At 36.0% G+C, this 143141-nt stretch overlaps 2 protein-coding genes across 5 annotated transcripts; both read left to right on the top strand.

The window, feature by feature from the left end:
• Positions 1 to 24555: 24555 nt before the first annotated feature.
• On the top strand, positions 24556 to 116021 carry LOC136027457 (rab GDP dissociation inhibitor beta-like). 4 transcript variants are annotated; one of them, XM_065704740.1, is made up of 9 exons: positions 24556 to 24790; positions 27131 to 27332; positions 72174 to 72298; positions 79641 to 79822; positions 81834 to 82059; positions 84859 to 85041; positions 91223 to 91539; positions 111407 to 111545; positions 114033 to 116021. In XM_065704740.1, exons 3-9 carry the CDS (start codon positions 72192 to 72194, stop codon positions 114226 to 114228), a joined length of 1350 nt encoding a protein of 449 aa, XP_065560812.1. In that variant the 5' UTR covers positions 24556 to 24790; positions 27131 to 27332; positions 72174 to 72191; the 3' UTR covers positions 114229 to 116021. The 4 variants fall into 4 exon arrangements, with proteins under 4 accessions (XP_065560812.1, XP_065560815.1, XP_065560814.1 ...); XM_065704739.1 differs by lacking the exons at positions 24556 to 24790; positions 27131 to 27332 and adding an exon at positions 59190 to 59395; XM_065704743.1 differs by lacking the exons at positions 24556 to 24790; positions 27131 to 27332; positions 111407 to 111545 and adding an exon at positions 59175 to 59395 and having other exon boundaries at positions 114033 to 114172.
• LOC136027739 (26S proteasome non-ATPase regulatory subunit 10-like) lies at positions 38458 to 56551 on the top strand. Its single transcript, XM_065705194.1, has 2 exons — positions 38458 to 39261; positions 56351 to 56551. Exons 1-2 carry the CDS (start codon positions 38458 to 38460, stop codon positions 56549 to 56551), a joined length of 1005 nt encoding a protein of 334 aa, XP_065561266.1.
• Positions 116022 to 143141: the final 27120 nt, after the last annotated feature.

The following is a 143141-nucleotide window of genomic DNA, read 5'->3' as shown; positions in this document are numbered from 1 at the left end:
TTTACCTTTATACACTTAGTATTAATAGCAATAGCATTGTGGTAGTAGTGGTAGTAGTAGGATCAGTAGTAGTGCTGTAGTAGTAACAGTAGTAACCACAGTAATAATAGCAGAAGTATTATAAATATGTTGCCCTTTGGTCGGTAGAACATCTTTCTCCTGGAATTTTAAGCAAGATATGGTATGCCATTTTAAAGATATTGTCGATACGCCCTTTTGATCATCTGTATACACATTCTGTGTTCAGATTTATTTCAACTTTCCCCTCAGCATCTCTTCAATATCCTCAGCCTCGGAAGTACTTGCTACAAATGTAGTAGTTTTAGTGTCAGTAGTGATAGTAGTAGTAATAGCTGTTGTAGTACCTCCGAACACTTTTTCACTATTGACTATTATAACAGGTAGCATAAATTCCCGTTTCCCATCAAATTCAACCAAATTAAGAGTATTAAGACGACAATTTCTCTTAGTCTTACGATTAGTTGCAATTGCAGTAATAGTTGGAGTAGTTTAGCAATAGCAGTCTCTGAAAGTTTGAACTTAATACCCAAATCTATTCTTGAGATATGGCTTTTTGACAACCTGCAGTAATAGTTGTATTAGTAATAGTAGTAGTAGTTGTAGTAACAGCAGTAGCAGCTGTGTTAACAATAGTAGTAGCAGCTAAATGTTGCCTTTTGGTCTGTTGAACATCTCCCTCATGATTCCCCAAAAGTTTTATCTTGACACGGTAAGCTGATCCAAAGATATTGCTGATACGCCTGTATCAGCAATCTGTATTCACATAGTATGTTTTTATTTAGTTCAACTTTCCCATCAACGTTTCCTCAGATGTTCATTTCAATGTCCTCAGCCTTGGTAGTACTCGCTACAGAAGCAGTAGTTTTAGCATTAGCAGTCGTAGTAGTAATCGTGGTAATGGTAGTAGTAGTTGTAGTTTTAGCAGTAGTAGTAGTGTGCAAATATTTCCTCTGTGGTCAATTGATCATCTCCTTTATGATTTCCTGAAAGTTCCAAATTAATATACTTAGCCATTAGTGAGTTACACCTATTTAACAACCCGTATGCATATAAAGTGTTTTGATTTAGTTCAATATTCTCTGAAAAGCTCACCTGACTACTATTCGTCTTTTTGGAAAGCAAAGGTAAAAAATACCGAACTTTCTAAATAACATACAGGATATGCAAAAGGAGGGCAAATTGCTTAACTTACAGTCCTTGCCCAGAGGATTGTGGTGAGGTTGACACTCCCAAAGACATAATTAATGGACCCTTGAACAATGCTGACCAAAATAGCATTCTTAGAACTTTAATTGACCTTCAATCAAACAAACCATACATGACCCCAGGGCATAATGGGGGGGGGGTCATTTCCAAACACAAAATTGCTGGACCTTTCAACTATGCTGAACAAAATGGCTATTTAAAACTTTTCTTTGGATGTGTTGGGATAATGATGAGGGGAGGGGGGGCTGGCTGCCTTCTAATCCCTTTCGACTCTCAAAAGGACACAAGAATATTCAATTTCAATTTGAATGATCCTATTCTAAGTTTATGCAGCAATTCCGTCTATATGAAGTGCCTTGGCAAAAAAAAAATACAAAAAAATAATGATAACAATACATCGTCCCCAAATTACTCTTTACTTAGTCCGCGCTATTTTGCTGCCTATAATTTAGTTAAAACATTTACCACTTAAGATATACCAGTACGCCTGTGCCTTAAGCGGTTTGCATACCGAAAAATTAATGTCCTGGTAGCAAGGGTGTATCTACGATTTTGTTTGGGGAGGGGGGTACTTTTTGGATGGGGTTTGACAAAAAGTTTAAGCAACGCAACAAAAATTTGATTATGTATATTTTTGTTACGTTTTTACGAGTCAGACAGAGGTTTTGGTGGGGTGGGGTTAAATCCGGTAGTCCCTCTCCCTTCTGGATTTAGCCTTGTTCACGAGCCCGTAATCCATTGCATTGCTGATTTACTAGTAAAACTGCATGAGTAACAGGGGACAGTTCGCAAAACAATTTTAAAAACATTTCATACTGTTAAGTTCAATCAAAGATATTGCATCACTGCCCCTTCGACATTCCTCGTCGACACATATGTTTTGGGCACATACCTAAGACTTTTTTTCAGGGAAGGGCAATAATGAAATGCTCTGTACTTAATGAATGAAAGGTTCCCAGAAATTCAGAGAAATTGGGGACTTTTTTGGGAGGGGGGCGTGGGAGAGGTTTCCAAAGCCTCTTGGATACATCTCTGCCATGGTATGTAAACCCCCTTCTAATAGATCCCAGCTTTGTAATTTTCTATGACCTTATATCCTCTTTTGAACATCATGCATTGACCTTATTATTTTATTTTTTCTTTGCTTTACTGTTAGTCCTTTTTTGGCTTGTCATCCCAAAGGAATTAATAAAAACAACAAATCAAGTCGAATCAACTGTAATATCATAGCGTGCTTTGCCATCATTTGTTGTTTTTCGCCATTACAATAAAGACTTATCACATTAATCAATAATGTTACAAAAACAAAACCACAGCTGAAGAGGATATTTCCGCTGAAATAAATAACATTCCTATCAATCCATCTGATGTCAGGTCAACACGGCCAGAACGGTGACCCCAAATCAGCTGTCCTCTTCATTTGAAAACAGGCATCCAGCCGTCTCGTAATTGAACTCTGATGACCACTCCTGTAACCGGTCAATGTTTAACACCTGGCATACCATGTCAAGCCCTCAGCATCAGACCCTTTGTGTCGTTCAATAACCAATTTTATGGCGGGATGAAGATACATGGCGGGCTAATAGGCTTTGCAAGGAAAGGAACACTTCTAATTTGAAATACATTTTAGTTGATTTTGCCTTTTCGGTTGTCCTGTATGCTACACTAAAGTACCCAGAAATTTGTTTGGGGGAGGTAACAAATTGATCAGAAGGAGCAAAATTTAGCACTAACTGCTTTTAGTTAGTAGATTTCTTTTTTCTTTTCGTTTTGACACAACAAAGTAGTATTAAAAGTAACAAAAGACGAAGTTCTGCCTCAGCCTACCCTCAACATGTGCATGCATGTTGCCAAAAGGGTACATCAGCAATATCTCAGGAAGAGCTTAGTATATTAAGTCTATACCTTCTGGGTATGTTGAGGTGGATATTCGACTGTCCAAAAAGCCCATTGTCCGTACTACTACCTCTTTTAGTGCTAATCTGCTACTTCTGCTTTCAGGAACAGCTTAGATTATTAATTTGAAGCTTTTGGGGTATTTCATGGGGGGGCTGAGGTAGCCAAAAGGCACTATTTGAAGACTGGCTACTACTACTATTTCTACTACTATTACTGCTGCTACTGAGGCTAATAGTATTAAAATGAAACTTTTAGGAAATGTTTACAGGGAGTTCGAACTAATCCAAAGCGCAATATTGACATCAGGGTGACTGGATCTCATAGAGGGGGATAACGTCCTAACTTTGTTTGTCTGAACCCGACAAGACGATTTCCCTTTTCAGATATCGAGATACGCTAAGCTTGAGCTCGAATAAACGACGTTAAGCTATGCCACTAGTCATTCAAAGTTTGAAAAATCCAAATTTTGGAAAAAAAAATGACATATGGAGCCATTACTCCAGAACGGTAAATAATAAAAACCCGCTTAATCAAACAGTTCATGGTAATGAACTGTAAGTAAGGAGCGATGCGGCTCAATAGTAAGCGAGACTAAGAAACAGAGATACATCTACTATTACTACTACTACTAATAACTCACCGCAGCACCAGGCGGCCTGAGGCCAACACAGCTACTTACGCTCCTCCTCCGTCCCAATCTATTCAAAGCCTCCCTTTTTTGATCCTCCTGGGATGTTTCCATTTCCTTTAAATATTTCGTTATGACATCTTCCCACCCAAGACGAGGACGACCTGCTGTCTGTTTAGCCCTAGACGGTTAGCCAAAAAGGACAATCTTCGGCAATCTGTTATCCTTCATCCAAACAATGTCCTAGCCACCTCGACCTTTCTTTCATTATAACTCTAGAAAACGGGACTGAACCACATTTTTTGTAGAGCCTACCGATTGAAATACGGTCAGTCAGCCAAGTGCCCAGAACAATTCGTAGGCAATTTCTCTGGAAATTATATAGTAAATCTTCATCCACTTTTCGGAGTGCCCATGCTTTATATTTGACCACTGTCATCACTGTAGCTTCTAATATTCTAATCTTGGTTTGCAGACTTATCTTCCTATTCTTCCCAACTTTTTTCACTGTGAAAAAACACCCTGAGCCTTGGCTATTCTACTTTTAGCATCTTCACTGCTCCCACCGTCTTACTAATAATACTACCAAGGTAAGTGAAGCTGCCAGCCTGATCAATCTTTTCGTTACCCAACGTCACCTATCATCTTCACTTATTCCTAGCCTCAGTGACTTAGTCTTCTTCACATTAATTTTCAAACCTTATCTAGCACCCTGAACTCGCAAAACCTCTAAAAGCTCATTCGTTTTTATTTGTTTTTTTTTTCAGGGGTGATCATATCGAACCAGTGATTATAGAAGATCGGGAGAGGGCTCATTAGATCAGAAATCAAGAGGTCTAGTGCCTTTTTTAAGTAACCAAAATATTGGAGGTTATCTAGCCCCCCTTTCTCGCTCATTTTTTCCGTAAAGTCACTCGATCAAAATTTTGAGATAGCCATTTTGTTCAGTATAGTTACATGGGAGGATCTTTCCTTGGAGGGATTTTTCATGGGGAAAGGGAATTTTCCATCGAGGGGGAGGGAAGTATTTCCAATTTCAACATTAAAATAAAAATTATTACGCATATGAAGGGGGTCACCCTCTCGTCAATAGCTAGCTCTTTACGCTAAAGTTTTTCTTAGTACTTTTAAAAGAGCTATTTATCCTAATTAAATGGCTTTTGTGATTCAGGAGTCATTCTTAAGGAATTGGGGAAAAACTTGAACTTTAGCGTGAAAAGCGAGATATTGACAAGGGGTAACTCCCCTCATACACGTAATAATTTCTGTCCGTTTTAAATTTTAATGTTGCTTCTTACTTTCAATTGAGAAAGCTTTTTTTTGTAAACTTAATATCTCAAAAAGAAGCTAATGTTGTTCTTCAAAATTTATAGATAATACGTAATTGTCATTGCCAATACTTAAGTCAGAGAGAGTTACAACAATATTAGCCCAAAAAACGCGACCTGGTACCATTAGAAATGAGTGGGAGTATTGTCCCAGAATAAAATTTTATCTCATGAGAATTCTTTAGGTTTTTTACATGATGTGTCTTGGAATTAATATTTTTTCATTATTATTAAAAAGTATTTTAGAACTCCTATTTTCAAATATAAAGAGTCTTTTGTTCAAATTTCATCTTTTATTATATGGGGATCACCTGGCTCGCTTACCAAAAAAAAAGATCCATTGGACAGGTTCAAAGGAGGTGAATCTAATTTCTATTTTAGGGATGGTGAACCGGTGATTTTACTTCGGTGATTCACGTTTTTGGGGCTAAAGATTGCTGTAACTCTTTTTGACTTAAAATAACAACTATTATATATAAAAAAGTCTATATAACAAAGTCTGAATAACAACTTAGCTTTCTTTTGATATATTAAGCAAGTCTATAGTATTTACTATTCTGGAATTATGGCTCCATTGTCAGGTTTTCGTCCAAAAATTTTGATTTTTTCAAACATTGAGCGACTAGTGGCATGGGTTAACGTCGTTGAATCAAGCACAAATTTTGGCTATTTTAATACCTGGAATTGTTTTTTTTTGGGGGGGAGGGGCTCAGACGAGCAAAATTCTGAAATCGATTTTTTACAGTCACTCTAATGGGCATTCACATTGCCAAAAAAGTGGGTCAGCTGCATCTAAGAAATAGCTTAGGATATTAAATTGAAACTTTCAAGATATGTTGAGGGGGATGTTGAACTAACCCAGATGCCCAATATCCATGCTCCTACCACTACTTCTACTGCTAGTCTGCTACTTCTATTAAGAATAAGGATTTCAGGGTGAAATTTTCGGGAAATATTGAAGAGGATGTTGACCTAAATCAAAACACACTTTGTCTAAGTAGAATCCCCAAAGGAATTATCAGTCATACCTCAGGAACACTTTAGAGTAATGTATTGACACTTTCAGGGCACGTTCAGGGGGATATAAAACTAAAGAAAAGGCTTAGAGAAATAAGTAGAAACCTTAGAGACAGGTTTAGAGAGATACTGAGCTACCGAAAAGGCACTATGTGCATTCTACTACTGCTACCACTATTACTACTACTGCTACTTAGGCTAAGGTATTAAGGTAAGACTACTACCACTACTACAACTCCTACCACAATTACTACTACTTCTACCACTAATACTACTATAGCTACTAAGACTAAAAGTATTTAGTTAAAACTTTCAGGGAATATTGAAGGAGAAGTTAAACTAAATCAAAACATACTATTTGTATGAAGCTTTTCAAAAGGCTGCATCAGTAGTATGTTAGGAACGACTTGGAGTTTCAATTTGAATCTTACAGGAAATATTGAGTTAGCCAAAAGGCGCTATTTGCCTGCTACTACTGTTACCTCTACTTCTGTCTTCTACTGCTGCTAATACGAATACTGCTGCCGCTACTGCTGTTACTATTGTTACTACTATTACTACTACTACACCTAAGGGTATTAATACCCTCAAAAAACCAACACAAAACAACAAATGTCTTAATTTTAAATCAAACCAGCCCCACAAGTAGAAAGAGCTGTTGTAACTTCCCTCGTTGATCGTGCCCTAAACATTCGCTCTAAATCTCTTATCATAGAAGTACTAAACTTTACAAGAGATATACTTTTTCGAAACGAGTATCCCATTATCCATATTAATAATACAATTAAGGAATAGGCTAAAAAGACAATCTAGTAAAATCTAAGGTCTTTTTTCATGTGAGGCTCACGATAAGCCCTCTAATATAATCTATAATCTATCTTCCTTATATCCCAAAAACCACAGCAAATTCAGAAAAAAGTTTTCACACGAAAGGATCTGTATGCAGTATTTATTATTAATTTTAAAATCATGAATCTCCCTAAACTTCGTTAAAGATAAAGCCCCAGATTATCGCCAAAGAGGGGTTTATCAAATACCATGTGACTGTAGCATTTACTATGTTGGTAGAGCTATCAAAATTTAGAAAAACATAAACGCACAGAGATGACACAGCCATAGCTTTAAATCAAACAGTTCATGATAATGAACTGCAATTAAGGAGAGACCCAGCTCAATAGTAACCGAAACTATAAAAGACAGAACTTTGATACCAATAGACACATCAAAAGAACCGAATTTTTATGCGGATTTTAAATATATGAGTTTCATCAAGTTCAATCTTGATCATCAGAAGTTACAAGCCTGAGAAAATTTGCCCTATTTTCAAAAAAAGGAGTAATATCCCTAAAAGTCATAGTATCTTAATGAAAATCCCATCATCAGAATCAGCGTTTCAGAGAACCCAACTATAGAAGTTTTAAGCTCTTATCCGCAAATATGTAGAATTTTGTATTTTTTGCTAGAAGAAAATCACGGATGTGTGTTTGTTCGTTTTTTTCCCAGGGTGGATCGTACCAACCCAGTGGTAATAGAATATTGCGAAAGGGCTCATTCGAACAGAAACTAAAAGTTCTAGTGCCCTTTTTAAGTGACCAAAAAAATTGGAGGGCAACTAGGCAACCTCCCACGTTCATTTTTTCCCAGAGTCACCCAATCCAAATTTTGAGATAATCATTTTATTCAGCATAGTCAAAAAGTCTAATAACTGTGTCTTTGACGATGAGTTAGTCCCCCACAGTCCCCAGGGGAAGGGCTACAAGTTTTGAACTTTGCCAATTGTTTACATATAGTATATATTATTGCGAAGTATACAGGCGTTTTCAGGGGAAGTATTTCTGGTGGGGGTCGCGGGATGGGGTAACTTGGGAAGATCTTTCTATGGAGGAATTTTTCACGGGGGAGGGAATTTTCCATGAAGGGGGTGCCGGATTAGCCAGACTTATTTAAAAACGATCAGAAATCAAATGAAAAAAGAAGTTTTGTCAACGGAAAGTAAGGAGCTACATTAAAACTTAAACCGAACAGAAATTATTATGTATATGAGGGGGTTCGCCCTCTCCTCAATGCCTTGCTCTTTACAATAAAGTGTTTTTAGTGCTTTCAAAAGAATGATTTATTCTAATTAAACGGCCTTTGTGAATCAGTGGTCATTTTTAAAGAATTGGATCAAAATTTGAACTTAACCATTTGTTTTTCAATGAACAAAAAGCTTTTTTTTTACTCGACCGACTTGGCCTAAAAAAAAATCTTAATGAAGGCTTTACGGAAGCAGGCACGTACATGATCAGGTAAACGTGTTTTGAGACCATTAAGGCTATGCATGACGTACGAAATCAAGAAAGGACATAATAAATGAAAAGAGAAAAAATCAAATAGGTGTAAAAACGAGGATTTTGTCAGCCAGTAGCAAAATCCTCGTTTTTTCACCGATTTGATTTTCTATCTTTTCATTTATTATTTTCTTTCTTGATTTCGTACGTACATGATTAGTATCCCTTCGGCCGTGCCCACCTTGAAATATCTAGACTTTTAGCTACTCAACGACTTTAAAATACCAATAAAAAACGCTTTGTTAATCATGTGGATTAAAAAAGCATAAAGTTTTTTTTATGCTTAAACCATAAAGTATACGTATTGTCTTTGAATTCAGCTAATTTAGACCTTTTATTCTTTTAAGGCTCTTTTTTACTCTTAGTTGTATTACCATAGAGCTATTGAAATTACAAAGCACCACCTTAAACGTACAGTTTAAGACACTCTCCTTTGAAAGCAAAAACATTGCACCTGCTATATTAAAATTTCATAGTTCCTGTCTAGAATTAAGCATAAAAATATACAAATAAGATAAGAAAGATTGCAGCTGTCTTTCAACGGTTTTCTAATCCATCTGCCTTTGAATTGTGCTTAGTTTAATACCACTATTGAATTTGTGCCAGGTTTTTTACCCCTGAGGCACTTTGGGGTTTCCCATTCAAAATTATTAGAAAATTTCGTAAACTTCACGAATTTTACGAACAATAGTTGATTATGTTCTAGCGTAATTGTGGAGACTCTAGAATTGATGTTTCCGTCGCTAATTTAAGCAGGTGATGTAAAAAGATAAACAAATTTAGGAGGTGGGTTTTGAACTGCACAGTCTAAAGACTGTAGGCTATAAATTTCATATTTTCAACAGGTTTGTTTTCACATGTGCTTTGAAATACTTCGGTATTTCGGTAGCTTTGATTTAATTTTTTTTAATGAGATACACACCTCACTCCCCCAAATTTAGCAGAATAGGTTGATCAATTAATTTTTTTGCTGATTTTTAATAAATGTAATAAATCCTTGTCCAAAACACCATGGCCGGTTAGTAAGCTTGAACATCACACTCACTTACTGCTAGTGCCAATACAATTGCAACATTTGTGTTGCCACAATTGCCACAAACACTGCCACAGCCAACACAGTGACAGTTGGCACTGCCAGTGCCAACTGCTAATGCATCACAACTTACTTACCACTTACTGCCAGTGCAATTTGAAGTGTTTTGAGAATAGTAAGATGGATACGAGAGTGAGTTTGATAACTCCCTATTCCCTTGAAATTAATGTTTGTCATATTCCTTATAAGAACATTGTTTGAGATAATTTGCATAAAAAGTGATTATTCAAGACGCTACTCGCAATAGATACTTTAAACGATTCATATAAATTCTTTAGAATTGTAATAACATCTTGTGGATCTAATCACATGGCCTAGGGCGTATTAAGGATTTTCTTTCGTTCTTCCGTTTTTTTTTTGGGGGGGGGGAGGTGTTTAAAAAGCCTTCAAAATCGTATCAAAAATCTGCTTATAGACGTTTTGTTACATTTATACGAGTCAGATAAAACTAAAGGGGCAGGGTTGAAATCGGTGCACCTCTCCCCTTCCCGTGGATGCGGCCTTACACATGGCTCATTGCTATGTGAGACAAATAGATATATTTTCTTTTTTTGTGACGCGGCTCAATTGTAACCAAAACTCTAAAAGACGGAATTTTGATGTCAATAAATATATCAAACCGGCTTGATACTAATTCAAAATACAAAAGATTCAATAAGTTTGGTTTTACTGATCGAAGGCTACAAGTCTGTTAAATTTGCATGATTTTCGAAAAAAGTAGGAAACGCCTCCTAAAAGTCAACGCATGTTGATGAAAATCACACCGTCAGATCCAGCGTATCAGAAAACCATTGTAGAGGCATCAGGCTCTCATCTTGAAAAATATGGAATTTGATTTTTTTTTTTTTTTTGCCAAAAAAAGATCACGGATGAATGTTTATTTTTTTCAGAGGGGAAATCTTATCGACCAATTTTCCTAGAATATCGGGTGAGGGCTCATTCGATCAAAATTAAAAGTTCTAGTGCCCTTTAGAGTAGCCAAAACGGCTGAGTACAACTATCCCTTTCCCACGCTCCTTATTAGCCAAAGCAGTTCGATCAAAACTTTGATATAGCCATTTGTTCATTGAAAGACCCAATAACTATGCCTTTAGAGATTTTGCGACCCCCTCCCAAAGTCCCTGGGGAAAGGTCTTTAAATTATGAAATTTGTCTATTGTTTACGCATAATATTTATTTTTGGGAAGCATGAATACATTGTCTCATGAAGGGGGGGGGGACATCCTGCTTAGGAATTTTCAACGGGGATGTTTTTCCATGGAAATTAAAGCTTCAGTGGGGGGGGGGTTGAACTTTTTAGGGGAAATTTTGCACAGGGGAAATTTGTCATAAATTTCATAAGAAATTATTTTTATTTGTCTTACTTTCTCTTTGTCAGCTCTATTATACATATGGAGATTTTAATAGTAATTGCCCAGAGTAAAATGCACCAGGATTAAATTATCTAGAGGAACTTTATGTGGGGGGGAGCAGGATATCCTGGTATTATTTAAAAAGATCAGAAATTAAATTTGAAAAAAGTTTTTCAAATGAAAGTAAGGAGCAATATAAAGGCTTAAAACGATCAGAAATCATTAAGTATATGAGGGAAGTTGCCCCCCTCTTTATACCTCGCTCTTTACGCTAAAGTTTGACGTTTTGTCCTAGTTCTTCAAGAACGACTCTCGAAAAACAAGGGGGTGACCCCTCTCAAATGTGTAGATAACTTCGAAGTTATCTATATATTCCTCATATGTGTAATAATTTCTTTTCGCTTTAAGTTTTAATGTTGCTCCTTACTTTCAGTTGAAAGAACTTGTTTTTTTTCATTTAATTCGAACAAATAACAGATATTAGGTCCCAGCATAGCATACTTGACAAGCATTATTTCAACACATAATTCAACAACTATCAAACCTGTAAATTTCTAAGCATTAATGGTAAGTTACTCGGTGGCGCCAATTCACAACAATTTAGGGGGGAGGGGCAAATATCCTTGTCAATTTTTACATAAAAGTAAACAAAAACATAAATAAGATTCTAATTGGGGGAGAAGAATTTTAGTTTTTTCGATTTTTTTAAATGAAAGCACCAAAAAGGCATTTTCTTAAACTTAGAGGTTTTTTACCATCGTGTCCGCCCCCTCATCCCCTCTAAATTGACATCACTCAAAATGCTATGTAAAATCTGCATGTTGGGGCTACTCGAGATATCCAGAATCTAATTGGGCAGCGGTAACTAGTTCAGAGGGCGCGATACAGTCAAGTAACCTGACAGCCCCCATGCAGACTCTTCATTAAACATAATTCTCATTATGTACTATATTTTACTTGAACGAAAAACTTCAGATTTCCTTTTGTTACTAAACATTCCAAGTATCAATGTTTTACAAGTTTGTTTATACTGAGTCTTTGAAAGTGTTTTCAAGTTCAGTCAAGTATCCAACGGTATTGACTATATTAAAACGTTTCTGATCAAGTAAGATGTAATCTGATATGACCAAACATGAGCAATATTATATTTCAATATACCCCCAAAAATTGAAGTGATCTTTATGAAAATCGCAACATCAGATTCAGCATTATCAGACAACCATACCGAGGTTTCAAGCTCGTATCTGCAAAAATGTAGATTGTTTTGCCAGAAGAAAGATCACGGATGCGTGTTGATTTGTATGAGTGTTAGTTTTTTTTTTCACCCAGGTTCAAAATTTACCTTAAATAGGAATCTCTTACGACGAGTCTTTGAAAGTTCGTTGAAATAAATAGCCAAGGGCATTAGTCGTTAGTTGTTAGACTGTTAGTTTTTTTTTTTCCTTTGTTTTTTTTTTCATCCAAATTCAAAATTTACGTTAAAAGGGAATCTCTTATGACGAGTCTTTGAAAGTTCGTTGAGATAAGTAGCCAAGGGCATTAGTTGTTCCTGTATTGATGTAATATGAGTAATGTTATTTTCAATATACCCCCGAAAATTGAAGCGATCTTAATGAAAATCGCAACAACAGGTTCAGCATATCAGACAACTGTGCAAAGAGGTTTCAAGCTCCTATCCGCAAAAACAGTTTTTGTTTGCCATAAAAAAGATCACGGATGTGTGTTGATTTGTGTGAGTTTTTTTTCATCTAGGTTCAAAATTTACGTTAAAAAGGAATCTCTTACAATTAGTCTTTTAATGTTCGTTTAAAAAAAAATACAAGAACATTATTTGCTCTGATATGTTCTTGATCAAGTAAGATATGGCCTGTTTTGATCAAACATGAGCAATATTGTTTTTCAATATACAGAGAACTATGCAGCTTCCCATTCGAGATAACCAAATTGAAGGTTATGAAGGTGAGTTGCGCATTAGCAGGCTTTCTGTTTTCTCTAACACAGAAAATGTAACAAAGGCAATCCCTCTCGTGTCCTCAAACAACCTAAAGGCAGATAAAGATTACCATTAATTAGAGTACACATCTGCGTAACTTAATCCCGGGCCTTCCTTTGTTGGAGAACAAAATACCTTAGCACAGGCTTATTCCATTCCCAAAAATCCCACGTTCATCTCACATGAATAGCGTTCTCAAAAGCAAGGACAATACGGTCAGTCTGGCATCCAAAGGTCGTAATTCTATAATTGTAAATAATCAGAAGAGCAAAATATTTGATCGGACTTGATATTTACTGATTTTTTAGAACACTTTCAAAGTTTGTTTCTTTGTTTAGGGGGCTGGACCCATCGAAACAACGTTTTGGAAAGAAAATGGCTCTAATGGTCGTGTCACTTATTAGCCCACACAAAGCTAATATCAACTTCGTACAGAAATATAGTAACATAAAGCAGGCATAGTTCAAAGTATAATTTTAGATAGATTTAGATAGATTTTTAAAAACAGTAAGAATTCAGAGCTAAATCCTAGCAATGAAAATATTTTGATTAGCATATTTCTCTATCCAAATATTAAATAAAAACACGAGTTTCATCAACTGAAAGTGAGGAGCAGCACTAAAACTCAAAACGAAAAGAAATTGTTCCGTATTTTAAGAGGTTGTCCCTTCCTAAATACCATGCTCTTTATGGTAAAGTTCTTAGCCCTTTTACAAAAGCTTTCTATTTTATTAAAATAAAAAATGTGTTTCAGGAGTCTTTCTTAAAAAAAAAAATTGATAAACAGTCAAACCTTAGCGCAAAGATGAAGGAATTGAAGGGGAAGAACCCCTTCATACAAGGAATAATTTATGTTCATTTTGAAATATTATGCTGAAATAAGAAATGCTAACCGTAAAACAGCCTCGAAGTCAGCTAAAGGCATCAAATTCTTGTTTAATAAGGCGTTTTGTAATATTAAATAAAAACAAGTTTTTTTTACGGAAAGTAAGGAGCGATATTAAGACTTAAAATGAACAGAAACTACTTCGTACATAAAAGGGGCTGCTTCCTTATTAACGCCCCGCTGTTTACGCTAAAGTTTGACTCTTTATCTTAACTCAACTTTTTAAAACAGTAAAAACCTTAGCGTAAAGAGCGGGGCGTTAATGAGGAAGCAGCCCCTTTCATGTACGAAGTAATTTCTATTCGTTTTAAGTTTTAATGTCGCTCCTTACTTCCCGTTAAAAAACTTGTTTTTTTTTTAATTTAATTTCTGAATGTTTTTGAATCAATGCATGTTTTGATTTTGGCTCTCCACAGATGAATAAATAAAACGAAATTTGCAGATTTTTTTTCTTTCGGCTAAATGGCTTTCTCATAGTTTTGATCGAATGATTTTGAGAGAAAAAGGAGCGGGGGGGGGGAGGCCTAGTTGCCCTCTGATTTTTTGGTTACTTAAAAAGGCAACTAGAACTTTTAATTTTTTACGAATGTTTTTATTAGTAAAAGATATACGTAACTTTCAAATTAGTTTACCTAACGAACTTCTCCTCGGGGTTTACCTCATCGTCAGTGCTTATTTCTTTATATTAAAAGCTAAATTTTTTCCCAATTTCTTAAGAATGACCCCTGAGTCACAAATGCCGTAGAACAAATAGTCCAAATTACTAAAAACACTTTAGCGTAAAGAGCGAGGTATTAGGAGGAGGTGAGCCCATCATATGCGTAATAATTTCTGCTCGTTTTATGTTTTAATGCTTCTCCTTACTTTCAGTTGATTTAACTTTCATTGTTTTTTTTTGTTTTTTTTTAATAATGCTAGAAAATCCTGCGCTCCCCCATGACAAATTCCTCCAAGGAAATTTCCTCCAATATATCCTCTCTTATCAACCCCCCACAATCTAAAAATCCCCCTGAAAACGTCTGTACACTTCCAAATAACTATTACTATATGCAAGCACTGGTAAAAGCTTGTAACTTGTGGCCCCTCCCACGGGGACTGTGGGGGAGTAAGTCGTCCCCAAAGACATAGTTATAAGGTTTTTTAACTACGCTGAAAAAAATGGCTATCTCAGAATTTTGATCCGTTGACTTCGGGAAAAAATGAGCGTGGGAGGGGGCCTAGGTGCCCTCCAATTTTTTGGTCACTTTAAAAGGGCACTAGAACTTTTCATTTCAGTTAGAATGAGCCCTCTCGCAAGATTCTAGGACCACTGGGTCGATACGATCACCCCTGGAAAAAAAACAAAACAAATAAACACGCATCCGTGATCTGCCTTCTGGCAAAAAATACAAAATTCCACATTTTTGTAGATAGGAGCTTGAAACCTCCATGCTAGCGTTCTCTGATACGCTGAATCTGATGGTGTGATTTTCGTTAAGATTCTATGACTTTTAGGGGTTGTTTTCCCCTATTTTCTAAAATAAGGCAATTTTCTCGGGCTCGTAACTTTTAACGGGTAAGACTAAACTTGATTAAACTTATATATTTAAAATCAGCATCAAATTGCGATTCTTTTTATGTAGCTATTGATATCAAAATCCATTCTTTAGAGTTTTGGTCTATTGAGCCGGGTCGCTCCTTACTACAGTTCGGTACCACGAACTGTTTGATTACTACCCAAAACTATAAAAAAATTCTCGGAATGGGTTCAAAATATAGGCCTAAGTTAAGTATGTGTTCTAATTGGCTGGACAAATAAAAAAGTCGGTTTGACGCACACATATGCTGCCTGTTTTGGGTTTGAAATTAACTTTTTTTTTCTGGAAAAGGGTAAGGTGTAAGCTTGGGTCAAGGTCAATTTCATCCTAAAACTATCACCTCCTATATCCAGGCATGTCTAAGCCACACTTACATAAGTGACCACTCAATATTAGCTAAAAGGTTTGTATGACTTGTTGGGCCCCAACACCACAAACTGCACCCTTTTGGGTGTAAAGTTCGTGAGATTTGCGCTGTCACCCGCTTCTGGTGGTTCCAACACTATCTGCAACAACTTTAATTAATTTAGCTTTAATATTCGTATCGTCTAACCACATCATTCAATTTTGGACAACACCTGCCGCCTTATGGTTACAGATGAAACCTGATATAAACCTTATTTTACTGCCCAGTTAAGTCGTTTGAAGTCTGACAAGTAACCAATATTTGCATAGTGACGCCCGCATGGTACAGTATCACCTGGTATTTCGAATAACATTATGGAGATTAGCAAACAATGGTTACTTCGAATGATAAGATAATGGTAAAACACTATTTAGACGCAGGAATGATGACAAAGAATGAGTTAGCTTCTTTTCGTTGGCAAACACATAATCTAAAACCGAGGCGTCACTAGCTTAATGAAATCATTAGATGGCACGTGCCAAGTGGGGCGGCACTGTCTGGCACAAGTGGCACTCCAAGATAAACACCAGATGGTGGAACGTAGGCAATCCCCTGTCTAAAACTTGATGAATAATGGAAGATAGTATAAAAGTAATAAAAATCCGGTTAATTGTGTCCTAAAAATATTTTAGATTGTGTTTAAAATTATAAAAATAGTTTTTCACAATGTTTAAAGGTACTAAAAGAAATTCAATTTTATCTCATTGATACCACATCAGGCTAATTTCAGTTCGCGCAAATGAAAGTTTCATTTATTGACTGTTTTGTTTTTCAAAATTCTTAGGAATTTTTTTTTTCATATTTTTCGTCGCTTTTCCTTAAAAATCAGACCAAACTAGATTTTATAAATACAACTTAGGGAACTAGCCCATGTTGGTTTTGATATTTTAAAAATAGGATGAAAAAATAATGAAGAAGCCTTTAAAAGTAGATACAATGGAAAGACAGGCGGGAGGATATTTTTTGGCCTGTAAGCCCCCTCCCAACAAAAAATATTTTCGTATGATTTTACTTACCAATTTCGCTGTTCTTCATATCAATTCGTTTATTTCTCTCCTTAGAAAAGTAAAATATAGCCAATTCAAGCGTTTAATTGTAAGTGTATTCCATCGATGTCATCTGAGGCAAAAGCGAGTCTCTTATTCGTCTTAGATTTATAATGCCCCATTCCACAGTCAAGTGGGGAGCGGCCCATAAGTTCTGAAATTTGCCCATTATATACGTATAGAATTTGTTATTGAGAAGTACACATAATTTTTTTTTTTTGGGGGGGGATGTGTTTGGGGTGAATTTTTATAGGGAGAATCTTCCTTGGGGAGGGAAATTTTCAGATGATGAATATTCCAAGGTAAATGTTACACTGGGAGGATTTGATCGAATTACTATACGAAATTCCTTTTAATTACCTTATATTCTATTTGCTAATTTTTTCATGTGAAGAAGTCCCAGGAGGTTTTTTTCCTGGGGCTTTTATCTGGGTGTTTTGATTTCTGGGAAATAATTTCCACGAAAGGGGGCATTACTGGAGTGATCGAGAAACCGATTAGACAATAAAGTCTCATTCAAATGAAAGAATGCTAAGGTAATTTTTCAGGCTGAATCGTCCTCATGCAATTTTACAGGTTGGGGGGGGGGGTTCTAAGCGAGGATGGAAATGTTTGGAGGGGATTTTACGAAAGGGGGTGGTGCATTTTACGCTGGATAAAATTTCTACAGAGGAGTTTTTCGTGAGGGAGAGGGGTATATTTAATATAGGGCGAGTCAGATTTACTGTCATTATTTGAAAAACGGACAGATTTTGTTTCATAAATGATGGGTTACCCCATCGTAAATAGCTTGCTCTTTACACCAAAATTTGGCCATTTTTAAGAGTGTCTACTGAAACACGGGGGCTGTTTGATCAGAATAGGAAGCTTTTTTTTAAAGTGCTATCTGCTTTAGCGAAAAGAGTTGGGTATTAAGGAGGGGGCAACCCTTCATATGCAATAAATCTGCCAAAATTAACGTGCATTTTTTTTTTCATGTACGGTGAGCCAAACTCGAGCCTCCATTAGTTGAAAGACTTTCAGAAATTAAATTTAAAAAAAAGTTTTTTTTAACTGGAAGTAAGGAGCAACATTTAAACTTAAAACGAACAGAAATTATTCCGTGAATGAAAGGGGATGTTCCTTCTTCAACGCCACGCGCTTTATGCTTTATTGTATTATAAAGTAGTGTTGCGGCAAAGACCTTACTTTAGACCTTAGTTCCTCCTGTGCCTCCAGAGGCAGCCGGGGCATCCACAAAAACTTTCCACTCATCTCGGAGGTGTGCTGCAGCTAGTACGTCTTCCCATTCAGGCTGCAGGGACGCATGACAGGTCTTGACGAGTCATGATATGTATTTGACAAGTCTCTTCTATGTGAACGTCTTTGGGTATTTCTAGGACGGCCTCGTCTTCTTGATCAAAGTTTGACAAAAAGCCAAACTTTAATTTTAATGAAGATCTCACAATCACCCACGTTCGTTGCGTTAACAGCTTTGGACGGGTTATTTTAAATTTAATTAGCTCTACGATTTTGAAATCTTCATAAACACAATCTTTTTGAAATATTCAAACTTTATGTGTATTTTTAAACTTTTTTTTTCTGAAATTTTGGTTATTATTAAGAAATGTCGCTATTCATTTGTTGTACTTCACAACAAAGGGTTGATCCTGTTTTATTCTGGATTCAGTACATTTTCGTCAGTATTGTAAAAGGATAGTTTTTTTGTTGTTGTTGTACCTTTCCAGTTTCAAACTTTTGTTCTTTGGAATTCTTTTTTTTTTGTTTACAGTTTAATGTAGTTTATTTTGTTCATGTTTTCTTATGTTTTTCCCAGTAACGATTTTTTTTCTTGTAGTCTTGCGTACTTCCATTTTCGTTATTTTAAAACTTATTTGAGTTTTAAACTGATGACAACCTTCGGTTGGATGTTGCCGAAACAACTGCTTATTTCTTATTTTCTTTGGCTGGAAATAAGAATTTTTTTTTTTATTTTCTAAGTGTTCCTGGCTTTTATTGATTTGAGACAGCCATTTTCGAGATAGCCATTTTGTTCAACACAGTCGAAAGTTTCAACAAATTTGCTTGCAGGGGGTTACGTGACCCTATTAAGGTCTTGGATCAAAGGCTTTAAATAACACGAGTTACTCATTTTTCTTATATAGCCCTTATAATAGAAAAGGGGGGCATCTGATTAGCTATAATCTTTCAGAATTTGTTCTCTGGACCAATGATATCATACGTTTTGTTGGGAGTTGGAGGGAGGTTAGGAGGCTCTGAGATAGGCCCAAAAACTCTTGTTCTCGACTAGGTGTATTTCGATTACGCTCTTAGGGATTGCTTTCTAGGTCAAGATTCCCATAGCCTCCTAATGTACTTTGGAAGGCACAAGCGTACCCGAGTAAACTAAAAGATGCCTGTAATGCACTTGAATTAAAAAAAAGTGCAGTATCTTTGGAATGGCTAAAGGGATTGTGTTGGCTAAGGAGAGTCAAAAGTACTGTAGGGGAAGTGGGGTCAAGTTGGTTTTAAATTTTTAGCTTAGAAGGAGGATAGGAGATGTAAATAAAAAAAAACTATATGCACCACGGTCATCAAAATAGCCTGTTTGTAGTATCTTGGGAACGGCTTAGGGATGGAGTTGAAACTTTAAGGGATTGTTGGTGAAAGGAAGGCATATTTTGGGGTAGACTGTATTAACGTCTAGTTTCCGCTGCGCTTGGCACAGCTTTCGTCACATTTTCGCGACGCTTGATACGCACCAAACGGCTTGCATGATTTCTGAAACTTGGCTTCTAGTGCCCATTTTTATAATCCAACATGATTACAAGGCAATCGACCTCCTTCTATACCATTTTTGCTACCACACTTCTCAAGAGCCTACCAAAATTTTGAGATAGCTGTTTTGGTCAAAACAATTGAAGGCTCAACATATATGCCACTGGGGTTGGAATAGCCCTCATAGCCTCTGGATAAAAGGTTCCTGGATATTCAGTTAGCTCAGAACTTTCAGATATACTTCTCTGGGCCAAGAATATCATAAATTAGTTGAGAGGCAGGGGCGTCATTTAAGAGGGGGGCAAGGAGGCACTTAACCCCCCACCAATAACGTGGAGAAAAAATTATTATATATTCCACGGCCCTTGACTATCCGGATATGGAACCCTCTCGTATCCCTCCTCCCAAAAAAAAATTCTGGGGATTGACCCCTGTTGAGAGGACGAGAGCCCTGAAATGGGCAAAAAACTTGTTTTTTCTGATTAGTTGTATTTTGAACAAGCTCTTAGAGATGGGTTGCTAGGCCAATATTCCCAGGAAATAACAAGAGCATCTGAATAAATCTAAAGACACTAGGAACGCCTAATTTTTCCGATTATTAATTTAAAAAAGTTTCCCCACAAAATAAGTTTTTTTAAAAGAAAAGTAAAGAGCTACATTAAACCAAAAGTAAGAAAAAATAATGTCAGATAATTTTCCAATCGTAAAACCACCATCAATCACTATTTGTAAAGAAATGAAACCCAAAACGAACAGAAGTTATAATGAATAACCGAGTCAAACTCTAAAAGAGCAGAAATTAACATGAATTGGGCTGACGCCCCGATACCTTCTGAAAACCAGAATATACGATACACTTTACTGGAAAAAAAAAATCAATTTGGATTCACAGTTTAATATACATATACTCAAATTTATTCCTGTTGTCTCAATAATTCTTATACATTAAAGGTAAAAAAGTGAAAACATTTAAAATACATTTTGTGGGTGACCCTCCTCAAAGTGGGCATAACTTGTACATGTTTTAAGTTTTAATGTTGATCTTTACTTTCAGTTGAAAAACTTTTTTTTAATCTAATATTATACATAGGCGAATCTCCACATTTTTATTGGGGGGCAAGAGGGGTCCATATCCGGATAGTCAAGGGACAGTAAAGATCACCATCTAGTAGTGTCAAAGGTTAATTTAAAGCTGAAATTTCGGAAGAGTAACTCCCTCCCGGAAAGTTATGATGTTGGTAGACTTCAGGATGAAAATTTGAGAAAAAAAATTCCAGGAACAGCTGAGTACTAAACTTGAGGGTTTAAAATTTGACAATGTGGAAGATGGATGGAATAATTTCAGAAAAACAATTTGTGAAGTTGCTGATGGTGTCCTAGGGAAGAGTGCTAAGACAGCAACTAGGAATATTAGTGAAAAAGCTTTAGGTTTAATAGAGAGTAGAAGGGGTTTGTATAAGAATTATCTGAGCGATAGGTCGTATGAAAACAAAAGGAATGTAAAGAAAGTGGAGAAAGCATTAAAATATGAACTAAGGAGATGTGAAATGGAGGCGATGGATAAAATTGCTGAGGATCTGGAAGATGCGGCTAGACGGCATAATAGTAAAATATTATACTGGCATGTTAATAAATTGAAAGGGAGTAGCCGATCCGGACTAGTCCCAGTTAAAGATAGAAATGGGGCCACAATTAGTGATAAGGGAAAAGTTAAAGAAAGATGGGTGGAACATTTTGAGAATGTGCTAAACCGAGATACAGTTGCAGGAAAAGATATAGATGAAAATGAAAAAGTTTGTGATACCTTGGATGTGAAGGAAGATTTGTTTAGTGAGGAAGAATTAGCGACAGTACTAGAAGGATTAAAAAATAATAAGGCCCCAGGTGCTGATAGTATGATTAATGAGTTCCTTAAATATGGTGGCTCTGAGGTTAGGAATAAGCTACTGAAGATTATGAACGTGATTTTTGAAAAAGGGGAAGTACCCAATGATTTTAGGAAAACCTTAATTCAACCACTGTATAAGAAAGGTGACAAGAGTGAATGTCGGAACTATCGAGGCATTAGTCTGGTCTCTATAGGTAGCAAATTACTGAGTAATATGATACTTTTTAGACTGAGACATGCTGTAGACAAAGTTTTAAGGGAAGAACAATGCGGTTTTAGAAAAGGTAGAGGATGTGTCGACCATGTTTTCACTCTTAGGTTAATAATTGAGAAGTCCCTTCGTTGTCAAACACCTTTGGTCCTTAGTTTTATCGATTATGAGCAAGCTTTCGATTCTGTTGATAGAACAGCATTAACAAAGGTCTTATCATTATATGGTATACCAGAAAAATACATTAAAGTGATTTGCTCTATGTACGAGAATAATACCGCTGCGGTTAAGGTAGGAAATGAGGTTAGCAGCTGGTTTTGTATTAAATCAGGAGTTAAGCAGGGTTGTGTTCTATCCCCCTTTATATGGATCATTTTGATGGACTTCGTCTTAAGGAGCACAGGAAAGGCAATTGGAGACCATGGAATCAAATGGGGAGGAAGAACGCTCCTGGACTTAGATTATGCTGATGATTTAAGCATATTAGATGAAAGTGTGAGCAAAATGAATGAATTTTTAGAGGTTTTACGAGTTCAGGGTGCTAAAATAGGCTTGAAAATTAATGTTAAGAAGACTAAGTCACTAAGGTTAGGAATACAGTTACCTTGGTAGTATTATTAGTAAAGATGGTGGGAGCAGTGAAGATGTTAAAAGTAGAATAGCTAAAGCTCAGGGTGTTTTTTCACAGTTAAAAAAAGTTTGGAAGAATAGAAAGATAAGCCTACAAACCAAGATTAGAATATTGGAAGCTACAGTGATGACAGTGGTCAAATATGGCTCTGAAGCATGGACACTCCGAAAAGCAGATGAAAATTTACTAGATGTTTTCCAGAGAAATTGCCTACGGATTGTTCTGGGTACCCGGCTGACTGACCGTATTTCAAACAGTAGGTTGTACGAAAAGTGTGGTTCAATCCCGCTTTATGGGGCTATAATGAAAGAAAGGTTGAGATGGCTAGGCCACGTTCTACGGATGAAGGATGACAGATTACCGAAGAGTGTCCTTTTTGGCCAACCGTCTGGGGCTACACGGAAAGCAGGTCGTCCTTGTCTGGGTTGGGAGGATGTCATAAATAAGGATTTAAAGGAAATGGGAACTTCCTGGGAGGGTGTAAAGAGGGAGGCTTTAAATAGATTAGGTTGGAGGAGGAGCGTGCGTAGCTGTGTTGGCCTCAGGCGGCTAAGTGCTGCAGTGAGTTATTAGTAGTAGTAGTAGTAGTATAGGATATATAATAATTTTTTCTCCAAATCATCGGGGAGCAACTTCCTCCCCCCTCCCCCCCCCCCGAACAACGCGCTTGTACACAGGACCAGGCAAGTCTATAGGGGTGGGTTTCAAGGACATAATTTCAAAAAAAAAAAAAATAGCCGTAATATGTTAGTAATTACACTGGAATTGACTAGAATCTCAGCAGTGTGGGTGGGGCATAGACCAAAAGCCTCTCTGTATAATTACTTAGAGTTGAATCAGCCCGATCAGGTACAACCACAGAAGAGAGAATACTGAGGACTTCTTTCCCAAGACAGTGAACCAACAAAACCTATTTGAACATTTTGGCCCTATATCTAAGGGCCGTCTTCAGCAAAGAAAATAATAAACAATAAAACACTTACAATAAACCTTTCAGCTAAAAATCCATTCTTTTTTAAAAATAGCCTTGGCATCATTCCTTCTTAACGAAAAGTTGAGCCAAAACTGTGTGATAAAAGCCAAGATTTTGTAAGCTAAAAAGGTTCATTCATTGGACTAACTGTATTTATTAAAAATTGGAATAATTTCTCATTGCGATATTTGCCTTCTCCGCAGCTAATCTTATAGTTCTTTTGGGATTGGGCTTGTTTTTATTCGTTCCTATTTTGTTTTATTTTGAATTATATTATTTTCTATAATTAATTTTGTGTACATAGGGTTGAGTGTGCATTTACCCAAGTCTCTATTTAAGGATGTATATTTAGGGATATAATACATGTATTTTCATGTATTTTTGAACCCTGTTGAGCCACAACCCTTTGAACATCCTCTAAATGATATCCCTATAAATGACCAAATAATTAACAAGGAGGCTAACATCAAGCAATTATGAAGGATTGCAGTGGGAAAAAGTATTTATTTACAGGCCAAAAAGCCTTTGGGGGAATAGTAAAATGTAATTGTATGTGTATTTCATGATAAATAAATCTTATCTTATTATCTTTTTTTCAGTAGGAAAAGTTAAAACAATCAATGAGGCAAAATTGGTGTTACTTGTGAAATATATAAAAAGATATATATAAATTCTTTAACATTCTTTAACATTTTGAGAAGTAATCCTCCCCCTTTACCTTTATATCTATGAGCAACGCTGAAGATCCTCCTCTGCAAACCACTCCAAAGTGTTTGTTATAAATCATGTATTCATTTGGGTAAGTCGCCCCCCCCCCAAAGAGACAGGCAAACGATTATCAAAAGAGGACGGGCTTGTAAAGAAATTCAACTAGAGTAAAGGCTGAGAAAATTTTCCTCGTGGGGAACAAACACATTTGTTAGAAGATGTTTCAAATTTTGCAGTTTCATATTAAGAAATAGTAATTTTACCAAAATCGTGTAAATACCACTCCTCTGATAAATGAGCAAAACAAAAATAACAATGGATAATTTTCTGTCATTCAATGAAAATTTCTCTATAAGAGGATTCCAACAAGCCCAACCTTTGTTTTACAGCTCCCTGTTCTAGCAACAAAAGTAGACATCACATCTGTGGTCCCTCCGTGAAGACCCTTTTTAATCGCCTGTCAAAGGGTCCCTACATACAGGTGCTTTTTAAAAGTTAAGACATAGTAGCCAGCCGTCACTAAACAGATGTTTGGCGGTACTATCGCCAAGAGAGGCACGCGCCGTGCGTGCCTAGTAAACATAGAATTAGTTACTATTTTATTCAGTACTAAACTAGCATCAGTCAAGTAAAGGTATTAAAATATAAAAGGATGAATAGTTTATATTTAATATTTTGTTTCGTTTTGGCGATTGGACAGTGTGATGAAGTGAAGCAAATGGAAGCATTAGAAGATAAATTAAATAGGTTAATTGAAACCTTGGATTTACGTGATGAAAAACAGTACGATTTGTTAACCAGAAAAGTGGAAACCCAACAAAGCGAAATCAACTTTTTGAGGTATGTTTTAGAGTCATACAGGGGCATAGCCAGCCATTTTGTTGGGGGGGCAAGAGGGGTCCATATCTGGGTAGGCATGGGGTACAGAATAAAATTTTCTCTAAAATGCAAGGGAGGGGGCAATTGCCCCTCCGAAACGAAACCCCTGGGGTCCTATTATAACAACACCATCATGGAGACCAAAGGGCGTATCTGTTATTTTAAAATTTTTACATAATAGCAGAGGGATTTTGCGACTATCTTTTTTGCAATTTTAAACATAGAAAATAAGTAAAACTAGAAAGTGCAGTCGAATAATTTGATTTCACTTTTGTGCGTAATTGCACAAAATTAAATTGTGGAATCTTTGAGCTAAGGAGAATGAAGCGTAAATTTATGGTAGGCTATATGAAAGAAATTGCATAGAAAAAAGAAGAAATATACCATTTTGCTCCTCGTTCAGTAGGCCTACTCTTCGAATATAATGATCACTGTTGTGGTGATTACGCCCCAGTTCCCTACCCCCTAATGGGGTCAGAAATAGGCCTAGACTATGCACAAAAGTAGGTTATGCTGATTTACTGCTTTTTAAAGTTAGGCTATATTTGGCATCTGAACCAATCGTAGGCTATATGAAAAATAACGCCAAAGGTAGTGCAAACCCCCAAATGAGCATACTTAGAACGTATAACTATATTTGATTTCCATTCACTAGAAGGGGGGCTAGAATGTAATTACGACGGTAGTGATTATTATACTTTAAAAATGCCCGTTTGGATCATAGCAAAGATTAAAAATTTTTTGTCGAATAGAGAGGATGGTGGCACTGAACAAGGGTTTTAAACAAAACAGTGATTTTAAGGATTCATCGGATTCTAAACTCCACAAAAAGTTCAGTAGGCTAATCATGTACTAAGCTTCTCACTTTGAACTAAGCACTATAACAAGAAAAGAGTTTCTATATCAAGAAAACAGTTTATTTCAACGAATTTTCTCAAACTATTTACCTACATAGATTGATTTATAGGCTAAAACCCAAGAATGCCAATTTTCCTGAAAAAATATGGGACTGTTTTCTAAAACAAAATACATTCACAAGTATTGCTCATAGTATATACACATATATCAGATAGGTGCAGTCAAATTTAATTTCTTGTTTCGCTTAGTTTTTTCCTGAGAATTTGCATTAAGTGTACACCATATGACGTGACTTATAAACCAATGCTTAAATCATAATGAACAGTAAAACCTTAAAAAACTTTTGAGGCTTTCGAATTCATCCAACAACTATTTTTCTGAACAATGAGTTTTGCTTAGGTTTTCATAGCACAGGTGAAGCACTTCCATATTTAAAGCAAACTGTGTATTAAAAGATAATAAATAGGAATATTGAAACGAATTTTTTTTTTTATTTGTGACGGTATTGCGTGGTTTTGAATACGATTTGAATCGCATGGTGGAAAGATTTGATTTTTTTTTTCCTATAACAACGACCGTTTCCATCAATTTAAGCTTTGTGTTATCGTCGCCTGAAAATTATGTTTCAGATTTCTGCCAAACAAAGCGACTCTGATAAACCGTATATTCGAAACATAATAACAATTTTGCAAATTTCGTTACATATAAAGTCAGGTGTTGTTATTTGAAAAGCAACAGGCTACAATGCATAAGTTTTATCCGACTGTAAAACCCGTAGAAATGCTTTTGGGGCTAATGACTTCAATCAACAACCGTTTCTTGGAACAGCGAGTTTAGCTTGGCATTCATGACACTAGCCAAATACTTCCATCTTCAAACCAGAATTAGGTAATAAGAATAGGATATACTGATCATTTTCGTAGGTAGTTAAGTGGGCTGGTTCATACACTCGTTTCCGACAAACATATTTTCAGTTACTAGAGCTAATGACAGTCTCTGAGTTTTTCTGAAACTGCGACGAAATCAAGAAACTATAATGAAATCTTGTAAGAAGTGAGAAATTCAAACATATTCAGTCATGAAATACACTACACAAAAAAATGGTATGCAATAGAAATGAATAGCCCAAGAATAAAAAAATAACTTCAAAAAACATAATAACTGGCAGGGTTTTAGATGGAACATTAAAGATATTAAAGAAACATTAAGACTGTCAGTTATGATTGGTTTTCCAGGAGTCTTTAAAAGATTCTCTAAGACATTCAAATATATTCTGCCATGTATTAGACTTAACATAAAAAATGGCATGCAATAGAAATTAATAGCTCAAAAATAAAAAATATGTACCACATGATTGGTGAGTCCAATAAGTCTAACAATTTATTCGATTACTATTTATTGCTATTTGTTAAAATTCATATTTTGTAGTGTTTCAATTTTAAGGATTGTAACAGTGAATGACTGCTACAGACCGAGAGAAGATGGAGCCGAGTCTCAGTTATTCATTTCACACTCTTATAATGCTGCAACCCATTTTGAAACTACTTGTTTGAATGTCTTGGATATATTTCGTCGTGGAACTGGGAACGATTTTGACTTCACCACAATATATAGACCAGAGGAACATTTCTCCAGATTTATTTAGGTATTTGGTCTTTCTTTGTTTACGACCTCCTCCTTCTTTCCATACACGTATTTCGGCTATTTATGTTCAGAAATTTTAATTTAAGTTTGGTTCAAAGTGGTAGTCTAATTTAAGACAAAATCAAGTACTGGCACGCTTTAAACTTACTCCCGCCCTTAAAACAGTAATAATCATAGAAAAGAATAAGACAAATTTTGAATATTTTGTGGAGGAAGTTCTAAATTAATAAGTTTTAGCTTATTCATTATTTGTAGTAGAATGTAGCATTCTAAATAGTATTGGCTATTATGACAAGTAGTACACTTCAGGGGAAAGAGAGATAACTTTAATTGGTAATAATTTTTTTTTCGCTAGTAATAAAAATAAAAATATTTCTTTTTCCCTATATTTGAAACTTTCAATGTATGTTATGTTGTTTAAACAGCACAATTATATTGGTAGTACAGTATATTCATAAACTTCTCATTCAAATAAATGTAGATTGGAATGTGATATCTCAAGATTCAATTAAAATCAGATACATATTTTAATTAGACCCAACTAATGAAAGAACCAACTTAATTAAACCCGACTTAAAAAGATCAGTGGTGTACCGCTTTGAAATAGAATATTCTTCTATTTTCCTTTTTAAAACAGTTATTTATTTTATGTGATAGCTAGGACTATGTGTCCTAGAAATTGCTCTCAGAAATTACTTCTTTTGATACGGGACCGTTTACTTGCTTAAGCCTTGGTAATGACAGGTAATGTATAATATATCTCAAGGTATCCCTATGCTAGGCTTATCGTTGACGTCTCTGTAGATAATTGAAATGGCTATCAGTTACTCATTTGAAACTCGAATCATTAAAGTGGTAGTTCTGGCCTCTCTTGTATCTGGGCTAAAATATTTATTACCCCCCCTCCTTATCTCTAAAAATTTTCAGGTCAAATTTAAAAAAAAAGATCACTTATTAACAAAAATTTTCATTTACGTTGCTTATACATACTGCCAACTGCGCCCTCAACTTTATTTTAATAAAATAAAAATTTCAAAAATTACAATGATTATAAAGATTATATTTTTTTTGAAATTTTGTACCACTATTCTGCCCTGGGGCATGTGCCCCCTCTGTCCCCCATACGAAACAGCTTCTGAGTCAATAATTGCAGGTTCTTGGCTTGAAAAATTCAAATGTAACTCAACTTTTGCAACAGTGCATTGTTCATTGTAGATTTTTGGCGTTTACTTTCCACCATTATTAAAGACTACTAGTGACAATATGATTGCTGTAAGAGCTCTTTATTTCTGCCTATAACAAACAAAATAAATACATTTCTTTTTCTTCTTAGAAAGAAAGATCTTGTAGATAATTCATAATGTAGGCTGTTGTTTAGTTCACAGAGTTTTTGTTTAAATAGGGATTATACTCTGAGATCCTCCCACCCCTCTCTGACATGGGCTTCATAGATATGCCCTGTTGGGCCCAGATATGGCTCCCCATCACCCTTTATGAGACTATTGTTCAAGGCGTCAGACTATTATTGGTTTTAAAATTCATTTTCAGTATCTAAGCATTGGTTAAGTTTATGTTGTCTATATGCTTGGTGAGGCATTTCAAAATAAATTTGTCAGAGATTTATGTGTTTGTTTTTTTAGTGTTGAAAGTGGCTATAGGAAAGGTCTTTTATTAGATGTCAGTTAAAGTTCTTGTGCTTTGCCAAGTGACAAAGGCCGGTTACGCTGTTTCTTGCGCAAATTGGCAAGTGGTGAAACTGATTTCCACCCTCACTCAAACTGGCTTAGTTGCTGGGTAACCCGGTTACGCTGTTGATTCCTGTGCAAATTGACAAGTGGTGAAACCAACTTTTGCCCTGACTCAAACTGGCTTAGTCACTGGGTAACCCGGTTAGGCTGGTGATTCTTGCGCAAATTGACAAGTGGTGAAACCAATTTTCACCGTGACTCAGACTGGCTTAGAATAAAAAGTACAACAATAGGAGCAGTAGAGAAAAATACTGGCTAGCATAATCTGAATTTTAAAGAGGAATTCCCTTTCGACTTATTCCCATACTTCATATTTTCTCACCGTCAACCAGTGCCCTCCATAAGGCATAGACTCAGTTTGTTCAAAAATCAAATGATCTTATAGTACAAGGGAGGCATAAGAAGATTCAGACCGAAGATGGGTTTTGTCTGACAACAGTGACAGCGTAGACTAAAAAAAAAAAACAAAATTGGTCAGAGTTCAGGTGGCAAAACGGATAAATGACATAAAGTTGAAGTGACGAGAGTGAAACTATCGCAAGGAGTACACTCAGTCAAATTAAGCCTTTGCATCATGTTTAAGCTAACAAAGATGAGTTGACAGAAGTATTTTTAATGGTTCTATACAATCACCACTGGGAAAAAATATATATGAAAATATTGCTATCACAAATTTCCAAAATCTGTGAAAAAAGTGTACTGAATGCAGTAACTCTTTTAGAACGTGTTCCGACCTTCTTAAGATGAGTTGACAGAAGTATTTTTAATGGTTCTATACTATCACCACTGGGAAAAAATATATATGAAAATATTGCTATCACGAATTTCCAAAATCTGTGAAAAAAGTGTACTGAATGCTGTAACTCTTTTAGAACGTGTTCCGACCTTCTTACTACGGTTTGATTTTGCCCCAGTCTTCATTGACAGATTCTAAAATTTAGACCAATGAAGACCAGTCATTTTTTTTTTTTTTTTACTGGCCCGCCATTATTATACCGGTCTTCATTGTTCTGGAATCAGGCACCACAATCTGTCAAAAAAGACTAAACTTTTGGTAGTCTCAAGTAGCAACAAAAGGACGTCATTAGTTACTTTAGTGAGTGATTAGGTGCTTGAGTAGGTCGATTTGGCTTGATGGTATGGAAAATGTGATGAAATTGATCAAGAAGAAACAATCCCCTCTTCTGAGCTACCTCAGCAAGAAAAAGGTCACTTAATAAAAGTATGTGCTTTCACCTTTTGAGCTTTATGACTTAAAGTTAAACCGTAGTAAACATAACAGGGTTCGAACAGTCGTAATTCCTATCAGTCACCAAACTGAGAAGGTAAGTTTCCCCTTTCCCAATAGTAAATCATACATGTAACAACGGGAAAATTCCTGGCTTCAGAGACTGTGGGTGTTTGTCATCTCCGGAGGTATAGTTATTGGATGTTTCAACTATGCTGAACAGAATATCTATCTCCAAATTTTGATTTAACTTCTTTAGGGTGGAGGGAAAAAAGAGAAATAGCTGAGGGTTTAATTGTCCTCCAGTCAAATGTAAAAGGGGCAGTAGAATTTTCAATTTCCAGGCGAATTAGCATCTTCAAAAGCTTCTATAACAACTTCATCTAAACAAAGTGGGCTGGTGAAAATTTAAATAAATAATTTGCATAGCTTTTCTCCACTCTATACTTAGGTACCGAAATTTTGCCACCAGCTTTGAAGTAACTTTTGGCAAGTGATACCGCTTATTATTAATTTTTCTTGGGGGGGGGGCTGGTCATGCTCTATGGATGGGCTGTCGTTAATACTTGGAGTTAGACACAATCTAGTGGAAATACAGCTCCTAACAGCCTTTTCATATACCAGAAGCCTGTCATTGGAAACACTCAGTATAATCCCCCTCAATCCTAGGAGACCTAACAAACATATATTGGTAGAACGGAAGGGTTTGTTTGGTCTCAATTCACTGATTAGGTCAGAACTCTTCAATCTCATTCCCTGGGGGGGTGGGTAGTCACCATATTTTATCAAATAGTTACGAAATAACTCCTGCTTCTGAAAACATCAAGAAAAAACATAAAAAACAAAAAAAAGAAAAAAACAAAAAAGAAAAAAAAATCAAAAAAGGAAAAGTAAAAAAAAGAAAACAAAAGAAAAACAAAAGAAAAAAAGAAAAAAAAAACTAAAAAAAAAAATTAAAAAAAAAAACTAAAAAAAAAACTAAATAAAAAAAAGGATAAAAAATAAAAACAAAAACTAAAGAAAAACCAAAAATGAAAAGAAAAAAGAAGAAACTAAAAAAATAATTAAAAAAGAAAAAACTAAAAAAGAAAAAATATGAAAAAACTAAAAAAGTCAGGACGCAAATGACGATCAGGACACCAGGAACAGGGAGTATAAATGACGACAGGGACGCTCAAAGAGAAATTGCAGACCAGGACACCGGGGCACAAATGACGACCAGGACACCGGGACACAGGGAACATAAATGAAGACCGAGACACAGGGACACAACTACAACGGGGACGCCGGGGGGACACAGGGGGGATATATAAATGACGACGGGGACACAAGGAATATTCGATTAGCAATCAACATCAACAAAGCTCAAGGGCAATCATTAGAAAAATGCGGTATAGATCTGAATACGGATTGTTTTTCCCATGGACAATTATATGTTGCATGTTCAAGAGCCGGTAAATCTGACAATATATTTATATGCACAGACAATGGGACAGCGAAGAATGCTGTATATTCGCAAGTTTTTCGTAGTTAAAAACATATATATATCTATCAATATTCACAAGTGGGACACAGGAACAAAGCTAAAATGGCGCGTAACTAATATGGTGCGTAACGACACGCACGCGGGGGGCTTGGGGGGGGGTTGCAAAGCGCCCCCACCAACAGCAAGTATTTCAATATATTTTGACAATAAGATTAAAGCAATTCAAAAACCTTAAAACGAAAAACCTAAAGTTTGAAGTTTAGTAGAAATTGTTGAAGTTTAGAATGCTTGCTGCTCAAAGAAAATTGGTCAAAGTGTCAATTAACGTCAAAAAGATATTATTATTAAATTTTTTAAAATGTAAAAAACTGGTGATTGCACAAATCTTCTATCTATATATATAAAAATAAGTTGTCTGTCTGTTATTTCTGTTACACTATGTCTGTTACACCAGATTATATCTTCTATATATATAAAAATAAGTTGTATGTATTTTTGTGTTGAGGGTTTAAATGTAAAAACTGGGTATTGCATAAATATTTCGAAATATTTTGACAATAGATTAATGTATTATGAAAACCTTTAAAAAGATACTTAAAATTTGAGGTTTATTATAAATTGTTGAGCTTTATCAAGCTTGGCACGTGAAGATTTTTTTAACTGTCTATGTTAGAATGAAAATTGACAAATTGAAAAACATTGAAAAAGATAGAATGTTACCAAATCCTACAACAGAAGAAACAGCCGAGGAAGCTGCTCAAAGAGCTAATGCCAAAAGGCTTGCGGCTAAAGAACGCAAAACCGCGAAAAAGGTTCGACGATATGTATTTACATCTGAAAAATAAAGAAGAAAAAGAAAACTGAAACTAAAAATGTAAAAACTGGGAATTGCATAAATATTTCAAAATATTTTGACAATAGATTAAAGTAATTCGAAAACCTTCGAAGTAATTCGAAACAGATACTTAAAATTTTGAGGTTTATTATAAATTGTTGAGCTTTAGCATGCTTGGCACGTGAAGATTTTTCTAACTGTCAATGTTAGAACAAACATTGAACGACAGAATTTGTGATTGCTATATGTCACTTGGTTAATACCAAGTGCCATAAAAAGGTAAAAAACTAAAAAGAAAAAAAAAGCTTAAAAAACTAAAAAAGCTGCAAAACTAAAAAAAATTAAAACTAAAAAAGAAACTATATCTATATCTATCTCTATATATAAAAATAAGTTGTATGTCTGTTGACTGACGTCATGTTTGTGTGTCGACTGATGTCATGTTTGTCGACTGACGTCTTTATGAGGATTGAGCATTATTCCGTCATGAAGTTGTTTGTCGACCGACGTCATGTTTGTCGACTGACGAAATTAAAGACATTCTGGTGTTATACAACTCTCCAAAATCAAACTATATGTCTACGAAAACTTAAAACATTTTCAGCTACTCTACTTCAACGTAGCGATCCGTAGCTCACTAATCTACTGACCACTTCTACATCAGTCCATAATAGACCAATGCTTCTAAGTAAAAATTAGTTCAAAATTTTATGTTTAACCAAATTAGAGAAAAGAAAAGTCGTAATACTTACGTAATGATGACTAACTGCACTGAGAGTATAACTAAAGTTATAAGAATTGGTCTTGAAAAATATGAACACTTGATTTAATGTAACTTAAAAATTATCCTTACATTTTTTAAAAGGATTAAAATTATTCTTTTTAGCCAACGTTCAAGGGCTGAAGGGAGATCAAGTCGCCCTCGGAAAGCTAGGCCCTCCCTATTCTTGTTACTTTTCAACATAATAGCTACGTGGCACAAAGATCGCACAAAGTTCGCAGACGACATAACAATGATAGTACTACAGAAGCAGAACACAATCCTAGACCTACAGGAAATGGTAACGAGACTGGAGCGATATTTTTCAGAAAAAAAACTCACCATAAATAGAGCGAAATCAGAAATAATGAGGATTTCATTTTAAAGTATAGGATACGAAATTTACCTAAAATAGCTATACCAGTAATTCAGATAATGAGAATTTTGGGTGTCATTTTTAACGGTAGATTGACATGGGACGACCAAATAAATCATCTAATTTCCCAAATTATCCCTATACTAAGGTCTTCGGTGAAATTACGCCAGTTTAATCTAAGCAATGATGCAATGCTTACTAACTACAAAACTAAGAAGAGACCAATCCTAGAATAAGCCTGCCCAGTCTGGCATGCTGGTTTCACAAAAGATCAAACTAACAAACTTGAGGGAATACAAAAGCGTGCATTGAGAGTGATTTTGGGGGATAAACTGTTACCTTCTGAAGAAAGTCTTGTTCTCTCAGGTGTAACAACACTTGAAACAAGGAGGAACGAACTTCTAACGGCTTTTGGACATGGCCTTTTCTCATCACATAAGCATTATGATATCTTACCACCGAACATTACGCAAGACAAGCACGACACCCATTACCGCAACCATGCTACAGCCATACCACCTCGGAGCAACACAACAATACAGGAAATTACTCCGACAATATTTCACCGCTCATTTTAATTTATAGTTTTATATATTGCGATCATTTATTTTGATATTCCGGAACAAATTGTTTGTCATTTGAAAAGGCAAACTTATTCGGAACTCTTTTCACTAACAAATTAACATTAAATAATAATAGCAAAACTATCCCAACTTTCAAAAATCCCACGAACAAGCCTTGCATAAGCTCTAAGTATATAACTAAACCATTCACATTGTCTGCAGTTAGAAGACAAGTGACAATGAGAATCCATTTACAGAAGCATCTATGAAATTGTTTAAGTTTTCATTGCGCAGATAGCTCAGTGTTTGTTCAGCACATTCATGTGGTAACTCGGCAAATCAAACAGTTCGTGGTAACGAACTGTAGTAAGGAGCGACCCGGCTCAATAGTAACCAAAACTCTAAAAAATGGAATTTTGATACCAATAGCTACATCAAAAGAATCGCATTTTAATGCTGGTTTTAAATATATAAGTTTCATCAAGTTTAGTCTTACCCATCAAAAGTTACGAGCCTGAGAAAATTTGCGTTATTTTAGAAAATAGGGGGAAACGCCCCCTAAAAGTCAAAGAATCTTAACGAAAATCACACCATCAGATTCAGCGTATCAGAGAACCCTACTGTAGAAGTTTCGAGCCCCTATCTACAAAAATGTGGAATTTTGCATTTTTTGCCAGAAGGCAGATCACGGATGCGTGTTTATTTGTTTTTTTGTTTTTTTGTTTTTTTGTTTTTTTTTTCTTTTCCCCAGGGGTGATCGTATCGACCCAGTTGTCCTAGAATTTTGCAAGAGGGCTCATTCTAACGGAAATGAAAAGTTCTAGTGCCCTTTTTAAGTGACCAAAAAAATTGGAGGGCACCTAGGCCCCCTCCCACGCTAATTATTTTCCCAAAGTCAACGGATCAAAATTCTGAGATAGCCATTTTATTCAGCGTAGTCGAAAAACCTTATAACTATGTCTTTGGGGACGACTTACTCCCCCACAGTCCCCGTGGGAGGGGCAACAAGTTACAAACTTTGACCTGTGCTTACATATAGTAATGGTTATTGGGAAGTATACAGGCGTTTTCAGGAGGATTTTTTTGGTTTGGGGGAGGGGTTGAGAAGAGGGGGATATGCTGGGGGAACTTTCCTTCGAGAATTTGTAATGGGAGAAGAAAATTTCCATGAAGGGAGAGCAGGATTTACTAGCATTATTAAAAAAAAAAACAATTAAAAAATAAAAGTGAAAAAGCTTTTTCAGCTGGAAGTAAGGAACAGCAATAAAACTTAAAACAAACAGAAATTATTACCCATATGAGGGGCTCACCTCCTTCTAATACCTGACTCTTTACGCTAAAGTATTTTCGGTAATTTCAACTACTTATTCTACGGCTTTTGTGATTCAGGGGGTCATTCTTTATGAATTGGGATAAAATTTAAGCTTTAGTGTAAAGAGCGAGGTACTGACGATGGGGCGAATCCCCTCATATATGTAATAAAAACATGAGAATACAAAAGTTCTTTACGTAAGCTAATCTATAAGTTACGTAAATCTTTTACCAAAAAAAAGATTCGTAAAAAATTAAAAGTTCTTGTTGCCTTTTTAATTAACCAAAAAATCGGGGGGCAACTAGGCTTCGTCCCCCGCTCTTTTTATCTCAAAATCATTCGATCAAAATTATGGGAAAGCCATTGAGCCAAAAAAAAAATATGCAAATTTCGTTTTGATTATTCCTCTGCGGAGAGCCAAAATCAAAACATGCTTTGATTCAAAAACGTTCAGAAATTAAATAAAAAAAACAAGTTTTTTCAACTGAAAGTAAGGAGTGACATCAAAACTTAAAACGCACAGAAATTACTTCGTATAGGAAAGAGGCTGCTTCCTCATCAACGCCCCGCTCTTTACGCTAAAGTTTTTTACTGTTTTAGAAAGAAGAATTGAGAGAAAGAGTCAAACTTTAGCGTAAAGAGCGGGGCGTTGATGAGGAAGCAGCCTCTTTCCTATACGAAGTAATTTCTGTGCGTTTTAAGTTTTGATGTCACTCCTTACTTTCAGTTGAAAAAACTTGTTTTTTTTATTTAATCTATTAAAGAGAGAACTGAAACTTCTACTGCCTAGTTCAAGAAGCAATTTCCTTTCTATACACTTTCTGAAACGGCTTTTTATTATTGCATTATACATTAAAATTTTGCTTCCCAGTTTGCTGGTCTCAGTAAACTTTTCAAAGAATATTCATTCATCGTCTATAGTTCTATTGAGTTTATTTCGATGGTAAAAACGTCATAGAAAAAAGTATTTCAAAATATTTTCTCACTCCCAATTTGTTCTAATTCTCTTTCAAATTAGTCTGAGAGTAATATGTTTCTTTCACTTACATATAAATTTGCTTCTTGAAGTTTTGAAATGTGGCTTGCAAGCACAGCAGCAATATCATCAATACAACGATAGACAGCTATCTCAAAAGCTGTATGGTCATTTTTATTTGTAATATTTATGTCAGATCTATACTCCAGAAGAGTTGTAACAAGCTCTTTATCTTCAGAAAAAATAGCATAATGAAGAGCTGTCAAGCCATAATTGTCCTTAGAGTTAACATAGGCTCCATATTTGAGAAGACATTCAACAGTCAGTGTGTATCCTTTTGAAGCTGCTAAATGAAGAGGACTTTCTCCATAAGATTTTCTTATATTGACATCAGCACCATACTTTAAAAGACATTCAACAGTCTATGTGTATCCTTTTGAAGCTGCTAAATGAAGAGGACTTCCTCCATATTCACTTCTTATATTAACATCAGCACCAGACTTTAAGAGACATTCAACAGTCCTTGTGTATCCTTTTGAAGCTGCTAAATGAAGAGGACTTCCTCCACATTCACTTCTTATATTAACATCAGCACCAGACTTTAAGAGACATTCAACAGTACGTGTATATCCTTTCGAAGCTGCTAAATAAAGAGGAGTTTCGCCATAATTACCTCTTATATTAACATCAGTCCCAGACTTTAAAAAACACTCAACAGTCTGTGAACATCCAGCTAAAGCTGCTAAATGAAGTGGACTTACAAATGAAGTGAACATTTTATTTTATTCTGTTTCTGTAATTGCTTTTTTTCGCCATATATAGGGATGATGACGTCATGACTCCTGTAATTGTATGATTTGCATGCCCTCCAAAATGATGTTAATTAAAATTACGTCATTGTAAACATAGGTTACGGGTTACACCATAATATTACATCATACCATCTCTATTGATCAACAAACTGTTATTGCTGTATTGAGCACTATTGTCATATTTTAGTATACTCATTAGAATTCCAATTAGTTTTTGTGAATGTGCTAACAATTATGATCTGAAGAAAGAGGTTTTCTCATGGATATAATTTTTGTAAATTATTTAAATTAGATATTTTGAGACGTTGCATTTAATATTTGCTACTCTAACTTTAGAGAATCTTAAAACCTTGTTTCAGTGTAAGGAACTCAGTTCAATGTAGTTTCAACGTAATCTGAGGAATAATTGTGCCTAAAATCCCAAGAATATGAAAGAATTGAGCGTATACTCTATAGAAATTGGTTCTGATATATTCTCCAAAACATCTAAACAAACATATTTTGTTTTTATTAGTCTTGTGCTAAAGCAAATGATGGTATCAATGACGAGTCACCATAATTAAATTGAATTACCTAAACTGACTGAATTCCTGATGGCTTTTGTTTTTGAAGAAAAATCGGTAAATTATTAAATACTGAGTTTTAAATTAAACTAGAAATCGAATCAAGTTACTGAAATTTTTGAATGCTGAAAGGCAGACTAGCCTATACTCTTCAACAGCAATTGAACGGTGGTCTCTCAGTTACATTGAAATTATTGAATCACTGAAAGTATAATTAAAGTTATAAGAATTGGTCTTGAAACATATGAACACTTGTTTTTTGACAAAATAAATTAGAATACATTTTTTAGTTGCAGCAATAGCAGCAATGTAATATTATGGTGTAACCCGTAACCTATGTTTACAATGACGTAATTTTAATTAACATCATTTTGGAGGGCATGCAAATCATACAATTACAGGAGTCATGACGTCATCATCCCTATATATGGCGAAAAAAAGCAATTACAGAAACAGAATAAAATAAAATGTTCACTTCATTTGTAAGTCCACTTCATTTAGCAGCTTTAGCTGGATGTTCACAGACTGTTGAGTGTTTTTTAAAGTCTGGGACTGATGTTAATATAAGAGGTAATTATGGCGAAACTCCTCTTTATTTAGCAGCTTCGAAAGGATATACACGGACTGTTGAATGTCTCTTAAAGTCTGGTGCTGATGTTAATATAAGAAGTGAATCTGGAGGAAGTCCTCTTCATTTAGCAGCTTCAAAAGGATACACAAGGACTGTTGAATGTCTCTTAAAGTCTGGTGCTGATGTCAATATAAGAAAATCTCATGGAGAAAGTCCTCTTCATTTAGCAGCTTCAAAAGGATACACAAGGACTGTTGAATGTCTCTTAAAGTCTGGCGCCGATGTTAATATAAGAAATAATGTTGGTGATAGTCCAGTTTATTTTGCAGCTTCAAAAGGATACACACAGACTGTTGAATGTCTTTTAAAGTATGGCGCTGATGTCAATATAAGAAAATCTCATGGAGAAAGTCCTCTTCATTTAGCAGCTTCAAAAGGATACACACTGACTGTTGAATGTCTTCTCAAATATGGAGCCTATATTAACTCTAAGGACAATTATGGCTTGACAGCTCTTCATTACGCTATTTTTTCTGAAGATAAAGAGCTTGTTACAACTCTTCTGGAGTATGGATCTGACATAAATATTACAAATAAAAGAGACCATACAGCTTTTGAAATAGCTGTCTATCGTTGTGTTGATGATATTGCTGTTGTGCTTGCAAGCCACATTTCAAAACTTAAAGAAGCAAATTTATATGTAAGTGAAAGAAACATATCACTCTCAGAAAAATTTGAAAGAGAATTAGAACAAATTGGGAGTGAGAAAATATTTTGAAATACTTTTTTCTATGACGTTTTTACCATCGGAATAAACTCAATAGAACTATAGACGATGAATGAATATTCTTTGAAAAGTTTACTGAGACCAGCAAACTGGAAAGCAAAATTTTAATGTATAATGCAATAATAAAAAGCCGTTTCAGAAAGTGTATAGAAAGGAAATTGCTACTTGAACTAGGCAGTAGAAGTTTCAGTTCTCTCTTTAATAGATTTGCCGAGTTACCACATGAATGTGCTGAACAAACACTGAGCTATCTGCGCAATGAAAACTTAAACAATTTCATAGATGCTTCTGTAAATGGATTCTCATTGTCACTTGTCTTCTAACTGCAGACAATGTGAATGGTTTAGTTATATACTTAGAGCTTATGCAAGGCTTGTTCGTGGGATTTTTGAAAGTTGGGATAGTTTTGCTATTATTATTTAATGTTAATTTGTTAGTGAAAAGAGTTCCGAATAAGTTTGCCTTTTCAAATGACAAACAATTTTTTCCAGAATATCAAAATAAATGATTGCAATATATAAAACTATAAATTAAAATGAGCGGTGAAAGATTGTCGGAGTAATTTCCTGTATCGTTGTGTTGCTCCGAGGTGTATGGCTGTAGCATGTTGCGGTAATGGGTGTCGTGCTTGTCTTGCGTAATGTTCGGTGGTAAGATATCATAATGCTTATGTGATGGGAGAAGGCCATGTCCAAAAGCCGTTAGAAGTTCGTTCCTCCTTGTTTCAAGTGTTGTTAGACCTGTGAGAACAAGACTTTCTTCAGAAGGTAACAGTTTATCCCCCAAAATCACTCTCAATGCACGCTTTTGTATTCCCTCAAGTTTGTTAGTTTGATCTTTTGTGAAACCAGCATGCCAGACTGGGCAGGCTTATTCTAGGATTGGTCTCATCTTAGTTTTGTAGTTAGTAAGCATTGCATCATTGCTTAGATTAAACTGGCGTAATTTCACCAAAGACCTTAGTATAGGGATAATTTGGGAAATTAGATGATTTATTTGGTCGTCCCATGTCAATCTACCGTTAAAAATGACACCCAAAATTCTCATTTTCTGAATTACTGGTATACCCATTTTAGGTAAATTTCGTATCCTATACTTTAAAATGAAATCCTCATTATTTCTGATTTCGCTCTATTTATGGTGAGTTTTTTGCCGAAAAATATCGCTCCAGTCTCGTTACCATTTCCTGTAGGTCTAGGATTGTGTTCTGCTTCTGTAGTACTATCATTGTTATGTCGTCTGCGAACTTTGTGCGATCTTTGTGCCACGTAGCTATTATGTTGAAAAGTAACAAGAATAGGGAGGGCCTAGCTTTCCGAGGGCGACTTGATCTCCCTTCAGCCCTTGAAGGTTGGCCAAAAAGAATAATTTTAATCTATATCTATCTATATATATAAAAATAAGTTATCTGTCTGTGGATCAGGTGACGTCATGTTTCTGTGTCGACTGACGTCATGAAGTTAGTTGTCGTCATTTTTGCTATGACGGTGACGTCATTAAAGATATTTAAGACATATATGTTCACGTAGAAATCTATTAATGTTTAAGTATAAAATGACTGATGAACTTACAATGGCAAAAGCCGATGAAGATGCTCAAAGAGTCTATGCCAAGAAACTTGCTGCTGATAGAGAAAGTCAGAAAAGAAAGCGTGCCGAGGAACTACCAGAGCAACCTGAAAGCAGACTTGCTGCTAAAAGAGAAAGTGAAAAAAGAAGGCGTGCCGAGGAATCACAAGAACAGCAAGAAATCAGGCTTGCTGCTGATAGAGAAAGTAAGAAAAGAAAGCGTGCCGAGGAATCACAAGAACAACAAGAAATCAGGCTTGCTGCTGATAGCGAAAGTAAGAGAAGAAAGCGTGCCGAGGAATCAGAGCAACCTGAAAGTTATCGCCTGGCATTCAGGTACAGCCCAGTCGATGATTATAGCTTGAGTAGATGTGTTCAAATCGGGACAATGTCTAAAATTTGTCCCTATTGCAAGGCCTTGAAATTCAATGGTGAAACAATGGGAATGTGTTGCGCCTCAGGAAAAGTTAAACTTCCTCTATTGGCTGCACCACCAGAGCCATTGAAGACTTTCCTTACTGGAACTACGTCAGAATCTAAGCGTTTTTTGTCAAAAATCAGAAAATACAACTCATGTTTCCAAATGACGTCGTTTGGAGCCCAAATTGAAAATCCAGATCAATTTATGTCTACTTTCAAAGTAAAAGGGCAAATTTATCATAGAGCAGGGTCCCTTCTACCATTCTCAGGCGAGAATCATAAATTTTTACAATTGTACTTCATCAGTGATAGAACTTCTGAATTGAATGCACGTTGTAAAATTTCTCCCAAGGTTGAAAGGACAATCGTTTCCCAATTGCAACATCTTTTCCACGAAAATAATAATTTAGTGCGTCTGTTCAAAACAGCCATCGATTTGATGCCTTCTGATACGCATAAAATTGTTATTTCCGCTGACAAAACGCCTCCTGGCCAACATGTGCGTAGATACAATGCTCCAACTATCGACGAAGTGGCAATCGTTATGGTCGGTGATCAGTTTTTACCTCGAGATATTATTCTTCATAAGTGAAACGCTCTGTAGGGCATCGATGCTACGATGCCCTACAATATCCTATCATTTTTTGGGATGGAGCCGACGGCTATCACTTTAGTATTAAATTGATGAATCCAGCCACTAACAAAGAAATGAATAAGAAATGCAGTGCAATGCATTATTATTCCTATAGACTAATGATTCGGCAGGATGAAGAAAATTATATTTTAAAATGCCGTGAATTGTTTCACCAATTTGTCGTTGATATGTATGCTAAAATTGAATCAGAATGTTTGCTATATATCCGCCTGAATCAGACCAAGCTCCGCTCTGAACAATACATTCATTTGCGAGATGCAGTTATAAATGACGGTAATACCACAAACGTTGGAAGATTAACAATTTTACCTTCGTCATATGCTGGCAGTCCCCGTCATATGCATGAATATGCTCAAGATGCTATTGCGTATGTTCGTCTCTATGGTCGTCCAGATTTATTTATTACATTTACATGTAATCAATCTAGGGACCAGATACTGCAGCTTTTACTTCGAGGCCAATCGGCGGTTCATAGGCATGACATTACGGCCCGTGTCTTCCGGCAAAAGTTGAAATCCCTGATAAACTACATAGTAAAACTTGAAGTGTTTGGGTCAGTGCGATGCTGGATGTACTCAGTGGAATGGCAAAAACGAGGTTTGCCACACGCACATATACTAATCTGGCTACGTAAAAAAATTACTTCGAACGAAATTGATGATGTGATTTCCGCTGAAATCTATATATATAAAAATAAGTTGTCTGTCTGTCTGTGGATCTGTGGATCTGTGGATCAGGTGACGTCATGTTTCGGCTGACGTCATGAAATTAGTTGCCGTCATTTTTGCTTTGAAGGTGACGTCATTCAAGTTATATAAGACATATGTTCGCGTAGAAATCTATTAAGACATATGTTCGCGTAGAAATCTATTAAGACATATGTTCGCGTAGAAATCTATTAATGTTTAAGTTTACAATGACTGATGAAGATGCTCAAAGAGTCTATGCCAAAAAACTTGCTGCTGATAGAGAAAGTCAGAAAAGAAAGCGTGCCGAGGAACTACCAGAGCAACGCGAAAGCAGACTTGCTGCTAAAAGAGAAAGTGAAAAAAGAAGGCGTGCCGAGGAATCAAAAGACCAGCAGGGAAACAGGCTTGAGGCTGATAGAGAAAGAAAGAACAGAAAGCATGCCGAGGAACTACCAGAGCAACGCAGAAGCAGACTTGCTGCTAAAAGAGAAAGTGAAAAAAGAAGGCGTGCCGAGGAATCAAAAGACCAGCAGGGAAACAGGCTTGAGGCTGATAGAGAAAGAAAGAACAGAAAGCATGCCGAGGAACTATCAGAGCAACGCAGAAGCAGACTTGCTGCTAAAAGAGAATGTGAAAAAAGAAGGCGTGCCGAGGAATTACAAGAACAGCAAGAAATCAGGCTTGCTGCTGAAAGAGAAAGTAAGAAAAGAGAGCGTGCCGAGGAATCACAAGAACAGCAAGAAATCAGGCTTGCTGCTGATAGAGAAAGTAAGAAAAGAAAGCGTGCCGAGGAATTACAAGAACAGCAAGAAATCAGGCTTGCTGCTGATAGAGAAAGTAAGAAAAGAAAGCGTGCCGAGGAATCAGAGCAATCTGAAAGTTATCGCCTGGCATTCAGGTACAACCCAGTCGATGATTATAGCTTGAGTAGATGTGTTCAAATCGGGACAATGTCTAAAATTTGTCCCTATTGCAAGGCCTTGAAATTCAATGGTGAAACAATGGGAATCTGTTGCGCCTCAGGAAAAGTTAAACTTCCTCTATTGGCTGCACCACCAGAGCCATTGAAGACTTTCCTTACTGGAACTGCGTCAGAATCTAAGCGTTTTTTGTCAAAAATCAGACAATACAACTCATGTTTCCAAATGACGTCGTTTGGAGCCCAAATCGAAAATCCAGATCAATGTATGTCTACTTTCAAAGTAAAAGGGCAAATTTATCATAAAGCAGGGTCCCTTCTACCATTCTCAGGCGAGAATCATAAATTTTTACAATTGTACTTCATCAGTGATAGAAATTCTGAATTGAATGCACGTTGCGAAATTTCTCCCAACGTTGAAAGGACAATCGTTTCCCAATTGCAACATCTTTTCCACGAAAATAATAATTTAGTGCGTCTGTTCAAAACAGCCATCGATTTGATGCCTACTGATACTCATAAAATTGTTATTTCCGCTGACAAAACGCCTCCTGGCCAACATGTGCGTAGATACAATGCTCCGACTATCGACGAAGTGGCAATCGTTATGGTCGGTGATCAGTTTTTACCTCGAGATATTATTCTACATAAGCGAAACGCTCAGTTGTTAAGAATTGCTGAAACTCATCGATGCTACGATGCCCTACAATATCCTATCATTTTTTGGGATGGAGCCGACGGCTATCACTTTAATATTAAATTGATGAATCCAGCCACTAACAAAGAAATGAATAAAAAATGCAGTGCAATGCATTATTATTCCTATAGACTAATGATTCGGCAGGATGAAGAAAATTATATTTTAAAATGCCGTGAATTGTTTCACCAATTTGTCGTGGATATGTATGCTAAAATTGAATCAGAACGTTTGCTATATATCCGCCTGAATCAGACCAAGCTCCGCTCTGAACAATACATTCATTTGCGAGATGCAGTTATAAATGACGGTAATACCACAAACGTTGGAAGATTAACAATTTTACCTTCGTCATATGCTGGCAGTCCCCGTCATATGCATGAATATGCTCAAGATGCTATTGCGTATGTTCGTCTCTATGGTCGCCCAGATATATTTATTACATTTACATGTAATCAATCTTGGGACGAGATACTGCAGCTTTTACTTCAAGGACAATCGGCGGTTCATAGGCATGACATTACGGCACGTGTCTTCCGGCAAAAGTTGAAATCACTGATAAACTACCTTGTAAAACATGAAGTGTTTGGGTCAGTGCGATGCTGGATGTACTCAGTGGAATGGCAAAAACGAGGTTTGCCACACGCACATATACTAATCTGGCTACATAAAAAAATTACTTCAAACGAAATTGATGATGTGATTTCCGCTGAAATACCTGATAAAAATGTCGATAAGGGGTTACATGATATTATTGTAAAAAATATGATACATGGACCTTGCGGTGCACTGAACGAAAATTCACCATGCATGGCCAAAGGAAGGTGCACAAAGCAATATCCTCGACTTTTAGTACCCAAAACAATTACTGGCAATGATGGTTACCCACAATATAGAAGAAGATCTACTGAAGATGGCGGTAAAACAGCAATAATAAAGAAGCGTAACGGTACCACCATCGAAGTAGATAACCAGTGGGTTGTTCCATATTCCCCATTATTATCAAAAACATTTAATGCACACATAAACGTTGAATACTGTAACTCCGTAAAGGCAATCAAATGCATATGTAAATACGTCAACAAAGGCAGTGACATGGCAGTTTTTGGCTTGCAGTCCGAAATCAAAGATTTCGATGAAATCGTAGAATATCAGGCTGGAAGATACATAAGCAGTAATGAAGCTGTTTGGCGAATTCTTTCATTTCCGATACATGAACGTAGTCCAGCTGTTGTTCACTTAGCGGTACATTTACAGAATGGTCAACGTGTTTATTTCACGGAAACCAACGTGCAACAAAGAGTCCTGAATCCACCGGATACAACATTAACAGCTTTTTTTTCGCTTTGCAAAAATGATTCTTTTGCAAAAAAACTGCTGTATACTGAAGTGCCTTCGTATTACACGTGGAATACTAAAAATAAAGTATTTGGACGTCGAAAACAGGGTAAGTCAGTCGACGGCCAACCTACCATCTTCAAAGATACCACGATAGCAAGACTCTACACCGTTCACCCCAATCAACATGAATGCTTCTTTCTACGCCTGCTTTTGGTGAATGTACCCGGTCCGACATCCATTGAGTATTTGAGGACTGTAAATGGTACTATACATGACACTTACCGTAGTGCATGCCAAGCTCTGAATTTATTGGAGAATGACCAACACTGGGATAACTGCATCAATGACGCGTGCGAAACGTCAACCCCAAGTCAAATTCGTGCATTGTTTGGCATCATTTTAACAACTTGCTCTCCATCAGCTCCTACAGAGTTATGGGAAAAATATAAGTCAAAAATGTCCGAAGATATACTTCATCGAAAACAGTTAGAGACGTCAGACATGACTTTTGATTTTACATCAGAAATTTATAACTACACTTTAGTTGTTATAGAAGATTTGTGCATAAGTATGGCAAACAAACCTCTTCAGGATTTGGGAATGCCTTCACCAAACCGTATCACTGCTGTTTCGACATGTGTAGAATTGGATCGTGAACAAAGTTACAGTACGAGTGATCTATTGTCGTATGTACAAAATAACATTTCCAAGTTAACGTCGGAACAAAAAGACATTTATGATACGATAATGCATTGTGTCGATAACAACGTTGGAGAAATTTTCTTTTTGGATGCGCCAGGAGGTACTGGTAAAACGTTTGTGATAAAACTGATTCTGGCATCAATTCGATCTAAAAATGATATAGCGTTGGCAATTGCGTCGTCCGGAATAGCCGCAACATTGCTGCCTGGAGGAAGAACTGCTCATTCCGCTTTGAAATTGCCTCTGAACTTGCATTCTACAGAAACTCCCACGTGCAATATTTCCAAATCATCTGGGATGGGTAAAGTATTGCAGCAATGCAAACTTATTATTTGGGATGAGTGCACAATGGCACACAAAAAATCGCTCGAGGCTCTGGATCAATGCTTTAAAGATTTGCGAGGGAAGTCGAAACCCTTTGGCAGCACCTTAATATTGCTTGCGGGAGATTTCAGGCAAACATTACCTATAATACCTAGATCAACTCCTGCAGACGAAATGAATGCTTGCCTGAAAAATTCTAATTTATGGGCACACGTAAAAACATTAAAATTAACTACAAATATGCGTGTCCGATTGCAAAACGATGACTCTGGTCAAACATTTTCAGATCAATTGCTGGCAATGGGAAACGGAAAGCTCCCAGTAGACTCAATTTCAGGACGTATACAACTACCTGCTGATTTCTGTAATTTAGTGACGTCCAAAAATGAATTGATTGAAAAAGTATTTCCGAATATTCTAAAAAATTATAAAAATAATAAATGGCTAAGTGAAAGAGCGATTCTCGCACCCAAAAATATAGACGTCCACGAAATCAACAATATTGTTTTGACCAAGATTCAAGACCAGGCAGTCCTTTACAAGTCAGTCGACACAGTTTTGGAACCAAATGAAGCGGTTTATTATACATCTGAATTTTTAAATTCCATAGATCTTTCAGGGTTTCCACCACACGTGCTACAACTAAAAATAGGCGTACCAATAATACTTTTAAGAAATATAAACCCACCAAAGCTTTGCAATGGCACTCGACTTGCCGTAAAAAAAAACAATGGAAAACCTAATAGAGGCCACAATCCTGACAGGGCCTTTTGAGGGTGAGGCTGTTCTTATTCCTCGCATTCCCATGATTCCAACAGATCTGCCTTTTCAATTTAAAAGATTGCAATTCCCAATTCGATTAGCATTTGCAATCACCATTAACAAAGCTCAAGGTCAATCATTAGAAAAATGTGGTATTGATCTTAATACTGATTGTTTTTCCCATGGACAATTGTACGTTGCATGTTCGAGGGTCGGTAAACCTGACAATCTATTTATATGCAGCGAGAATTGGACAGCGAAGAATGTTGTTTATTCGCAAGTTTTACGCAGTTAATTTGTATTTCGGAACCAAATGAAGCGGTTAATTATCCATCTGAATTTTTAAATTCCATAGATCCTTCAGGGTGTCCACCACACCTGCTACAACTAAAAATAGGCGTACCAATAATACTTTTAAGAAATATCAACCCACCAAAGCTTTGCAATGGCACGCGACTTGCCGTAAAAAAAAACAATGGAAAACCTAATAGATGCCACAATCTTGACAGGGCCTTATGAGGGTGAGGCTGTTCTTATTCCTCGCATTCCCATGATTCCAACGGATCTGCTTTTTCAATTTAAAAGATTGCAATTCCCAATTCGATTAGCATTTGCAACCACCATCAACAAAGCTCAAGGGCAATCACTAGAAAAATGCGGTATAGATCTTAATACAGATTGCTTTACCAATGTACAATTGTATGTTGCATCTTTGAGGGTCGGTAAACCTGACAATCTATTTATACGCACAGACAATGGGAAAGCGAAGACTGTTGTATATTCACAAGTTTTACGTAGTTAATTTGTATTGTATCTATCTATCTATCTATCTATATAAAAACGAGTTGTGTGTATGCATGTTTGTTTGTTTCTAAAAAGAGCGTTTGCATATGACGTCATTATTAGTACATACGGCTTTGTATATGGACAGACAATGGGAAAGCCAAGAATGTTGTATATTCGCAATTTTTACGTAGTTTGAAACACATATATAAATCTATCTATATTCACAGGTGGGACACAGGGACACAACTACAATGGCGCGTAACTAATATGGCGCGTAACTAATATGGCGCGCGGGGGGCTTGGGGGGGGCGCGAAGCGCCCCACCAACTAGGTGTTGGGGTGGCGCGAAGCGCCACCCCAACAGCTAGTACCTGATAAAAATGTCGATAAGGGGTTACATGATATTATTGTAAAAAATATGATACATGGACCTTGCGGTGCACTGAACAAAAATTCACCATGCATGGCCAGAGGAAGGTGCACAAAGCAATATCCTCGACTTTTAGTATCAAAGACAATTACTGGCAATGATGGTTACCCACAATATAAAAGAAGATCTACTGAAGATGGCGGTAAGACAGCAATAATAAAGAAGCGTAACGGTACCACCATCGAAGTAGATAACCAGTGGGTTGTTCCATATTCCCCATTATTATCAAAAACATTTAATGCACACATAAACGTTGAATACTGTAACTCCGTAAAGGTAATCAAATACATATGTAAATACGTCAACAAAGGCAGTGACATGGCAGTTTTTGGCTTGCAGCCCGAAATCGAAGATTTCAACGAAATCGTACAATATCAGGCTGGAAGATACATAAGCAGTAATGAAGCTGTTTGGCGAATTCTTTCATTTCCGATACATGAACGTAGTCCAGCTGTTGTTCACTTAGCGGTACATTTACAGAATGGTCAACGTGTTTATTTCACGGAAACCAACGTGCAACAAAGAGCCCTGAATCCACCGGATACAACATTAACAGCTTTTTTTTCGCTTTGCAAAAATGATTCTTTTGCAAAAAAACTGCTGTATACTGAAGTGCCTTCGTATTACACGTGGAATACTAAAAATAAAGTATTTGAACGTCGAAAACAGGGTAAGTCAGTCGACGGCCAACCTACCATCTTCAAAGATACCACGATAGGAAGACTCTACACCGTTCACCCCAATCAACATGAATGCTTCTTTCTACGCCTGCTTTTGGTGAATGTACCCGGTCCGACATCCTTTGAGTATTTGAGAACTGTAAACGGTACTATACATGACACTTACCGTAGTGCATGCCAAGCTCTGAATTTATTGGAGAATGACCAACACTGGGATAACTGCATCAATGACGCCTGCGAAACGTCAACCCAAAGTCAAATTCTTGCATTGTTTGGCATCATTTTAACAACTTGCTCTCCATCAGCTCCTACAGAGTTATGGGAAAAATATAAGTCAAAAATGTCCGAAGATATACTCCATCGAAAACAGTTAGAGACGTCAGATATGACTTTTGATTTTACATCAGAAATTTATAACTACACTTTAGTTATTATAGAAGATTTGTGCGTACGTATGGCAAACAAACCTCTTCAGGATTTGGGAATGCCTTCACCTAACCGTATCGCTGCTGTTTCGACATATGTAGAATTGGATCGTGAACAAAGTTACAGTACGAGTGATCTATTGTCGTATGTACAAAATAACATTTCCAAGTTAACGTCGGAACAAAAAGACATTTATGATACGATAATGCATTGTGTCGATAACAACGTTGGAGAAATTTTCTTTTTGGATGCGCCAGGAGGTACTGGTAAAACGTTTGTGATAAAACTGATTCTGGCATCAATTCGATCAAAAAATTATATAGCGTTGGCAATTGCGTCGTCCGGAATAGCCGCAACATTGCTGCCTGATGGAAGAACTGCTCATTCCGCTTTGAAATTGCCTCTGAATTTGCATTCTACAGAAACTCCCACGTGCAATATTTCCAAATCATCTGGGATGGGTAAAGTATTGCAGCAATGCAAACTTATTATTTGGAATGAGTGCACAATGGCACACAAAAAATCGCTCGAGGCTCTGGATCAATGCTTGAAAGATTTGAGAGGCAAGTCGAAACCCTTTGGCAGCACATTAATATTGCTTGCGGGAGATTTCAGGCAAACATTACCTATAATACCTAGATCAACTCCTGCAGACGAAATGAATGCTTGCCTGAAAAATTCTAATTTATGGGCACACGTAAAAATATTAAAATTAACTACAAATATGCGTGTCCGATTGCAAAACGATGACTCTGGTCAAACATTTTCAGATCAATTGCTGGCAATTGGAAACAGAAAGCTCCCAGTAGACTCAATTTCAGGACGTATACAACTACCTGCTGATTTCTGTAATTTAGTGCCGTCCAAAAATGAATTGATTGAAAAAGTATTTCCGAATATTCTAAAAAATTAAAAAAATAATAAATGGCTAAGTGAAAGAGCGATTCTCGCACCCAAAAATATAGACGTCCACGAAATCAACAATATTGTTTTGACCAAGATTCGAGACCAGGCAGTCCTTTACAAGTCAGTCGACACAGTTTTGGAACCAAATGAAGCAGTTAATTATCCATCTGAATTTTTAAATTCCATAGACCTTTCAGGGTTTCCACCACACGTGCTACAACTAAAAATAGGCGTACCAATAATACTTTTAAGAAATATCAACCCACCAAAGCTTTGCAATGGCACGCGACTTGCCGTAAAAAAAAACAATGGAAAACCTAATAGAGGCCACAATCTTGACAGGGCCTTTTGAGGGTGAGGCTGTTCTTATTCCTCGCATTCCCATGATTCCAACGGATCTGCCTTTTCAATTTAAAAGATTGCAATTCCCAATTCGATTAGCATTTGCAATCACCATTAACAAAGCTCAAGGTCAATCATTAGAAAAATGTGGTATAGATCTTAATACTGATTGTTTTTCCCATGGACAATTGTACGTTGCATGTTCGAGGGTCGGTAAACCTGACAATCTATTTATATATAGCGACAATTTGACAGCGAAGAATGTTGTATATTCGCAAGTTTTACGCAGTTAATTTGTATTGTATCTATCTATCTATCTATCTATATAAAAACGAGTTGTGTGTATGCATGTTTGTTTGTTTGTAAAAAGAGCGTTTGCATATGACGTCATTATTAGTACATAAGGCTTTGTATGTGCACAGACAATGGGAAAGCCAAGAATGTTGTATATTCGCAAGTTTTACGTAGTTTGAAACACATATATAAATCTATCTATATTCACAGGTGGGACGCAGGGACACAACTACAATGGCACGTAACTAATTATGCGCGTAACGACTTACGCGCTCGAGGGGACTCGGGGGGGGGGGCGAAGCGCCCCACCAACTAGGTGTTGGGGTGGCGCGAAGCGCCACCCCAACAGCTAGTCCTTTTAAAAAATTTAAGGATAATTTTTAAGTTACATTAAAAACAAGTGTTCATATTTTTCAAGACCAATTCTTATAACTTTAGTTATACTCTCAGTGCAGTTAGTCATCATTACGTAAGTATTACGACTTTTCTTTTCTCTAATTTGGTTAAACATAAAATTTTGAACTAATTTTTACTTAGAAGCATTGGTCTATTATGGACTGATGTAGAAGTGGTCAGTAGATTAGTGAGCTACGGATCGCTACGTTGAAGTAGAGTAGCTGAAAATGTTTTAAGTTTTCGTAGACATATAGTTTGATTTTGGAGAGTTGTATAAAACCAGAAAGAATTAAGCTATACAGACAATACAATACACACAGACTGTTGAATGTCTTTTAAAGTATGACGCTGATGTCAATATAAGAAGTATTTATGGAGAAAGCCCTCTTCATTCAGCTTTTGTAGCTGGATCCTAAGAGACTGTTGAATGTCTTCTTAAATATTGAGCCTATGTAAACTTTAAGGACAAGGATGACTTGACAGCGCTTCATTATGCTATTTTTTCTGAAGATAAAGAGCTTGTTACAACTCTTCTGAAGTATGGATCTGACATAAATATTACAGATAAAAAGACCTTAAAGCTTTTGAAATAGCTGTCTATCGTGTTGTTGATGATATTATTGTCGTGCTTGCAAGCCCCATTTCAAAACTTAAAGAAGTAAATTTATATGTAAGTGAAAGAAACATATCGCTCTCAAACAAATTTGAAAGAGGTATTTTGTACAAATTTGAAGAATGAGGAGTGAGAAAATAGTCTGAAATATTTCGTTCTATGACATTTTTTACCAAAGGATTAAGTTCAATAGAACTATAGACGATGAATGAAAACTCTATGAAAAGTTCACTGAAACCAGCAAACTGGGAAGCAAAATTTTTATGTATAATGCAATAATAAAAAGTCGTTTCAGAAACAAAACTCTTTCAGACAAATTCTATAGAGAACTAGAACAAATTGGGAGTGAGAAAATATTTTGAAATACTTTTTTCTGTGACGTTTTTACCATCGGAATAAACTCAATAGAACTATAGACGATGAATGAATATTCTTTGAAAAGTTTACTGAGACCAGCAAACTGGAAAGCAAAATTTTAATGTATAATGCAATAATAAAAAGCCGTTTCAGAAAGTGTATAGAAAGGAAATTGCTTCTTGAACTAGGCAGTAGAAGTTTCAGTTCTCTCTTTAATAGATTTGCCGAGTTACCACATGAATGTGCTGAACAAACACTGAGCTATCTGCGCAATGAAAACTTAAACAATTTCATAGATGCTTCTGTAAATGGATTCTCATTGTCACTTGTCTTCTAACTGCAGACAATGTGAATGGTTTAGTTATATACTTAGAGCTTATGCAAGGCTTGTTCGTGGGATTTTTGGAAGTTTGGGTAGTTTTGCTATTATTATTTGATGTTAGCTTGTTAGCGAAAAGAGTTCCAAATAAGTTTGCCTTTTCAAATGACAAACAATTTTTTCCAGAATATCAAAATAAATGATTGCAATATATAAAACTATAAATTAAAATGAGCGGTGAAATATTGTCGGAGTAATTTCCTGTATCGTTGTGTTGCTCCAGGATGGTATGGTTGTAGCTTGTTGCGGGTGTCGTGCTTGTGCATGGGTGTCGTGCTTGTTTTGCGTAATATTGGGTGGTAAGAAATTTATTTCGTTATTACCCCAGAAAGAGGGCTTGAACCGCATTTTTATACAGGCTGTACAAAAATTTTTATTGGTTTTTTAACAAGGTTCGAAAGGAATAAGGAATTCAATGTTCAGTCAGGTAAATAGAGGCAGAAAAATCATACGATGATCAATCAATTTTTTTTCCCAAGACAGTGAGCCAACAAAACCTATTTGAATATTTCGGCCCTATATCTAAGGGCCGTCTTTAGCAAAGAAAATAATAAACAATAAAACGAAAAAAAATTAAAGCTTTCGGTGAAAAATCCATTCTTTTTTTAAAATTAATTAATTAATTTATTTATTTATCACCCACTTCTCAAAACAGAGGTTAAGTGGAGTAAACTACAAAAGAAAAACAGCAAAAGTAATACAAAGAAACAAATAGCCTTGGATTCATTACTTTTTAACGAAAAGTTCAGCCAAGGCTGTGTGATAAAAGTTAACGTTTTACAAGCTAAAAAGGTTCATTCATTGAACTAACTGTATTTATTAAAAATTGGCATAATTTTTTATTGCAATATTTGCCTTCTCTGCAGCTAATCTTTACTTCTTTTGGGATTGGGCTTGTTTTTATTCGTTCCTATTTTTGTTTTATTTTAAATTAAATTATTTTTTGTAATTAGTTTTGTGTACATAGAGTTGAGTGTGTATTCACCCAAGTCTCTATTTAGGGATGTATTATTATTCGAAATCGAAATCGAAAGATATGGAATTTTTTCTGGATTTTAATGCTTTTTCAATACTTTCTTTGTGTTGCTGTAATCTTGTTCCTAAATTTTGGGGGGTTCGAACCACCAAAATTTGCATCAGCAGAAAATATCTTTCGATTCAGCTTTAAGCAATCATATTTTTGAAAATCCAAACCATTATATTCTATTTGACGAAACAATTCTAATTAGCAATGACCTAGGAATCAAACAATCTGTCCACGAGGCAATCAAAATCAAACAAAACTTAAATAATAATACATCCCTAAATAGAGACTTGGGTGAATGCACACTCAACCCTATGTACACAAAACTAATTACAGAAAATAATCTAATTCAAAATAAAACAAAAATAGGAACGAATAAAAACAAGCCCAATCCCAAAAGAATTACAAGATTAGCTACAGAGAAGACAAATATTACAATAAGAAATTATTCCAATTTTAAAAAATACAGTTAGTTCAATGAGTGAACCTTTTTAGCTTGTAAAATATTAGCTTTTATCACACAGTCTTGGCTGAACTTTTCGTTAAGAAGTAATGATGCCAAGGCTACTTTAAAAAAAAAATCGATTTTTAACCAAACACTTTTATTGTAAGTGTTTAATTGTTTATTATTTTCTTTGCTGAAAATTGATGAATATTTCTGCCCTTAGATATAGGACCGAAATATTCAAATAGGTTTTGTTGGTTCACTGTCTTGGGAAAAAAGTCCTCATTATTCTCTCTTCTGTAGTTGTATCATTGAATTTGTTTTCTCATCGTATGAATTTTTTTTGCCTCTATTTACCTGATTCAACGTCGAATTCCTTATTGCTTTTGAACCTTGTTAAAAAACCAATAAGAATTTTCGTACAGCCTGTATAAAATATGTATACTCATTAGAATCCCAATTAGTTTTTATGAATGTGCTAACAATTATTATCTGAGTCTTAAAAACCTGAGTCTTAAAAACCAGAATCTTAAAACCTTGCTTCAGAGTAAGGAACTCAGTTCAATGCAGTTTCAACGTAATCAGAAGAATAATTGTGCCTGAAATCCCAAGTATATGAGAGAGTTCAGCGTATACTCTATAGAAATTGGCTCTGGAATATTCTCCAAAACATCTAAACAAACATATTTTGTTTTTTTTAGCCTTGTGTTAAAGCAAATGATGGTATCAATGATGAGTTGCCATAATTAAATTAAATTACCTAAAATTATTGAATTCCTGATGGATTTTGTTTTTGAAAAAAAACAGTAAATTATTAAATACTGAGTTTTAACTAGGAATCGAATTAAATTACTGAAATTGATGAATGCTGAAAGGCAGACTAGCCTATACTCTTCTACAGCAATTGAACAGTGGCCTCTCAGGAATTCAATGTTCAGTCAGGTAAATAGAGGCGAAAAAAATCATACGATGAGAAAACACATTCAATGAGCAGAAATTCATATTTAACTTTAATGACATGATACTAAAACTAAATCCGCAGAAAATGACATAAATATTCAGAAATCAGGCTAAAAATAATTGTGATGTAGCTGAGAGGCCGTTCAATTGCTATAGAAGAGTCTAGGCTAGTCTACCTTTCGGTATTCAAAAATTTCAGGAATTTGATTCAATTCCTAGTTTAATTTTAAACTCAGTATTTAATAATTTACCGAGTTTTTTTTTAAAACAAAATAAATCAGGAATTCAAGCAGTTTAGGTAGTTTAAATTAATTATGGCGACTTGTCGTTGGGTAAAGCTGGATACCCTATGCCAAACACTAGATAGCTGTTGGTACCCTAACCCTGACTTACGTCACTACAGATGAACTATGATTGGGTGATTTCTCAAATCACCACTCAAATTTTCACTCAAATCACCAATATTTTATTGGGTCTCAGTGTCTAGCATTTGGCACAAACAATAGATATACCCAGTATTTGACATAGGCTTTCCCCCAAATTGGAGTTAGTGACCCCCCCCCCCCTACAAAAATTCATACTAAGGTGAATTCTCTTGCTATTTTCATTTGAAATGCCACCTTGAATCGTGAAAAATGTTATTTAGGTTATATATTTACTCAATTGTTTCAGTTTTTGTGTAAGCAATTAGTTACATTGTGAAATTAAGCGCGGATAGCCATATACGTCAGTCATAACGATCAGTGTTGGCTCAAGTGGTATATTTATTTTTCTAACTAAGGTTTGACAGAAGTCAACCTGTTTGCTTCAATTTCTGACTGAACGTAATGAGCATGATAAAAATAAGTGATTGTAAAATATTTGTTTTCATTTTTTGTTTGTTTTAGATGAGCAAAGAACAGCCATCTATTGACCACTTTTTCAAGCCTGTTGGGATACATATACCTCGGACCAAAACTGCAAATGTCAGTAAGGATCATCCTCTCATTCCTACAGGCCCTATTTCTCACCTCTGTTGCAGCAGACGAGAAACTGAAAGCTCTCAGAATAGAGTTGAGAAACAGTCGGAGAAACAAAAGGCATATTGATCGACAATTGTGATACCAGTGAAGAAGACAAAAGATCAGATATTTTGACAAATATTAGAGACCAATCTCCTCATATCGCTATGAGGAGGGTGTTAACAGACTCAGAGGTGAGGCAGTTGATAAGTCCTTACATAAAAAGAGAAACAGAAGGTAACATAGAGATCTCAACTGTAGAAACTGTTGTTGATAGTCTCGGCAGCACTTCCCAAGACAAAGAACCTTCAGTTGCTGAAAAATCGGTTGCAGAAGCTCAACGTTGAAAAGCTTCTGTAGCGAAAAAGGGTACCAGAAGTAAGAAATTAGACAAAGAAACATTGACATCTAACTGCAATATCGACCCCGAGGGTAAACATTAAATTGGTAAAGGGCCCAAAGAAAACCTGCACTGCATTTTGTATAACATTGACTTGTAACGCAATACCAGTTTATTGCAGATGCTCTGGAAGCAAACGATGACAGACTCTCGAGTAACCAAAAAAAATCAGACAGGTGGAATTAATTTTAAGTTGATTTGTGGTGCACCATAACTTGTCAATCAACATCAAGAAGGAGCTTTCTGAAACCTTGATGAGGGCTTTTCCTGACTTTCATATTGCAAAGGGAGTTCAATGTGATTGCAAGAAAACCACACACGTGATCAATTCGATAATTGTAAAAGTTGTGTTTGATGACTTGTGCAATCTCATGAAAAAAAACTGTTTTTCTTTAATAATCGACGTGAGTACTGATGTAAGTAATTCCAAAAGCCTAGTGGTTGTAGTTCGTCACATTGATGAAGTGAAGGAAAATCATATTGGTAGATGGAAGAAAGTTGTGAAAGACTCATTCTTGAATCTGATTGAACCACAGCAGTTCATAGCTGGAGATCTACTCACAGTGTTAACAAACCTTCTGCTTAAAGAAATTGCAGTACCAGAGCAGAATCTGATCGGTTTTACATCAGACAATGCATCTGTCACGATGGGAAGACAAGGGGGTCTGCAAGCAAAGCTTTCACTTTACTTACCGAACCTATTTGTCCTCAGGTGCGTATGCCATTCAATCCATTTGTTTGCTACTGCAGCAAGTCAGAAGCTACCTGAAGACATCGAAGAATTCTGCCAGGACATCTATGATTACATTAGCAGAAGCCCCAAAAAAGAGCTAGAGAGTCCATCGAAATACAGAAATTCATGGAGCATGACAAACATAGGATTCTGCGCCATATCACAACTAGGTGGCTTTCCCGACTCCCAGTAGTTCTACGCTATCTCGAGAAATGGGATTGTTTAATACTTTATTTCAGAGTGAAAGCTAAAAAAATGGGAACAAGCCAGCCAATGCCATGGCTATTCAGGAGAAATTACTGTCACCGATCTTCAAACCCTATTTTGCTTTCCTAGTATACATCTACCGTTTGTTACAGACCTGAATAAACAATTCAAGTCGGAGGAAACACAAATTCACCTTCTCTACAATCAGGCTAGTGAGCTGTATAAAACAATGGTCCGTAATTTTTTTAACCTGTATTGCGTGGAGAAAACCAAAGCTTCTCTGATATATCCCAGGAACCCACAGCATTTCCAAGATATGAAAGAAGTAGATTGTGGAAGTCGTGAAGAGGTCCTGTTTATCAACGAAAATATTTTGTTATCAGCTGCAACTGCTTTCAAGACAACATGCACAAAATAATTGATAGAATTGAATTACGAAATAAGGAAAAGGTTTTTCAGTTCAAAGTACTCATCGAATAAAAACTTGTACAGACTAAACCCAAAGATAACAATGTCTTCTGACCATGGGAACTTGAGCATTGTCCCACTACTCGCCCAGTTTCTAAATTTGGCCAGGGAAAGTAATGTAGAAAATCTTGCCAGGGATTAGAAACGTTTGTCATTTTTCTTTGATCTCAAGAAATATACAGACTTTGACCCTGTTCATTACTGGTGTAAAGTAGTAAAACGGTATGATAGTCCTCAAATAAAAAGTTTTTGGTTCTTGGGTGATTTCATGATTAAAATATAAAATGCTGATCCTGCCTCATTCTTCTGCTTGTGCTGGGAGGACTTTTTCTGCTGTCAATCTCAACAAGACCAAGTTGAGAAGAAAGCTCGGATTTAATACCCTGAATGCTCTTCTATGTGCTAAGAAAGTTGTTACCAAGGGCTGGAAGCCCCCAATGAGCATGGTGACATACTCTAACAGGAAAAGTGCCGGAAGAGGATACAAGAAATCTGCTGCTGCAAGTGACGTTACGGTTTTTGACTTCGATGATGACTTTTAGTGCCATATAGGTTCTTGATTGCAGTTTCTGTCCCCCCGTCGGTCTCTCAGCGTTTTACTTGCAGCTCTTGTTTTCTCGTTTTGTTGTTGTTTTTTTCATGTGGAATATGTTAAACTTCCTCAAATGTACTTAATTGGTTATGTTTCATATATTATTCATTAAAAATGTCAGTTAATTAGAAATATCAGTTCTGTTTTGAAGATAAAAAATTAAGGTTGTTGATTGTTCGTTATTGAATAGAAATTCTGCTATTTGCAGGAGTGACGCCAAAATGGTCTCCGCAGGGAAAAAGAGATCTCCCAAATCTTTGAAAGAAGATATTTGATACTCTGTTTTCTTTATTGCAATGTACTTTTCTGATCGACCACGTGTTGCACGTAGCGTGAAATAAATTTGCAAGGCGCAAAAAATAGACGTGGTACAATATTAGAATCAGCAGTACAATTCTAGGGCGTTTCGTGGTACTTTTTGTTTTACCAAGACGTTGGCAACAATATGTATTTATATGCTGCTGTTTAAATTTACAAAAATTTGAAATGGATCAGGAATACGATGCCATTGTTCTTGGAAATGGGTTGAAAGTAAGTGATTATATATGTTTCAGAAACATCTCGGTAGCCTATAACTTGAAAATTTGTCATCTTCCTAGGCCAGGCCTCTTTATTCGAGGTTTAAGATAGGGGCTAACATTAAGTTTTTTGATAAGACATAACTCCAGTTTTGAGAAGGCAAGGCTCTTGATTGAGCCTACCTTGATTTTGATGAAGAATGGACTAGGTCCTAAATAAATGTTATAGATGATGGGGTTTGGATAAATTTGGAGCTTTCAGCATAATTTAGCAAAGTTGAAAGTGAATATATTACTTGATGCCTTTTCTTAGCCTGTGCTCTTTCATGTATCAATATTGGGTAAAATTCTAGTTAATTGACTTCTTGCTATCTGAGAAAGGGTTTAGGTTAGGAAAATGAAACTTTCAGGGATGAATCTACAGACTAAAGTATGGCCTGGGAAGGCATTTTCAAGCACCCACCTTCACTCATTCTCTCTCTAGAGAGTCCTGACCTTTGATGAACTTCAAAAATATGTGTATTATAAAAGCATAACCTTGCAAAATAGATCTTCTGCTTAATTAAGGTACAACAAAATTGTTTTCAGCTTAATAACTTTGCTCAATTCCATTTTATAGGGTTTTAAAGATATAGAAGATATGCAAATACATTTCCTAAATAAAAAAAAAAAAACAAAAAAACATTGATATGGCTCAAAGTTCTACTCAAATAACAAGAATTGCATTTTCAGAACTAAAGGCAGAGAAAAAGCAACTAGTAACTGAAAATGAAGGTAAAAATGTTGTTTTGTCAAAATTTCAATAGGTGTAGACCTGTCATGTAGGCCAATTTCAGGGCCCTCTAGAGGGAGAAGGAGTGAAGGTGGGTACTTTAAAATGCCTTCCCAGGACAACAGTACAACAAAATTGTTTTCAGCTCAATAACTTTTCTCAATTCCATTTTTTTAGGTTTTAAAGATATGGAAATACATTTCCTAAATAAAAAAAAACATTGATATGGCTCAAAATTCTACTCAAATAACAAGAATTGCATTTTCAGAACTAAAGGCAGAGAAAAAGCAACTAGTAACTGAAAATTAAGGTAAAATGTTGTTTTGTCAAAATTTCAATAGGTGTAGACCTGTCATGTAGGCCAATTTCAGGGCCCTCTGGAGGGATAAGGAGTGAAGGTGGGTACTTTAAAATGCCTTCCCGGGACCTGCTTTAGGCTGTAGACCCATCCCTGAAAGTTTCATTTTCTAACCTAAACCCTTTCCAAGATAGCAAGAAGTTAATTAACTAAAATTTTACCCAATATTGTTTATTGGGGACATTCCATTTTGAGCCTTAATAACCTAGATCTCCAAAAGGTAAAACAGTCAATTAGAGCAAAAAATCTAAAAAAAAATGTTTGTAATCTTGCAAAGTAGATCTTCTGCTTGAATGGAGTAAAACAAAATTGTTTTCAGCTTCATAACTTTGCTCAATCCCAATTTATAAGGTTTTAAAGATATGTAAATACATTTCCTAAATTTTGGAAGAAAAAAAATATTGATATGGCTCAGAATTCTATTCAAATAACAGGAATTGCATTTTCAGAACTAAAGACAGAGAAAAAGCAACTGATAACTGAAAATTAAGGTAAATTGTTGTTTTTCAAAATTTCAATATGTATAGACCTGTCATGTAGGTCAATTTCAGGGCTCTCTAGAGGGTGGAGTGGAGGTGGGTACTTTAAAATACCTTCCCAGGATAACTTTAGCCTGTAGACCCATCCCTGAAAGTTTCATTCTCCTAACCTAACCCCTTTCTGAGATAGCAAGAAGTCAATCAACTAGAAATTTACCAATGTTTCTATAAAAACTCTCTTGTGATAAAAAATTCTTGTTTGCAACTGATACAGGAATAATAATTATTATTTTCCCAGGTATTACTAGTACGCTAAGATGTTATTTTGATAACAAAGTTGTGAGAATTATAAATTAAGCCTAAAACCCATCAAAATCAACTTCACAGCAAAATTAGCCCAAATTATGCCTATTTATCCTGTACCAGTCAGTGAAGATTGTGTGTTGATTGATCAGGTGAGGCCCAAAATGATTGCTAGGGCTTGTTGCATTGTTCTGTCAACTGATGATTTAAATTACTCAATACTGACTGAAGAGACTGTTTCCTGTCCTAATAAGTTCCATAGATTCACCACCCAATTAGAAAAGAATTTGCTATGTAACCTTGAGTTGGCAACCTTCTTCAAAAGTTTATGATCATATACTCTTGTCCTTCAAGAGATATTTGGGATAAGTAATTTATGGTTGAGCTGCTTGAGTGCTATAATCATATTGTCTCTCTCTTGGTGATAAGTCAGTGAGGGTAAATTTAGTTTTTCAAGCCAGGAGGGGTAGGGAATGCTGCAGAAACCTTGGATGCATTTAGTTGTGCATCTTTGAACTGATTCTAGAGTTTTTGGGTCAGATTTATTAATTTGGTTGGCAATACCCATCCCAAACTCTAACTTAAGTCAAATTATACCTTTATAGAGCTTGGAAACAACTGAGGGTGAATAGCTACCAAAAGTTCTCTGAAACATACCAAGAGTCTGACTGGCCTTTTCTGCCAGTGTCTGGGCACGCAAACTGAACTTTAGTTGTTTATCAACTATCAGACCCAGATTACTGAAAAAAGGTTGCCTTGTTTTGTCATTGACTCAATGGAGTAGCCTCCTGCTATGTTGATTTCTGAACATTGAATGTCAGCTTTCAAGTTCCTGCTTACAAGGTGCATCATTACCTTAAATTAAAGCTGGGAGCAATCTAAAGATTTCCTCCTCCTTGTAGGCTCCATGAAGTATTAAAGATGAGTTGAAAACTCATGGGCTTCCCAATCATATTTCTACTCAACAGCACTCCATTCAGCATCCACTCTTGATTTAAAAGTGTCAAGACAAGTTGCAGAGACAGCATATTCTGACAGTCTATTCCAAAGGCTGGTGACTCTGTTTGAAAAGAACTGATGTCTCTGGTTGAGTCTGCATGACATCTTAGACAGTTTTTTTTAGTGACATCTGGTAGAAGAGGTAGGAGGAAACAAGAATAAATCAGGAACAATGTTTATAACAATAAGTTTGAAGGCAGTCATGACATCCCTGTGTTTGGGCCTATATGTTAGGCATGGTAGTTTGAGGCAACAAAGACGTTCACAATAGGCGACTGTTTGGAATTTGCAAATCAATTTTTTTGCTTGCTTTTGGACTGCTTTTAGGATGAATTTGTCTTTTTTGTAGAAAGGGGATGCAAGTGTTATGCCTACTTCAAGTTTAGGTTGAACAAGAGCTTTATATAGGGTTATCATGACTCCTGGAGAGTGGCTGCTGATAGTTCTCTTTATTGTTCCTAGGGTCTGGTTAGCTGATGAAGCAGCAAGAGAATCAATTTTAAGTTTCTCATCAACCAAGACACCCAGATCTCTATCCTGGTGAACAGCCTCAAGTGGTAGATCATTGAGAGTGTACCCAAAACATAAGTTATTTTCTCCAAAATGAAGGACATGGCATTTAGATGTGTTGAAGCTCATTAATCATGCATTTGTCCAATTATGAAGCTCATTTACATTGTGTTGAAAAACATCTGCATCAATTTGGTTTCTGATACCACCAATAAGTTTGAAATCATCTGCATATAAAGTTAAATAATTGTGCACTGCACTAGGTGCATCATTAATAAAATATTGAAGAGGGTAGGGGCAAGGATAGTACCTTGCACCACTCCACTCTTGACTAGCAATGGATTGGAATAAATTAGCATTTCATGAGATGTGAATATTCTGACCTGTTGAGTCCTTTCAGAAAGAAATGCCTTAATCCAGCCAACAACTTGGTTGTTTATTTCTGCAGCATGTAACTTGACAATTAGTCTCCTGTGGCAGACCCTATCAAAGGCCTTAGCTAGGTCAAAGAGGGCAATATGAACAGGAAATCCCTTGTCTATTAGATCTGTAACAAGATTCTAAGACTCCTATAAATTTGTGTCAACAGATCTACCACTTCAGAAACTATATTGAGAATAGTGAAAGATGCCATTCTTTTCAAGATGTTTAATAATAGTATCATTAACAATTCCTTCAATTACTTTGACAGTAGAAGAGGTAGGCTAATACTGATTGGCATGTAATTTGCAGCAGAATTTCTTTTTCCCTTTTTGGAAATAGGAGTTATGTATGCTTTTTTCCTATTCACCAGAAGTTGTGCAGCTTTGATTGATTTTATGAAGATTACTGCAAATGGGGCAGCTTGGATATCTTTAGGATGTTTGAGAAGCCAAAGATGAATGTTGTCAAGATCCTTGGATTTATTTACATTATTTGAAGCAAGTTTCTTATTCACAATGCATTCAGTTACTTCAATAGTGCATTTGTTACATAGTAGTAGCAATAGGGTAAGAAGAGAGTGCAAGGGATGGGAGATCCTGACCATCAAGAAATACTGAGGAAAATTGTTTTTTCAAGACTTCAGCTTTACTTTCAGGTGCAGATATCACATGTCAATTTTCCCACAAATATGGAACTGTGTCTGCCTGATTTTTTAGTTGATGTGTGCCTCCAAAAGAGTTTTGTATTAACTTTGATTTGTTGAGCCAGTTTATTTTCATAATTTGATTTAAATTTTTAATGTTATTTGTGGCAAGATTTCTGGCTAACTGGTATCTTTTGAAGTTACAAGAGTTCCTATCTTTGCAATACTTTTTTCAATCTTTGCATTTCCTTTGGATGAGACTAATAAATTTATGCTGTTTAATCACCCTGATGCTAGTATGCCTCAATTCAGCACCAAGTAATAAAGTTTTGAAGATATGCCAAGAAGTCTCAAGATCATCATCTGTGGTAAAGCTCCAGTTAATACATGCTAAATCTCTACATACAGCTTTTTAATCAATAAAGGAGCAAAGTTTATAAGTAGTTTGTTTGCTGTGAATATTAATTGTAGAGAGAATTGTAACATGATTGGTTTTTCCAATGGGGTGTTCTCACTTCCACAACATCAGAGAGAAATATGCAGTATACAAGTTCCAGCTACTGCCACTACTACCATGATACTAGTACAATTAAGGCTAAACATAGTAAGTTGAAAATTTGACAGAATATTGAGGAGGAATTTGAACTAAATCAAGACACTGCATGTGTAGATTGTCAAAAGGGCATATTTCAATAATTGATTTGGGTATCAAGTTTAATCTTTTAGAGAATACTTAAAAGGGAAGATCAATTCACAAAAAGGTAATATATGCTGGTCACAACTAACACGAATACTACTACTACTTTTCTTTATGCTATTTCTGCTACTAAACTACTCTAACTACTTCTTCAATTGCAACACCTTGTAAATTTAGAGTATTAAGGTGAAAAGGGTGTCAAAAGTGCACATCAACAATATTTTTAGAATAGCTTATTGTGTCAAAATAAAACTTCATGGGCACTGCTCATGAAAGCAGTGCTCAACTGACCTAAAGGCAATATGCACATGCTACTGCTGCTACTACTGCTAATACAACACTAACTCTGTAACTACTTAGACTATGAAGTTAAATTTTGAGAGACTATTGATGGCAAATTTGAACTAAAAAAAGAGACTATGTGCATTTAGATTGCCAAAATAATGTATCTTTAAAATTGGTTTGTGCATTAAGTTGGAACTCTCAGAGAATATTTAAACAGGATGATGAATTGACCAAAAAGCAATATGTACACATTATTACTAATACTACTCATACTAGTTCTACTATTAATATTGCTCCAATTACGACTTCTATTGCAACTACTTGTAAGGTTAAGGGCTTTAAGATGGAAATTTCAGAAAGTATACAACTATACAGGTTAAAAAAAAAAAGCAAATTGACAATATCATAGCAATGCCTAATTGTATTGAGTAGTTATACTACTGCTGTGACTACTATTACAACTATGCCTTAGAGTATGAAGGTGAAATTTTCAGAGAATATTTCTGAAAGTTTCTGTTGTATACAGACAACAACCTGCCATCCATATGCAGGTTGTCAAAGTTGCATATTAGCAATATCTTAGGAACAGTTTTGTATGTGAAATTGAAACTTACAACCCCTGTTGTAGGGGATGTCGAATTAACCAAAAGACAATATGTGCATCATAATAGTACTAATTCTACTCTTACAACAACTGCTACTGCTACTATTATTATTATTGCTACTGCTACTGAAGCTAAGATTACTACTATGAACTCTACTCCTACTTCACTACTATAAGCACTGGTGTTACAAATATTACGAATAGAATTACCAATATTACTAATAGGCGGAGAATTGTACGTTTCTCCATATTTGCGTGGATTATTTCAGAAGCATCTGCTGTGATGAGTGTTGTATTCTGCCTCACAGATCTCTGTGTAAAAAATTTGCTCATGGCCTTTGTTTCATGAACTGTTGTCCTAATGTGTATCTCACTTCCCACAGAAAGAAAAAGCTACGTTCCAATACTGAATTGCAAAGTTCAAAAAAACGGGGAGCTAAAATTCCACCTCTGTTAAAACATGGTTGCCAAAGACAACAATTTACAGTCCCGCTTAAGAGCTTGAAGCTCAAACCACCTATCTTAAATCAGCCAATGCAGATCCCTCCCCCCTCATACCAACCACTCCTCGTGAAACCTTGAAGAAACTGGCAAGAACCAACATCTGCCAGCCTTCCGACAATATATCCGGTACTAACAACCAACCAGTTTGGAATTTCAAAGAAATCAAAGATTCAACCCCCCCCCTTCTCAGACCATGTCTTCCGAGTATCCCAACTTGGAATCGATTCAATGTGCTGGCAAGGAGATTCAAGACCGCAGTGTAAAGCCCTTCCTTCCTCCCTTTATATTTCCGAAAATACTATTATTAAATGTCCAGTCACTTATGAACAAATTAGAAGAGGTTGAACTTTGCTTGAAGAATGAACTGGTGGATATTGCTTGTATCTTTGAATCATGGTCCGCGACTGAAGAGGTTGTAGCATTTGAGGGATTTGATACATATTTCAAACTTAGAATGACAACCAATGACGCTGCAGTAACACATGGTGGTGGTTTTGGTATTATTTGTCGATCGTCTATAAAAAATCGAGTTCTCACTTTCAGCAATATAACAAATGAGCATGGTTTTGAAGTATTTTCGTTGTGGTGCAGGCCTAAGAAGCTTCCCAAGGAAGTGGCATCACTGGTGATATGTGTTGTTTACTATCCGCCCCGTGGCCGCTATCATAAAAACCTTGTAAATTATTTACAGAATTACGCTGAGAATATACGATCCTTGTATCCTAATGCTGGCATCATAATGTGTGGTTACTTTAATGACTTAGATGCCAAATGGCTAAGCAATTAACTATCACTTAAGCAGGTTGTCAATGTGCCAACAAGAGGTAATCGTATGTTGGATCTCATTTTTAGCAACTGTCCTGTATGTTGCTTGGACACCCAATCATTTTATCCCTAATAGACAAATAAATAGTGTGGTGTACAGGCCTTTCACACCTGAACTAGTAAATCTCTACAAGAAATGGCTTACAGATCGTGACTGGCGTGATATTCTATCATTGTCTGACGGTGACAAAACGGCAAGTTTATTCTGTAAGGAACTGTTCGAAAAATACTGTGAAATTTTCCAACAAAAAGAAATATATGTGAAATCTAATGATAAACCATGGATTACTCAAGAGATTCAGAATCTGATAAAAGTGAGAAACGAATTTCATTTAACTGGACCCGTAAAAGATTTCAAAAGAGTAAGAAATTTAATCGTATATAAAATAAGATGTTCACGTAAGCAGTATTTAGTTCAGAACATTATCGACAAAAAAGTAACCAGAGTTGAAGTGAGAGATGTCAATGGTAAACCCCTGTTACCGAGTGAAATTAATGACTTTTTTGCGCCAATTTGTAAAATTCTTCCGCAACTAAGAAAATTACCACCGAATGATTCAGTTTCAAATATCTATGTACTAGGGACTTGTTCAGTTGCTAAAAAGTTGAAGGCACTTGATTCTTGTAAATCTAGTTGTTCTAGTGAGATACCGATTAAATTGATTATTGAGTGTGCTATCTTTTATCTACTCCTTTAACGGCAATTTTTAACCAATGTTTTATTGATGGTGTTTTCCCATTTATTTTTAAACAGACATTTGTAACGCCAATCCCCAAATGCAAGGCACCTAAAGATATTACCGATATGAGGCCGATTTTGAAAACACCAGCTCTCTCAAAGTATTTGAAAGTTTTATTTTTGATTGTTGATTTGAGGACATAAATGATAATATTGATTCCCAACAATTTGGATTTAGATCCGGGCATAGTACTGTTCATTATTTGGTTGCATTGTTGGATACTATCCTTAAGCACTTAGAAAATAATGTGGCCTATGTTGATGCATTATTTGCAGACATAGTTAAGGCTTTCGATAGTCTTGATCATAATATAGTTTTGGAAGAAGCAAAGGCTATGGGTGCCCGTCCATTTGTTGAACGAATGCTCGCTAGTTTTCTTTTTGAAAGATCTCAGTGTGTCCAACTCTCTGATCATGAGCCATCTGAATTTGTAAATATTTTTTTGTGGTTTGCTACAAGGGACTAAATTAGGCCCGCTTTCTTTTCTTATTGTTTTTAACCGTATTTTAACAACAATTCGTGAGCGTTTTAAATTTGTTGATGATTTAACTGTTTTATCACTGCGACTAGGCCCTCCGACTACTGAACAGTCTGACTTGATCAAAATCTACCATGATCCAAAAGGTGAATTAGGAAAGATAAAGCTGACGGTCAGTGAAACTAAGAGCTCTTATATGACGTGTTCCCTCCTAAAGGGTAACAACCACTCTTCTCATAATTTGAGACGATTCAAAAAAGGGGCTGTAAAAATTATACTTGGACAAAACTACTCAACATACGAGGATGCACTGAAACAACTCAATTTGGACTCACTTGATAGTCGTAGACATGGATTAACATATAGATTTAGACTAAATTGTTGGAATTCCCCAACTTATTGTCGTCTACTACCCAACCTTGAGAGCCCCCCAACTGAAGGACCAGTTACTAGACTCCGACAAATAAAAGGAAATGTCCACAGTTACTGACTTGCTCAGCCTATAGTACTGAGAGATATCGTAAATCATTCGTCCCATATTGTACCCGTCATTTTAATAATATTGACACGAATAATATTTAATGTTTGATTAATATAATGTTTGTTTAAATTTTCCTGTGAGTGTTTTTGAAGGTATAAATTATTTTTGTCATGACATGGTAATGCTAGTTCCGGCTATTGTAGTGAATAAATATATTATATTCTATTCTAATAAATCTCAGGGTATTAAGGCAAAAACTTTGTAAGGCAAGGCAAAAGACTATGCCTACATAAGTTGTCCAAAGGACATATCAGCAATGCTTCATGACCAGTTGAGGGTGTTAAGCTAGAAATTTCATTGTGCATTGAAGGGAATGTTGAAAAAAGGTGATATGTGCCTACTGCTACTACAACTATTGCTACTACACAAGCTAAGGGTGTTAAGGTGAAGCTTTCAAGGAATATTTAGGTGGATGTTGAACTAAATCAAAACGAACTATGATAATGTAGATTGTCAATAGGGTGTCAAAGCAATATCACAATAATAGCTTAAAATTGCAACAAATTTTGAACTAGCGAGAAGACACTATGTATATACTTTTGATTCTACTTCTATGGTTGCTGTGACTACTGACGCTTAAGGGCATTAAGTTGAAACTTTTAGGGATAGTTTCAGTTAAACAAAAAAACTATAGACCTACACATGCCAGTATTAAAAAGGTATATAATTGATATCATAGGCAGTGCTGCTCTATCATAGTAATGAATATCATTGATATTTTAAAGCTAATTTGGTTGGATATTAAAAGTTATAGTACCCTTTTTAAGAGTCAAAAGTGATTTGAGGGCAATTAGCCCTCCACTTTAGCTCATAATTTTCCAAAAACTTCCAATCAAAATTTAAGATAGCTATTTTGTTTCAGTATAGCTGAGCAGTCTTGTAACTTATCTCTTGGGCTATTATGTAGGTCAACCCCATACAGTTGTGCAATTTGCCCATTATGTTTAAAAATTAAATGTTGACTAAAGATTTAAACAAAATGTACTGTGTTAATGCTAATTCCCAACAAGGCATCTCAGCAATATCCCAAGAATGACTGAGGGTATTATGTTCAAACTGTTGGGGCTACTTCTTTTGCTACTTCTTCTCTAAAAATTTAGCCAGATCAAAATAGTGTAAGTGTATCCAAGCTGCTCAAGAGAGTAGACCGATTTTTTTGTGAATGGTACCAAGTTTTCTATTTCAGGTCAAGTAGAGGAAGTATGAATCTGAATTAAACACCACTATTTGTGTTCAGATTTTTAAAAGGGTCTATGTTGTTAAAAATTGCTTAAAAATATTCTCCAGCATACAGATAGCAGGCCAAACTATAAATTCTCAAAAAAAAAACGAAAAGATTTTAACTATCATTTTCTTTTTCCCTGAAAAGACTATGTCAATATAAACAAACATAATTTAATTTAAAAAAAAACTTTTTCCACATAATAAGTTTTTCAAAGAAAAGTAAAGAACCCTACTTAACCAAAAATGAGTGAAAATAAAATCAAATAGTCTACCAAGCATAAAATCACCGCAAGTCAGCATCGATAAATAAATGAAACCCGAGTAAATAACCAAGTCAAACTCAAAACAAGAAGATATTAACAAGAGTAGGGCTCAAAACCCCTAAGCCTTCCCAAGGCCAGAACATAATGTGAACTTTACTGAAAAAATTTTAATGTTTTTACTATTATAACTTTAGTAAATCAAATATTATTAACATTTTGATTAATAAATATCAGTATATGTATATTAAACTGACAATGTGCATTCGTTTTTTTTTTTCAAATTATGTTCTGGCCTTGGGAAGGCATAGAGGTTTTGGGCCCTACTCATGTTAATTTCTGCTCGTTTTGAGTTTGACTCGGTTATTGATTTTAATTCATTCTGACTTATGGTAGTCTTATGGCTGGTAGATTATTTGATTTTATTTTTGCCGATTTATTTTTATTTTGCTTGGTGTTCTTTACTTTTCTTTGAAAAACTTATTTGTGGTGTTTTTTTTTTAATAAATTACAGGCAATAGAATTGTTTGCCTGTTTAACAGAGGCATAGTTAATGTTGCAGCAATGAAAATAATTGAGAAAAATATTATTTAGGGCTATATCTAGGCCCATTGTAGTGGCTAGGGTATAGTTGTGACAGCAGTAATTATTATATTTGGAAAGCATTATGATTAGGGAATTGAATGATGCTTCTCTTTTTTTTATTATAGTATTTCTTTTATAGGAGGAATTTTGGTGCACAAAAAGCTCTATAATAGGGGCTCTTGTCAGCACTTTTAAACAGGAGCCAAAATAAGGCCTTAAGGATAGGACATAACACCCATTTGATTCTATTATGACCTTCAAGTAATGGAATAGGTTTAGGAGATTGACTATTTCTGTAAATAAATCAACTATCCTCCATTTTAGTGCTCTTATCTTGACTAATATTGCTGTTAGCCCAGACAAAGTTGCCAAAATAGGGTTAGACTAATTTTTGTTAACATAATCGTTAAAGCCTTGCAAATAGAGGAGGAAACAGCTTTCCAAGCTCTAGCTGGGGCTCTAGATCTATGTATGTGCTGTTTATTATTGTTACAATGGCTAAATTGAATAGTTCCAATTCTAATCAATATTCTAGTTGTAGGCTATAGCAAGGAAAAATAAAGTAACTTGTTTCTAGCTCCAGTAGCTGTGGTGCTCCATGAATTTTTCCAGACCAATATGAAATTCAAGTTTAGGTATTCTTAATGTCTTACCTTAAACTCCACTTGCCTGCAATTGAACAAATCCCTTGTTCGTCTCAAGATATTCATTCCGTCAAGGATTTCTGGTTTTCATGTATTTTAACTTACATATGACAATGTCGCATTCATGACAGCTTTATATCTTTTGATCATTATTGGGGAAAAGAAATACTGGGCAGTACAAAGTGATGTCTGTCTAGCTGGTTGCTCACATGACACACTCACACACATAGCATTGTCATACATGGCACATGAAAATTACAATCTTCACTAAGAAATGGCAATCTCACATGACAATGTCACATTCATGTCAACCTTATATCTTTTTATCATTATTGGGGAAAAGAAATAGTGAGCAGTACAAAGTAATACAATGCGTCTTTTAGCAGGAATCAAAAGAGTTTTGGGAATGACCATTTAAAAAGGGATCTCTCAAAGTAAGTTGTTGGCCTAATTTTCTTGGAGAGATTTTTGGGCCAATATTTAGGGATCCCTCCGTACTTGTTCATGGATATCCTCCTAGCTTATGCCTTTGATGTTCACTGTGGGCAGTGGAAAGACCACTACTTAAAAATATAGCCTTTGTGTATAAAATATACAGAGAGAGAGAGAGACTCGAATACATGTTAGATTAGCTTTGGTTGCTTTCACTTTAATGAAAGTTGGGGTTACAGTAATGTCAGGGTTTGACTTAAAACATATATATATAATATATACAAGTATATAAAAAATATACACATTTTGTATATAAAAGGGTATAAAAATATACCCTTTTTGGCATGTATAATGTGTAATTAGCTGGGAAATCTTACTGATTCTCAGAAAGAAACAAGAAAAAAGATAAAATCATTTTTGCCATTTGTCCATAAGTGTTTTAAATTCTGATTATTATAATATCAGTATTTCTATTGATTTTGCAGGAACGTATTTTGACAGGAATGTTGTATACTTCTGGGAAAAAAGTTCTCCATATTGATAGGAAGAAACGCGATGATCCACCATCTTGGTGGACCATTTCTCCATTTTTGAGTCCAAATATGATAAGGTAAGCAAGAGAAGAAAGGTAAGCAAAAATTGGCAAATATCAAAGTATTTTAATTCAGTTCAGTAGTGGGAATCTAATATACTTTCTTGGTTAAGTTTCTCACTGAAGGTAAGGGGCAACGCTAAAACTCAAACGATCGGAAATTATTCTGTCTAAGAGGAAGGCTGCCCCCTCCTCAATACTATTCTCTTTGTGCTAAAGTTTTTTAGTACTTTTAAAAAAGCCTTTGATTCTAATTGAATGGCCTTTGTATTTCAGGAGTTGTTAGGACACCTGGTCACCTATAAAGGGTACTTGAATTTCTCATTTCTATTCAATTTATTCCTCTCATGATCTTCTCGGACCTTTGCTTCAATTAAATAAAAAAAACTAGTTTTTTTAACTGAAAGTAAGGAGCGACATTAAAACTTAAAACGAACAGAAATTACTCCGTATATGAAATGGGTTGTCCCCTCCGCAGTCCCTCGCTCTTTACGCTAAAGTTTTTAATTGTTTTAAAAAGTAGAATTGTGGCAAAGAGTCAAACTTTAGCGTAAAGAGCGAGGGACTGCGGAGGGGACAACCCATTTCATATACGGAGTAATTTCTGTTCGTTTTAAGTTTTAATGTCGCTCCTTACTTTCAGTTAAAAAAAACTAGTTTTTTTTTATTTAATTTCTGACCGTTTTTGAATTAATGCATGTTTGATTTTGGCTCTCCGCACATAAATTATTGAAATGAAATTAGTATATTAATTTTTTTTTGGCTAAAACGTCTGTACACTTCCCAATAACCATTACTATATGTAAACACTGGTCAAAGTTTGTAACTTGCAGCCCCTCCCCCAGGAATTGTGGGGGAGTAAGTCATTCCCAAAGATATAGTTATTATGGTTTTCGACTATGCGGAACAAAATGGCTATCTTAAAATTTTAATCTGTTGACTTTTGGAAAAAAATTAGCGTGGGAGGGGGCCTATTTGCCCTCCAATTTTTTTATCACTTAAAAGGGAACTGGAACTTTTCATTTCCGTAAGAATGAGCCCTCTTGCGACACTCTAAGACCACCTGGTCGATACGATGACCCCTGGGGAAAAGAAAAAAACAACAACAAACAAACAAATAAACATGCACCCGTGATTTGTCTTCTGGCAAAAAATATGAAATTCCACATTTTTTTAGATAGGAGCTTGAAATTTTTGCTATAGAGTTCTCTGATATGCCGAATGCGATAGTGTGATTTTCATTAAGATTCTATGACTTTTAGGGGATGTTTCCCCCTTTTTTCCAAAATAAGGCAAATTTTCTCAGGCTCGTAACTTTTGATGACAAAGACTAAATTAATTGGAACTTATATATTTAGAATCAGCGTGAAAATTCGATTCTTTTGATGTATCTTTTAGCATCAAAATTCCGTTTTTTAGAGTTCCGTTTACTATTGAGCCGGGTCGCCCTTACTACAGTTCTTTACCACGAACTGTTTGAAAAGAAAATAATTCGGTATTTCGGGGCTTCTGACATTATTACTCCTTTGCGGAAGTTAGGCTCAAAATTGAAAAATGATTATATTTTTTCTCTGGGCCCCTTCCACCTCTTAGTTCGTTTATTTTCCCGTTAGTTTTCACCTGTTCTCGCTTTATAGTTGTGTTATCTCTTAGCAGTTCTTTCGTTAGTTGAGTTATGGTTGTGGTATATATGTTTTATCGCTCGTATAGTTGTGTTATTTTCAAATTATACTCCATAATAGAGAGGCTCCGAACACCCAGCATTGTATATTAAGCTCTGAATTTGACGTTTTTTCTAACGTGACCAGATTCGTCCTGCGCCCTTTTCATTGAATTTTTTCCCCCATGGCATATTTCTCCAAGGAAAGATCCTCCCACATAGCCCCCTCCCTCAACCCTACCCCCAAAACCAAAAAAATCCCCCTAAAAACGTCTGTACACTTCCCAATAACCATTATTATATGTAAAAACTGGTTGAAGTTTGTAACTTGCAGCCCCTCCCCCAGGAACTATGGGGGAGTAAGTCACCCCCAAATACATAGTTATTATGATTTTCGACTATGCTGAACAAAATGGCTATCTCAAAATTTTGATCCGTTGACTTTGGGAAAAAAATGAGCGTGGGAGGGGGCCTAGATGCCCTCCAATTTTTTTGATCACTTAAAAAGGGCACTAGAACTTTTCATTTCCGTTAGAATGAGCCCTCTTGCGACATTCTAGGACCACTTGGTCGATACGATGACCCCTGGGAAAAAAAAAAAAAAAAAAAAAAAACAAATAAACACGCACCCGTGATTTGTCTTCTGGCAAAAAATGCAAAATTCCACATTTTTGTAGATAGGAGCTTGAAACTTCTACAGTAGGGTTCTCTGATACGCTGAATCTGATGGTGTCATTTTCGTTAAGATCCTACGACTTTTAGGGGGTGTTTCCCCCTATTTTCCTAAATAAAGCAAATTTTCCCAGGCTTGTAACTTTTGATGGATAAGACTAAACTTGATGAAACTTATATATTTAAAATCAGCATTAAAATGCGATTCTTTTGATGTAGCTATTGATATCAAAATTCAATTTTTTAGAGTTTTGGTTACTATTGAGCCGGATCGCTCCTTACTACAGTTCGTTACCACGAACTGTTTGATATCGATCGCCCCTGGGAAGAACAAAAACAAACAATTTGGATGCATCCACCTTTGGATGATCTTTCTGCATGATCTTTCTTCTGGTACTTAGTTTTCAGTTTTTTTTAAGTATTCAAAATTCAGTTTTTTTTTTTTAGAGGGGGCTTGAAACATCTCGAGTACCTGTTCTCTGGTACACTGAATCTGATGACACAATTTTCAATAAGATTCTTTGACTTTTGGGGACGTTTCCCCCTATTTTAAAAATTAGGCAAATTCTCCCAGACTCATAGCTTTTGATGAGTAGAATTGAACTTAATGAATCTTGTATATTTGGAATCAACATAAAAAGCCAATTCTTTTAATGTATCTATTGTTATCAAAATTTTTTTATTTAGTGTTTTGGCTCCTACTGGGCTAAGTTGCTTCTTATTTACAGTTAATTACGACAAACTTCTTTACGCTAAAGTTTGACTCTTTATCTCAAATCTACTTTTTAAAACAGTAAAAACCTTTAGCGTAAAAAGCGGGACATTGAGGAGTGAACAGTCCCTTTTATATACGGAGTAATTTCTGTTCGTTTTAAGTTTTAATGTTGCTCCTTACTTTCAGTTAAAAAAACTTGTTTTTTTATGGCACTTGGTATTAACCAAGTGACATATAGCAATCGCAAATTCTGTCGGTCTGCCGGTCCCGGTTTTGCTACTTTAGGCACTTCCAGGTAAGCTAGGACGATGAAATTTGGCAGGCGCATTAGGGACCGGACAAGATTAAATTAGAAATAGTTGTTTTCCTGATTTGACCATCTGGGGGAGAGTGGGGGGCCCGTTAATTAGGAAAAATAGAAAAATTGAAGTATTTTTAACTTACGAACGGTTGATCAGATCTTAATGAAATTTGATGTTTGAAAGGATATCATGTCTCAGAGCTGTCATTTTAAATCCTGACCGGATCTGGTGATATTGGGGGGGGGGAGCTGGGAGGGGAAAACCTAAAATCTTCGAAAACACTTAGAGTGGAGGAATCGGGATGAAACTTAGTGGGAAAAATAAGTACAAGTCTTAGATACATGATTGACATAACCAGAACAGATCCGCTCTCTTTGGGGTAGTTAGGGGGGGGGGGTAATTCTGAAATATTAGAAAAAATGTGGTATTTTAACTTATGAACGGGTGATCGGATCTCAATGAAATTTGGTATTTAGAAGGATATCGTGTCTCAGAGCTCTTATTTTAAATCCCGACTGGATCTGGTGACATTGGGGGTGGGGAGTAGGGAAGGGGAAACCTAAAACTTGGAAAACACTTAGAGTGGAGGGGTCGGGGGAAACTTGGTGGTAAAAATAAGCAGAAGTCTTAGATAAGTGATTTACATAATTGGAACGGATCCGCTCTATTCGGGGGGGGGGGGTTCCCGTGACTTAGATCTCTTATTTTAAATCTCAACCGGATCCAGCGTAATTGGGGGGGGGGGCAGTTGGGGGGACCGGAAATCTTAGAAAATACTTAAAGCGGTGAGATCAGGATGAAACTGGATGGGAAGAATAAAAACTTGTCTAAGATACGTGATTGACATAACTGGACTGAATCCGCTCTCTTTGGTGGAGTTGGGAGGGGGTAATTTTGAAAATTGGGGTATTTGTAACTTACGAAAGGGTGACCAGATCTTAATGAAATTTTATATTTAGAAGGATCTTGTGCTTTAAAGCTCTAATTTTAAATTCCTACCAGATCCTATGACATTTGGGGGAGTTGGAGGGGGAAACTGGAATTCTTGGAAAACACGAAAATTGGGGTATTTTTATCTTACGAATAGTTGATCGGATCTTGATGAGATTTGATATTTAGAAGGAATTCATGTCTCAGAGCTCTTATTTCAAATCCTGACCGGCATTAAGCCTCTTATTTTCCTTTTAAATCAATCTATTGATTCATAGCATTTTGTTAGAGCTCATACCATATGATCTCTTGGCTCTTAGCTCTTCTTGCCTCGTCACAAGTACCGTATGAGCTCTTAGCTCTTGTTTTAATTTAATTTCTGAACGTTTTTGAATAGAAGCATGTTCTGATTTTGGCTCTCCGCACATGAATACTTAAAACGAAATTTGCACATTAATTGTTTTTTGGATAAATGACTTTCTCTTAGTTTTGATCGGACAATTTTGATAAAAAAGGGGCGATGGAGGAGGGCTAGTTGACCTCCAATCTTTTGGTTACTTAAAAAGGCAACTAGAACTTTTAATTTCGTACGAGTTTTTATTAGTAAAAAATTATATGTAACTAACGAATTAACTTACGTAACGAACTTCTATTTTCGTATTTTTTTTATTATGTATATGAGGGGGCTTTTACCCTCGTTAATGCCTTGCTCTTTACACTAAAGCATAAATTTTGTCCCAATTCCCTAAGAATGACCCCTGAATCACAAAGGCTGTAGAATAAATAGTTGAAAATACTAAAAATACTTTAGCGTAAAGAGCAGGTATTTAGGAGGAGATGAAGCCCTCATATTCGTAATAATTTCTGTTGTTTTAAGTTTTAATGCTGCTCCTTACTTTCAGTTGGAAAAAACTTTTTCATATTTATTTTTCATTGTTTTTTGTTCTAATAATACTTGAAAATACTGCGCCCCCTTCAAGGGAATTTTCTTCTCCCATGTCAAAATCCTTCATGGAAAGATCCTTCCACGTAACCCTTCGCCAAAACCAAGAAAAAAAAAATCCCTGTGAAAACGTCTGTACACTTCCCAATAACCATTACTGTATGTAAACAGTGGTCAAAGTATGTAACTTGCAGCATCTTTCCTGCGGACTGTGAGGGAGTAAGCCGTCCCCAAAGACACAGTTATTAGGTTTTTCGATTATGCTGAACAAAATGGCTATCTCAAAATTTGTATTTTTTGACTTTGGGAAAAAACTAAGCGTGGGTTAGTTTTTGGTCACTTAAAAAGAGCACTAGAACTTCTAATTTCCGTTAGAATGAGCCCTCTCGCGACATTCTAGGACCATTGGGTTGGTACGATCACCCCTGGGTAAAAAACAACAACAAGTAAATACGCATCCGTGATCTGTCTTCTGACAAAATATACGAAATTCCAAATTTTTGTATATAGAAACTTGAAACTACTACAGTAGGGTTCTCTGATACGTTGAATGCGATGGTTTGATTTTCGTTAAGATTCTATGACTTTTAGGTGGTGTTTCGCCCTATTTTCGAAAATAACGCAAATTTTTTCAGGTATGTCACTTTTGATAGGTAAGACTAAATTTGATGAAACTTATATATTAAAAATCATCATAAAAATAAAATTCTTTTTATGTATCTATTAGTATCAAAATTCCATTTTTTAGAGTTTTGTTTACCAGTGAGCCGGGTCGCTCCTTACTACAGTTCGTTACCGCAAACTGTTTGATCAAATGAATTCTCGTGGAACTTCACGTTTTCTCCTGCGTGACATTCCTGTGCAGACTAGAGAGGAGGATTTTTACATATGCAATACAGATACTTCAGTTTCTAGTTTCCACAGTGGTGATTTTTAGCTTGTGTTGGCTTATTTTTTTTATTTGATGGAGTTTAAATCTTTATTGAAGTAGAAATGCCTATTCAACAAACAATATAACCCATTAGAGAATAGTTTGACAGAAAGTTAGTTGCCAAACTGACTGGCAAATCATCATTTGTGCTGATATCAGTTTGACATCAGTATTCCTTCCTTTGATTTTAACTGCATTAAACCGAAAATTAAAATGTATTTTTCAATATCTGTGGGGGGACCAATTTGTCTTTTTTCCATTGGAAATACCCCCTCCCCCTCCAAAAAAGAAGGTATTTTTCTAAATCTAAGGGAGAAAAATAATCTAGGAAGACACAGTGCCTCTCTCCCCCCATTGTTGTCACTTTTATGTTAGAATTAGTAGTAAAATTAGCTTTGCATATTAAATATATATTTAGCTTAAAAATATTTAATATTCTAGGAAGGAGAGTGATCAGTTGCGTCAATTAAAGAAAACTTTGGGTGGTGGCAAAATGTATTTTTGAATATCTAAGAATTGTCATTTATCTAAGATTGTACAATGAAAATACCCCCCAAAAAAGGTATTGTTCAAAATCTAACACATGTCTCCCTGCCCCTCGCACATAATTGATGCAACTGAGAGTGATCCCACTTTACCACCATCCCACTCACCCCCGTCACTGCCTTGAATATCAGTCTTGATAATACCCTGTTCTCTTTTTGCCATTGACATCAGTTTTCTTTCCGTATATTTTATTTTTGTCCTCCCATTGGATTGGCCCTTTACTTCATATTATCGACATTTAGAATTACAACTTTCTACTGAAGTCATGTAAAAAAAAACCTTTTTGTTGGCTTTAGATAAATCTGACTGGTCCCAAGTTCTAATAAATCAGCCTTTTTGCTCAATAGCTAATGATCTGTTCTTTTGTTGAGCTTTTAAAGTTTGAGTATTTTGTTTTTCTTCTTCATAAGCTTTACTGTTATGAGTTAGTTTATACCTTGCTATTATGTAGGTCATAGTGCTACATCAGTAATATCATATCTGTACACAAAAGAGGGGGGATGCTACCGCCCCCCCCCAATTGTCCTGAAGACTCCCTCCTCAGAGAAGCTTGAAACTGTTCCTAAAATTTGTTTTTTGATGTTATGATGCTCTCCCTCTATCGCCTTGAAAGTTGAACCTGTGTGCATTGTTATTTTAAAGTTGTGTTTCTTTATGTTAGAGACCGCAATGTCGACTTAAATCCAAAATTTTTGGTTGTTCGTGGTCAACTAGTCAGACTATGCACATATTATTTCAAAGGTGACAGACGATTGAAATTTGACTCAATTGAGGGATCATATGTGTATGAGGAAGGACGGATTAGGAAAGCTCACGAATATGATAAGGAAGATTTAATATCTGGTATGATTTTCTTTTCTTCTTGTGTTTTTAATATTCTAAACCTGTTTGGTATCTCTTAAACTTATAATTAAATAAAAAAACAAGTTTTTTGTAACTGAATGTAAAGAGCGACTTTAAAACTTAAAACGAACAGAAATTACTTCGTATATGAAAGGGGCTGCTTCCTCATCAACCCCCCACTCTTTACGCTAAAATTTGACTCTTTCTCTCAACTCTTCTTTTTAAAACAGTAAAAAACTTTAGCGTAAAGAAAGGGACGTTGATGAGGAAGCAGCCCCTTCCATGTACGAAGTAATTTCTGTTCGTTTTAAGTTTTAATGTCGCTGCTTACTTTCATGTAAAAAAAAATTGTTTTTTTATTTAATTTCTGAACGTTTTTGAATCAATGCATGTTTTTATTTTGGCTCTCCGCAGAGGAATAATTAAAACGAAATTTGCATATTTATTTTTTTGGCTTAATGACTTTCTCATAGTTTTGATCGAATGATTTTGAGAAAAAGAGAGCGGGGGAGGAAGCCTAGTTGCCCTCCGATTTTTTGGCTACTTGAAAAGGCAACTAGAACTTTTAATTTTTTACGAATGTTTTTACTAGTAAAAGATATACGTAATTTACAAATTAGCCTACGTAATGAACTTTTGTATTCTCATGTTTTTATTACATGTATGAGGGGGTTCATCCCCTTGTTAGTACCTCGCTCTTTACACTAAAGCTTAAATTTTGTCCAAATTCATTAAGAATGGCCGCTGAATCACAAAAGCCGTAGAAAAAATAGATGAAATTACCAAAAATACTTTATAGTACAGGCAAATGGAGGTTTGACCCGAAACAAATTGCAACAGAAATGATTCTTACACCATCTTGTAGAGAAAAAAAACTGAACAACAAATCCATTTTCACATATTCTGAGTCGACGCGAAATAATCGTATTTTGGCTTTTAATGCGATTTTTTTACGTTTTCCGAAAAAAAATATAATTTTAGTATCCGACCGTTTTTCTTGAAATGAAGTATGATTCTGATCCAGAATGACAAGCTGAGACGGAAAATTAAGTCAGATTGGGTGTCTGGTGCAAAACAAAAAAGTTTCACTATCATCAATATGCGTTGCGGTAATATTTGTAAAGACAATCAATCGGCACTTGTTATTCAAGAAATGATCGGTTTTTCGTAAAAATACCTGAACTAGGCACTAGTATAAGACACTTCGAAGGCTACGTAATGCAATAAAAATGAAAATCGTCACATTCATCACTTAGTGTTTTAAAAATTTCAAAGTTTATTCCCAAGATTTGACTGAGAAATCAATTAGATGAAGACCTCAAGTAATGCCAGAAAGTCGAGTAGAAAACTAGTTCCGGTCAGTGACAGTCATAACACGTGTATGCGCCCAATACTGTTCCCCACCTTCTCAGCAGAAAAGCGATCGCTAGAGCAGTACGTGGACATTTACTTATTGACGCTGCGCTACACGCCATTCTGCTTTCTGAGGGTTTTGCCGACAACCAAGCTAGTGTTGATGAGCCAAGACTGCAATTCGAAGAAATTGTGGAACTCAGAAACCTATACGAGAAACTGATGAATAAGGAAGTAGTTGCTGAGGTTGCAGAAGGCAATCCTTCCTTAGAAAAAATACAGGAATTCATCAGCAGCAAGAGAAAAGAACTGCTCCAGTGTCGAACATCAAAGCTTTGGTTCCAGTATTTGGACATGGTTGCGATTCTACGAAACTTTGTAAAAGGGGAACGATCTGGGTCATGGGAGCTTTATTTGAAGTCTACCCCAGACATGTTACCTTACCTGGCGGCTGCAGGACTTTCATTGTTTTTGGAGAACTCCACCAGAAGACCACGGAAAAAGTGATTTGAGTGTCCTGGAGAATCAACTGGAGAACTGCGGAAAATCACTGTAAAAATCTATTACTATCTATCTATTTGACTCAATCATATAATCGATATATAAGATTTATAATTAATCGATATATAAGATTTATAATTAATTTTGAATGTTTTAGGTATTGGAGAAGGAATTATGGAGGAATTCTTGAATTTTGGCGAAAGAATGCCTGAAAAACAAAAATTCAAATTGTTTTTGATGTACGTCCAAGATTGGAATGCATATGACGCTAAAACATGGAATGGCTTAAATCCAAAGGTGGCAACAATGCAGGAAGTTTATGATAAATTCGAATTAAGTTCTGAATTTGCTGAGTTTACTGGGCGCGCCTTAGCCTTATATAGGTGAGGTTATAAATAGATAATTCTATAAATAAGTAAAATTATCATACTATTTATAAATTGAAGATTATATAGATAAGCGTGTAATATCATTATAGATAAAGATAAACATAATATCCAAGCTTTAAAACCATTACATATGAAAAGCAAAAAGCAAGATGGAACGGGAAAAAAAGGTGTAAAGTTGGGTATTTGGTAGGATTTTGGCTGTTTGTGTAAACCAGTGGTTCTCAGTCGATTTTGGGCTGAAATTCTGATGCCCTCTCGTGATACATAAATTTTTTAATTCAAAATTTTGCGTGTATTCACTTGAAGGAAGCTTAAAAGGTCATTACTTACGTCCTTTAGGGATATTCTATACTGAGTGAAAAATATTATTTGAATACAACACCTTTTATACAATGTATAACGTCATTGTAATACTGTCATGTATCTTTTTTTTTACTCTTTATATGTATTTGAATGTGACGTCGTTCACATAATTTTTTTATCTTTCAAATTTAAGGCTCTAAAGTAAAGTCAGCCGAAGGGTGCTCATTCTGCTCATGACTAACCAAAATATTACCATCCCCCACAGGTGGGGTCTGCACCCTATGTTGGGATTACGGGTGTCAACAGTTGGGCAATTGGATTACTATTTTGTAATTTAAGCGAGAAAATAACATTTTTATTCTCTAGAGGTTAGGTAAGAGTGGCAACAGAAATTTCACTAAGACGTAAATCAGGTAAAACAAAAACTAAATTGTTTTTTAGAGAATGGAAAATAACAGTATTAATTTAATGTCATGTACATTGTTTTGTATTCTCAGGTTTCTTTATAAATGAAAGAAAATTATTTAGACAAGTTCTCAAGTGCTCACTTCTAGTTAAAGTAGTAGTATTTTTGTTTCGTTCTCGAAAATTTGTTGTTAAAACACCAATGGAAAAAAAAGGTACGAACTTGGAATCGTTTATGTTTTATAATTAAATAAGGTTAGTAAGAAGGATTGAAGGTGTCAAACTTTGTCAAATATTCCTTAAAAGTTGCAAGGTGTGCAAACGAGGCGTTCATATTCATTTTCATATCTTTTATCCAGTTGCTTTCTGTGTTGTGCTCTGTGGCATTCAATCACAGTTGTATAATATATATATATATATATATATATATATATATATATATATATATATATATATATATATATATATATATATATATATATATATATATATATATATATATATATATATATATATATATATATATATATATATATATATATATATATATATATATATATATATATATATATATATATATATATATATATATATATATATATATATATAAACATTTGGTTTGTTTCTTATTTTCTTATTGTCGTTAGTTTTAGATTATTTTTATATATTTAAATTTTTTTTTTATTATGATTATTTTAAATTTTTAAGGGTCTAAATTCTGCTTTCCATCTATTACTACTTTTACTAACAACTCACCGCAGCACCAAGCCGCCTAAGGCCAACACAGTTACGCACTTTCCTCCTCCGTTTCAACCTTTTCAAAGCCTCCCTCCTTACACCCTCCGAGGAAGTTCCCATTTCCCTTAAATCTTTCTTTAGGAGATCCTCCCACCTAAAGCGCGGAAGACCTGGTGTCAGTTTAGCCCTTGACAGTTGTCCGAAAGGGACTAAATTCTACTTTCCATCATTGGCTCCATAACCATAAAGGATTTCTAAGGTAGAAGCCGGTATTATGGCTTTTCTTGATGTAGTTGAAACTCCACAAAAACTTTGGGCCGAAATTATAAAACAGCTTAACACTTTTAATAATAAAAAAAATTGAAAATGAAATCAAAAATGACTTTAAAATACTAATATACGTAGTTAAAAAAGGATGAAGACCTAATTATCACTTGAGCTGATAAAAGTAATACGATTGTAATAAGGAACAATGGTGATTACGAACGAAAAACGAATCCAATTATTTCGGGTAGCACCACTTATAGAAGATTGAATTTCCAAGCTAATGTGAAATTTCATGTTTTTCTTTCGCTTTTCTATTTTAAGCGTTTTTCTATCTCTCTCTTTTCTTTTTTTTAATCGTATGCCTTATGGTTTCTCACCATGGGTGATTGTACTAAACCAGTCGTTACTAAATCTTTGCGACAACAACTTCTGGCAGTGGCAATAAACAAATCAACACTTGCACACCTAGCAATAACACAAATAACAATAACATATGATGATACAATAACATAACACAAAAAATAGACATAGTAAGAATTATAATACAAAGATAATAGTACACATAATGACACAAAATATTTCACACATATAATTTTAATAAAAGTCTCAGTTGTAAGGTGAGTTCCAGGTGTACTTAGCTCTCTAGGACTACCAATCAAATATGTGAATGTGAGAAGCAAGAATGAATTAACATAACAAAAGTTTTTACTTCGTACTTAATTACTTACTTCAGACGAGGCACAGGCTATTCAGCCCAAATTGGCATCTAGAAGCTTCTTGACCATTTTTTGAAGAAGTGATCTGTTCTCTACTTGCGATCGAATGAGTTAAAACCACGATTTGTCCCACTTGTAGCTATATTTCTGGAAACTGCCTAGCGGTTCCAAGTCCTTCTACACGATTTTCTACCATAACTTAATCTGGCCTCCTGTTGGAGGGAGGCGCTGCAGTAGACTTGTTTGGATCTCATCTGTGCGTCCCACGACATTGCCAAACCACTTAAGGCATCTTTTCTTGGTCATAATGGACATTATAATTCTTTTTGACTAACCAACTAAGGTTTAATATTTTATTTTCCAGAGATGATACATACTTGCTGCGTCCTGCTGGGGAAACTCTTAAAAGGATTAAAGTGTACAGCAAGTCTCTGGCTCTCTTTGGTGAACCAGGGACGCTATGGCTCATTGAGGCTAGCCTAGGCAATCCATGGAATCATCGAGATGATTTCATGCTACATGAAAGCATGGATCTAGGATTTGCTGAGTAAGTTATAGCTTAGTGTTTTCTTTTATTTACATTTATGATTGTTAGGATTTGAATCATTTCGATATCTTAATTGTTTCTGGGGCTATGCGACTCTCCAGAATCAAACTATATCCCTGAGAACACTCGAAAAATTTTCAGCTACTGTAGTTAGTAGCTAACCAGGTTACTGACCGCTTCTACACCGGTCCTTAATAGACCAATTAGCTCAAAATTTTATGCTTAACCTAATTAGAGAATTAGGTTATAGCCTAATAGCTGCAACCATGCAAATGTGAACTGTGGGCTCAAATTTTCTAACCATATTTTTTTGGAAGACATTATGCTAATTGCTGCTTCAAGAATGATATACTTCTACCTAATATCCAGTTTTATAATTCATTATAAAACGGTTAGGAAAGAAAACGCTCAAGTATTTAAAGCCTGAAACCCATTATTAGATCCATGTTGAACAATAAAACCACAGTCAAAAACACTTATTTGAGGATTTATTTCTTCGGAAATTATTTTTGAGTTTTTGTTACCTTTGTTTAAATTGATGATTGGGGGCTCATTTGGCAGATTTTTTTCTTTATTTGATTTTTGAAAAATAGTAGTTCATTGTGCTAGATAGAGGAAGAAATGGCACTTATGTTGTTATTGTATTTGTTTTCTTTGTCATCACTAAAGACCTACTCGAAAGTCATATTCTGATGACGAGGTGCTCATTTGAAAGGTATTTTTCTTTGCCAATCCGGTTCTTACATATCCCTATTGACTGCATAAAAGCGAAGTGAATTTGGACACGAATCTGACAAATTTTAATACCATCTCCAAAATAAGTGGGACTTATTTGAGCTAGGAGGCTAGTTAAATTCTTTGAAAGAGGTCTTGTCAAGGAGATTGCCTGACATGGACAAAAAAAGCCATCGTTCTAAACGTAATGCTGCCACTTGAAGTTGAGCCTTATTATCTTCTTATCTGATAATGCTAAAGGGCTTGGAAAAAATATTTTTTGTAGCACTTCAAAAGATGATTCATTGAGATACATAAGTACTAATATAGACACCTCACTCATCGTTGTCCCAGATTCGGTGCTGGCAATAGCCACTTTGGTGTGTCATGGTGAGATGGATAGGGCCAGAAAGGTGGTCAGAATCCTGATTTCTTTAGGATCAGTTAAAGCAAATTCTATTACCATCTCAAAAATTTGGGGGATTGCCTGAAAAGGGAGACTCCTTGGACTCTATTTATAAAGGCCCTTTCAAAGATTTAATTCTTGGATCAAGGATCTTGGTTTCTTGGCTTAGATAGACAATGCCCCCCTTATATCTTTACGCTTTCTTTTAGTTTTATCCACCGCACGGGTCAAATCAGAATTCTTGAAATAGCAACCAAAATTTTCTACCATAATATCTAATACTTTAACCTTAATTTCAATAAATAAAACAAAATATCCCATGTGGTATTGTTTGTTAGATCCGACTTGTATATATATATATATATATATATATATATATATATATATATATATATATATATATATATATATATATATATATATATATATATATATATATATATATATATATATATATATATATATATATACATATATATATATATATATATATAATATATATATATATATATACATATATATATATATATAATATATATATATATATATATATATATATATATATATATATATTATATTATATTATATATATATATATATCTAACAAACAATACCGTATGGGATATTTTCATGGGAACTACTGCTCCTAACAACTCACCGCAGTAAAAAGCAGCCTGAGGTTGACACAGCTACGCAGTCCTCCGTCCTAATCTATTCAAAGCCTCCCTCTTTACACCCTCCCAGAAAGTAACCGTTTCCCTTAAATTTTTTATTGTGACATCATTCCACCCCAACCGAAGATAACCTGCTTTTCGTTTAGCCCTAGACGGCTGGCCGAAGAGGACAATGTTCGGCAATATGTCACCCTTCATCTGCACAACGTGCCCTAGCCACCTCAACTTTTCTTTCATTATAGTCTTAGAAAGTGAGATTAAACCACACATTCTGTACAGTCTACTACTTGAGATACGGTCAGTCAGTCGGGTACCCAAAACAATCATTAGGCAATTTCTCTGGAAAAAATCTAGAATTTATTCCTCTGCTTTTCGGAGTGCCTATGCTTCAGAACCATATTTGTCCAGTATATTCACTGTAGGTTTCAATTGTCTAACCCTGATTCGCAGACCTCTAAAAAATAATTTGTATTATCTTCATTATTGCTGTTGAAACTATAAAGAAGTTGTTTTAGGTTAGTTCAATTACTAGCTTTATCTGTTTCATTACATCAGACTACAAATTAAGAAACGAACAAAAATTAAATATTGAGAGAAACAGTTATTGTGAGAATTGTCAAGGCTTAGAGTGAGTGAAAATGACTGAAAAGGAGGGAGTCGTGTTCACTTGAACACGTCGTGTTCAAGTGATTCCTTATGATCTTCTGAAAACTTATTACAATATGATGGATTCCCAACTGATAATTTGCCTACGAGTAAAAGAAAAATAAAACATAAAAACAGGAGTATTCTTGTAGTTTTATAACGTTAATGTAAAAATACCTTCTTTCTTGTAAAGTACAAGGAATCATTAAACGATTGTGAGTCAGAGGTTTAGTAAAGTGAGTGGCTACTTTCGGATCAGTTTTTGTTATTTTCAAGTTTTAGCATTGCTTCTACTTATATCTGAAAAACGAAAAAAAAAAAATCCTTTTTCGGTTATTTGTAAGCAGGGATGACATTATTTCTCAATTTTTGTTTCATTTCTTGTAATATCCTCGTTGAGTAATATTTCTTCTTTTAGTTTTTATGGCACTTGGTATTTACCAAGTGACGTATAGCGATCGCAAATTATGTCGGTCTGTCGGTCTGTCATTCCCAGTTTTGCTAGTTTAGGCTCTTCCAGATAAGCTAGGACGATGAAATTTGGCAGGCGTATCATGGACCAGTCCAGATTTAATTAAAAATAATCGTTTCCCTGATTTTATCATCTAGGGGGGGGTCGGCTTATTCGGAAAAATTTGAAAAAAATGAGGTATTTTTAACTTATGAACTGGTGATCGGATCTTTATGAAATTTGACAACTAGAAAGATATCGTGTGTTAGAGCTTTTATTTTAAATTCCGACCGGATCCGGTGATATTGTGGGGAGTTGGAGGGGGAAACCTAAAATCTTGGAAAACGCTTAGAGTGATCGGGATGAAACTTGGTGGAAAAAATTAGCACAAGTCTTAGGTACGTGATTGACATAGCCGGAACAGATTCGATCTCATTGGAGTAATTGGGGGGGAGGGTTAATTTTGAAAATTAGAAAAAATGAAGTATTTATAACTTACGAAGGAGTGATCGGATCTTAATGAAATTTCATATTTAGAAAGACATCTTAACTTAGATCTCTTATTTGAAATCCCGACCGGATCCAGTGTCTTTGGGGGAGTTGGGGGAGGGGCTGGAAATCTTGGAAAGCGCTTAGAGTGGAGAGATCAGGATGAAACTTGGTGGAAAGAATAAGTACAAGTCCTGGATACATGATTGACATAATCGGGCTGAATTTGCTCTCTTTGGGGGAGTTGGGAGTGGTGTTAATTCGGAAAAATTAGAAAAATCGATGTATTTTTAACTTAAGAACGGGTGACCGTTCGTAAGGTATTTTTAATTTGATATTTACAAGAACCTTTATGTCTCAGAGCTCTTATTTCAAATCCCGACTAGATCTGGTGACATTGCGGGGAGTGGGGGGTTGGAGGGGGAAACCGGAAATCTTGTAAAACAATTAGAGTGGAGAGATATGGATGAAACTTGGTGGGTAGAATAAGCAAATGTCAAAGATACGTGACTGACGTAATTGGACTGTATCCTCTCTCTTTTGGGAGTTATGGGGGTCCAGAGCTTTGGTGAGCTCGGTGCTTCCGGACGTGCTAGGACGATGAAAATTGGTAGGTGTGTCAGGGACCTGCACAAATTGACTTGATGAGGTCATTTTCCCTGATTTGACCATCGGGGGGGGGGCTGAAGGGAGAAGAAAAATTAGAAAAAATGAGGATTTTAACTTACAAGTGGGTGACCGGATCTTAATGAATTTTGATATTTAGAACGACCTCATGTCTCAGAGCTCTTATTTTAAATCCTGACTGGCATTAAGCCTCTGATTTTACTTTTAAATTAATCTATTGATTCTTAGAATCTTGGTAGAGCTCATGCCATATGAGCTCTTGGCTCTTGGCTCTTCCGACCTTGTCACAAGTGCCATATGAGCTTTTAGCTCTTGTTTCATATATTCGGCGATCGCTGGTCTTACTATGTATGTCTATAGTAGCCAAACGGGAAATTTGTTTTGAACATATTAGCTACAGTATAAAACAATAAAGTTTGTTCTAAATTTTAAGACTAATTATTTGATAAATGAAATCGAAGTACATTTAATACTGTGATATTGCGGTCCAATTATAATGCAAATTAGTCTTTGCAGTAATTTTTTGCTGCACTATAGATTGTCGTCTTATGGGTTCCTGGGAATGAGATAGGGGTTTAACCTATTTTGGCCACTCTGTGGGCAAATTTATTTGGAACTGTAGAAAGTGTATATTATTATATAAGTATCCACATTTTGCAAGGGCACATTTTATATTCATATTTTTATCAAAACTTCTTGATTTCAAGCTAATTCAGATGTTGGTTTGTTTCATTTAATTTTTTTTTTTTTTTTTTTTTTTTTTTTTTTTACTGTTTTCGATTTTTGAACTTGATAGTAATAAAATATTTTGTTTACGGTGATGGATTTTATTTTTGTAGTAGTTCTTCATTACACAATAGATTTTTTTTTTTCTTGTGCCTTCCTTGGAATGAGATTAGCTTCTGACCTATTTTGGCCACTCTGTGGGCAAATCTATTTGGAACTGTAGAAAGTGTATATTATTATATAAGTATCCACATTTTGCAAGGGCGCATTTTATATTCATATTTTAATCAAAAGTTCTTGATTTTAAGCTAATTTAAATGTTGGTTTGTCTCATTTAATTTTTTTTTTTTTTTTTTTTTTTTTTTTTTTTTTTTTTTTTTTTTTTTTTACTGTTGTTGATTTTTGAACTTGATAGTAATAAGATATTTTTTTTACGGTGATGGATTTTATTTTTGTAGTAGTTCTTCATTACACAATAGATTTATTTTTTCTTGTGCCTTCCTTGGAATGAGATTAGCTTCTGACCTATTTTGCCCACTCTGTGGGCAAATTTATTTGGAACATAAATGCCCTCTGATTTTGCTGCAAATTAATTTTTGCAGTAATTTTTCGCTAAACAATAGGTTGTCTTCTTATGCCTTCCTGGGAATGAGATAGGGTTTTGACCTATTTTGGCCGCTCTATGGGCAAATCAATTTGGAACATTGCCCTCTAATTTCACTGCAAATTAATTTTTGCATTAATTTTTTACTACACAATAGATTGTTTTCTCGTGCCTTCATGGGAGTGAGATAGGGGTTTAACCTATTTTGGCCGCTCTGTGGGCAAATTAATTTGGAACATTGCCCTCTAATTTCACTGCAAATTAATGTTTGCAGTATTTTTTTACTACACAATAGATTGTTTTCTCGTGCCTTCCTGGGAGTGAGATAGGGGTTTAACCTATTTTGGCCGCTCTGTGGGCAAATTAATTTGGAACATTGCCCTCTAATTTCACTGCAAATTAATTTTTGCAGTAATTTTTTACTACACAATAGATTGTTTTCTTGTGCCCTCCTGGGAGTGATATTGGGCTGAGATCGGCGGCATAGGAAAAAAAAAACTGGGACAAAACCAAAGTGTTGCTCTCGCAACACAATAAAATGGCAAATCTTGTCCTTTTCATTAATGTGCCCTAAGGATTTCCAGTATCTGCATCTGTGGGTTTAATGTTGTGGCAGGTGGATTATTTTTAGATAAGTATTTTATTTCTAACTAATATTATTTTTATCATAATTTCATTTTTGTTATTGTTGTTATATATAGCATTTTTGAATGAAATATTATATTTGTGTATTTAAGTATATTTTTTTTTAGATATTAAAAAATGTATAAAAAAAACTTGTCGGTGCCGCTAATTTGAAATATATAGTCTCACCTGTGACTAATAGAACTATATACCGGTTTTAGCCTGAGAAAATGGTATGATTTCAATAGAGATAGAGATAATTTCCATAGTCTATTCACGAAGCCAGTAGACGAAATTATTATGGAAAACGGCAAAGCAGTTGGAGTTCGTTCTGGTAAAGAGACAGCTAGATGTAAACAAGTGTACTGTGACCCCAGCTATGTTCTGGACAGAGTAGATCAGTTCAATCGAGTCATCCGCTGCATTTGCTTATTATGGGGAAATAATAGAAGATCAGAAGATCATCCTTACATAGAAGATCCAAACAGAAGATCAGGACGGCTGATTCTACCCGGGAGTGAGTTGAATAGGGATTCGGGTAAGCAATTTAAAAACTCAAAATAAGCTTGTTCCTTTGTCCTTTTCTTCCAATGTCAAAATTGTCCATTGTCTCCCATTGTCCACAATATCCTTCTTGACAGTTCCTGGCACAAAGGATGCTTTATCCACAAAACTGATCATACCCAAGAAACAGGTCAATAGGAGGAAAGCAATTTAAAAACACAATATACGCTTGTTTCTCATGGTCCAAGGATGATGGTAAAATTTAGCATTTTTGGAGTTTGTTAAATAATCAAGGTATCCAAGCTTTCATAATAATTAACAAGTAATTCCTTAGTAGAATACGGACTGCAAATATATAATTCTATTAAATGTAAATATATAAATCTTATTAATTACTAGCTGTTGGGGTGGCGCTTCGCGCCACCCCAACACCTAGTTGGTGGGGCGCTTCGCGCCCCCCAAGCCCCCCCGCGCGCATAAGTCGTTACGCGCCATTGTAGTTGTGTCCCTGTATCCCACCTGTGAATAGAGATAGATATAAATATATGTTTTAACTACGTAAAACATGTGAATATACAACATTCTTCGCTGTCCCATTGTCTTTGCATATAAATAGATTGTCAGGTTTACTGACTCTTGAACATGCAACATATAATTGTCCATGGGAAAATCAGTCCGTATTCAGATCTATACCTCATTATTCTAATGATGTGTCCCTGTGTCCCGGTCGTCATTTATATTCCCTGTGTCCCGGTCGTCATTTGTGTCCCGGTGTCCCCGGTCGTCATTTATATATCCCGCCTGTGCCCCCGGCGTCCCCATTGTAGTTGTGTCCCTGTTTCCCGGTCGTGATTTGTGTCCGGGTGTCCCAGTCTGTAATTTCTCTTTGAGGTTCCCGGTCGTCATTTATATTCCCTCTGTCTCGGTCGTCATTTGTGTCCCGGTCTGTAATTTCTCTTTGAGTGTTTTTTCTTTTTAGTTTTTTTTAGTTTTTTAGCTTTTTCTTTTTTCAGTTTTCTTTTTCTTCTTTATTTTTCAGCGTCACTATGAAGTACATATTGCCGAACCTTTGTTTTTTTAACTTAAATATGGTAGGCGTTGATGACCTTATCCAAGTCAAAATCCCAAACCCAATCATCATCGCTATCATTTTCAGTTTTGATATGTTTTGACTCTCGCTGTCCAGGTGGATTTTCATCTAACTGCGCGGTTTTGCGTCCTTTAGCCGCAAGCCTGTTTTCTTGCTGTTCTTGTGATTCCTCGGCACACTTTCTTTCCTTACTTTCTCTATCAGGCGCAAGCTTGTTTTCTTGCTGTTCTTGTGATTCCTCGGCGCGCTTTCTTTTCTTACTTTCTCTATCAGCAGCAAGTTTTTTAGCATAGACTCTTTGAGCAGCTTCCTCGGCTGTTGCCATTGTAGGTTCTTCAGTCATTTTACAATTAAACGTTTTTCCGTGAACGAATGTCTTAAATACCTTTAATGACGTCATCGTCATAACAAACATGACGACAACTAACTTCATGACGTCAGTCGACACACAAACATGACGTCGCACCGCCACCCCCCAAGCCCCCCCGCGCGCGTAAGTCGTTACGCGCCATATTAGTTACGCGCCATTGTAGTTGTGTCCCTGTATCCCACCTGTGAATAGCGATAGATATAAATATAAGTTTTTAAATACGTAAAACATGCGAATACACAACATTCTTCGCTGTCCCATTATCTGTGCATATAAATAGATTGTCAGGTTTACTGACTCTTGAACATGCAACTAATAATTGTCCATGGGAAAAACAATCCGTATTCAGATCTATACCTAATTATTCTAATGATGTGTCCCTGTGTCCCGGTCGTCATTTATATTCCCTGTGTCCCGGTCGTCATTTGTGTCCCGGTGTCCCAGTTTGTAATTTCTCTTTGAGTGTCCCGGTCGTCATTTATATTCCCTGTGTCCCGGTCGTCATTTGTGTCCCGGTGTCCCGGTCTGTAATTTCTATTCGAACAATCCCTATGTCCCGGTCGTCATTTATATATCCCGCCTGTGCCCCCGGCGTCCCCGTTGTAGTTGTGTCCCGGTCGTCATTTATATTCCCTGTGTCCCGGTCGTGATTTGTGTCCGGGTGTCCCAGTCTGTAATTTCTCTTTGAGGTTCCCGGTCGTCATTTATATTCCCTCTGTCTCGGTCGTCATTTGTGTCCCGGTCTGTAATTTCTCTTTGAGTGTTTTTTCTTTTTAGTTTTTTTTTAGTTTTTACCTTTTTTCTTTTTTCAGTTTTCTTTTTCTTCTTTATTTTTCAGCGTCACTATGAAGTACATATCGCCGAACCTTTGTTTTTTTTTAACTTAAATCTGGTAGGCATTGATGACCTTATCCAAGTCAAAATCCCAAACCCAATCATCATCGCTATCATTTTCAGTTTTGATATGTTTTGACTCTCGCTGTCCAGGTGGATTTTCATCTAACTGCGCGGTTTTGCGTTCTTGAGCCGCAAGCCTGTTTTCTTGCTGTTCTTGTGATTCCTCGGCACGCTTTCTTTTCTTACTTTCTCTATCAGTCGCAAGCCTGTTTTCTTGCTGTTCTTGTGATTCCTCGGCACGCTTTCTTTTCTTACTTTCTCTATCAGCAGCAAGTTTTTTGGCATAGACTCTTTGAGCAGCTTCCTCGGCTGTTGCCATTGTAGGTTCTTCAGTCATTTTACAATTAAACATTTTTCCGTGAACGCATGTCTTAAATATCTTTAATGACGTCACCGTCATAACAAAAATGACGACAACTAGCTTCATGACGTCAGTTAACACATAAACATGACGTCACCCGAAAGACAGACCCACACAGACACAGACAACTTATTTTTATATATATAGATTAATAAATATCTTAATGTTAAATAATTAATCAACATTATTTGATTTATTAGATCATGTAACAGGTTTAATAAATATATTCAGTTGGAAATGGCAAAATTTTTTATTTATCGTTTGTTTTTTGAAAGATCTGAACCTAAAACTTTTAAGAGTTAAAATTTTTTTTTTTTTGTAAATTAAGCCCTTTCATTCACAAATTGGAATTCTCAGAAACAGTTCAAAAACATGCTTTTTTTAATGAGAGGACTCAAAAATATCCGTAGGAGTCGCACTTTTAACACAAAGAAGACATATGTTGTCTGGTTAGGAAATTGAGCATTGTCATTTATTATGTTGAGACACATATTGCATGAATGATACAGTGTTGGAAGTGTAGTAACAAATATTCATCGCCATCTAGAATGAGAAAAACATATTCTAATGAGATGTCCACTGGGAGTAATATTTCAAAGAAATAAAATACGAAAATACAAGTGAATTATTTGAGTTTTCTTTTTAATTATAGTCATGTTTTTATTATTATAAAAACAAGTTTCACAAATTGTGTATTTCGAAACCCATTTTCTCTCTAAGAAATTGCTATAATTTTAAAATCTATCTGCAAGGGTATAATAAAAACGCGGAATCATTAAGTTATAGCTTCCTGCAAGGCGAGGAAGGCTATTTTACTTAGGGAAATAATATAAAAAATGGTTACCTTAGTTACTGCAGTGACTCCAGAGGCACATAGCGTGTCAGTGAGTAGCCTTCGGTCTTCACTCAAGTGGGCCGCTGCGTAGATGTCATCCCAGTCTTAGATCAGACTCGTCTGTAAAGCTCTTTTGTCAATTTCGACGTCCTATGGAGCGTGTTCTTGGGTCTTCGATGGTAACGGTTGTCTTCTGGTTGCCAGTGAAGGATCATTTTAAGAAATCTATGATCTGGCAGACCTTTGTTGTTTCTCAACAGATGTAATTTTTTTGAAAATAAAGACGACATGAAGAAAACAAACACAATAGGCATACATTAATCTAAATTTATTACTCCTTTTTGAACAAATTACAGTTTGAATTCAGCTGCCATTGCGTTTATATATTCACTATCCTCCCGCCTAGGGATTCTTCTGGGGGAGGAAAAATTGTATTCAAAAGAAAAGAAGATATTTCGTATAGGTAGCTGTATGTTTTAGAGGGAAAGGCAAGAAAAGGTAGACGACAATTCAATAGAAGAATTTTTTTTTTCTTAGTTAATGATTGGGATGTGTAGTCTTGAGAAAATATTATATATATACTAGCTGTTGGGGTGTCGCTTCGTGCCACCCCAACACCTAGTTGGTGTTGGGGTGGCACCCCCCCCCCAAGCCCCCCCGCGCGCGTAAGTCGTTACGCGCCATATTAGTTACGCGCCATTGTAGTTGTGTCCCTATGTCCCACCTGTGGAAATAGATATATATATATATATACTAGCTGTTGGGGAGGCGCTTCGCGCCTCCCCAACGCGTGTAAGTCGCGTAAGTCGTTACGCGCCATATTAGTTACGCGCCATTGTAGTTGTGTCCCTGTGTCCCACCTGTGAATAGAGATAGATATAAATATATGTTTTTAACTACGTAAAACATGCGAATATACAACATTCTTCGCTGTCCCATTGTCTGTGCATATAAATAGATTGTCAGGTTTACTGACTCTTGAACATGCAACGTATAATTGTCCATAGGAAAAACAATCCGTATTCAGATCTATACCTCATTATTCTAATGATGTGTGCGCCACCCCAACAGCTAGTTGGTGGGGCGTTTCGCGCCCCCCCAAGCCCCCACGCGCGCGTAAGTCGTTACGCGCCATATTAGTTACGCGCCATTGTAGTTGTGTCCCTGTGTCCCACCTGTGAATAGAGATAGATATAAATATATGTTTTCAACTACGTAAAACATGCAAATATACAACATTCTTCGCTGTCCCATTGTCTGTGCATATAAATAGATTGTCAGGTTTACTGACTCTTGAACATGCAACATATAATTTCATGGGAAAAACAATCCGTATTCAGATCTATACCTCATTATTCTAATGATGTGTCCCTGTGTCACGGTCGTCATTTATATTCCCTGTGTCCCGGTCGTCATTTGTGTCCCGGTGTCCCAGTTTATAATTTCTCTTTGAGTGTCCCGGTCGTCATTTATATTCCGTGTCCCGGTGTCCCGGTCGTCATTTGTGTCCCGGTGTCCCGGTCTGTAATTTCTATTCGAACAATCCCTGTGTCCCGGTCGTCATTTATATATCCCGGCGTCCCCGTTGTAGTTGTGTCCCGGTCGTCATTTATATTCCCTGTATCCCGGTCGTGATTTGTGTCCTGGTGTCCCAGTCTGTAGTTTCTCTTTGAGGTTCCCGGTCGTCACTTATATTCCCTCTGTCTCGGTCGTCATTTGTGTCCCGGTATATATACTAGCTATTGGGGTGGCGCTTCGCGCCACCCCAACACCTAGTTGGTGGGGCGCTTCGCGCCCCCCCCCAAGCCCCCCCGCGCGCGTAAGTCGTTACGCGCCATATTAGTTACGCGCCATTGTAGTTGTTTCCCTGTGTCCCACCTGTGAATAGAGATAGATATAAATATATGTTTTTAACTACGTAAAACATGCGAATATACAACATTCTTCGCTGTCCCATTGTCTGTGCATATAAATAGATTGTCAGGTTTACTGACTCTTGAACATGCAACATATAATTGTCCATGGGAAAAACAATCCGTATTCAGATCTATACCTCATTATTCTAATGATGTGTGCGCCACCCCAACAGCTAGTTGGTAGGGCGCTTCGCGCCCCCCCAAGCCCCCCCCCCCCGCGCGCGTAAGTCGTTACGCGCCATATTAGTTACGCGCCATTGTAGTTGTGTCCCTGTGTCCCACCTGTGAATAGAGATAGATATAAATATATGTTTTCAACTACGTAAAACATGCAAATATACAACATTCTTCGCTGTCCCATTGTCTGTGCATATAAATAGATTGTCATGACTCTTGAACATGCAACATATAATTTCATGGGAAAAACGTATTCAGATCTATACCTCATTATTCTAATGATGTGTCCCTGTGTCACGGTCGTCATTTATATTCCCTGTGTCCCGGTCGTCATTTGTGTCCCGGTGTCCCAGTTTACAATTTCTCTTTGAGTGTCCCGGTCGTCATTTATATTCCGTGTCCCGGTGTCCCGGGGACTGTCTGTGGGACTGTGTGTCTGTGTTGTATTTTCCCCTCTTTTTTTTCTAGTTTTTTTTTTGGTTTTTACCTTTTTTAGTTATTTCAGTCTTTTTTTCTTTTTAGTTATTTTTGCAGTTTTTACCTTTTTATTTTTTTTTATTTTTATTTTGTTTTAGTTTTGTTTCTCTCCTTTATTTTTCAGTTTTTTTTCTTTTTTTCTTTATTTTCTTTTTTTTCTATTTTGGTTTTTTCAGTTTTTTAGCTTTTTAGTTTTTTTATTAGTTTTTAGTTTTTTTTTTCTTTTTTGTTTTTTTTTTGTAATTTTTACCTAGCCGGTAATTTTACCTTTACCATCGGCTTGTATACTTTCGTTTTTGAATTGGTATATGATGAAATAATTCAGACGTCATATGCGGACAGACAGACAGACAGACATAACACATAAACAACTTATTTTTATATATATAGATATATATATATATATATATATATATATATATATATATATATATATATATATATATATATATATATATATATATATATATATATATATATATATATATATATATCCTCCTTTATTTTTCAGTTTGTTTCCCTTTTTTAGTTTTTTTTTGTTTTTCAGTTTTTAGTTTTTTTTTATGTTGCATGTCCAAGAGTCGGTAAACCTGACAATCTATTTATATGTCCCCCAACGGTAGTTTTTATATATATAGATAGATTCGGTCGTTATTTGTGTCCCGGTGTCCCTGTCTGTAATTTCTCTTTGAGTGTCCCGGTCGTCATTTATATTCCCTGTTTCCTGGTGTCCTGGTCGTCATTTGTGTCCCGGTGTTCTGGTCTGTAATTTCATCAGTTGACAAACATGACGTCGTCATAACAAACATGACGACAACTAACTTCATGACGACATACAGCTCAATCCTAATGACGTCAGTCGACAGACAGACAAACAACTTATTTTTATATAGATAGATAGATAGATAGATAGATTTCCTGGTGTCCTGGTCGTCATTTGTGTCCCGGTGTTCCGGTCTGTAATTTTATCAGTTGCCAAACATGACGTCGTCATAACAAACATGACGACAACTAACTTCATGACGACATACAGCTCAATCCTAATGACGTCAGTCGACAGACAGACAAACAACTTATTTTTATATATATAGATATATATATATATACTAGCTGTTGGGGTGGCGCTTTGCGCCACCCCAACACCTAGTTGGTGGGGCGCTTCGCGCCCCCCCAAGCCCCCCCGCGCGCGTAAGTCGTTACGCGCCATATTAGTTACGCGCCATTGTAGCTGTGTCCCTGTGTCCCACCTGTGAATAGAGATAGATATAAATATATATTTTTAACTACGTAAAACATGCGAATATACAACATTCTTCGCTGTCCCATTGTCTGTGCATATAAATAGCATTTATATTTATATGTCTGTGCATATACAAAGCCTTATGTACTAATAATGACGTCATATGCAAACGCTCTTTTTACAAACAAACAAACATGCATACACACAACTCGCTTCGCGCCCCCCCCCCCAAGCCCCCCCGCGCGCGTAAGTCGTTACGCGCCATATTAGTTACGCGCAATTGTAGTTGTGTCCCTATGTCCCACCTGTGAATATAGATAGATATATATATATATTATATATATATATATATATCTATATATATATATGTTTTTAACTACGTAAAACTTGCGAATATACAACATTCTTTGTTGTCCCATTGTCTGTGCATATAAATAGATTGTCAGGTTTACCGACTCTTGAACATGCAACATATAATGGTCCATGGGAAAACAATCCGTATTCAGATCTATACCTCATGATTCTAATGATTGCCCTTGAGCTTTGTTGATGGTGATTACTAATCGACCATTCCCTGAGTCGCCATCGTCATTTATATATCCCCCTGTGCACCCCGGCGTCCCCTTTGTAGTTATGTCCCTGTGTCCCGGTCGTCATGTATATTCCCTGTGTCCCGGTCGTCATTTGTGTCCCGGTGTTCCAGTCTGTGATTTCTCTTTGAGTGTCCCGGGCGTCATTTATATTCCTTGTGTCCCGGTGTCCCGGTCGTCATTTATATCCCCCTGTGCCCCCCGGCGTCCCCATTGTAGTTGTGTCCCTGTGTCCCGGTCGTCATTTATATTCCCTGTGTCCCGGTCGTCATTTGTATCCTGGTGTCCCAGTCTGTATATACATTCGTTTTTTAGTTTTGTTTTTCTCCTTTATTTTTTTTCTTTTTTCTTTTTTTTCTTTTTTAGTTTATTTAGATTTTTAGATTTTTTAGTTTTTTTATTAGTTTTTAGTTTTTTTGTAGTCTTTACCATTTTTTTAGTTTTTTTAGTTTTTTTTTTACTTATGTCCTGGTCGTCATTTATACTCCCTGTGTCCCGGTCGTCATTTGTGTCTCGGTGCTTTGTTGATTGCTAATTTATATTATATTTATATTTATATTTTTTATATTTATTAATATTTTTTTAGTTTTCTTTTTCTCTTATTTTTCAGTTTTTTCCTTTTTTTTAGTTTTTTCTTTTTTAGTTTTTAGTTTTTTTTTGTTTTTTACCTTTTTTTAGTTTTTTAGCTTTTTTCGTTTTTTTATTAGTTTTTAGTTTTTTTTTTAGTTTTTGCCTTTTTTTAGTTTTTTCAGTTTTTTTTAGTTTTTAGTTTTTTACCTTTTTTTAGTTTTTTTAGTTTTTTAGCTTTTTTAGTTTTTTTTTCTTTTTAGTTTTTTTTGTAGTTTTTACCTTTTTTAGTTTTTTTTCTTCTTTTGTATTAGTGTGAAATAATTCAGACGTCATATGCGGACAAACACGGCGTCACTCGACAGACAGACAGACAGACATAACCCACAAACAACTTATTTTTATATATATTTATTCATATTTTTTTGTTTTCTTTTTTCTTTTATTTTTCAGTTTTTTCCTTTTTTTAGTTTTTTTCTTTTTTAGTTTTTAGTTTTTTTTAGTTTTTACCTTTTTTTAGTTTTTTTTTAGTTTTTTTAGTTTTTTAGCTTTTTTAGTTTTTTTATTAGTTTTTATTTTTTTTTGTAGTTTTTGCCTTTTTTTATTTTTTTCAGTTTTTTTTTTTAGTTATTAGATTTTTACCTTTTTTTTAGTTTTTTTTAGTTTTTTAGCTTTTTTAGTTTTTTTTTCTTTTTAGTTTTTTTTTGTAGTTTTTACCTTTTTTAGTTTTTTTCTTCTTTTGTATTAGTGTGAAATAATTCAGACGTCATATGCGAACAAACATGACGTCACCTGATCCATCCACAGATCCACACACAGACAACTTATTTTTATATATATAGATATATTTTTAACTACGTAAAACATGCGAATATACAACATTCTTCGCTGTCCCATTGTCTGTGCATATAAATAGCATTTAAATTCCCTGTGTCCCGGTCGTCATTTGTGTCCTAGTGTCCCAGTTTGTATTTTCTCTTTGAGTGTCCCGGTCGTCATTTATATTCCCTGTGTCCCAGTGTCCCGGTTTTCATTTGTGTCCCAGTCTGTAATTTCTATTCAAACAATCCCTGTGTCTCAGTCGTCAATTATATATCCCGCCTGTGCCCCCGGCGTCCCCGTTGCAGTTGTTTCCCTGCGTCCCGGTCGTCATTTATATTCCCGGTCGTGATATGTGTCCGGGTGTCCCAGTCTGTAATTTCTCTTTGAGGTTCATGGTCGTCATTTATATTCCCTCTGTGTCGGTCGTCATTTGTGTCCCGGTCTGTAATTTATGTTTGAGTGTTTTTTCTTTTTAGTTTTTTTAGTTTTTTACATTTTTTCAGTTTTTTTTTCTTCTTTATTTTTCAGCGTCACTATGAAGTACATATCGCCGAACCTTTGTTTTTTAACTTAAATCTGGTAGGCATTGATGACCTTATCCAAGTCAAAATCCCAAACCCAATCATCATCGCTATCATTTTCAGTTTTGATATGTTTTGACTCTCGCTTTCCAGGTGGATTTTCATCCAACTGCGCGGTTTTGCGTTCTTTAGCCGCAAGCCTGTTTTCTTGCTGTTCTTGTGATTCCTCAGCACGCTTTCTTTTCTTACTTTCTCTATCAGCTGCAAGCCTGTTTTCTTGCTGTTCTTGTGATTCCTCGGCACGCTTTCTTTTCTTACTTTCTCTATCAGCAGCAAGTTTTTTGGCATAGACTCTTTGAGCAGCTTCCTCGGCTGTTGCCATTGTAGGTTCTTCAGTCATTTTACAATTAAACATTTTTCCGTGAACGCATGTCTTAAATACCATTAATGACGTCACCGTCATTGCAAAAATGACTACAACTAACTTCATGACGTCAGTCGACACAGAAACATGACGTCACCTGACAGACAGACCGACACACAGACAGACAACTTATTTTTATATATATAGATATAAGATATATATATATATATATATATATATATATATATATATATATATATATATATATATATATATATATATATATATATTTAGGTTTCTAGAGGCTAACTTATAATGTAATATAAAGAATGGTTAGCTGTTATAAAAAAAAAATTAGGATATTAGTTTTTGGTTCATTATTTTTTTTTGCTATTTTTTAGTTACCTATTATGTAGTTTTTTTTTTTTTTTTTTTTTTTTTTTTTTTTTTTTTTTTTTTTTTTTTTTTTTTTTGTCAAGCTCTATGGCTTTTCTCTTCGTAAAGCTCTATGGCTTTTCTCGTAGGGAAATATATTGGCTTGAAAATCAAGAAAAGTGGTAGCTACCACGATATTCTGTATAAACGGCATCTCTTCTTTTTTTTCTTGTTCTCTTTCGCCGCAGATATCTTGGTACTGGAACATCGTAGAGAACTGTTTAATGGCTCATTTCAAGGGATATTGCCACATCTATTGCCTTTTATAATAAAAGAAGAATTATTTTTCAAATAGAATGAATTTTTCTACTTTAACTATTGAACGGAGCTCTTATACATTCACATATAGAGCTGAAGATTACCACATTTAAAAATAAAGTAACAATTACAACATTTTAATTTATATTTTTATATGTAGCACAGAACACTGGTACATTTACACCCAAAACTGAAGACTGTTGCATTTATGCAGAAGTGAATACTCGTAAATGTTACAAAGAGAAATGAAACCTTTACATTTGCATATAGATCTGACTATGGAACATTTACATATAGAAATAAACGCTGGTACATTTCTCTCTAGACTTGCAACACCGGTGCATTTACATATAGAACTGAACACTGAAGACAGAAAATAGGTACACTCACCGATAGGACTGACCAAGGGTAAATTTAAATAAAGAGCTGAGCACCGGTAATTTCATATATAAAACTGAACACTGGAACATTGACATATAGACTGTACCGTACTAAAATATTTACAAATAGAATTAAACCTATATCTAAGTATAGAACTGAACACTAGTAGATCTACATAAAGATTTACACTAGCTTTCATGGTGTCAACATCCAAACTAATCGGATTATTTTTCATTTTCACATACCTGATAGTCTGAGGTATTAATTTTAATCCCACTTGATAGATCTCGCAGTATTTCGCAAACTACCAGTTTTAATTAAAACTTGTGTGACGGTTTATCAAGGTGTCAACATCTATTGATTTCCCATATTTGATGTTCTGAGGACTTAAATTGAATGTAAGGAGAGAGGGAAAAGAAGGAAGGGAGAGAAAAAGAAAAGAGAGGACAGGAGGAAGGAGAGAGGGAAGGAGGAGTAAAGGAGTGAGGCAGGTTAATTTTAGAAAGCATTAGATCAGTGTGAAATGGAAGACAAGTTAATTTTGAATCCTGTTTTGAACTGTCTAAGCTGATTTCTAACTGATGGAGTTAGGCAAGAGTTAATCCAAAAGGCATTTGACGCTTATTTTGATCGCGATACTATCATCCTAGCAAAGAAAGTTGTTTATGCCGAACTAAGTGTTACAACCCGAATGGTGACTCACTGTGAAGACGAAGATAATACTCTTAGCATGTGTAAAACTTTAGTTGCTGCTGTCAAGCAAAACCTAAAAATCCCAAAATTTGTTATTCTTGGTCCATTTGAAGTGCCAACTATAGGAGAGGCCGTAAATTCCACAGTTGTATCCAAGGCCAATGAGTTATCGTGTAAATTGGACAGTGTTCTGGCAAATATGTCTCACCCTTCAGGTAGCATCTCTGAACGGTCACTGGTCTTGCCCCAAAGCCATGACTCAATGCCCAAACCCTCGTATGCTGTAATCCTAAAAGTTAACCTCCAAAAGAGCTAAAAGGCCCAACTGAGTGCCAAGCACTTATAGACAGTCTTTGTCTTAGCCCTGGCAGCGATGTATCTGAGCTACGCCGTGGCAGGAATGAATGGAAAAGCCGTCTCGTTTAACGAAACCGCTAGTATAATTGTTGAAAAAGCATAGCGTTCGGACCCCATTCTAAATGTTACTCTTAAAGAGCCTACTTTTGTTGCTGTTGTTAAACAAGTACCGGACGAACTAGTCAACTCGTCACTGAAAGAATTAATCCCAAAATGCATCAAAGCAGCTTAGTTTGGTGCGTCACGCACATTCAAAGTGTATTTCAAATGACGAAAAGACTTAGATCAGTTCCTTCAAGAATCAGTGAAAATCGCTGTGAGCGACTTGCCACCCAGGAGTTTGTGTTTTTACCTTGTCGGTGCTTTAACTACCATATGACTGGCCACCTTTCAGCAAACTACATTACCATTGCACAAATCTGAATCCCCGTGTTTTAACTGCCCTAAAAGCCGTAAAACTCTTAGCCAATGACTCCTGTAATAAATTTCCTATCCTGGCATATAAATGGTTCTTTCGCGATTAAATTACCAGTGCTGATTATTTGTTTATTTCTTGGTTTTTCTTCGTTTCTTTTTCCTTCTCTTTCCCTGCTTTTTCTTATTTATCCTTACCTCGATTATATTATTTTTCTTTTTTTCCTTATATTTTTTTTATACCTTTTGTCTGGTGGGTTTGGTCCTGCAGCGGAACTGCCATCCACCATGAGAGAATCGACGATCTCTATTGGTAACCAGGTTGGTATCAACTCTTGGGGGAACGTTTAATTGAATTACAAAATAATTCTTAAGATATTGAAAATATAATCAATAATTCAATTGGAAATAGAAATCAGAAGAATAATGATTCTAATTTGGCTTATAAAAGTAAGTATGTTTCGCAATTAAATGATTCTGCCTCCTCTAAACTTGATAATATTTTCTCTGTGCTTCATCTTAACATTCAGGGACTTTGCTCATCTTTTGATGAGCTGAAACTGATCGTTAGTGGTGAAACTCCTTACGTTATAGGGTTATGTTAAACTTTCCTAGATTCAAAAAAGGATATCCTTTTAGATATTCCAGGATATAGGATGGAGAGGCTGAATAGGAAACAGATGGCGAGAGGTGGCCTTGTCCTTTATATTGCTGATCGTCTTGCGTATAATGTCCAAAGTGATTTCAGCCGAAATGAGGAAGGAATCTTTGATTCCCTTTTTATAGAGATTAAATCAATGCGTAAGTATTTAGCTGTGGGTTTGGTTTATAGGCCCTCCAGTGCGTCTGTTCCTTCGTTTTTGAAAATTCTAAAAGGAGTTTTGGACTCAGTCCAAAAACATCCCTATGAACTAATCCTTATGGATGATTTGAACCTCAACCTGCTGGATATAAACTCTGCTTCAGCTAATGATTTTTGTCGATGATGCTCTCTTCGAGAACTCTTCAGTTTGTATACTAACCCGAGTTACTGACACACATGCATCACTTATTGATAATATTTTTTGTCACTAGACGTCTTAGATAATTTGGTGCTGGTTAGTGATATTTCTAATCGTTTTCCCGCTATTTCCCGATATAAGAATGCTGATCAAGCGCAGCGCATAGCATTACCATCTAATCTCCCATTTTTCCGTTATGGTGATACTGAGCTTAGTCTACTTAATTCTTTTCTGGCTGATCTACCATGGAATAGTTTGGTTTTTGATTCAGATTTTAACCGCTCTTTTGAATCCTTTTATGATTTAGTGAAAAAAGGAATCCTGGAAATTTGCAATCAGGGTCCAGCGCCCCATACTTCGAAAAGGATAAAACCACTGAATTCCGGTCTCCATAAAAGCTGGAAAAGGAAAAAATATTTGTGGAAGCTTTACATGGCTTCATCATCAGTAGTTCATCATGAACGATTCAAGGCCTATAGGAGTATGTTCAATGCTCTGTGTCGGAAGGCAAAGTCTCAGTATTATCATAGGAAATTTTCTGAATGTGGGAAGGATGTTAGGAAGACATGGTATTTAATTAATTCAGTTCTTAGACCTACTCTCCCTCTGCCTTCAGTTCCATCAATGCTGATACACGATGGTAAAACCGTCGCAAGGGGATGCAGATGTTCAGCTTCAGCTTACCTCTTATTTTGCTGATATAGGGAAGGCAACTGCTTCCTCCTTAAGCTCTGCAACTTCTTGTTGCGATTTCAGAGCCTTTCTTGGACCCTCATGTTTAAAGTCGATGGTCTTGAATTATGTTTCTGAATTTGAGGTAGCTCGTATCGTGAATGCTCTTAAAGGATCATCCTCTTCAGGACCAGAAAAAATTCCTACAAGAGTTATCCGTGCCATTCTGCCTGCTATTCTGTCACCATTGACTAAGCTTGTCAATCTGTCTTTCGAGAAAGGAATTTTCCCTGAATATCCCAAGCGAGCTAAGGTTATAGTGCTGTATAAAGGTGGCGTTCTCGGAGTGATCCTACTAATTATAGGCCAATTTCTCTCCTATCTGTTTTCAGCAAAAATTTTGAGAAGGCTATGCTATCCAGGGTTCTTAGTTCTCTGGATGCAAAAGAATTTTTGCATGATTTCCAGTTTGGATTCCGAGCGAGTCACTCTAAGGAGCCTTCTTGTGCATTTTTCTCGAGTTTCATTCATTTGGCAATAGATTCTGGTCATATCCCGGCAGCTTTGTTTTTCGATGTTCGTAAAGCTTTTGATTCCTTGACTCATCGGATTCTTCTTTGGAAACTATCGCATATTGGTATAAGATCAAACGATTTTTTTGCTTTGATTCATATCTTTCTGGTAGGTTTATTTTAATTGATCCGCTTTTCCGGAGCCCTTATGAAGTATATTATGGCGTCCATCAGGGATTTGTTCTTGGTCCCATTTTATTTCTGATTTATGCTAATGATCTGATTTCGACGGTAAAAATCACCAGGCCTCTGGCATGCTGCAAGCTGTGTCATCCTGATGCTTGGTATTGATCCAATACTACTTCTAATGAAGATTTTCTGGTTGCTTTTGCTGATGATATCACTCTTGGGACCCTTGGGAAGACGGAATGTGATATCAAGTCTAACCTTGTTGCATTATTTGAGAGAGTTATTTCATGGTTTAATGCGAATTACTTGGTTTTGAATGTTAATAAGTCACATTTTCTTGTTTTTTCGAATTGGTATAGCTTTCCGTCAGCTTACACACCTTCAGATGTCATAAGGCTCCTTTTGTAGACAAGAGAATTGGGTGGTCCGGTTTCTCGGTATCCTGCTTGATGAGAACTTTTCATTCAGAAACTATTTAGCCATAATTACGGTTAAGGTCTCACGGATTTTGGATATCTTTCGAAAACTTAGACACACATTTTCTGGATCTATTTTGAAACTTCTTTTTTTCTGTCTTGTCCATTCATATGTTTCTTATTGCCCCATTGTATGGATGTCTACTTTTCCGTCTACGCTGCGGTCACTTTCTGTCATGTATAATAAAGCACGGAGTCTGGTTAGGGAAACCAACTTTTCTTCACCAACACCGTTGTTAAGTCTATGGTCTATTTACATTATTTCTGATGCTTCTTTTGTCTTTCATCAGCTTCACGGCAATCTTCCAAAATCTCTTCGGAAAACTACTATGTTTATTCCTGATTCAGCTCCATATAGCCTTGTTCTTCAAATAATATCTACATTCCCCCTACCCCTATTATTCGATCAGATTTCAATCCCCTCATTGCTTGTCAACAGGTCTGGAATCCACTACCTTCTTCAGTACAGAGATGCCACTCGTTTGGGACTTTTAAAAGGATTCTTAAAGATTATTTAATAATGAATCAAATAGAATAACTTTTTTTCCTCTGAGGAGTTGATGTCCCCTGAGTTCTGTTCATCGTGTATGGTTGTCTTCTCTGCGCTTTGATTTCCAGGCCTCAGGTATGTTCTATTGTTCTTTTTTTGTGTGTGTTTCTTATATTGTATCCTCCTTATTAATATTGCTTATATTGTAGTTGTTACTTGTATTTTTCTTGTATCCCCCTTGTTTTCATGGCCGAGGAGGCCATGGAACGCTTTCGAGGAGGAATAAGTTTATTGTAATTCCATTTTGAATTGTATTTTGTATTGTATTGAATAATAATAAACTTTTCTTCTTCCTCTTCTTTTTAATCTGAATACTGGTACATTTAAATATAGAACTGAATGCTAGTAGATATACCATTAGAGTTGAAAAGTGACACTTTTATATACAAAAATGAAAACTGTAAACTAGAAAAAGAACTGAACACTGGTACATTTACAAATAGAAACGAACACTGGTACATTTACCAATGAAACTACCCTGGGACGCCAGGACTGAACACTGGGTCATTTAAATACAAAACTGAACAGGGGTAGATTTACATACAGAATAGAACAGAACACCGGTAAATTTAAATATAGAACTCAAAACTGCTATATTTACATATAGAATTGAAAGCAGGTAGATGTACATAATAAACTGAGAAATGTTGAATTTAAAAACTGGATTGAACACTTATTAAATTTAAATCTAGAACTAAACGCCGGAACACTTACACATATAACTGATCACTAATACACAACTAAGCCAACAGCTGCAAGTACCATAAAACAAAAAGCTGCAGAGAACTAAGGCAACAGTTGCATCCAGGCTGCAGCGGTAGCTAGCAACCTAGTAAGAGACGACCAGGTCCGACGCTATGAAGTGTAATAGCCAATTACTCCTAAAAACAGAGTCGGATCAAACAAAAAGTACACTATTAAAACTTCCTTGTCCAAAAACGTATGTATGAAATTTGCTATCCCTTGCTTTGAACAAAAAGGGAAATATATTGGCTTGAAACTCAAGAAAAGTAGCAGCCACTACGATATTCTGCATAACCGGCATCTTTTTTTCTTGTTCCTTTTTTGCCGCCGATAGATTGGCACTGGAACTTCATAGAGAGCTGTTTGATGGCTCATATTATAAGAAATTGCCACATCTAGTGCCTTTTGTAATAAATAAAAAAATTATTCTAAAAATATAACAAAATTTTTTCACTAAAGACTGCATTTTTCAACAACACTGTAGAGCTGTTTATATTATACACTATTATAGTCGATATTTGTACTATACACTATTACAGTCGACATAGTTCATTATAAATAAGAATTTTATATAAAAAGATTCTGATTCTTTGAGGTTTATCGTTTACTATTCCAAAGAAAAAAGCAGTAGGTTTTTTTTTATGTTTGTAATTATAAATAAGCCTCACGTAAGTTTGATTGATATCATGGCTGTATAGATGGATGAAACCTAGTAGAGAATAAACTATGGCATATGTCGGATTTAGTTAGCCACCTTAGTCTTTGAAGTTTTCATAGTAAAGAACGAACTGTAAATCATAGTTATAGTAATTGCTGAAACCTAGTAAAAGGGAAAATAAAGCCAATAATAAGTGAAATCATGGTTGCAGCTGTTTTTTTTTCCACTAATAAAAATTAGTGGATTTTAATAAAGAATGAATCCGGGTTCCAGCGGTAGCTAGAACTATAGAAAAGAGTGAACTCTAAAATATTCGGGTTTCAGAGGTAGCTAGCAACCTAGAAAGAGATCACGTCACTTACTAAGAAATAAAACAGCCAATAACTTTTAAAAGTAGTTTCAGTTCGAAATAGAAATCCTGGTTGCAGCGGCAGCTAGCAACCAAGTAAGAGATGCTCATGTCCCATAATACAGTATACCATACAGTAAATACAGCATACCGTATCTCCTAAAAGTGAAGTTCTATCGAAATCTGGGTTACAGCGGTTGCTAGCAATCTAGAAAAAGACGATCACGCCTCATGGTAAAATTATAGTAAAGAACAATAACTTGCCTACAATTACGTAAAGGAATATAAATTGGGACTTCAGCGTTATGGATGAATTTTGTAACAAAGAACATACTCTAGCCCTTAGCTATAGTACAGAACGAAATATTGATTGTGGTTGTGGCGGGAGCTGCCTTCTAGTAAAGTCAAATTATAATAAAGAACTAAGTCTTGCCTTTACTAACATGTATAGGCAACTTCACTATACTTAATAGTTGAGAACGAATCCTAGCCCATAGTTTATAGTAAAGAACGAACTCTAGTGGATGTTATAGTAAAGAACTCGTAACTCAAAGGTTTATTATAAAAAAGACTCAGAAGTATGTAAATTTAAGCCTGGTAAATCTGGCTCAAGTATTTTTTTGGATTGTATAAAATGATGTCATTTCACTTGTTGATAGATAAGCAATAAAGAGCACATAAGCAATATAGGGGATATATGGACATAGGCTGTGCTGCTCTATCATAGCTAGTAATATGATTTATATTTTAAAGGAGCCAGTTTCATTGGAAATTAAAAGTTCTAGTGCCCTATTTAAAATTCAAAAATGATTGGAGGGCAATCAGCCCTTTTTATTACTATAGCTCTAGGGATCTTGTGCAGGTTAACCCTCCACAATTATGTGATTTGCCCGTTATGCTTTAAAACTAAATGTTGCTACAAGTCGAAAACTACAGATACAAGTAAGCCAACGGCTGCATTTCCAACATATAACAGTCGGAGTTAATGTTGTTTAACAGGACATAAAGCACAAGTATAATGCTTCTAGACGTTGGAGGAGATTTTGTACGGCTCTCTGGAAAGGGACACAGTTTTGTAGCAGCAAATATTTTAACCCATAATCCCCAAGATACGATGACTTTTTCCTTCGGCGCTAAAGAAGAGCCCTTTCTCCACTGTACTGTGGTAACCTCTAATACAAATATTCCATTCAGTTTATGGTATCTATGACGTAATAGTATATGTGAAAATTTTAAGCCAATATGTTTGAAATGTGTGAAAATGTTTGAAAACTTTATAGTCCGGGTTGGAGCAGTAGCTAGCAACCTAATAAGAGACGATCACGTCCTATAAATAAAAATGTGATAGCCTATAACTCCTGAAAATAGTGACCGATTCAAAATTTATAGTGAGGGCCAAATTCTAGTCCATATTAACTGAAGCAACAGGAAAAAGAAAAAGCCCGTTTTTCGGTATCTATGACGTCATTCGAAATTACTCACGATTTTGAATAAATCCGAACAGCTAAAGCAAAAGACATTGGAAAATGTCAGAAGCTTTAAAATGTTCTGAAAAACAATGTTATAGTAAAGAACAAATTTTAGGCCGTAGTGAATAAAATATTGTAGTAAAGGACAAACTTTAGCCAAATAGTGCAAAGAACATAATGAATAACGAACAAGAATACAAGGTAGCAAACAACAAAGTAAAAAACGATCAGGTCCCATGCTAAGAAATTTATTAAAAGGAGTCAATAAGAAATAGTGTGTTTCTATAATTTGTCGTACGGCTTTATAACTGTGTGAAATAACCCCCTCAAAATCTAGATTTTTGATTAAAATAAGATTTGAATGAATGTTATTCTCTGTTCTTTTGTATGGAAAGGGAGCTTAAACATAAGTTTATGATTTGGAAATTCCAATAAATTTCAGTGACGAGGATAAACTATCCTTGTAAATTTCTTGGATTTTTTTAGGAATTACATATAGATTTTTTTTTTTTTTAGATATTTATATAACTACAATGAGGTGTATGGATGATTATGTCGACAAGCGCATTGCTGTCATATCAACAAATGTGGAAACCGCCAACCCAGAAGCGGAAATTGAGCCCGCTCTTGCTTTACTGGGAGATATCCGTGAACGGTACGCATTTTTTTTTTCTTTTTCTTCTACAAGACTTATTTTCAGGGACCGACTAAATCGAAAAGTTAAAGTTTTCAGGAAGTATTGTCAAAGCGTATTGCTTATGATCTAATGACTATGAAGTTTAGAAGTAGCTGCACAGTTTTTGCAGTGCCGCCAAAGTTTTCTGGTAGACAAATGTCCAATCCGCCTCATCTGAGGGTAGTCCTTTCCCACTGCTCGGGACATATTTTATACCTGTTAAAACAGGTCGAAAAAAATGTGAATATTTAGCTCTAAAATAGGCTCCTTTCAGCATTATGCTACTCTGCTATGAATACTACTCTGAGCGACCATGAAATGCCGACTGTCTATATCTTGTGGGTGTACAAATTTTTAAAATTTTCATTTTGCCCTGACGAGGATAGACTAGGTATAGAAGATTGGAGCTGTTCCGCTGCTGTATGATTATGAGATCTTCGCTCTGTCATAAGTTCCTTTCTATGTCCCTATTTATATCATTATGTGGCCACTTGCGTGGCCTTATAGTGGTATCAGGATGGGCCTTTCACTATTTTTACAAAACTTCAAGATTGTCATTTTAAGCAAAACTAGTCAGAAAATCCCAAAAATTTGTCTTCTGGAGCGATATGATTTGTCTCTTTCCCAGGGAAAAGGCACCAAGTCCTTTCCAATTCTTTTATCCTTACATTCGTGTATATAGGCATGTTGTACCTATTTCCATTCACAATCAATCGGAGGTTATTGTGGAAGTGCTCTAAAGGCTCAAATCATGAATGTCTAATTTGTAAGCGCATAAGTGCATATCTCACAACTACTGATCGACTTTCACTAAAAAAAATAACACACTTGTATGCTGCTGAGTTTGCTGAAAACTAATATGAGGCTAATAATAAGTACATGTGTTTAAAAACATTGAACTACAGATGCATTGATTATTCGTATTTTCGTGAAGCGGGCGTCAGCGGGGCTGTGCCAGATTTTGTCAAGTCTCCCTAGGACAAAAGATGCCTTGGTGATTCTTGCTTTGAATTCGCTCTCGACTGAACAATCACTTGACAGATATGAGGCTAGACACGTGAAGCTGTCCATGACTGCTACTTTGTTTACACATGTTTGTACTGCAGGAGGGGGTGGTTGAGACGGTTCAAAATAAATAAACATGATTTTTTTTTTTGCTCTAGCTGATGTTAAACCTAACTTTGCTAGCTTCTTTTCTCTATATTGTCAGCACTGCAACGAGTTTTTGAGGGGTGTTTTTCATGTGTGCCAAGTCATTGGCGACGTCAGTGTGCACTAACGACTCTGTCACTGAACTCCAGGCCGAAGTTCATTTGGGTAGTCGTCTTCATCACGTAGTCAATGGCGCAATTAATTAGTCTGGGAGCTGTGGTGCATCCTTGTCGATTTCCTGTGCGAATTTTGAATGGCTGGTTACGCTTTCCGTTGACTTAGGCGCAGCTTGTAACAATGAGCAATAACAATAATAACCAATAAAAAGTTCATACAATTTCTCTAAAAGGGCAGTATTTCTACAGAAGACCGGTTGTTCTGAACATGAGCCAGAATAGCTTTGTTTCTACGTAGTCAAAGGTGGGTTGAGTTCTTTGAACTCAACAATGGCTATTAACGCCTTCTATCGAAACTCCCGTTTCAAGTCTTAAGTTAATATTGCAATACCGTATATCACAACACTGTAAGTAGACTACATATTTCATAAATACTGGTTGATTTCCACCAACATTGGTAGTGTCTGAACTTGCTAACTACACCCTAATACTACATTATATTAGTTCAAAATCAATATGTTTATAGTACGCATTTGACATATAGTGTTTGCTGCTTTTACATAAAAATCTCTCTGCGTTTTGAGTTAAGTCTGAGGCTAATGTTGCAAGTCTAAAAAATTAAAATGTGGCAAGCATTTATCTGAGAAATAATGTTTGATTGAAGGCATTCACTCACAGAGATTGAGGATCTTTGCATGACTGAAATTTCAACAAGTTGTAAAATATTTGTGGGTCTTGTAAACTCTATCTATGAGACCTTTGGTTTATATGGGCTTCTTATTTAGATTTGAACCTCTGTGTTGCAATTATTATTTCACTCCAAGAGGCAAATTCCTGATTTCCTGAGAATTTTGGAATGCAATAGAAATGAATAACCCAAGAATAAAAAAAATAACTTAAAAAAACATGATAAATGTCAGTCTTTTAGATGGAAAATTAAAGATATTAAAGAAACATTAAGACTGTCAGTTATGATTGGTTTCCAGGAGTCTTTAAAAGGTTCCGTAAGACATTCAAATACATTCTGCCATGTATTAAACTCAACATAAAAAATGGTATGTAATAGAAATGAATAGCTCAAAAATAAAATAAAAATATCTACCATATTTTTGGCGGGTCCAATAAGTCTAACAATTTATTCAATCACTATTTATTGCTATTTATAAAATTTATATTTTGCATGTGTTTCAATTTTAAGGATTGTAACAGTGAGTGACTGCTACAGGCCGAGAGAAGATGGAACCGAATCTCAGTTGTTCATTTCCCAGTCTTATAATGCTACAGCCGATTTTGAAACTACTTGCTTGGAAGTCTTGGATATATTTCGTCGTGGAACTGGGAACGAGTTTGACTTCAGCACAATATATGCACGTGATTTTGATTTATGTTCATAAACTTTAATTTAAGCTATGTATATGTTATGTATAAGTTATGATAATTAAGTTGTTTAATTTAATTTAATTTCAAAGCGGTAGACTAAGTTAAGACGAAATCAAGTACTGGCACGCTTTAAACTTACTCCCGCCCTTAAAACAGTAATAATACTAGAAAAGAATAAGACAGATTTGGCTATTTGAATATTTTGTGGAGGAAGTTTTAAATTAATAAGTTTTTGCTTATTCATTATTTGTAGTAGAATGTAGCATTCTAAATAGTATTGCTTATCATCACAAGTAGTAAACTTCAGGGCAAAGAGAGACAACTTTAGTTGGTAATAAATTTTAAACAAATAAAAAATAAAATAATAAAAATTAAAATATTTCTTTTTCCCTATATTTGAAACTTTCAATGTATGTTGTGTTGTTTAAACAGTACAATTAGATTGGTAGTACAATATATTCATAAACTTCTCATTCAAATAAATATAGGATTGGAATATGATATCTCAAGATTCAATTAAAATCAATTACATATTTTAATCAGACCCGACTAATTAAATAACCAACTTAATTAAACCCGAGTTAAAAGGATCAGTGATGTACCGCTTTGAAATAGATTATTCTTGTATTTAACTTTTTAAAACAGTTATTCATTTCATGTGATAGCTAAGACTGTGTGTTCAACTGAAAAACTTGCCCCATTTGAATCAATACTTGAAAAGTTGCATCGAACTAACCGTATTTTAGTTTCACTCACTATGCTGAACTGTTGAGTAATAACAGTTTGACACGTCAAGCGTAGGCCGTTTTGTGGGGTAGTGTCTAAAGCGTCCTTAGAACATTTGTCCTGAATAACATCAGTCTTCTTATTTTCTCAGAAATCGCTTCTTTTGATACGGGACTGTTTACTTGCTTAAGCCTTGTTCATGACAGGTAATGTATAGTGTATCTCAAGGTACCCCTATGCTAGCCGTATCTTTGACGTCTCTGTAGATAATTGAAATGGCTATCAGTTACTCATTTGAAACTTGAGTCATTAAAGTGGCTAAAATCTTGATTACCCCCCCCCCCCCTTGTCTCTAAAAATGTTCAGGCCAAATTTGAACAAAAATTACATTTATTAATAAAATTTTCATTTACTTAAGTATATACTTTTCTTACTTTATATGGGAAAAATGAGAATGATTCACGTTGCTTATACATACTGCGAACTGCGCCCTCAACTTTATTTCAATAAAATAAAAATTTGAAAAATTACAATGATTATAAATGTTAGATTTTTTATTTGAAATTTTGTGCCGCTATTCTGCCCTGGGGCAAGTGCCCCCTCTGTTCCCCGCGCAAAATCGCTTCTGAGTCAATAATTGCAGGTTCTTGGCTTGAAAAATTCAAATATAACTCAACTTTTGCAACAGTGCATTGTTCATTGTAGATTTTTGGCGTATATTTTCCACCATTATTAAAGACTATTAGTGACAATATGGTTACTGTAAGAGCTCTTTATTTCTGCCTGTAACTAGCAAAATAAATACATTCCTTCATCTTCTTAGAAAGAGAAATCTTGTAGATAATTCATAATGTATGCTGTTGTGTAGTTCACAGAGTTTTTGTTTAAATAGGGATTAAACTCTGAGATCCTCCCACCTCTCTCTGAGATGGGCTTCTGAGATATGCCCCGTTGGGCCCAGATATGGTTCCTCATCACCCTTTTATGAGACTGTTGTTCTAGGTGTCAGACTACTACTGATTTGTGAAATTCATTTTCATTATCTAAGCATTGATTCCAAAATAAATTTGTCAGAAATTTATGTGTTTGCTTTTTTAGTGTTGAAGGTGGCTATAGGAAAAGTCTTTATTAGAGGTTAATTAAAGGGCAGTTCTTGTGCTTTGCCCAGTGACGAAGGCCGGTTGCGTCGTTTCTTGCGCAAATTGGCAAGTGGTAAAACTGATTTCCTCCCTGACTCAAACTGGCTGAGTCACTGGGTAACCTGATTATTCCAGTGATTCTTGCGCGAATTGGCAAGTGGTGAAACCGATTTTCGCCCTGACTCAAAACTGGCTTAGTCACTGGGTAACGCAGTTATGCCAGTGATTCTTGCGCAAATTGGCAAGTGGTGAGACCGATTTTTGCCCTGACTCAAACTGGCTTAGTCACTGGGTAACCCGGTAACGCCGTTGATTCTTGCACAAATTGGCAAGTGGTGAAACCGATTTTCGCCGTGACTCAAACTGACCTAGCATAAAAACTACAACAATGGGAGTAGCAGAGAGAAATACTGGCTAGCATAATCTGAATTTTAAAGAGGAATTCCCTTTCGACTTATTCCCATACTTCATATTTTGTCACCGCCAGCCATTGCCTTCCAAAAGGCATAGACTCAGTTTGTTCAATATCAAATAAGTTTATAGTACAAGGGAGGCGTAAAAAGATTCAGACGGAAGATGGGTTTTGTCTGACAACAGTGAAAGCGTAGACTTTAAAAGAAGAAGATTGGTCAGAGTCCAGGTGGCAAAACGGATAAATGACATATAGTTGAAGTTATGAAACTGAAACTATCGTAAGGAGTACATTCAGTCAAATGAAGCCTTTGTGTCATGTTTAAACTAACAAAGATGAGTTGACAGGAATATTTTTATTCGTTTGATACAGTCACAACTGGGAAAAAATATATATGCAGTGACTTGTGTGACTTGCTATCACGAATTTCCAAAATCAGTGAAAAAACTGTACTGAATGCTGTAACTCCTTTTAGAACGTGTTCCGACCTTCTTTCTACGGTTTAATTTTGGTCCAGCCTTCATTGACATATTCTGAAATCTAGACCAATGAAGACGAGTCATTTTTTTTTTTTTTTTTTTTTTTTGGCCCGCCAGCATTGTGCCAGTCTTCATTGTTCGGGAATCAGGCACCAGATTCTGTCAAAAACACTAAACTTTTGGTAGTCTCAAGTAGCAACAAAAGGACGTCATTAGTTACTTTAGTGGGTGATTAGGTGCTTGAGCAGGTCCATTTGGCTTGATTGTATGAAAGAAGTGATGAAATTGATCGAGAAAAAACAATCCTCTCTTCTTATCTACATCAGCAAGAAAAAGGTCACTTAATAAAAGTATGTGCTATCATCGTTTGAACTTTATGATTTAAAGTTAATCCGTGGTAAACATAACAGGGTTCGAACGGTCGTAATTGCTATTAGTTACTAAACCAAGAAGGTAAATGTCCCCTTTCCCAATAATAAATCATATATGTAACAACGGGAAAATTCCTGGCTTCAGGGACTGTGGGTGTTTGTCATCTGCGGAGGCATAATTATCGGAAGTTTCAACTATGCCGAACAGAATATCTATCTCCAAATTTTGATTGAAGTTCTTCAGGGTAGAGGGACAACAAGAGACATAGTTGAGGGTTTAATTGCCCTCCAGTCACTTGTAAAAGGGGCAGTAAAATTTTCAATTTCCAGCCAAATTAGCATCTTCAGAAGTCTCTATAACACTTCATCTAAACAAAGTGGGTTGGTGGAAATTTAATTAAATAAATAATTCGCATATCGTCGCTGTTACGTCTAAAGGTTGTAACTGACATTTTTGGCGAAACTGAGTTAATCTGTATTTTAGACTCCTAGGATATTGTGCTACATGTTTCGACCACAGGGAGACGTAACGTCCACTTGTTGCTTAAATGGCCAGCCCCAGCCTGAACTTATCTGCAAAACACTGTTACGCCTAAAGGTCGTAACTGATTTTCATCAGTTATTAGTCAGTTACGCAATTACGAAATCTAGAGGTTGGGAAATACAAAGTCATAGTTCGGAAGGTTACGGGGCTAAACCTGATCAGACTACGTATCTGGAGGTAAGAGACTTCCACATTTTCCAGTTTTTTGAAAGGTTGATCTAAGAAAAAATGCACCTGAAACCTTCCTCCTAAGAGGACTTACATACTTACAGTCAGGGATTGATCACTTATTGATCATTGATACAGTCAGGGAATTCCATATCACTTGAAAATTGTCAGACCCTATGCTTTAAATCATATATCTTGATTGACGAAATGCCAACCCTTTGCTTTGAACCACATACCTTGAATCAGGCAAAATTAGGATTCAAATTGTGTGGTTTAAACCAAAGGGTTGGCATTTGATTAATCAAGGTATATCTTTTAAAGCATAGGCTTAGAATATTTATAAGTGAATGGAATTACAAGTTTCCCTGACTGGCATAGTTAGGCCTATCCGTATTTTGTTTATAATTTTTGAGCAGTAACCTGATTGGAGTCTTGTAGTCCGGTTTTGATTTATCTTCTTTCCAGCATTACCTTGTTGAAGGACTTTGAATGAAACAGAACTCTCTTTAAGGCAGCAGAATGCCAAAGAGGACTGCACTTTCAGAGGAATTGCTTCGGAGGCTCATAGAAGATGACAATAACGAAGATTTGTCATCTGATTCAGATGGTGATCCCAAAGACAAGAATTGATTGTCAGAAAAGGATGGCTCAAGCTCAGACAGTGACGGGGAAACTCCCAATCAGGAAAGTTTTATTGAAGTAGACATTAGTGACTGTTCCAGAAGTGACTGCCACAGAACTGGATGTTGTTGATGATCATGCATCATTTGAAAGAAGAAACATAGAACAACATCCCAAAAGAAAGAAATAGACCTATATTGACAGAAAAAAGAAATATGCTGCCGGACAAGAATACATAGCACAGAAAACACAAAAAGCTCTTCGAGCAAAAGAACTAAAGAAATTTAGTTGCAAATGCAAAATCGGGTGCAAAACTATTGATCAAGATGCTTGAAAAGCTATATTCAAAAAAGCTTCTGGCTGCTAGGCAAGGAGTTATGTTTCATGGAGTCACAGAGACAGTTAGTTTTGAAGTGTGTGACGAAGAAGCCAGTTGGTCAGAGAACGACAAGTGCCAGCAGTTCTCGACGGCAAAACTCACTCTGTTACACATTATAAGTGAATAGTATGTGTTAAAAAGTCTGCAAGAAGGTTTTCTTGGCAACTCTGGGACTTTGTGAAAAGTTTGTTGCTGGATGTGTCAAGAAAAAAAAAACAATACTTGAACTGGAACCGCTGGCAGAGATAGAAGAAACATGTCGAGTCCCAAGAATCTAGTCTCTAAGAGACTAACGGATGATCAGTTAGATTACGCTAGAGATAACATTAGCAGTTTTCCTGCAGTTGAGTCGCACTAGGGCACCCGCACAAATACTGCCCGCAAAAATACATTAAAATTACTGCCTGAGCTTGGCGACCCCATAAAAAGGACAGAAAAGGGAATAACATATTCCCCGTTCACTGCCCGTGACAAGACATTCCCCCAGTCTTGACACTCTTGCCCCGAGAGTTAACCTAAGATCCATTCCCCAGACAATGGGGTTAGGTTGACCCCCTTTCTCTCTTTCCTCGTTACACGTCTCTTACAGACACACACCAACTCTCCTCACGACCAACACTCAATTCATTCAAGTGAATTTGGGGGACTTGGCCGCTGGCAAGACAAATCTCCCGGTCTTAGGCTTATTATCAGCAGATCGCAGTGTAAATTACTGCTCTACCGTTTACAGCACCCCGGCCGGTACCCAAGTCGTCTACAAGTGATTTTGGAGAACCATCTGCCTAATAGCCAGAACTAACCCTGAGCCATATAAGGTGCACTTGATCGATGACTGCAGTTTTTGGCTGGACTTTAAGCAAACTGCTGACACCATCTTGAGAAACAGAAAATGGGCCGATGGGGAAAGTCTGCAAGTGAAATGGAATTCGATAAACTGGCTCAACTACTCGATTGAGTGGCCAACCGAGATCCATTTCAGGTACGACTCTGACTTTTCAGTCATAAAAGTGAACGAATCACGACGTAGAATGACACCCAACAAAAACTCCTTGGAGCTTGTCAGTGCATACGAAGGACCGATTCCTCCTCCTCCAGCGAAATACAAAGATTTGATGGACATATGCCATACTCTTGTAATCCCCAGGACTTTCCACAAGTACTACGCTGCTCTTCCTTCGTCGGAATCAACAAGGGATGCCATGGATGAGTCAGACGTCGAAGAAGAGGATCCAGAAGATCTTTAAGTGTATCCGTTCTAATTTGAGAACCTTTTATTCTGTTAGCTGAATAACAAAAGAAAAAACTTGAATCCTGTTGCACTTTATATGTTTGTATTAAAACTCTTATCTGAAATCAGGCTAAAATTTCTGTTACAAGTAGATGTCATATTTGCCTTGTAGGCCAATCGGTTTAACTTAGCAAAAACCTCTGTTAACCAGCGGAAACCCCATATTTTACATGCTCAAAGTTTGACTGAACATACATTTCCCTGCTAATTCTCCCTTTCGAACAGCTGAGCAAACATTTTTAGTCGAATATCTCAGAAGTGTAAAAATTTCAGTTAAGACCTTCAGGCGTAACAGCGACGAAACATATCCGGTGTTATTATTTTCATTGGAAACTTAGATTCCTGTTTGATATTAAATAATAAACAAGAGCTAAGAGCTCATATGGCACTTGTGACGAGGTCGGAAGAGCCGAGAGCTCATATGGTACGAGGTTGGAAGAGCCAAGAGCTCATTTGGTACTTGTGAGAAGGTCAGAACCTAAAGAATCCTAAAGAACCTAATGAAATACCTCATTTTTATAATCTTTCAGAATTAACCCTCGCCCCCACTCCCCCAAAGAGAGCGGATCCGCCCTTCCAACTCCCCCGAATGTCACAGGATCTGGTCGGAATTTGAAATTAGAACTTTATAGCACAAGATCCTTCTAAATATCAAATTTCATTAAGATCTGGTCACCCTTTCGTAAGTTACAAATACCTCAATTTTCAAAATTACCTCCCCCCTCCCAATTCCACCAAACAGAGCAGATCCGGTCCAGTTATGTCAGTCACGTATCTCAGACAGGTTTCTATTCTTCCCATCCAGTTTCATCCTGATCTCACCGCTTTAAGTATTTTCTAAGATTTCCGGTCCCCCCAACTGCCCCCCCCCCAATTACGTTTGATCCGGTTGAGATTTAAAATAAGATATCGGAGTTACGAGGTCCTTCTAAATATGAAGTTTCATGAAGATCCGATCACTCCTTCGTAAGTTAAAAATACGTTATTTTTCTTATTTTTCAGAATTATCCCCCCCCCCCCCGAAATTGAGTGGATCCGTTCCAATTATGTAAATTACGTATGCAAGACTTTTGCTTATTTTTCCAACAAAGTTTCATCCCAATCCCTCCAATCTAAGCGTTTCCCATCATTTTAGGTCTCCCCACCCCAAACTTCCCCCAATGTCACCAGATCCGGTCAGGATTTAAAATAAGAGCTTTGAGCCACTATATCCTTCTAAAAATCAAATTTCATGGAGATCCAATCACCCGTTCGTAAGTTAAAAATACCTCATTTTTTCTAATTTTTCAGAATTACCCCCCCCCCCCCCCAACTACCCAAAAGAGAGCGGATCCGTTCCGTTTATGTCAATCATCTATCTAGGACTCGTGTTTATTTTTCCCACCATGTTTTATCCCGATCCCTCCACTCTAAGTGTTTTCCAAGTTTTAGGTTTCCCCCTCCCAACTCCCCGCCCCCATCACCAGATCCGGTCGGGATTTAAAATATGAGCTCTAAGACACGATATCCTTCTAAACATCAAATTTCATTGAGATCCGATCACCCGTTCGTAAGTTGAAAATACCTCATTTTTCTAATTTTTAAGACTTACTCCCCCCCCAACTACCCCAAAGAGAGCAAATAAGTTCCGATCATGTCAATCATGTATCTAGGACTTGCGCTTATTTTTCCCATCAAGTTTCATCCCGATCCCTCTACTCTAAGTGTTTTCCAAGATTTTAGGTTTCCCCCCTCCAACTCCCCCCAATGTCATCAGACCCAGTCGGGATTTAAAATAAGAGCTCTGAGACACAATATCATTCCAAACATCAAATTTCATTAAGATCCAATCACCCGCTCATAAGTTAAAAATACTTCATTTTTTCTATTTTTCCGAATTAACCGGCCCCTACTCCCCCCCCCAGATGGTCAAATCGGGAAAACGACTATTTCTAATTTAATCTGGTCCGGTCCCTGATACGCTTGCCAAATTTCATCGTCCTAGCTTACCTGGAAGTGCCTAAAGTAACAAAACCGGGACTTTAGGTTTTCCCCCTCCAACTCCCCCCATTGTCATCAGATCTGGTCGGGATTTAAAATAAGAGCTCTAAGACACAATATCATTCCAAACATCAAATTTCATTAAGATCCAAATACCCGCTGATAAGTTAAAAATACTTCGTTTTTTCTATTTTTTGCGAGTTAACCGGGCCCCCACTCCCCCCCAGATGGTCAAATCGGGAAAACGACTATTTCTAATTTAATCTGGTCCGGTCCCTGATACGCTTGCCAAATTTCATCGTCCTAGCTTACCTGGAAGTGCCTAAAGTAGCAAAACCGTGACCGACAGACCGACAGACAGACCGACAGAATTGGCGACTGCTATATGTCACTTGGTTAATACCAAGTGCCATAAAAACAAGTTTTTATGGCACTTGGTATTAACCAAGTGACATATAGCAGTCGCAAATTCTGTCGGTCTGTCGGTCCCGGTTTTGCTACTTTAGGGACTTCCAGGTAAGCTAGGACGTTGGAATTTGGCAGGCGTATCAGAGACCAGACCAGATTAAATTAGAAATAGTCGTTTTCCTGATTTGACAATCTGGGGGGGAGTGGGGGCCCGTTAATTTGGAAAAAAAACAGAAAAATTGAAGTATTTTTAACTTACGAACGGCTGATTAGATCTTAATAAAATTTGATTTTTGGAAGGATATCATGTCTCAGAGCTGTTATTTTAAATCCCGACTGGATCTGGTGACATTTGGGGGGGAGGTGGGAGGGGGAAACCTAAAACTTGGAAAACACTTAGAGTGGAGGGATCGGGATGAAACTTGGTGGGAAAAATAAGCACAAGTCCTAGATACATAATTGACATAACCGGAAAGGATCCGATCTCTTTGGGTTAGTTGGGGGAGGGTTAATTCTGAAAAATTAGAAAAAATGAGTCGCAAATTCTGTCGGTCCTGGTTTTGCTACTTTAGGCACTTCCAGGTAAGCTAGGACGATGAAATTTGGCAAGCGTATCAGGGACCAGACCAGATTAAATTAGAAATAGTCATTATCCCAATTTGACCATCTGGGGGGGGGGGAGTGGGGGCCCGTTAATTCGGAAAAAATAGAAAAAAAATGAGGTATTTTTAACTTACGAACGGGTGACCGGATCTCAATGAAATTTGATATTTAGAAGGATATCGTGTCTCAGAGCTCTTATTTTAAATCCCAACCGGATCTGGTGACATTGGGGGGGGGGGTGGGAGGGGAAAACCTAAAATCTTGGAAAACACTTAGAGCGGAGGGATCGGGATGAAACTTGGTGGGAAAAATAAACACTAGTCCTAGATACATGATTGAAATAACCGGAACGGATCCGCTCTCTTTGGGGTAGTTGGGGGGGGGGTTAATTCTGAAGAATTAGAGAAAATGAGATATTTTTAATTTACGAACGGGTGATCGGATCTCAAGGGAATTTGATATTTAGAAGGATATCGTGTCTCAGAGCTCTTATTTTAAATCCCGACCAGATATGGTAACATTGTTGGGAGGAGTTGGTAGGGGGAAACCTAAAACTTGGAAAACTTGGGGGTTAATTCTGAAAATTAGAAAAAATGAGGTATTTTTAACTTACGAACAGTTTATCGGATCTCAATGAAATTTGATATTTACAAGGATATCGTGTCTCAAAGCTCTTATTTTAAATCCTGACTGGATCTGGGTGACGTTGGGGGAAGTTTGGGGTGGGGGAACCTAAAATCATGGAAAACGCTTAGATTGGAGGGATCGGGATGAAACATGGTGGGAAACATAAGCAGAAGTCTTAGATACGTGATTTACATAATTGGAACGGATCCGCTCTATTTGTGGGGGGGGGAGTCAAATCTGAAAAATTAGAAAAAAATAAGTATTTTTAACTTACGAAGGAGTGATCGGATCTTCATAAAACTTCATATTTAGAAGGACCTCGTGACTCAGATCTCTTATTTTAAATCTCAACCGGATCCAGCGTAATTGGGGGGGGGGCAGTTGAAAGGAACCGGAAATCTTAGAAAATACTTAAAGCGGTGAGATCAGGATGAAACTGGATTGGAAGAATAAAAACCCGTCTAAGACACGTGACTGACATAGTCGGACCAGATCTGCTCTCTTTGGTGGAGTTAGGGGGGGGGGTAATTTTGAAAATTGAGGTATTTTTAACTTACGAAAGGGTGACCAGATCTTAATGAAATTTATTTTTAGAAGGGTCTTGGGCTTTAAAGCTCTAATTTTAAATTCCGACCAGATCCTATGACATTGGGAGAGTTGGAGGAAGAAACCGGAATTCTTGGAAAACGTGAAAATTGGGGTATTTTTATTTTATGAATAGGTGATCGGATCTTAATGAAATTTGATATTTAGAAGGAATTCATGTCTCAGAGCTCTTATTTCAAATACCGACCAGATCTTTTGACATTGGGGGGAGTTGGAGGGGGAAATATTGGAAAACACTTGGAGTGGAGGAATCGCGGTGAAGCTTGGTGGATAGAATAAGCAAATGTCCTTGATACGTGATTGACGGAACCGTACTGGACTCGCTCTCTTTGGGGGAGTTGGGGGGAGGGGTTCATTGATTTGGCGAGTTTGGTGCTTCTGGACGTGCTACGACGATGACAACTGGTGGGCGTGTCAGGGAGCAGCACAAATTGACTTCATAAAGTCGTTTTCCAAGATTCGACCAGCTGGGGGGCTAAAGAGAGAGGAAAAATTAGGTATTTATAACTTACGAGTGGGTGATCGGATCTTTATGAATTTTGATATTTAGAAGGAATTTATGTCTCAGAGCTCTTATTTCAAATCCTGACCGGTATTAAGCCTCTTATTTTCCTTTTAAATCAATCTATTGATTCATAGAATTTTGCTAGAGCTCATACTATATGATCTCTTGGCTCTTAGTTCTTCTTGCCTCATCACAAGTGCCATATGAGCTCTTAGCTCTTGTTTTTAACTGCAAGTAAGGAGTGACATTAAAACTTAAAACGAACTGATATTATTCCGCATATCAAAAGGGTTGACCCCTCCTCAATGCCTCACTCTTTACGCTAAAGTATTTCGCTGTTTTAAACAGTAGAGTTGTGAACAAGAGTCAAACTTTAACGTAAAGACCGATTTTTAGGGTTTCGGTTACTATTGAGCTGGGTCGCTCCTTATTACAGTTCGTTACCACGAACTGTTTGAAAAAAATGAATCAGTGAACAGTGTTTGGCTTAAACATAAATTTAGGGTATAAAGTCAGAAACACGAAAATAGATATCTTACAGCACAAATAAACCAAATTTAGAGCACCGAAACAGCTAAAGGCGCTCGGAGCTTGTGTCATTGATCGTAGGACCTTCATAACAATGTTTCAAATATAGCTGATGTTACTAATTTTGTTAGAAACTTTGCTTTCAGTTTCAGAAATAAAACATGAATCAGCTAAAAGTGTTTCACTAAAAATTTATTTCGGATAACTAAAGCCAAGGTTATGATATTGGTAGAAGAGCTTGCTTTTCGACTTTTTACCTTCCGTTGAATGCTAATATCCTGAAGATAGTGAGATGAGTTATCAACGGCTAACGTGTTACCACAAGTAGTAGCAATAAGTTTCCCCTTGTCATCACCTATTATTTTTATGTTTGAATTCTCTTTGATTGGTTTTCTCTTTTTTGTTAAAAAAATTTTTGTGCCTTTGAAATATTTCTACCAACATGCCTCTGAATCTCAATAAATTCCCACCGCATACGTCTCTAATTATAACTAAATAAAAAAAAACAAGTTTTTTTAAATGAAAGTAATGAGCAGCATTAAAACTTAAAACGAACAGAAATTACTTCGTATATGAAATGGGCTTTTCCTCCTCAACGCCTCGCTCTTTACGCTAAAGTTTGACTCTTTCTCTTAACACTATTTTTAAAACAGTAAGAAACTTTAGCGTAAAGAGCGGGGCGTTGAGGAGGAAAAGCCCCTTTCATATACGAAGTAATTTTTGTTCGTTTTAAGTTTTAATGTTGCTCCTTACTTTCATTTAAAAAAATTGTTTTTTTTATTTAATTTCTGGTCGTTATTAAATTAATGCATGTTTTGATCTTGGCTCTCCGCACATAAATAATTAAAACAAAATTTGCATTTTAATTAATTGTAATTAATTGGAAGGTTTTGAGAAAAAGGGAGCAAGGGAGGAGGCCTAGTTGCCCTCAAATGTTTTGATTACTTAAAAAAAGCAACTTGGACTTTTAATTTTTTACAAACGTCTTCATTGGTAAAAAATATACGTAACTTACGAATGAATTTACGTAACGAACTTCTATATTCGTATGTTTTTGTCGCATGTATGAGGGGGTTCAACCTTCGTCGATACCTTTCTCTTTACCCTAAAGCTTAAATTTTGTCCCAATTCCTTAAGATTGAGCTCTGAATCACAAAGGCCATAGAAAAAATAGTTGAAATTACTAAAAAGACTTTAGCTTAAAGAGTGAGGTATAACGAGAAGGTACACCCCTCATATGCGTAATAATTTTTGTATGTTTTAAGTTTTAATGCTGTTACTTACTTTCAATAAAAAAAACTTTTCATATTTATTTTTTCATTGTTTCTTCAAATAATGCTTGAAAATCCTGCGCCCCCTTCATTGAATTTCTCTTCCCCTATGTCAAGTTTCTCCATGGAAATATCCTCCCACGTAACCCCCCACCTCAAATCTCCCCCTAAACAAAAAATCCCCCTGAAAACGTCTTTACACTTCCCAGTAACCATTACTATATGTAAACACAGGTCAAAGTTTGTAACTTGCAGCTCCTCCCACGGGGACTGCGGGGGAGTTAGTCGTCCTTAAAGACGACTAAGTTATTAGGTTTTTCGACTATGGTGAATAAAATGGCTATCTCAGAATTTTGATCCGGTGACTTTCGAAAAAAAATGAGCGTGGGAGGGGGTCTAGGTGCCCACCAATTTTTTGGTCACTTAAAAAGGGCAGTAGAACTTTTAATTTCCGTTAGAATGAGCCCTCTCGTGACATTCTAGGACCACTCAGTAGATACGATCACCCCTGGGGAAAAAACAAATTAACACACATCCGTGATCTGTCTTCTGGTAAAATATACGAAATTCCACATTTTTGTAGATAGGAGCTTGAAACTTCTACAAGATGGTTCTCTGATACGCTGAATCTGATGGTGTGATTTTTGTTAAGATTGTATAACTTTTAGGGGGTGTTTCCCACTGTTTTCTAAAATTAGGCAAATTTTCTCAGGCTCGTAACTTTTGATGGGTATAATTGTTCTTGATGAAACTTATACATTTAAAATCAGCATTAAAATGTGATTCTGTTGTTGTACCTATTGGTATCAAAATTCCTTTTTTAGAGTTCGGGTACTATTGAGCCGGGTCGCTCCTTACCACGTTCGTTACCACGAACTGTTTGAAAAGAATCTGGCTCATCTCTCTCCAACTTTGGTTAAAACCTTATCCACCTATTTAAGACTCTAGTACACCACTTGTGAGCTGGCAGTAGTATCAGTGTCTGAAAATTCCTGTCTTTGCATTTCTGATTTTTGAATAGACTCTTACTTATAAACTCTTACTTATTTTCATAAAAAAAATAAGTAAAATAAAAAAATTTACTTTAAGGCTACCAGAAGAAAGGGAGAAGTGAACCAGCAAAATTTTTACGGAGGGAGGCATAGTTTTTGGGAAAAATAGTCCCCACATGACACACTTAGTGGCTTAACAAGAGAAGTCAGAGTGGTAATAATAACTATTTATAACTAGAAAAACATGTAATTTCCAACACAATTAGCAAAAAATTGCTCTTCATGAGTTGCCATATAGTTTATATATTTTTTTTAATTTCCAGTACAGTAACACAACAAAGCAGATAAGTACCATATATTATACTGTAAGCTGTGACGGAGACTTTAGAAATGTTATTATTTTGTATAGAGTTTAAAGTTCTTGTGATTTTGCGAAATTAATTTATAAAACTTTTTTCACAAAACAAGTTTTTCAAAGAAAAGTAAAGAGATCCAATAAGCCAAAAATGACAAGAAATATATCCAAATAATCTCTCAAGCCTAAAAGTACTATAAATCACCATCAATATAAAAATGAAACTCATATTGGTCAAAAATTGCAATAAGTAGCAACTTCACCCACCAAACTGTTCCTAAGATATTCTTGTTTCGTCCTTTTGACAACCTGCATTTAGATGGCGTTTAGTGATTCAAACTTCCTCTCCCCCTCAGAATGTTGGCAAACTTTCATCTTCATACCATTAGACATTGTTATGATGGTAGCCTCAGAAGTTGTATTGGTATTACTAGTAGTAGTATTAACAGTAATAGCAGTAGTTCTACTAGAAGCACTAATATTAACGTATTTCCTTTTGGTCAGTTGAACATCCTTCTCATCAAATCCTTAAAGTTTCAACATGTTACAATTAGCCATTACTAAGACGTAGCCGATATGTCCTTTTGATAAGGTGTATGTTCAAATACTTCTTGAAATGTTCTATGCTTTTTAAGTTGAAATAGAAGCAGTAGTTTAAGTAATAGTAGCAGTAGTAGTAAATTTAGCAGTGATAGTTAATTTGGTTAGATGATCGTCCCCTTTAAGCATTCTCTGAAAGTTCTAACTTAATAACCAAAATCAGTTCTTATGATACGCTCTTTTGACAATGTACATGCAGATTTTTTTTTTTTTTTTTTTTTTTTTTTTTTTTTTTTTTTTTTTTTTTTTTTTTTTTTTGTTCAAATTTTCCCTCAATATTCTAAATGGAGTAGTGTATTAGTATTAATAGTACCTGCAGTAATGGTGGTAGTTGTAGTTATAGTAGTAGCAAGCATATATTACCTTTTTGAACATCACCCTTGTCATTTTCTGAAAGTTCCAGTTTAATATACTCAGTCATTCCTTAATTGCGCCCTTTTGACAATCCGCATGCAACTAACGTGTATTGAGTTAGTTCAACGTTATATTCAACATTTTCTGAAAGACTCACCTGAACTTTTTTCGTCCTTTTGGAAGGTAAAACCCAAAATACATACCTTTCTCTAAAACATATAATACATGTAAACAATGAATGAGTTGTTGCGAGGACTGTGGAAAGGTCGATATCGCCTAGGACATAACTAATAGATGTTTCAACAATGTTGAACAAAATAGTTCTCTAAAAATTTTTATCGGATGTGATCTGGGGATTGGTAGGCTTGTGTGATTAAAATGGTTTCCCTCCGTTTACTTTTGAATCTTAAAAAGGGCACTAGAACTTCCTAATTCCGATCAAATAAGCCATATTTGATCCGGAATTCATTTTAATACACATTCCATAATAACCTTATGTGTCCCGGAGCATGACTTACAACCTTTGCAAGCGCGCTCTGGGAGGTTTTGTCAACCCTGAAGACAAGGTTATGTGCTCTTTGTACTATTATGAACAAAAGGCTGTATCACTATCTCGATCGGATGTGTTATGGGAAAACCGGATTTTATAGGGGTGCTAGTTGTCCTCCATCACTTTTGACTTTTAAAAGGGAACTTGAACTATACATTTCCCATTAAGGCCGCGCAAACGTCCAGAAATTATACTCTCTGTTCAGTCCTTTTTCAATCGCGGCAAATCGACAAACACTCAATGTTATCAGATTTCACTGCCGTCATTAAACTCAAGGGGTTTCTCACTGAAAATTACGATTATTGCATTGTCATTCTTCGTAATTTGGCAAGTAAATAGGAATATTTATTTGCAAAAGAACTAATATTCGAGGAGAAAATTAGAGAAATTATTATTCGAGATTTTTTTGGGGGAGGAAGGGGGTCCAACTCTTACGAAAGAAATACCAGGAAAATTAAACATTTCGCTGAGAAAATTAAGCATTATACTAAGTTAAGGTGGGTGAATCCCTCCCCTGCGTGTGTGCCTGTGGTCTGGTCATCATTATTTGCCAGGACGAGGTATAAAATTGTGGAAATTACAAATAAAAAGGACATATTTACGGGTTTTTACTTCATGCAGACCTATTTAGAAAAAAATAATTTAAATAATTGCTCGCAGCAAAATGACCAATTTATTTCATTTTATCAAACAGTTCGTGGTAACGAACTGTACTAAGGAGCGACCCGGCTCAATAGTAACCAAAACTCTAAAAAATGGATTTTTGATACCAATAGCTACATGAACAAAATCGCATTTTAATGCTGACTTTAAATATATCAGTTTTACCTATCTAAAATTACGAGTCTAAGAAAAATTGCCTTATTTTAGAAAATAGAGGGAAGCACCCGCTAAAAGTAATAAAACCAAAATTACATCCATCCAATTCAGCATAGCAGGGAACCCTACCGTGGAAGTTTTAAGCTCCTATCTGCAAAAAAAAGGATTTTTTTTTCAGGGGTGATCATATCGAACCAGTTGTCTTAGAATGTTGCGAGCGGGCTAATTCCAACGGAAATGAAGTTATATATAAGTGAATTATATAAAAAAAAAGAAGTATATAGTACCCTTTTTAAGTGATCTAAAAAAATTGGAGAGCACCTAGGCCCCCTCCCACGCTAATTATTTTCCCACAGTCACCCGTTCAAAATTCTGAGATAGCCATTTTATTCAACATAGTCAAAAAACCTTATGACTGTGTCTTTGGGGACGACTTACCCCACTAGAATCCCCGTGGAAGGGGCTACAAGTTACAAACTTTCATCAGTGTTTATATAGTAATGGTTATTGGGAAGTGTACATACGTTTTCAGGAGGATATTTTGGTTGGGGGAGGGGTTGAGAACGGGGGGTTATGTTTGGGGAACTTTCCATGGAGGAATTCGTCATGGGGGAAGAAAATTTCCATGAAGGGAGCGCAGGATTTTCCAGCCTTATTTCAAAATAGAACAATATAAAAATAAATATGAAACAGTTTTTTCAACTGAAAGTAAGGAGCAGCATTAAAATTTAACACTAACAGAATACAGAAGTTCGTTACGTAAGCTAACTCGTAAGTTACGTATATCTTGTACTAGCAAAAATGTTCGTAAAAAATTAAAAGTTCTAATTGCCTTTTTAAGTAACCAAAACATTGGAGGGCAACTAAGCCTCCTCCCCCGCTCCTTTTTTCTCAAAGTGATTCGATTAAAACTATGAGAAAGCCATATAAATATTAAATTTCGTTTTAATTATTCATCTGTGGAGAGCCAAAATCAAAACATGCATTAGTTCAAAAACGTTCAGAAATTAAATAAAAAAAAAGACATGTTTTTAACTGAAAGCAAGGAGCAGCATTAAAACCTGAAACGAATATAAATTACTTCGTATATGAAAGGGGTTGCTCCCTCCTCAACGCCCCGCTCTTTACGCTAAAATTTGACTCTTTCTCTCAACTCTACTTTTTAAAACAGAAAAAATTTTAGCGTAAAGAGCGGGGCGTTGAGGAGGGAGCAGCCCCTTTCATATACGAAGTAATTTCTGTTCGTTTAAGTTTTAATGTCGCTCCTTACTTTAACACGTGACCTTTCGTAAATCGAATTCCTGCTGCTTTAACACGGGTGGTATATCGCGCACTTTGGCTAACCATGATGTTTTTGCCACCTATAAGCCTTGCAACTATGCTCATAAAATATTCTGCCAGGTTGCTCGTGTTATTTCCTATCAGTAGACAAGCCCTTCTGGTCAGCGTATCAAAGGCTGAATACACATGGCTGAGAAAGATGAGAAAGGGGTGTCTTCAGGATTAACCTGTAGAACTTTCCCGGAGAACGAGCAGCATGTAGGACAAAAACTATGCTCGCCACGGAAATAATGCAGAGGAATTGCCTTCAGCGCACTGATGAGATCCTTTACGCTTTTCTTCTCTGTGGTGGCACATGCAATTGCATTTCTAGCAAAATCACACATTTCCTTTATTATTGCGGCACTAAGAAATCTTCTGCATTTGGCATGTTCGTGCTGCTTCTTATATAGTCTGTTTTTGAAGCATTTGCACTTATGATTAGCACACTCAATTTTTCTACATTTCTGCCATATGGTACCCTTGCTATAATTTCAGAATGGGTACTCGAATGGCAGTCGGCAACAAATCGAGCATATCTTAGATTGTGCAGGGATGTTGCTATTCGGAATGCGTCAACTAATATATCTGACTCCATACCTGTACCAGTTCCTGGTATCTGTACCTGTCCTTGTATCTGTACCTGGACCATACCTGGCCCCTGCCAGTTTGTAAAACTGTATGGTCAGGAACAGATCTATTTACTTGATGCCCGTATTTCACGCAAGTACTGCAGTATTTATTTATAAATCCTAGATTTAAGAGTTTCTTCGAATAGAAACCTATCTCCACTCCTCAGCCTGAGATTGCACGATACCTATTCCCATAACTTCGTGTACCCCAGCTTCCATCAACTATAACACATGTCTCTACAGCTCCATTTGGGTGAATTTTCTCACCTGCTTCCAGTGCCATCCTTCGCTCGGTTTTCCCATTTTCCATAAGATAGTCATAGAGAACTTTTTCCAATTCTACGCAAATTTCTTTCTCAAGTTTCGCAAAGACTTTTTGAGACGGAGTATTTATTCCAATCGTAGAGAAAAGTTCTTGAACCTGGGCGTGAGTCATCCCACCATTTATTGCACCAACCTCTACCTCTTTGTTGGCACTTACTGTTCCTGTTTCTGTTTTGTGTTTCTTTCTGATAGTATTCACACTATCAAAATCAGTCCTTTTCCGTTTTTTGACCACGGTTTCCATTGAGTCTGTTTTTTTAAGCCTTTGAGAAGCAAGGGGCTTTTCTGTGTGAATTGTGGTCTCCTCATGACATGATTCGCATTTGAAGATGAGTCTTGAGCGCAATCTAGCTCTATATTCTTTAGAAAACATCATATTCGAAACCAAATTGATGTCTTGGCACCTGTAAATAAAAAGCTAATTGGTTGTGAAGAAGTAAAATAGTAAAGTAGCGATTTTATTGTTTTGATAGAAAGGAAAGTGCTATAGCTTCAACAAGGATAGGTAGTATGTAGAGTAGTGAGCGATGTAGGGTAATTAAAATATGAAATATAGCTAGAAATGGGTGAGAAGTGGAAATTATACGATCTAACCGAAAGTTTGTTATATTTCATTTTCAGATTTAACCACCTAATTTTATTTATGTATGTAAGCAAGCAACAAACTGTCCTGAAACTACCAATCAAGAAAGCCAAGTATTTCGAAACTTTACAAAATCCTTTGGGGCATGACAGGAAATGCCCTCTAAATCGACCCGTGTCGATTTACCAAATTTCAAGAAAAATTACTAACCAAATTCCAAGAAAAATTAAGTCTCACTTGACTCCCTAAAATCAAATTCAAAGTAAAAATCCTTGCCCCAAATTCAGTTGCATCTCAACTAACATTTAGATTTTTATTCGAGTAATCCACAAAGTACTTATTAGTTCGATTAAAACTAACAATATGCTTTTATGAGTTAGGAGGATCAAATTAGCTCGTTAGTTTCTCAAATCCTTTTAAGCCTTTGCAGACATTCTTTCAGAACCTTTAAACAAGTAAAAAAAGCAAGTTTTTTTTAAATGAAAGTAAGGAGCAACATTAAAACTTAGAACGAACAGAAATTATCCCGTATATGAAAGAGGCTGTTCCCTCCTCAACGCCCCGCTCTCTACCCTAAAGTTTGACTCCTTCTCTCAACTCTACTTTTTAATACTGCAAAAACTTTAGCGTAAAGAGCGGGGCGTTGAGGAGGGAACAGCCCTTTTATATACGGGGTAATTTCTGTTCGTTTTAAGTTTTAATGTTACTCCTTACTTTCATTTAAAAAAATTGGCTTTTATGGCACTTGGTATTAACCAAGTGACATATAGCAATCGCCAATTCTGTCGGTCTGTCAATTTGACCTTACGAATAGATGATCGGATCTTAATGAAATTTGATTTTTAGAAAGAATTCATGTCTAAGAGCTCTTATTTCAAATCCCGACCAGATCGTTTGACATTGGGGGGAGTTGGAGGGGGAAATCTTGGAAAAACACTTGGAGTGTAGGAATCGGGATGAAGCTTGGTGGATAGAATAAACAAATGTCCTTGATACATGATTGACATAATCGTACTGGATTCACTCTCTTTGGGGGAGTTGGGGGGAGGGGCTCAGTGATTTGGCGAGTTTGGTGCTTCTGGACGTGCTAGGACGATGAAAATTGATAGGCGTGTCAGGGAGCTGCACAATTTGACTTGATAAAGTCGTTTTCCCAGATTCAACCATCTGGGGGGCTAAAGGGAGAGGAAAAATTAGAAAAAATTCGGTATTTATAACTTACGAGTGGGTGATCGGATCTTAATGAATTTTGATATTTAGAAGGACATCGTGACTCAGAGTTCTTATTTTAAATCCTGACCGGCATTAAGCCTCTTATTTTCCTTTTTAAATCAATCTATTGATTCATAGAATTTTGTTAGAGCTCATACCATATGATCTCTTGGCACTTAGCTCTTCTCGCCTTGTCACAAGTGCCATATGAGCTCTTAGCTCTTGTTTTTATGTAATTTCTGATCGTTTTTATTTAATCCATGTTTTGATTTCGGCTCTCCGTAGATGAATAATTAAAACGAAATTTGCATATCTATTTTTTTTTTGGCTAAATGGCTTTCTCATAGTTTTGATCGAACAATTTTGAGAAAAAATGAGCGGGGGTAGGCCCAGCTGCTCTCCAATTTTTTGTTACTTAAAAAGGCAACTAGAGCTTTTGGTTTTTATGGCACTTGGTATTAACCAAGTGACATATAGCAATCGCCAATTCTGTCGGTCTGTCTGTCGGTCCCGGGGTTGCTACTTTAGGCACTTCCAGGAAAGCTAGGACGATGAAATTTGGCAGGTGTATCAGAGACGGGACCAGCTTAAATTAGAAATAGTCTTTTTACCAGTTTGACCATCTGGGGGGGGGAGTGAGGGGCCGGTTAATTTGGAAAAAATAGAAAAAATGAAGTATTTTTAACTTATGAATGGGTGATGGGATCTTAATGAAATTTGATGTTTGGAATGATATTATGTCTCAGAACTGTCATTTTAAATCCCGACCGGATATGATGATATTGGGGGAGTTGGAGGGGGGGAAACCTAAAATCTTGGAAAACACTTAGACTGGAGGGATCGGGATGAAACTTGATGGGAAAAATAAGCACAAGTCCCAGATACATGATTGACATAATCGGAACAGATCTGCTCTCTTTGGGGTTGCTGGGGGGGGGGGGGGGGTAATTCTGGAAAATTAGAAAAAATGAGGTATTTTTAACTTACGAACGGGTGATCGGATCTCAATGAAATTTGATTTTTGGAAGGATATCGTTTCTTAGAGCTCTTATTTTAAATCCCGACCGGATCTGGTGACATTGGGGTGGGGAGTTGGGAGGGGGAAACCTAAAACTTGGAAAACAGTTAGAGTGGAGGGATCGGGATGAAACCTGGTGGGAAAAATAAACACGAGTGCTAGATACATGATTGACATAAACGGAACGAATCCGCTCTTTTTGGGATAGTTGGGGGGGGGGGTTACTTCTTAAAAATTAGAAAAAAATGAGGTAATTTTAACTTACGAACAGGTGATCGGATCTCAATGAAATTTGATATTTAGAAGGATATCGTGGCTCAGAGCTCTTATTTTAAATCCTGACTGGATCTGGTGACGTTGGGGGAAGTTTGGGGTGGGGAACCTAAAATCATGGAAAACGCTTAGATTGGAGGGATCGGGATGAAACTTGGTGGGAAAAATAAGCAGAAGTCTTACATACGTGATTTACATAATTGGAACGGATCCGATCTATTGGGGGGGGGGGTTAATTCTGAAAAATAAGAAAAAATGATGTATTTTTAACTTAGGAAGGAGTGATCGGATCTTCATGAAACTTCATATTTAGAAGGATCTCGCAACTCAGATCTCTAATTTTAAATCTCAACCGGATCAAGCGTAATTGGGGGGGGGGGGGAATCTTAGAAAATACTTAAAGCGGTGAGATCAGGATGAAACTGGATGGGAAGAATAAAAACCTGTCTAAGATACTTGACTGACATAACTGGACCGGATCTGCTCTCTTTGGTGGAATTGGAGGGGGGGGGTAATTTTGAAAATTGAGGTATTTGTAACTTACGAAAGGGTTACCAGATCTTAATGAAATTTGATATTTAGAAGGATCTTGTGCTTTAAAGTTCTTATTTTAAATTCCGACCAGATCCTGTGACGTTGGGGGGAGTTGGAGGGGGAAACCGGAATTCTTGGAAAATGTGAAAATTGGGGTATTTTTATCTTACGAATAGACGATAGGATCTTAATGAAATTTGATTTTTAGAAAAAATCCTGACCGGCATTAAGCCTCTTATTTTCCTTTTTAAATCAATCTATTGATTCATAGAATTTTGTTAGAGCTCATACCATATGATCTCTTGGCTCTTAGCTCTTCTCGCCTCGTCACAAGTGCCATATGAGCTCTTAGCTCTTGTTTACGATGGTTTTCATTAGTAAAGATATAGGTAACTTACGAATTAGCTTGCCTAACGAACTTCAATATTCGCATGGTTCTATTACGTATATTTGGGGGGTTCGCCCACTTGTCAATACCTCGCTCATTACACTAAAACTTAAATTAAAGCCTAAATCCTTAAGAATGACCCCTGAATCCCAAAGGTAAAATAGTTGAAATTACTAAAAATACTTTAGCGTAAAGAGTGAGGGATTAGGAGGAAACGAACCCCTTATACGTGTAATACTTTTTGTTCGTTTTAAGTTTTAACGCGGGTCCTTACTTTCAGTTGAAAACACTTTTTCATATTTATTTTTCATTGTTTTTTTTAAATCATGCTAGAAAATCATCCCCCTCCTCTTCATGGAAATTTTTCCTCCCCATGACAAATTCCTCCATGGAAAGTTTCCCCCACATAACCCCCTCTTCTCAACCCCTCCTTCCAACCAAAAAATCCCACTGAAAACGTCTGTACACTTCCCAATAATCATTACTATGTGCAAACACCGGTCAAAGCTTGTAACTTGCAGCTTCTCCCACGGGGACTGTGGGGATATAAGTCGTCCCGAAAGACATAGTTATAAGGTTTTAACTATTATGAATAAAAGGGCTATATCAGGATTTTGATCGGACGACTTTTGGAAAAAATGAGCGTGGGAGGGGGCCTAGGTGCCCTCCAATTATTTTGGTCACTTAGAAAGGGCGCTAGAACTTTTCATTTCCATTCGAATGAGCCCTCTCGCAAAATTTTAAGACCACTGTGTGGATACGATCACCCCTGGAAAAAAAAGAAAAATAAATAAATAAACACGCATCCGGGATTTGTTAAATGACTTTTAGGGGGTGTTTCCCCATTTTCTAAAATAAGGTAAATTTTCTCAAGCTCGTAACTTTAGATGGGTAAGACTAAATTTGATGATGAAACTTACATATTTAAAATCAGCATAAAAGTGTGATTCTTGTCCGAAAGTTTTTTAGAAGAAGTTTTTTAGAAAGAAGTTTTTTAACTGAAATTAAGGAGCGACAATAACGAACTGGAATTACTCTGAATATCAAAGGGGCTTTTCCATCCTCAACGCCTTGCTGTTTGCGCTAAAGTTTGGCTCTTTTTCTCAAGTTTTCTTTTTAAAACAGCAAAAAACTTTAGCGTAAGGAGCGGGCCGTTGAGGAGGGAAAAACCCTTTTAATATACAGAGTAATTTCTGCTTGTTTTAAGCTTTATTGTCGCTCCTTACTTTCAGTTAAAAAACTTGTTTTTTTTCATTTTATTTGTGAACGTTTTTGGATTAATACATTTTTAAAACAGCAAAAAACTTTAGCGTAAGGAGCGGGCCGTTGAGGAGGGAAAAACCCTTTTAATATACAGAGTAATTTCTGCTTGTTTTAAGCTTTATTGTCGCTCCTTACTTTCAGTTAAAAAACTTGTTTTTTTTTCATTTTATTTGTGAACGTTTTTGGATTAATACATTTTTTTTTTCTCTGTTTGCCATCCTGGCATGTCCAATGAATTGTGGGACAGAATAGAAGCAGTTCAAAAAACGTGTCTAAGAATTATTTTCAAACAGGGTAAAGGGCCTTACATTTCTCTTCTTCGGAGAGCAAATCTAGTCACCCTAAAGGAAATGAGAGTACAAATTTCCTTGTGTTTTGCCAACGATACCGTGCATAAGGCTTGTACTACTTCTCTTTTCCCTATTGAACATTTACCCACCCGCCACGTCAGGGGTGAATCCAGGATTTTTTTATTTTTTTTTTTTTGGGGGGGGGCATATAAAAGGTTGCTCCGATAAACTTGTGGACAAAGAAAAACCAGCAATTTAAAGGGAATTAAAACAATTTCTAAGTCGTAGGTAGGTAGTGGACATGGACCTTTATTTAATATAAAATCTGATGAGTTCTATTGAAATTAAAGTCAGTTAGAAATATTGATACAAAAAAAGTAAGTTTATAAGAACCACCTCGCCATAAAAACAATTAAAAGGCTGTTCACCCTCTACAAAAAAATAATATATTTTATCTTTTCTTCATAATTTGTAGCATTTGCACTTCTGACAACTATAGCGAGTTAGTTAAACTTTGTATTGTCAAAAAGAAAATTAGTACCATATTTTGGTATCATACATTCTTTTGAACTAATTGTTGATTCAACATTAAATAATAGTTCGTTTGATAGTGTAGCAGGAAAAATAGAACAAAGAAATAGAAATATAATGATTTCTTCATGTTGCTATTAGCAGCAGATTAAGTCAGAAGTTTAAATCTCCCGTCCTTACGAATGAAGATTTCCGCCTCCCAGTTGGCATTTTTGGTAATACCGACAGATTCTCTTGATAAACCTAAACTTAATTAAATACCTTTTGGGGACATGTGTCAATAATAAAAATCTAACAGAGACTGCTAAAAGTAATTGAAACCTTGTTTAAAACATGTTTGCAAAAAGAAACAGCCTTAATAATTAAAAACTCGACTATTAAAAACCAAATACAAAAAAAATAGTCCCAAACAGAACCAGAGCAAGCGGTCCCAACCACAAATCTACTACTATTTCAGGGGAGGGTGCCCCCTGGCATCCACCACTGCCCCACGTTCTATTTCAAGAAAAATCCCCCTTCTTGCCCCATAAGAGTTTCCAATGAAAGATATAGAAGAACGTTCATCCTTCACATAGTTGAAATTTTAAATTAGTAACTTTCCCCTCTTCTCACTCCACTTTTAACTTGTAGTTTTAATGCTTATTTTGCAATTGCAAACTTTACAATTCTTGCTAGTTAAACTAAATTGTCATTTTGTTTAAATTTGTTTTCCCGGTTTTAATTTACGACTTTTTATCGTTTGACTTTTTACTGATTGCAATCTTATGAGTTTAAACTGGTTTGATATTTGTTACTGATTGACATTCGCCATTTTTTTTTTTTTTTTTTTTTTTTTTTGACACTAAAGTGTGAATTTGGCCCTTTTGGGCTTGTGATAGCCGTTTTGTAAAAATAAATCTTGTCTTGTTTAAACCGTAGTTTGAAAATAATGCGATAGATAACCCGTGAAATGTGACAAGAGAAGAGCCAGAACTTAAGTACTAAGTTGAACTTGCTAAAGAAATAGCAAAACAACTGCCGATTATTCAATATAAGCTTTAAATTGTTGGTAAAACCAACAATAGTGAAATTAAACCAACCTAAGCAGATACCGTCGGAGCGTTATGTTGTTTTGGGATGAAAATATCTTTAAAAGTTATCGAACATTCTTTCTCTATAGCAAAAAAGACATTTATCAAGAATTACTAAGGTACAAGTTGTATTAATTGTAACCCAGAATAATTCCCCATCCTAATAATTTTGATAGCAGTAAATCAATGACCTAAAATAAAAGACAAAGAAAAAACTTACATGTGGCGAATCATGAGCTTTTCATAATTCTCAAAAAGGTAAGGTAGATCCACAATCCAGCATGAGCCTTTTAGAAGGTCTGACCCCAAATTTCTTCCAGAAGTGATAACTTTCAACGCAAAAGGGGAATTTGTTCCAATTTATTCGGAACTTGATTCGTCGTGAACCGAAGCAACCGTTAAGCCTTCTAACAAATGTTTTGGTAAACGCGGTCTGCCTCTAGCACGATAATTTAATTTCAACTTCTCATGAAGGGCCTGCACATTTGGCAAATTGAGCCCTCGCTTATTTCTTTTTTTCCCCATGTTACTGTGGTCAATAACAAGAACTATATAAGAATTTTATTAGGGTTGTGGACATTTTTATCGGGGTTTATTTGATAAGGGGTTGAATTGTTTCTAGGAAAGGCCTTGGACTTGAGACTGGTCATCGACTGCTTTTGCAGTTTGCTTTGGTAGTTCTACAGCAACACTCGAGTCTTGCTATAACAAATTTAAATACTCTGGGGATATTTTGTTTCGTTCACATTAGTTATTAATCAGCTCGTTTATATATCTTTAATTCTTATTTCAGTAGAAGATTATGCAAAATTGTACTTATACTACAATATATAAATTTGTCCTGAATTTATTTTAACGGTACTATAATAGCCAAAACGATAAATGATTCTTTTTAAAATAAAACCTTTGCTTCTTATTCATATTCCCTGTGCTGTGTTCAATTTATCTCTAGGATTAGACGCAGCTTATCCTTAATTATTTATACAATACAATTTTCTTATATATTTATTAACCGGCAGTTTTTTGTCTGCACCCTACTTCTTCTCTAGACTCTGTTTAAACAGGTTACAACTAATTAATGCTTGACTGAATCGCTCCTGAACAATCCGAGTGGTTAGTCCCTTGGTGTAATTTATGCATTCTTAGATGCTCCGATTACAGCTAAAGCTAACCTTTTGAGGGGAATTTTTGATTTCGGAACACAAATATGTAAAGTATTTGAAGGGACTGCAGCCAGGAGGTATATAGTATAGAAATAAGTTTCTGATTGTTGAATAGAAAATTTTTTGCTCTATTTTTTGATACCCTAATACAACAATGTCAAGCATAGCAATCTAGAATGCAAACCCGAAACAGGTTTTATAATTATTTTGGAATTATAAAAAAAATAATTGTCGGCTTTAAGATTTGATTAGGCCAAAATATTCACCAGATTTTTTTACTTCTATTGACATAAAAACCGCCAAAATCACTAATTCAGGAACGTCAGGCAAACTCCAAATGTTTAACATGTGAGGTATAGGAAGATTCTTTGAGAGTCCGTCCTGCCCTAAACGAACCTAAAGTTCACACTACCACTCCTTCTCTGAAAACTTTATGTGCCCACAGGGCATAACTTACAACCCTTGCTCTCAGACTCTGGGAGTTTGTGTCAACACCAATGGCTTTGTTATGTAATCTTTGGACTATTTTTTGAACAAATGGCTATTTCAAAATTTCTATCAGATGTATTTAGGGAACATATGATATGTTAGGGGTAGGGGTAGCTGCCCTCTGATCACTTTGATCCTTAAAAAGGGCACTGGAACTTCTGATTACCAATCCAACGAGCCCCCTCCGATGTTTATTGAACACCATTTCTATAAGAACTTTTTATGCTCACGGGACAAAACTTAAGGCCCTTGCCCTGAGGGCTGCGTGGGCATTTTTCCTCTTCAAAAACATAATTTCCGGACCTTCCAACTACGCTGAACAAAATGTATGTCATAAATTTTGACGGACGAACAAAATTTTTGGTTGGATGTGTTTTAGGAAATGATGGGCGTGGAAGGGGGTAAAATTGCCCTCCAATCACTTTTGATTATTAAAAAGGGCTCTATTCCTTTCAATTTCTAATTACAAAAAATTCAAATAACAAAATAATACATTGTGCTCAAACTGCTCTTTCCTTAGGCTGCGCTGTTCCACTGTTTATAATCTTTGAACTATTTTTTTAACAAATGGCTATCTCAAACTTTCTTTAGGATGCATTTTTAGAAAACACAACGTGTTTTTAGCTACCCTATGACCACTTTGACTCTTAAAAAGGGCATTAGAGCTTCTAAATACCAATTCAATGAGCTTCCTCAACATTTATGTACAGCTATGCCTTCTATTAAAACCTCATATATTCCCAAGGCATAACCTACAACCCTTGCCCTGAGGGTGGTGGAGGACTGTCATTCTCAGCAACATAATTTCCGGCCCTTTCAACTACGCGGGCCAAAATGTTTATAATAAATAATGACGGACGAACAAAAAATATTGTTGGATGCGTTTGGGAAAATGATGGGCTTGGAAGGGGGGCGAATCATCCTTTTATCACTTTCGACTATTAAAATGGGCCCAAGCCCTTACAATTTCCAATTAGATGAGCTCCTTTCGAAATTACTGCGACAACTCATTTTATGCGAAGTGTCCTAATCTAAAAAAAAAAAGAAAATATGTATACTATGCACACATCGCTCTTTACTTAGACAGCTCTATTGCGCTACTTATGAAACATTTTCATCATATAAATTAGTCTAGTAAGTTATGCTTCATTTTTCCCAAAATAGTTGGGTATGTATTTTTTTTCTTTCTTTTTTATTTCCAACCCAATTAATTCGCCTCTGAAAATTGTTTCTAACATTTAGTGTTAACTAATAAAATTTTTAGCGGAAACTTTAAATTAGTCATTTGAATTTGGAAAATTATCAAGGTCCATTTTTATTGCAGTCTTAGGGACAAAACTACAAATTAACCAGGAAAAGTTTTTGTTAAGACAGGGTATTAAAAGTGGCATAAATGGCAAATTGTCTATTGAAGTTTTAGTGTTGATGAAATTTAAAAAAATCTCTGCCATTTATAAATCCTTTCCTCCTATTCTTAGTTGATATTTTTTTTTTTTTGAGTTTCAATGATTG

This window comes from Artemia franciscana, chromosome 5, assembly GCF_032884065.1.
Source record: "Artemia franciscana chromosome 5, ASM3288406v1, whole genome shotgun sequence".
Classification (NCBI taxonomy): domain Eukaryota; kingdom Metazoa; phylum Arthropoda; class Branchiopoda; order Anostraca; family Artemiidae; genus Artemia; species Artemia franciscana.
Note: the sequence above shows the minus strand (reverse complement) of the source record. Positions and strands in the feature narration are given on the sequence as shown.

Coding starts and splice junctions, on each gene's coding strand:
- LOC136027739 (XM_065705194.1), top strand. CDS start 38,458: ATGTTCACTTCATTTGTAAGTCCACTTCATTTAGCAGCTTTAGCTGGA. Junction 39,262..56,350: donor TTAAAGAAGCAAATTTATAT/GTAAGTGAAAGA, acceptor TGTTTGTTTTAG/ATGAGCAAAGAACAGCCATC.
- LOC136027457 (XM_065704739.1), top strand. CDS start 59,351: ATGGATCAGGAATACGATGCCATTGTTCTTGGAAATGGGTTGAAA. Junction 59,396..72,173: donor TTCTTGGAAATGGGTTGAAA/GTAAGTGATTAT, acceptor TTGATTTTGCAG/GAACGTATTTTGACAGGAAT. Junction 111,546..114,032: donor CTGGGAGATATCCGTGAACG/GTACGCATTTTT, acceptor TTCAATTTTAAG/GATTGTAACAGTGAGTGACT.